The sequence below is a fragment of the Narcine bancroftii genome, chromosome 4 (genome assembly GCF_036971445.1).
Source record: "Narcine bancroftii isolate sNarBan1 chromosome 4, sNarBan1.hap1, whole genome shotgun sequence".
NCBI lineage: Eukaryota > Metazoa > Chordata > Chondrichthyes > Torpediniformes > Narcinidae > Narcine > Narcine bancroftii.
This window is the reverse complement of record NC_091472.1, coordinates 33,485,839-33,607,734: the sequence shown is the minus strand read 5'-3', so window position 1 is coordinate 33,607,734 and position 121,896 is coordinate 33,485,839. Positions and strand designations below refer to the sequence as shown.

General features: G+C 42.1%; 1 protein-coding gene across 1 annotated transcript; it reads right to left on the bottom strand.

Moving 5' to 3' along the window:
• Positions 1 to 1,294: 1,294 nt before the first annotated feature.
• Positions 1,295 to 81,205, bottom strand: LOC138762360 (lutropin-choriogonadotropic hormone receptor-like). The gene is made up of 7 exons (XM_069936129.1): positions 81,111 to 81,205; positions 80,331 to 80,405; positions 71,842 to 71,919; positions 50,258 to 50,326; positions 22,817 to 22,891; positions 4,072 to 4,260; positions 1,295 to 2,570 (listed from the first exon to the last, which is right to left on the bottom strand). Exons 1-7 carry the CDS (start codon positions 81,203 to 81,205, stop codon positions 1,295 to 1,297), a joined length of 1,857 nt encoding a protein of 618 aa, XP_069792230.1.
• Between the last annotated feature and the right edge of the window lie 40,691 nt (positions 81,206 to 121,896).

Below are 121,896 nucleotides of genomic sequence, written 5' to 3'. Positions count from 1 at the left end.
ATACTGAAGAATGTTACTGAGAAAGGCTAGATCATAGAAGTTAATTTAAAAACAAGATTAGGTATTTTAAAAAGGATTCGCTATTCTGAATGGAACCATTTGGGTCTAGCAACTAAGAAGTAATAGGTAGATTCAATGGTGCAAATAGGATACTGATAGCCCTAGGGTTGTATGAGTTTAGGTATACAGAGAGTGAATGTAGCCTTGGGGTAACCAAGGCCAAGGCCAAGGTTCCCAGGCATGGAGTTATTTGCTCAAGCTATGACAGAACTTAGCATATTTCTATATGCCCTGCTACTATATATAGGCCTGATTCCAATATGTTCACAAAGCTGGTAGATCCATTATTTGGACAGACTGAATTTTGTGACAAGGCCATACAAGAGCAGATGATATCTTTTATTAGTGGAGTCAGAAAAAAAATGACTTCTTCCACAAAAAATATAAACTAGTCCTGCCCCAGATACTGCAAATAGAGCCATAAAACAATTACAGCACAGAAACAGCCCTCCTCGGCCCCTCTAGTCTGTCAAACCATGTGTTCTTGCCTAGTCCCACTAACTTGCAATCAGTCTGTAGCTGTCCATACCTCTCCCATACATGTTAAATGTTAAAATTGAGCCTGCATCTACTACAGGTACTTCAGCTGGAAGCTCTCCATAAACTCTCTCCATCCACCAACTGACATGAACATGTACATGAACTTTGAACTTGGAAAAAGGCCTCTCCAAAGCTATCTAACTCCTTACCTGCACCAGGCAAGCATTCTATTCTGAGATGAGAATGAGGTTCAGCAATCCACTCCCTTCAGGACAAGCCTGCCACTTTTAAAAGTTTCCCAATAGGGGTATCAATTTTTCCCTAGAATTCACCTAAAATAGTATGAATGAAAAGTTATTTTCTCAATTTTGTTCTAATTTTTCAGTAAAAATGCATTTTTTTTCCAGCTCAAACCTTTAGAGACCAGTTCTTTTGATGCCCAATTAGGGTCTGATCATGCAGTGATTTCACGCGTCTTGAGTGTTCGATATTTGGGTGATGGTCTTGACTCTGTCATGTGGCAATTTGTGCTCCTGGGTTAGGAACTGAAAAATTAGCCAGGATTCCTTCTTGTTTGCTACATCAGTTTTGAGTTCTGGGGCTCTTAACTACTGTACCAACATTTACTTCCTGGGCTTGCATTTAATAAAATGGACACCTAGGAAAGGTTTTAGATTGCTGCTGTTACCTGGGGATGTGGCCCACATGAGACAACACCTTCAATAAAGAACGACAAACTGTAAAATATGAAATATCAGTATGCTTTGCAGCGATATTTAGCAGTTGCGTTAACTGGTAAATCTTGCTCATTAAATGTTGCTAGCTTGATAACTGCACCTAAACTTTCTTTGGTGCCACTCCTTGAGTTTGAGTTATCAATTTTATAAATTTGTGCCTGTATTTCGCAATAGCCAAATTTACTCAACAAAATGAAGAAATCCTTTCTGAATGCTTTGGTAAAAATTGCATAGAGAAATGGATTAGCACATGAATTCAGTGGATAAAACAACACCAGCAGAATTTTAGCATGAGTAACTGTAATAAGCGGAGTCTTCAAAGCTGCTGAAATAGCAAAAAATGATATGGGAGCCATACACACAAAGTCTGTAAATATTAGTATTGCCATTCGTTTGGCAATCTTAGTGTCACTATTCTTAGAAACAAAGTCTGGATTTTTCACAGCTAAGTATATTTTGATATAGCATACACAAATGATAATAAAGGCTATAACATTCATTACTAACAGGAATATAACATAGCCCTGGGAAATTGGTGTTTCTATATCCATTGGCAAACAGATGCTAACTTTCATGTAATTGCTGATTCCTAGAAGTGGCATTATTGCTGCGACAAGGGAGAACAGCCAACCTCCCAACATAAGCATAACAGCATGTCTCAAACGTATCTTTCTGTCCACTTGCATGGCATGAGTAATTGTATGCCATCTCTCAAAGGTGATCACCATCAGTGTGTACACAGAAAGCTCACTTGCAAAAACAGTGAAGAACCCTGCACTGGCGCATCCTGCACCAGTCTGCCAATCAATGGCATAGTTATAATATTGGCTCTTGGTGCTCAAATCAACAGATGCAATGAGTAGCAAATAAATACCCATACAAAAGTCTGCAAAAGCAAGATTGCACATGAGAAATCGAGGGACTGTGAGCTTATTCTGACTAACCACCAAAACAATAAACACTAGAAAGTTACCTACAATGGCAAGGATGTTAATGAACCATATCAGAACTCTTAGAATATTATATCCCATGATATCTTCACAAGGATTGAAAGCATCTGGTTCTGGAGTACAGACAAGGACGACCTGGGCATGGCAAAATCCATAATCAAATGATACTGCATTTTCATAAATTTCTTCTAAATGTTCATATTGATTATCAAAATTATTGTCAGAAAAATAGGAATAGTTTTGTGGAAAAGGGTATTTCTTCATTCCAGCAGAAACATTTTGTAAGTTGTGCTGTCCCAGATGCCGTGATGGTAGATTTGGATGAGAATAGTCATATCCAAAACTATAAGCAGATAAAGACAGTTCGTTACTAAATCAGTTGTACTTAAATTCTGGAAGGTAAACCAAATACATCTTCCAGTTCCCTGTCAATATATCATTGAATTACAGAACTGCAAACACTTTGAGTTTCCTCCATCCATCATATTGTAACTTTTTGCTTGCGATGCAGTGAAGGGACTGATAATGTGATAAACAGAGTAACAGATTATTATTCTCTGTAAAACTGGCGTCACCTTTTTGCTATTCATATGCCTCTTTGGCTCTTCATTACTTATTTCTAATCAATTCCATATCTGCTTTGTTCATTCCATCACTTTAAAGTTATCCATCTTGATTTATATATTACAGATGACTTCATCCGTTATCTGTAATATACTTTTGCAAATCCAGAAGAGCTAAGTATTTATGTGCTTTATAAAGTTAATACAATGTTTTGTGCTTCTCACCCATTTCTAAAATAGATCTTGTAAAAATTGCAGTAACTTTAAAAGCCACAGAACTTCTAGTTACGTTTTATCTAATTCTCTATTCAGCTGCAGGTTAAAGCTGATCTATCATCTGTACTAATGCAGAAAAGCGGACTCTTCCCAATAAATTAACACTGTTCTTCTCCAGTCTGTCCTCTCCAAGTGTATATCTAGTTCTGAATTCTAGTTTGTTGTTGCTGTTTGGGATTTGACAAAGTCACTCAGCTCCAAACATGGACATCAAACTGAACTGAGAGTAAGGATGAAATGAGAGTAACTGCCCTTAACATCAAAGAAGCATTTTATGCATGGCTGAAAACTCTCATTAACATGAAATGTGAATGAACAGATTTGACATTGGCAGAAGTAATGTTCCATTGTGTGGATCGTGCTTTATGAACCCTGTAGTATTTGGCAAAGTGGGTGTGAAAATTCATGCTGGAGTGATGCACACTGCGGTAAATCACCATTGTGAGGGATGGGCCTTGTGAGCAATTGCAGGATCTGAGGAGCAGGAGGAGGACAGCTCACTTCTGTCTGGATTATGTCTGTGGTGATATGTAATTACATCACTAGGTCACCAGGGGTCACCCTGGTGACCTTGTCTATAAAGCAGTCCAGAGCTACAGTCTAGCCTTCCAGGTTTGTCTTGCGGAGAGACAAGACCTCTTAGTGTACATATTAGTTTATTAAAGCTGTCTTATACTTGCACTGCTGGTGTGGTTATTTTCAGTACAATATTTGAGGCATCTAAGTTCAAAAGCAGCAAAAGAGAGAGAGAGAAAAAAATACCGTAATATGACTAGGGGATTCTCACGATGTAACGATTTCTTTATGCCACAAGATAAAACAGAAAGACATAAAATTTATTTTTTAATGATATGCTGAAATATTACCTACAAAAACAACAACAAACAAATAAAAACACATGACAGATCAGTGTTTTTGAAGAGATGGCAGATATGCTGGATGGAGGAAATGCACTATATTTGGTATACATGAGTAATAGAGAATAAGAAAGACACAAAAACATACCTGTTCGATTTCCCCCAATTTTTGAATGCACAGCAGTGGCTGGGATATGTCAAATTTGCTTCTATCAAATTCACAAACTTTTCCAGCGATGGGAATCTTTTCAGTGAGTACGTAAAGCATGCAGTAAGCTTTTGAATAAACTCTAACCCATTAGATGGAAGATACTCAAGTGCCGTTGAAGAAATATCTCTGTATCAACAAAAAAAAAGGTTGAATACTTAATTTTCATTTAACTGGCCTGCAGAACATTTTAAGAAATAATAGCCTAATGGCTGACTTTTTGCTGCCTCAGTCTATCGCTTCTCCTTGCTACTTTTATGCCCTTATTTAATCACATTGTTCTTCCTACTGTTAATAAGTACATAGATGTAACACCTCTTATCTGCAGTACATTAAGAATCATTAATGTTGTACCTCAAATTATTTTTCCCCAGTATCTTAGAGTTCCTTTCTCGTCATCCAATAATCCAATGTTTTTAAAACTAGCTTTGGTGTTTGTAACCTTGCGAATGCTTTTCTTTTCCCTTCAAACACTGACTGTCCATTTATCTAAATTTGGTCTGTAAAATTTGTAACATTTCAGTCCAGTCAAGAAATTTTCAATTAAATAATTTAAGAGTAAGCGACAGGTTTACAACCACCATTTTGAAAGATTATTTCCTGGCCAAAGATGTTTTTAAGGAATATTCCAATTTTAATATCACATTCAAATACTTTGCATTCTGTATCATGTTCAAATTTCTGTTCCAATTGGCAATCAATGAATAAATACATTAATGAAATACAAGTCCATACCTCAGAATAATTGCACATTTGGGATGAAAAACGCTAGCAATGCACACTGTTATGAGCCCAGAGGACCCCAAAACCCAGCAGCAATAGATAATGGTTACTTAATCAAAAGTTGCTTTTAATGATCTTTAAACATGAAAATAGAATTAAACTTTAACTTATCACTAACTTACTTAACCTAACTTAACCCCCTTCTAATTCTAAGCGCACAGATATGTAATGTGTGTGTAAGTTCAGAAAAGTTCTTTGGTTCACAGTCCAATCTCACTTCTCATTCTTCCAAGTTTACTGGTTGCAGGCATTTCTTATAATGTACACAGAATTTAACATTTATAAGGTTCACCAGGCTTTGGTGCTTGAAAGGTAAATGGTTACCACTCAGGAAGGTTTTTGTCAGTTTTCAGAGAGAGATTTGTTGTTCCAGGACATCCACAACTTAAGTATTTCCATCTGCCACTCCAGTGTCTTGATGATGAAACTTGGCTCTTCAGGGTTCTCCAGATGATAACCTCTTTCTTTCAGGTCACCACAGAGTTCCTTTTTGTTTCACTTATTCCAAGTGAAACATTAAACAGTCAGTCCTCTCCTCTTGCATGAACTACAAGGGCTTTGACCAGGCTGTCTTCCAAATGGACTTGCCAGCTTGTCCTGTTCCAGTCCCAGATGCTTCTGCTGGCTGTAACACTGTCAAGTGATCTGTCTCTCTCTCTCTCTTTCTGAGAGAAAGCCTGTTTGACTCTCTCTGCTTGAAAACCACATGATCCTCTTACAACAGCAAGCTCTCCTCCAGACAACAGTGGCTCCAACATTTACTTTCATGTGTTGCCTTTTGGCCAACAATCCATTAGTGAAGTCTCTTGAGCATTCTTCAAAGCACATACAAAAGCTGTTGAGGCCCTGATATATCTAGCATGGGGAAGAGCTCCAGCATTTCAAATAAGATCTGTTTTAGTGTTTGTATGTGACCTTCACTAACAAACCCTTCCCAATTTATCTCCCATAAACTTATCTATGAATATCTATATACTCTGTCACACCTTCTCCCTTTAACTCTTGAATTAAGATTCAGTCATAACTAAACAGTTTTTAAAATCACTAAAGAGATAAGAATATACAATATATAACATATTATAAAGTAACCCTATGTTGAGAGTATTTCTATAGATGATCAGTTTTAACATTTTGACAAACAATCTGCTATCACCTAATTTGTACCTCTGATATGATTAATTTGCAGATTATATTCTTGTGATATTAAACTCCAATTTAACAATCTTCTGTTTTTATTCTTCATTTTATTCAAAAACACCAGAGGATTGTGGTCAGTGAATATCACAGTTGGTTCATGAGAGGTTCCGAGATATACATCAAAATTCTGTGAGCAAATATTATAAATAACAGTTCTTTCTCAATAGTGAATAGATCCTTTGATGAACATTGAAATTTTTGAAAAGTAGTCAACTGGATGGTCAATTTCATTATGTTTTTGCAATAAAACTGCACTTGCTGGTCCCTCACACATCCACTGTAAAGAAAATGGTTTGTCAAAATCAGGAGATTTTAACACAGGGCAATGGCATAGCATCTCTTTTAAATTTTCTAAAGCAGTCCATACAAATTTCTCCCCTTCAAAAGGTTGGTTAAAGGGAGAGCAACCTCTGCAAAATTTCCTATAATCTTTAAAACAAACTTCCCTCCTGATGCCATTACCCCTCCCCCCCAGACAAGAGCCTACACCCTGCTTTTACTTACATTTCCCTGAGCTCTCTGTGAAGTATCATTAAGAAATATTAACATTACCTAATAAATATCAGATGACAAAAAAATCTTTACTTAATCCACAAAAGAACAATCTTCTTAAAGTTCTCTTCTAAAGTAATTTTTCTTCTTAAAGTCTATGAAAAAATACTTCTGCCTTTTGCTTGGTCTTGCCTTCCAACACCTCCACCCGTAAAATCACCGGGTAAATTTTAAAAACCAGAAATTCTGTCCTTTCCCACCTTACCTTCATCTTTTCTCTTAACATCCTCTCCAGACTTCATTTCAAGTTTACTGGTCTGCTCCACATTAACCTACTGAACAGGCTTACTATACTGAAATTTGTTTTGTGAATTAGAGCATATTTGTCCACTAATCTAGCCATTTCTCTCTCATCCAGGTATAATTTAATCTCATTTGAAACACACCTTTCTATTTCCTCAATTAACATTAATTCTCTCAATCTGTCAAAATCATTATTTTGTAGCAGCAGCTACTCTGCTCCTGCAATAACACACACACACACAACCAGACGGGTTGAGCTCGGTAAGCAGACTGGTTTATTGCAGGCTGCTGGGCTGGACTTATACTCCCAGCCCGGACCTGGCTGAGAACTACACTGGAGGGCACTGATGTCACGTGGTCCCCCAGCACGGGTTTCTGAGCCCCATGCTGGAAGGAAGGGAAACTCCCCCGATGGCACCATTTTGGCTGGCTGTCCCGCCTCATGGCTTACAAGTGGGGCCGGTTCGCCTGCCTCAAGGTGAGCTGCCACACAGTCCTCCCCCCCCCCCCCGAACCAGCACCACCAATGTCCTATTTTGCCAGGCGGCTTCAATTCTTGGGCTGGGCAATGACCACAGGCTCGGTGGGATCGAGGTGCGCTGGCATCAGCATGTCCATGGTAAACAGCTCCCGTCTGCCACCAAAGTCCTGCGTGAATGTCGAGCCGGAATGCTGTAAAACCCTGAACGGCGCCTCGTATGGACGCTGCAGATGTGCCGCAGTCAGGCCCCGCTGAATGAAAACTCCGCGGAAAGCAGTTTGCCGCGAACGTGAGAGGGGCAGGTGCCATTCCTGGGCGGCATTGGGGGTTCGAACAAGTCCAAGTGTGCCCTGAGGTGAGGAAGTATTTTGTGTGGCGACCGCTGGGGATTGTGAGGTGTGTTGATGAACTCACCAGGTAGTGCCAACGGCTCACTGTAGACCAGCTTAGCTGATGACGCCTGCAGATCTTCCTTGGGAGTGGAGCGGATGCCCAGGAGCACCCAAGGCAGTTCGTCCGCCCAGTCAGAACCAATGAGGTGGGCCATGAGCGACGACTTAAGGTAGCGGTGCAGATGTTCGACCAGTCCATTGGCCTGTGGGTGGTAGGCCGTGGTGCAGTGTAGCTGGATCCCCAGCCTGTTGGCGAGCTGTACCCAGAGCGCAGATGTGAACTGGGCATCCCGATCGCTGGTTAGATGACTCGGGACGCCAAACTGGGCTACCCAACCATGCAACAGTGCTTGGGAGCAGGCATTGGTGGAGGTGTCTGGCATCTGGATCGCCTCGGGCCAGCGAGTGGTGTGGTCCACCACTGTAAACAGGTAACGGTTGCCCCAGGAAATGGGTAATAGCCCGATGATGTCTACGTGAATGTGGCTGAGCCATTCCTGGACGTGCTTGAACTCCTGTATGGGCACCCTGGTGTGCCTGTGCACCTTGGACGTCTGGCAATGGGTGCATGTTCTGGCCCAGCCCGCGATCTGCTTCCACAGCCCATGCCATACAAATTATTCTGCCATCATCCGGACTGTGGACCTGATGGACGGTTGTGAAAGGTCGTGGATGTGACAGAACACCTGCCTGTGCCACTGCTGGGGAACCACTGGCCGCGGGGTGCCCAAGGAGATATCGCACAGGATGGTGCCTTCGCCGCTCAGAGTTGGGAGGTCTCTGAACCGCAGGCCTGTAATGGCGATCTTGAAGGCCCTCATCAGATTCCTGGTCCCGGGCGAACTAGTTGAAGTAGAGGCTGAGTGTCAGCACGCAGATGGCTGGTCGTGATAGTGCATCGGCAACTACATTGTCCTTCCCCACCTTGTGCCAAAGGTCAGTGGTAAACTCCGACACAAAGGAGAGGTGACGCTGCTGGTGGGCCGACCAGGGATCCTTTGCCATTGTGAGCGTCTGGGTGAGGGGTTTGTCGTCAGTGAAGATGGTAAAAGTCCTCACCTCAAAAAAACAGCGGACATACCGCACCGCCAGGTACATGCCCAGTACCTCATGGTCGAAGGCACTATACTTGCGTTCCGGCAGGAACAGGCGGCTGAAGAATGCCAGTGGCTTTCAATGTCCATTCACCTGCTGCTCCAGGACAGCACCAATGGCTGTAGCAGAGGCATCGACAGAGAGTGCCATATGCAGGTCGGAGTGCGAGCATGGTGGCCTTAGCGAGGGTGTCCTTGCGAGGGTACCGGCAAACTCCTGCAGCCCCTTGAGGCTGTCCAGGCGTGGGAACTCCCTGATAGCGACGACCTTTGCAGTGGCGGGTGTGATGGTATGGCCCATGAACTGCATGGACTCTTTCCCGAACTGGCACTTGGCTGGGTTGATGGTAAGGTCGAAGTCGGCCAGCCGGGAGAAAGGGGCACGTAAGTGGGCCTTGCATTACACCTGGTCCTTGCTGGGGATGAGGATATCGTCCGAATAAATAAAGACAAAATCCAAGTCCCTGTCCACAATGTCCATGAGGTGCTGGAAGGTCTGAGCAGCGTTCTTGAGCCCAAACGGCATGCGCAGGAATTTGAACAAGCCAAAGGGGTTGAGGATGTTCGGCTTGGGTATGTCCTCAGGGTGCACCATGATCTGGTGATATACGCACACCAGGTCAACCTTGGAGAAAACCCTCGCACCGTGCAGGTTGGCCTTAAAGTCTTGGATGTGAGGGATGGGGTAACGGTCAGGAATGGTTGCCTTGTTGAGCTGTCAGTAGTCTCTGCAGGGATGCCAGCCACCGGAGGCTTTCGGGACCAGGTGGAGCAGCAAGGCCATGGGCTGTTAGACCACCGAATGATTCCCAGCTCCAACAGGTGTGAAAACTCCTCCTTCGCTACCTGGAGCTTGTCAGGCGGAAGCCGGCGTGCCTTGGCTTGAACTGGTGGGCCCTGGGTGGAGATGTGGTGGAACACCCCATGGCGCGGCGAGGCAGTGGAGAACTGTGGCTTGAGGAGTGTCGGGAACTTGTCCAGGATTTGCTGGAACTCATCTCTGGGCGTGCTGATCGTGGTCATCTGCGGTTTCTCTGAGTGGGAGGCGTCGAGGCGAATGGCCTGGAAGGTATGGGCGTCCACCAGGCACCTACCTCAAATGTCCACCAGAAGCCTGTGTGCGAGGAGGAAGTCTGCACCCAGGATAGCAGTTGGGAGGGACGAGACTGTGAACCTCCATGTGAAATTCTTCTGGCCGATCTGGAAGTGGACTGTCTTGTCTCCATACATCCAGATTGCCGTTGCATTGGCCGCCTGGAGGGAAGGTCCAAGAGGTCAGTTCCTGGACTCGACGGCCGTGGCCGGGATGATGCTGATCTAGGCTCCAGTGTCAACAAGGAACCGCTAGCCGCTGTCTGAGTCCCGGAGGTAGAGGAGGCTGTGTCTTTGGCCAGCTGCTGCAGACATTAACAGCGGCCGGCCTGGTTGTTTCTCTGGAATGAGCAGGGCCGACGAGACTTCTGAGCCTTGGCTCCCCAGCGCTAGTGGTAGAAACAGAGGCCTGGAGCGGATGCTGTGGCCTTGGTTATGCTCTTGGGGGCCCCTGCATGGGCCGGGTCCTCTACTGGAGTGCTAGGGGTGGGCTTGGCATGGTCATGCCCATGCCGGACCACTGAGCCCTCAGGGAATCGTGCGAGCCATAGCTCTTGGGCCTTCTGGGCGACCTTCCTCGGGTCGGTGAAGCTCTCCTGGACTAGCAGCAGCCGGATGTCACTGGGCATATGGTCGAGGAAGATGTGCTTGAAAAGTGGGCAGTTGGTGTGCTCACAAGCATCTCGTACATATGTGGGATTTTCAATTTGGAGGTTTGAGGTTACCGAATTTTCAATATTATTATGAGGCAGCTCAATTTAAATTTCTTAGTGCATTAATGAATACGGAGGACCCACCTAGTTGGGCAAAGATAGAAATGGCAATTATTTCAGAAAAATTTCCACATGAGTTTTTGTTTCGATGGAATAAAAATTTATTATGAACTTATGATGTACCAATATTGAAACATTTATTGAATTTATGGACAAGTAAACTTAATAAATTGGGGCTTAAAAATAAATGGTCTGGGCAATTGCCATTATATAATAATCAACTTGTTCCTTTTACAGTCTCCAATATTACTTTGAAACAATGGGAAAAGAAAGGAATAAAAAATTGATCAGATTGTGTTTTTGAAGGATGTTTTTGTTCTTTTGAGGAATTACAAAGGAAATTTGGTATTAGTGGAAATTCTGTATTTGTATATCATCAGTTAAGATCATTTGTAAAACAGGTATGTGGCCGACATATGATTTTATTGTCTGAAATTAGTTTTGAGAAATATGTACTTTCTAAACCAAAAAAGGGGTATATATCTGATTTGTATTATATTTTACAAGAAAATTAAAATAAGACAGATTGGGATAAAGATAAGTTGAAATGGGAAAAAGATTTAGGTTCTATAATAGCTGAAGAAGCTTGGATGGAAATTTGTCAGAATAGTATTCGGAAATTGATTAATGCTAGATTAGCGATGATTAATTATAATTTTATACATCAATTATATTTAACACCAGAGAAATTAAAAAAGTTTGGTCTTAGTAAGGTAGATTGTTGTTTTCGTTGTGATCAGACGGCTAATACTTTTTTACATACAGTTTGGTTTTGTGATCGATTGCAACAGTTTTGGAAAGGTATTCAATCTATATTTAATAGTTTATATAATATCTATATTGTATTAGATCCTGATATATTTTTATTAGGGAATATGCAATCATTAATCGATTTAGGCTTAAATGATTATCAGATTTCTTTTATCTATTTAGCCTTAGCAGTGGCTAAGAAATGTATAGCGCTTACTTGGAAAGATAGAAATATACTAACCTTAGATAGGTGGTATTTAGAGATGAAGTCTTGTTTAATTATGGAAAAGATGTCTTTTAATAAGTTGAAGTGGACTCCATTTGTTAAGTACTTGCAATTAAGTCTGATTTAAATATGTTTTATGTGTGATATTTTAGATTTGATAACTTTTTTTATTAATATTTTTACTTGTTATTTTCTTTTGTTTGTGAGTGTTTTTTTATATATAATATTACTAAGTTTATTAATTCTTCACTATTTATTTTTGGGGGGAAGGGTGGGTTTTTTTTATATATAGTTTTTTTTAGTGGTCGTATAAATGGGGGGGTGGTTAGATTGATTTAAGTTAGGTTATTAATGTTGTGTTGCAATAATTACTTCATTTTTATTTTTTCTTTAAATGTAATTTCTTTGTTTTATTCATGTAATAAAATCTTTAAATAAAGTTTCAAAAATAAAGCATCTTGTCCATCAGCTCCAATGGGGACCTGTCCCCCAGGGCGTCGAGGTACAGCATCCGAGCGGCACACTGGTGTCTGGATAGTCCGATGGACCCGGTAATGATGGTCTCATATTTGTCCTCAGTGGGTGGGTGTTGAACAAGGTGCAGCATGCGTCTGGCGGTGGCCTGGTCCAGGGCAGCGACCATATGGTAGAATTTGGTCATGTCGGACGAAATGTGGTGGAGGTGAAACTGAGCCTCCGCAGGGCCGAACCAGGTCTGTGGCTCCTGAACCCAGAATTCAGGCAGTTTCACGACAATAGCGCTGATGCCAGGCTCGCTCATGATGGGTTCAAAGACGTTTGCACCAGTCGGGGTCACCAATTGTAGCGGCAACTACACTGCTCCTGCAATAACACACATACAACCAGACTGGTTGAGCTCAGTGAGCAGACTGGTTTATTGTAGGTTGCTGGGCTGCACTTATACTCCCAGCCTGGACCTGGCTGAGAACCGCGCTGGAGGGCGCTGATGTCACCCGGTCGTCATGTGGTCCCCCAGTGTGGGTTTCTGAGCCACGTGCTGGAAGGAAGGGAAACCCCCGATGGCGCCATTTTAGCTGGCTGCATCGCTGCGTGGCTTACAAGCGGGGCCGGTAATTCTGTCTCGTGATGAGCCACCACAGTTTATTCCTTTTGAGGTGCACCCATGGTCAAAACATACAGATTTTTTCAGAGCAAAATCCATATAAGATTGATTCCATTTTTTCACCAAACTCCTAAATTTTTGATTATATGCTTCTGGAACCAACTCATAAGCTTTCAATACTGCTTGTTTAACAGTATCACAATTTGCCAGATGCTCTGTTGTCAAGCTAGAGTATGCAATTTGTGCCTTTCCTTTCAAAACACTTTGGAGCATAAGAGGCCATTTTTGTTTTGGCCAACTTGAGCTCTCAGCAACCTTTTCAAAAAGCTGAAAATATATATCCATAATCTCCCTCATCAAAAGGAGGACCTAGATTTACCTCTCTACTAGCCAAAAACCTCTCCCCAGGAGTTACAGCCTCAATTCTCTTACCTCTCTCCATCTCTATTTCGATATCCATTTCTGTCCCTTTCAATCCTTTCCAAGTCACATTTTCTTTGTCTTTCATCATTCTCCCTCCATTTTTCATCTACCTCTGTCTCATATTCCCTCCATTTTTCATCTACCTCTGTTTCATATTCCCTCCATTTTTCATCTACCTGTCTCATATTCCCTCCATTTTTCATCTACCTCTGTCTCATATTCCCACCATTTTTCATCTACCTCTGTCTCATATTCCCTCCATTTTTCATCTACCTCTGCCTCATATTCCCTCCATTTTTCATCTACCTCTGTCTCATATTCCCTCCATTTTTCATCTACCTCTGCCTCATATTCCCTCCATTTTTCATCTACCTCTACCTCATATTCCCTCCATTTTTCATCTACCTCTGCCTCATATTCCCTCCATTTTTCATCCACCTCTGTCTCATATTCCCTCCATTTTTCATCTACCTCTACCTCATATTCCCTCCATTTTTCATCTACCTCTACCTCATATTCCCTCCATTTTTCATCTACCTCTGCCTCATATTCCTTCCATTTTTCATCTACCTCTGCCTCATATTCCCTCCATTTTTCATCTACCTCTGCCGCATATTCCCTACATTTTTCATCTACCTTTGCCGCATATTCCCTCCATTTTTCATCTACCTCTGTCTCATATTCCTTCCATTTTTCATCTACCTCTGCCTCATATTCCTTCCATTTTTCATCTACCTCTGCTTCATATTCCCTCCATTTTTCATCTACCTCTGTCTCATATTCCCTACATTTTTCATCTACCTCTGTCTCATATTCCCTCCATTTTTCATCTACCTCTGTCTCATATTCCCTCCATTTTTCATCTACCTCTGTCTCATATTCCCTCCATTTTTCATCTACCTCTACCTCATATTCCCTCCATTTTCATCTACCAGTGTCTCATTATCCCTCCATTTTTCATCTACCTCTGCCGCATATTCCCTCCATTTTTCATCTACCTTTGCCGCATATTCCCTCCATTTTTCATCTACCTCTGTCTCATATTCCTTCCATTTTTCATCTACCTCTGCCTCATATTCCTTCCATTTTTCATCTACCTCTGCTTCATATTCCCTCCATTTTTCATCTACCTCTGTCTCATATTCCCTCCATTCTTCATCTACCTCTACCTCATATTCCCTCCATTTTTCATCTACCTCTGCCGCATATTCCCTCCATTTTTCATCTACCTCTGTCTCATATTCCCTCCATTTTTCATCTACCTCTGCCTCATATTCCCTCCATTTTTCATCTACCTCTGCCTCATATTCCCTCCATTTTTCATCTACCTCTGTCTCATATTCTCTCCATTTTTCATCTACCTCTGTCTCATATTCCCTCCATTTTTCACCTACCTCTGCCTCATATTCCCTCCATTTTTCATCTACCTCTGTCTCATATTCCCTCCATTTTTCATCTACTTCTGCCTCATATTCCCTCCATTTTTCATCTACCTCTGCCGCATATTCCCTCCATTTTTCATCTACCTCTGTCTCATTATCCCTCCATTTTTCATCTACCTCTGCCGCATATTCCCTCCATTTTTCATCTACCTTTGCCGCATATTCCCTCCATTTTTCATCTACCTCTGTCTCGTATTCCCTCCATTTTTCATCTACCTCTACCTCATATTCCCTCCATTTTTCATCTACCTCTGTCTCATATTCCCTCCATTTTTCATCTACCTCTGCCTCATATTCCCTCCATTTTTCATCTACCTCTACCTCATATTCCCTCCATTTTTCATCTACCTCTACCTCATATTGCCTCCATTTTCATCTACCTCTGTCTCATATTCCCTCCATTTTTCATCTACCTCTACCTCATATTCCCTCCATTTTTCATCTACCTCTACCTCATATTCCTTCCATTTTTCATCTACCTCTGCCTCATATTCCATCCATTTTTCATCTACCTCTGTCTCATATTCCCTCCATTTTTCATCTACCTCTGCCTCATATTCCCACCATTTTTCATCTACCTCTGTCTCATATTCCCTCCATTTTTCATCTACCTCTGCTCATATTCCCTCCATTTTTCATCTACCTCTGCCTCATATTCCCTCCATTTTTCATCTACCTCTGCCTCATATCTTCTCCGTTTTTCAGCCTCTTCTCTTTGCTTTTCAGCTTGGTCTGTCTTATACGGACTCTGTTTTTCAACCTCACATTCTCCGTTCCTCTCTTCTTCCCCCCTCAATTTCTACAATTCGAAATGCAATTTAACAGATCTATCCTCTGTGAAATTTTCTAAATCTCAACAAAGTTTCCATCACCTATATAACATTTCACTTTAATCCTCCGTATTTGTATTTTCTTGTCCAATGCTTAACTTCAGACAGTTCTAATGCCTTATAAATAAGCATCATTTATTTCCTCTTTTCACTTGCTCTGCAGGTGATGGTTGTGACAAAAATGTACTAACATCAATTGCTGCTGTTTTTCCACATACAAGCTTTAAATTAGCTTGAAAAAAACCAATTGACTAATAAATCACAAAAACTCCAATTTTCAAATTGAACGGACGATTCCCCATAAAATGTTACGAGCTCAAAACACAGCAGCAATAGATATTCAACAAGACAAATGGTTACTAAAACAAAAGTTGCTTTTAATTATCTTTAAACATGAAAATAGAATCAAACTTTAACTTATCACTAACTTATTTAACCTAACTTAACTCCTTTCTAATTCTAAGTGCACATGTATGTAATGTGTATGTAAGTACAGAAAAGTTCTTTGGTTCACAGTCCAATTCTTATACTGTGGACAGAATTTAACATGTATAAAGTTCGCCATGCTTTGGTGCTTGAAAGGTAAATGTTTACCACTCAGGAAGGTTCTTGTCAGTTTTCAGAGAGAGTTGTTCCAGGACATCCACAACTGATGTATTTCCATCGGCCACTCCAGTGCCTTGCTGAAAAAACTTGCCCCTTCAGGGTTTTCCAGATGAAAACCTCTTTCTTTCAGGTCACCACAGAGTTCCTTTTTGTTTCACTTATTCCAAGTGAAACATTAGACAGTCAGTCCTCTCCTCTTGCATGAACCACAAGGGCTTTGACCAGGCCATCTTCCAAATGGGCTTGCCAGCTTGTCCTGTTCCAGTCCCAGATGCTTCTACTGGCTGTAACACTGTCAATTGATCTGTCTGTCTCTGAGAGAAAGCCTGTTTGACTCTCTCTGCTTGCAAAACTGTATGATCCTCTTATAACAGCAAGCTCTCCTCCAGACAGCAGCAGCTCCAACATGCTCTTTCATCTGTTGCCTTTTGCACACAACAACCCATTAGTGAAGTCTCTTGAGGACTCTTCAAGGCTCTTGCAAAAGCTGTCGAAGCCCCAATATTTCTAGCATGGGGCAGAGCGTCAATATTTCAAATAAGTTCTGTTTTGAAGAATTTGTATGTGACCTACTCCATCAAACCTTTCCCAATTTATCTCCCAAAAACATATCTATATATCTATCTATCTATCTATATTCTCTGTTACAACACACATAAACTTACAAAAGAGAGACCAGGTGAAACATATCGAACTATTCAGTTCATTATGATGCAGAAATGGCAGATGTTATCCTAATGGTAGTAAGTTTACGGAGCTACTGAAAGTAATAGTGGAATCTACCTCTTTTAATGGGTATCAGATAATTGCTAAGTCACTGATGTTTTATTGATTGTCCATTGTTACAAGCTTACCATGCCAATAACATTTTTAGGCTTTAGAATCAATTTAGCAAGGGAGACTCTGTAGCACCTTTATCAAATGGGATTTTCCACCCTATTACGTTGATGTGTGCAAGTAGTTTTTAATTATAAAATATTTTGAGTATTTTAATAAAAGTGGAAACTCATTGGCTCCACTCACATTTGGATTTGCCACCACAGGAATCAATAGAACTGGAAGCTTCACTAGTGTGGCCACTTAATGAATCAGAACCAACTGGAATTGGCTTCACTTGTGAAATACTTTGAAATGTCTCTTACAATTTTTAAAATAAAATATACCTAAAAATAGAAAATGTATATCTAAACAGCTCAAAATTAATTTACAATATTAAAGTTAAATAAGCAAAACAGATATATGCACTTTAAAATCAAATTTGGCCACATCACACAGATGAACAGGGTCATGCTATATCTGGCAGCTATCCCCTGCATATAACTGAAGGGTTCAGATCTACAACTCAATACTTCCATACTCGGTCATTTTTGAGTGTATTGGTAGAGCAAAAGCAAAACGTCTAGCCTCCAGCATATTTCTGAGTCCTGCGTAACAATTTACAAAAGTACAATTCAGAGAGAACATTGCTGGCAAAAAGTAAAGTACATTTAAGTAGAACCAAACGGTGATCGTCTTTTCTGTCAATGCATAAGGGCACTTTATCTGAATGCCCGCAGTATTAGAAATAAGGTTAAGTGAACTTGAGGTGCAAATCGGTACCCATGCCTATGATTTGCTAGCCATCACGGAAACATGGCTACAAGGCGACCATAAATGGGAATTAAACTTTCAAGGGTATCAGGTGGTGCAAAGAGATAGACAGGATGGTAACGGAGGTGGAGTTGCACTCTTAATCAAAGATGAGCTCCAGGCAATAGTGAAGGATGATATAAGATCTAAAGAGCATAATGCTGAGTCCATTTGAGTAGAGATAAAGAATAACAAAGGGAAAAAATTATTGGTGGGTGTTATTTATCACCCACCAAATAGAAATAGTTTAGTAGCACAGAAAATAAATAGAGAGATAAGTGAGGCATGTAATAATGATACGGCAGTCGTCATGGGGGACTTTAACTTCCACATAGATTGGGAAAATCAAGTTGGTCGTGGGAGTCTGGAAGAGGACTTCATAGAATGCATCCGCGATAGCTTTCTTGAGCAGCATGTTAAGGAACCCACAGGAGAAAATGTTCTCCTGGATCTAGTGTTGTGCAATGAGATAGGTAGAGTAAATGATGTAATAGTCAAGGACCATCTGGGAAATAGCGATCATAGTATGATTTAATTTCTCATTCAGATGGAAGAGGAAATAGTTAGATCTAAAACTAATATATTATGCTTAAACAGGGGTGACTACCATAGGATGAGGGAGGAATTGGGCAGAGTGGACTGGGAGCACAGGCTAATTCATGAAACAGTTGAGGAACAGTGGAAGATTTTCAAAGAAATATTTTGTAATGCTCAACAAAAATATATTCCGGTCAGGAAAAAGGGCAGCAAGAGAGGGAAAAATCAATCATGGTTAACAAAAGAAATAAAGGAGAGTATAAAATTGAAGGCGCAGGTGTACAAAGCTGCAAAGAGCAGTGGGAAACTGGAAGATTGGGATAACTTTAAGAGACAACAAGTGGTTACAAAGCAGATAATAAGAAATGGAGAAAAGGGAAGGAGGGATAAGAACAGGACACTTGTAGTTGGGGACTCGTTTGTCAGAGGGACAGATAGAAGGTTTGTGGGACGAGATCGGGGATCCAGGTTGGTATGTTGCCTCCCTGGTGCCAGGGTCAGGGATATCTCTGATCGAGTACATAGCTTTCTGCAAGGGGAAGGAGAACAGCCAGAAGTCGTGGTCCATGTGGGGACCAATGACTTAGCTAGAAGTGGGGATGAGGTCCTGAAACAGGATCATGTAGAATTAGGTAGGAAGTTAAAAAACAGGACCTCCAAGGTAGTAATCTCTGGATTGCTGCCGGTGCCACACGCTAGTGAGGGTAGAAATAGGAGGATGTGGAGGATGAATGCGTGGCTAAAGAGATGGTGCTGGGGGCAAGGGATAAGATTTCTGGATCATTGGGATCTCTTCTGGGGAAGGTCGGACCTGTACAAAAGGGACAGACTCCACTTGAACTGGAGGGGGACCAATGTGCTGGCAAGCAGATTTGCTAGAGCTGTGGGGGAAGGTTTAAACTATTTTGGCAGGGGGGTGGGGAACAGAGTGTGAGAGCAGAGTCAAGGGAGAATGGCCACCTAGATAAGAATAAAAACGATAACAAAGGTAGGATGGAGATTAGGGTAGAAGTTAGAAAAGAGAATGTATGTGAGGGTCATTCTCTGAATTGTATATATTTTAATGCAAGAAGCATAGTGAACAAGGTAGACGAGCTTAGAGCATGGACAGATACTTGGGGTCACGATATTGTGGCAATTAGTGAGACCTGGCTACAAGAGGGGCAGGACTGGCAACTTAACGTGCCAGGATACATTTGTTTTAGATGTGATAGATCAGGGGGTAAAAAAGGGGGAGGAGTTGCTCTGCTTGCTAAGGAGGACATTACTGCCGTGAGGTGGCAAGGGATCGTCCAGTGAGGCTGTTTGGGTGGAATTGAGGGGTGAAGGAGACATGAGGGTGCTAATAGGGGTGTATTACAGATCACCAAATGGGTCAAGAAAACTAGAGGAACAAATGTGTAGAGAGATAACGTATATGTGTTAGAATCATAAGGTAGTGATCATGGGAGATTTTAACTTCCCTCACATTGATTGGGATACCCATACAGTTAGAGGGCTGGATGGGCTAGAGTTCGTTAAATGTGTTCAAGATTGTTTTCTGAATCAATTAGTAGAAGAACCGACTCGGGACAGTGTAATACTGGATCTCCTGTTAGGGAACGAGCTAGGTCAGGTATCAGACATTAATGTTGGAGATCCAATTGGGTCTAGTAATCAATTGGGTCTAGTAATCAATTGGGTCTAGTTAGTTTTAAGGTAGTTTTAGGGAGGAGCAAGGAGGGGCCTAAAGTTGAGGTTCTGGATTGGAGAAGAGCAAATTTCGAAGGAATAAGAAGGTATTTGGGGAGTATTGAGTGGGACAGGATATTTTCAGGTGAGGATGTAAATTAGAAATGGAGGATATTCAAAAAAGAAATTTTGAGGGTACAGAGTAGTTATGTCCCAGTGAGGATCAAAGGAAAGGCTGGAAGTCATAGGGAGGCTTGGTTTTCGAGGAATATTGGAAATTTGGTTAGGAGAAAAAGGGAGGTGTACAAGAGGTATAAAAAACAGAGAGCTGACAGTTTGAAGGAGAACTACAAGGAGTGTAGAAGGAATCTTAATAAAGAAATTAGAAAGGCCAAAAAAAGGCACGAAGAAGCTTTGGCAGACAGAGTAAAAATAAATCCAAAGGGTTTCTATAAGTACATTAAAAGTAAAAGATTAGTGAGGGATAAAATTGGACCCCTTGTAGATAGTGAGGGTAGGCTGAGTGAGAAGTCTGAGGAAATGGGGGAAATTTTGAATGATTTCTTTGCCTCGGTATTCACTAGGGAAAAAAATATTGAACCAGTTGAGGTAAAGAAAAATCGTGGGAAGGTCATGAAGCATATAAGGATAACCGAGGAAGTAGTGATGGCTGTGTTGAAAAAGATAAAGGTGGATAAATCTTCAGGACTGGACAAAATATTCCCTAGGACACTCAGGGAGGCTAGTGGACAGATAGTGGGGCCATTAACAGAGATATTTAGGATGTCACTGGCCATGGGGGTAGTGCCAAAGGATTGGAGGGTGGCGCATGTGGTTCTGCTGTTTAAAAAAGGGTCTAAATGTAAACCTGGGAATTATAGGCCCGTGAGTCTGACGTCTGTGGTGGGCAAGTTGATGGAAAGTGTTCTGAGGGATGGTATTTACAATTATTTGGAGGTACAGGGATTGCTAGGGAGTAATCAGCATGGTTTTATCAAGGGTAGATCATGCTTGACAAACCTGATTGAGTTTTTCGAGGGAGTAACAAAAAAGGTTTGATGAAGGGAAAGCTGTGGATGTTGTCTATTTAGACTTTAGTAAAGCTTTTGACAAAGTTCCCCACAGGAGGTTAGGAAAAAAGGTGGAGGCATTAGGTATAAATGAGGAGGTAGTGAAATGGATTCAGCAATGGTTGGATGGGAGGTGTCAGAGAGTAGTGGTAGAAAATTGTTTGTCCAATTGGAGGCCAGTGACTAGTGGAGTTCCTCAGGGATCGGTCCTGGGTCCACTATTTGTTATATATATTAACGATCTGGAAGTAGGGGTGGAGAATTGGATAAGCAAGTTTGCGGATGATACAAAGATTGGAGGTGTTGTGGACAGTGAGGAAGATTACCGTAGATTAAAAGGTGATTTAGGAAGGCTGGAGGTGTGGGCTGAGAAATGGCTGATGGAATTTAATACAGATAAGTGTGAGGTGTTACATTTTGGAAAGGCAAATCTAAATAGGTCATATGCATTAAATGATAGGCTATGAGATGTTACAGGAAAGTGGAATCCGGGTAAGTTTATTGGCATGGATCAAAAATTGGTTGTCTGACAGGAGGCAGAAAGTCGGGATAAATGGGAGTTTTTCAGGTTGGCAGAGAGTGGTAAGTGGGATCGGTGCTAGGCCCACAACTGTTCATCATTTACGTTGATAACTTGGAGGAGGGGACAAAATGTGGTGTAGCCAAGTTTGCGGATGACACCAAATTGATTGGAAAAGCAAATTGTAATGAGGATGTGGAGAGTCTGCAGAGGGATATATTTAAGCTGGATGAGTGGGCAAAGATCTGGCAGATGGAGTACAATGTTAGTAAGTGTGAGGTTATCCACTTTGGCAAGAAAAATAAAAGAGCTGAATATTATTTAAATGGTGAAAAACTACAGCATGCTGTTGTGAAGAGGGACTTGTGGGTGCTTGTGCATGAATAGCAAAAAGTTAGGTTGCAGGTGCAGCAGGTTATTAAGAAGGCAAATGGAATGTTGGCCTTCATCGCTAGAGGAATTGAATTCAGCAGTATGGAGGTAATGTTGCAACTGTATAAGGTACTGATGAGACCGCACCTGGAGTACTGTGTCCAGTTCTGGTCTCCATATTTGAGGAAGGATATACTGGCTTTGGAGACGGTCCAGAGGAGGTTTACTAAGTTGATCCCTGGGATGAAGGGGTTGACTTATGATGAAAGATTAAATCGTCTAGGATTGTATTCGCTCAAGTTCAGAAGAATGAGAGGAGATCTTATAGAAACATATAGGATTATGAAGGGTATGGATAGGATGGATGTAGGAAGGTTTTTTGAGCTGGCCGGGGAAACTAAATTGAGAGGACATAATCTCAAGATTCGGGGGGAGTAGATTTAGGACAGAGGTGAGGAAAAATAGTTTTTTCCAGAGAGTAGTGAATGTTTGGAATTCTCTATCCAGGGAAGTGGTTGAGGCTGCTTCATTAAACATAATTAAAATTCAGTTAGATCAATTTTTACATGATAGAGGAATTAGTGGATATGGGGAGAAGGCAGGTAGGTGGAGCTAGGTCATAAATTAGATCAGCCATGATCGTATTGAATGGCGGAGCAGGCTCGATGGGCCATTTTTGACCTGCTCCTGCTCCTACTTCCTATGTTCCTATAATGAGGCATGGACAAAGGAGACAATCAAACATAAAACAATTATATCCTTTATTAAAATTAAGTACTACTTCATTTCACAGATGTTCATTTGTAATTTTGATGAAATTTGCTAACTTAGAAATTAAATTGATTAACATAGTTAAGTATATTGTTTAAAATTAATGTTGGTAACCCATATGTGATTTAAAAACTTGCTCTAACTTACAATACATCGGGTCCAATAGCTCCCTTGAAAGCATCATCATGTATCATTCTCAGATTTTTATTACCATTAAGTTCTCTAGGGGAAAAAAATTACCACGATTAAGACAATGTTCAATCTTCAAGAAAATTTTAATATACAGCATGTTTCCATTTTTCTAATTTTATGTAACCCATCTGACTGCTTCCATCTCTACCAACTTCTGTTCTTTGCTCTCTAACCTTAACCTTTCTTCCAGTGGTCTTTCCCTTTACCTGTCTCTCCACTTCTGTTACATCCTCCCTAGTTCCTCCCTGCCTTTTTTCCTCCTTGATATCTTGCTTTCCTACTTTAGTCTTGGTAAAGGGTCCCAACCTGATACGTTGACTGACTCTTTCTACCCATGGATGTTCCCTATCTCACTGAGTTCCTCCAGCTTCTTATTATTTGCTCAAGATTCCAGATCTGAAGTTTTTATATATTTATACCGTGTTTTCCTTATTCTGCCTTTGATGCTAAGCAAAAAAAAAACTATGTATGCCAAAATTTAAATTGGACATATAGCACAGTGACAGGCTCCTCTGGCCCACAAGTCTGTGCCGCCCAATTATATCCAATTAACCAACAACCCCATACATTTTGAAGGGTAGGAGGAAACCGGAGCACCCAGAGGTAACACATGCAGATAATGGAGAGAACATACAAACTCCTTACAGCAAGTGCTAGGTTCAAACCCGGGTGGCTGGTGCTGTCATAGTGTTACGTTAACCTCCACTAACTCCACACTCCCACCACTCCCACCACTCTGTGTGTGTGAAGAAGTTCCCTCTCCTGTGTTCCCCTAAAATTTTCCCCTTAACCCATGCCCTCTGGTTTGTATCTCACCTACGATCAGTGGAAAAAGGCCATTTACATTTACTCTGCTCATCATTTTATATAGTTATATCAAATCTCCCCTCATTCTTCTTCTCTCACGGGAAAAAAGTCCTAACCTGTTTAACCTTTCCCTGTAACTCGGTTCCTGAAGTCCGGTCAACTTCCTACTAAATCTCTGTACTCTTTCTACCTTATTGATACTTTTCCTGTAATTATGTGACCAAAACTGCACATAATTCTCCAAATTTGGCCTCATCAATGTCTTATACAATGTTACCATAAGATTCTGACTCCTATACTCAATTTGATTGATGAAGGCCACTCTTTACAACTCTATCCACCAGTGACACCTCTCAGGGAATTATGTTTCAATATTCCCAGCTCCCTCCCTCTGTTCTACCACACTCACCAGTGCCCTACCATTAAGCCATGTATGTCCTTTCTTGATTTGTTCTGCTAAAATGCAGCACCTCATACTTGTCTGCATTAAATTCCATCTATCATTTTTCTAGCTGGTTGAGATCCCTCTGCAAGCTTTGAAAACATTCGCTTATCCACAACACCTCCAATCTTAGTGTCACCTGCAAACTTGCTGATCCAATTTACCACATTATCATCCAGATCATTGATAAAGATGACAAACAACAACGGTCCCAGTACTAATCCCTGAGGCACAACACTGGACACAGGCCTCCAGTCTGAGAAGCAAACATCCACCACTACTCTCTGGCTTCACCCATCCAGCCATTGTCAAATCCAGTTCACTACTTCACCATGAATACCTAACATCTGAACTTTCCTGACTCACCTCCTATTTGGGACCTTGTCAAAGGCCTTACTAAAGTCCATATAGACAACATCCACAGCCATTGTTTTGTCGACTTTCCTGGTAACCCCCTCAAAAAAATCTAAGATTGGTTAATCCTGACAAAGCCATGTTGACTATCCCTAATCAGTTTCTGGCTATCCGAATAATTGTACATCCAATCTCTAAGAACACCTTCCATTAAGTTACCTACTACTGACATCAGGCTCTCTGGCCTATAATTTCTGGGGTTACTTTTGGAGCCTTTTTTAAACAACATGAGCTACCCTCCAATCCTCTGGCACCACACCGGTGGCTAAGAACATTTAAAATATTTCTGCCAGAACTCTTGCAATTTCTACAGTCGCTTCCCTCAGGGTCTGAGGGAATATCTTGTCAGGCCATGGAAATTTATCCACCCTTATTTGCTTTAAGGCAGCAAGAACTTACTCCTCTTTAATCTGGATGGTGTGGTGAACCATGCCACTCCATTATCAAACTGGCATCCGCAGTTGCGGGCCCCTGCAGGATCAGGAGTTCCCGGTGGCTAGGTTGCACACAGAACAATGGGAGGTGCATGACTTCAGAGGTCGGGTGATTTTGATAGCGTGCCAACTCTAATTATTTAAACTCCTGTAAAGATTTAAAAACCTGTTCCACTGGTTCAACTCACAGACACCTATTTTTCTTTATTCACTGCACTACTCACTGCATTGGTGATCCCAATGGTCCAAATGACATTTCCGACCTCAGTATGAATGTGCAGAATGCCACTGCATTCAAATGCCCAGTACTTTGGACCTCGCAGCCACGGGTCTGGTTTGAGAAGGCGAGGCCCAGTTCCATCTACGCCAGATTACTGCTGACACAATGAAGTACTACTGTCATTGCATTGCTGGACCAAGACACAGTGAGAGTTATGGTCGATTTCTTACGCCAGCCTCCAGCCAATGACAGGTATGAAGCCATCAATGTCCTGCTCATACATATTTTCGGCCTTTCCCAATCCAACTTCTCTGTTTGGATGGCCTGGATGACTGCACTCCTTCTGAACTAATGAATGAGATGCTGGCACTCATGGATGGACATGAGCCTCGTCTGCTTTTCAAGCATCTTTTTCTCGAACAAATCCCAGAAGACATCCATTTGCTGCTTGCAGATTAAGACTTTAATGACCCCCAAAGTTTAGCACCCTGTGCTGATGAATTGTGGCACGCTAAGCAGCATGGTAGACAATGGCGTTGCCATTGTGATTTCATCACAGGTCTTCCTTGGGGTCATGTGATCCATGATAAGTGGGATTGAGATAAGTTTTTGAAATGTATTAGCTATGGGGGGGTGGGTGTTGGGATAAATACAGACTTTAGGTATGCATATGTACGCGAATGGCTTTATTGGATTTTGCAAGTATGAAAACTAAAAATATTCAGAAAAAAGCAGCATAGTAGACTTTCATTTGGGTATGTAGCAGCGCCTCAGCAAAGGGCACAAACCCTGACAACTTCAGATAGCGGTCTGGTGTCAAACTTGAGCAGACATAGCGCAGAGAGCAATGGTGCTATTATGATCAGAGATGGGAAGCTGCAGCCCGCCGCTGCCATCCCCCTGCACACATCTGGGAAATGCGAAGCCAGCCATTGGCAGGGGCTGCAACGGCTAACCTCTAGAACTAACTCCGTTTCCTCTGGAGTTGACTCTCAGGCCATTCGTTCTTGGTCAACAATGGAGCAGAGGTTCGCATGTTTCCCTCCTCTGGCCCAGACACATGTTCAGGAAAGGAGGACACTCCTCTCATGGCTGCCAACAACATCAGCATCTGGATGTACGGGTCATGGACAATTCCACTAAATTTTGATTCAGCTGGTCCTTTTGGGAGCTGATTTTTGCAAGCATACTCCCTTCTCATAGATCTCAAAGGTCACTGCCTAGTTAAATATGACTTTTTAGTCCATCGCTTGGCACCCCATGGCTTTGCCCGCACCTCGCCTCAACATGGTGATGCACTAGGACAATGATCACACCAGAATCCTAGCAGAATTCCCTAACATTATTACCATGCAGTTCTCGATGGCCCAACTGAAACGTGGAGTACAGCACTACATTCCTACTCATGGACATCCCCTGCATGCTCGAGCGCACAGGCCACCTCCAGATAAATTGCGGTTGCCTAAAGACTAATTCTGACACATGGAGGAAATGGGGATTGAACCATATCACTACCCAGTTCCCCAAATACAGGATTTCTCTGTGATCCTTCACAGCACTAAGATTTTCTCCAAAATTGACCTGATATACGGGCACCATCAGATCCCAGTTCACCTGGACGACATTCCTAAGACCGCCTTGATTATCCATTTGGACTATTTGAATTCCTCTGTATGGCTTTTGATTTAAAAAAAAATGTGCCCAGACATTTCAATGCCTAATGGTCACAGTTACCTGGGGCCTGGATTTTGTATTTGTTTATTTGGATGACATCCTTAATGCTAGCCACTCATGATGGCAGCTCTGGGCCCATCTTTGTGAACTATGTCAGTGGCTACATGTCCACAAGTTAGTGATCAACCTAGCCAAATGCCATTTTGGCCTTAGACCAATCGATTTCCTCGGCCACCGCATCAGTCAGCACAGAGCAGTTCCACTACCTGCCAAGGTCATGGCCTTTTTCAAATTTACAAGACCGTCTCCCATTAAAGGCCTGCAGATGAACTTTTACCATCGTTTTGTGACAGCTGCTGGCAAAGTTATGCAGCCACTTTTCAAATTCTTGTCCGGACATTCCAAAGAACTGAAATGGATTGACAAGCCATTCAGGACTGCCGAGGGAGCACTAGTGAGAGCCACTGTGCTCGTGCACCCGAGATTTGACGTGTCAATAGTTCTGATGGTGGATGCATCAGGCACTGTGGTAGTTGGGGTCCTGGAGCAGCTCATCAGCAGCATCTGGAAACCCCTAGCTTTCTTTAGTTGTCATTTGAGATCATCGGAGCAAAAGTACAGTGCTTTTGACAGAGAGTTCCTTGCCCTCTGCTTGGCCATACAGCATTTTTGCTGTTTCCTAGAAGGCAGAAGGTTCACGGTCTACACGGATCACAAGCCATTGACTTTTACTTTCACCAAGATGTTAGACCCGTGGTCAACACGACAACAACAACAACTCTCCTACAGTTCAGAGTTTACAATTACAATAAAACACATGGCTGGGAAGAAAAATTTAGTTGCCGACACACCATGACTTCCCTCCATTTGCCTCCTCCCTGTTTAGTCTACACGGCTTTGGCAGGAACTCAGCAGGAAGATGAAGAGATGGCTGTGTATCGCTCTGCCATATTGGGACTGAAATTGGAGGACATACATTTTGAAACAGCAAACGCTTCCCTGCTTTGTGATATATCCATTGTACTTGCTGAGTGGTGACATCAGATGTTTAACGCCATACACAATTTAGCTCACCCTTCAATTAGGATGACAACAAGGCTCTCATTGGGCAAATTCATGTGGCACAGCCTGCACAAGCAAGGACATGCACCAGACCTCAAAAGTTCAGCGCCATACCAAAGCCCCACTACAGGTTTTTGCACCCATCCATCTCATCCACGTGGATATCGTCAGCCCGTTGCTCCTGCATAAGAGCGCTACTCACCTCTTCACAATAGTAGGAAGGTTCACGAGATGGTCAGAGGTTGTCCCACTCTCCGATACCTCCGTCTCAGCTTGTGCGAGAGCCCTCATCACCAATTGGATAACGCGTTTCAGACTACCCATGCATATCTCCTCTGACAGAGGAACTCAGTTTATGTCTGGGTTCTAATCCACAATTGGACAGTTGCTGGGCACGCAACTGCATCGGTTGAAAGCCCATCATCCCCAGACCAATGGCTTAGTGGAATGTTTTCACCATCATATGAAAACAGCTCTCATGGCACGTCTTAAGGGATTGGATTGGATAGATGAACTGCCTTGGGTGCTTTCAGGTATCCGTACCACACTGAAGGAAGATTTAGCTATGTTCTCTGCAGAATTGGTTTATGGAGCCCCCCAACAGTCCCAGGGGAATTTCATTAAAGGACTATGTGGGCAGCAGGAATCTCCTACTTCGGTACTCACATGCTTAAGGGAGAATGTGGGTATACTGGTGCTTATCCTGGCTACCCAGCATGGGTCTACGACTTCTACATTCTCCCTGAACTCAAGGACTGCCTTTATGTATTCGTACGCAGGGCTACGCACAGGATGCCATTGCAGTGGCCACATGATGGTTCTTTCAAGGTGGTATAGAATGAGGGTTTCATGTTTATTGTAGACATTGTTTGCAGGCAAGGAACAGTTTCAGATCACCTTAAGCTGGCACATGTGGACCTAGATCAGCTGGTGTCTGCCGGCCCGTTCTAGCTGTATAGGGGAGACTGCAGTGCCACCTCTGAATTCTGGTTCTGGGGGGTGGGGGGGGGGTGGTGGGGAGGGTGTTATGTGGCGAACTGAGCCACTCCATTTTCAAACTGGTGTCCATAGTTGTGGGCCCCGCAGATCAGGAGTTCCCGGTAGCCAGGGTGCACAAAGAACTCTGGGAGGATCATGACTTCAGAGGTCAGGTGATTGTGATAGCGCACCAACTTTAATTAACTATATAATCATTTACGGAGTGGAAACAGGCCATGTCGGCCTTTCGAGTCCGCACCGGTTCACTAGAACAACTCCACTAACTCAAACCTCCCGGTCTCCGCCAATAACCCCCCCAACCCCCTCACCTCCATGTACACATCCATCCTTCTCTTAAATGACAGAAGGGACCCTGACGCAACTATCTTATTCAGAAGATCATTCTGCCACCACTCGGTGAGTGAAAAAGCCACCTCTAATATTTCTCCTAAAGTGTTGCCCCCTTTACCCTTAACTCATGGTCTCTTGTTCCAACCTTCCCTGCCCTCAGGGGAAAGAGTCTGATAATGTCTAGTCTATCTATTCCTTTCATAATTTTAAATACCTCTATCAAATCCCCTCTCAGTTGTCAACGTACCAATGAATAAAGTCCCAATGAATAAAGTCCCAATTTCCTTAATCTCTCCCTGTAATCCAGATGCTGTAAACCAGGCAACATCCTTGTAAACCTTCTCTGCACCCTCTCCACCTTATCTATAATTTGGAGACCAGAACTGAGCATAGAACTCCAAACTGGCCTCACCAATACCTTAAACAGCTGCAGCATCACCTCCCAGCTCCTATACTCTATACTATGATTTATGAAGGCCAGCATACCATATGCCTTCTTAACCACCCTGTCTACATGGGAATCCACCTTCAGTGAACTCTGTACCATAACCCCCAGGTCCCTTTGCTCCTCTGCGTGCCTCAATGCCCTCCCCTTAACTGTATATGTCCTATTTTAGTTATTTTTACTGAAATGCAACACCTCACACTTGTCTACATTGAATTCCATCTGCCAACTTTCAGCCCATTCTTCCAAACAAACCAAATCCTATTGTAATCCAAGAAAATCTACCTCACTATCCACCACTCCCCTTATTTTCGTATCATCCACATATTTGCTTACCCAGTTAACCACATCCTCCTCTAAATCATTAATATAAATGATAAACAAGGGACCCATCACCGATCCCTGAGGCACCCTGCTTGTCACAGGCTTCCAACCTGACATACAGTTGTCCACCATGTCTCTCTGCTATCTATCTCCCAGCCACCTCTGAACCCATGTCACAATCTCTCTACTAATCCCTAGTGACTGAACCTTCCTTATTAACCTTCCATGCGGATCCTTATCAAAAGCCTTACTAAAATTCAAATAGATCACATCCACCACTCTACCTTCATCCACCTTTTTTGTCACTTCCTCAAAAAACTCAACAAGGTTCATCAAACATGACTTTCCTTTTACAAACCCATGCTGGGTGCCCCTAATCAATCTCTGCCTATCCAGATATGTGTATATACTATCTCGAAGAATACCCTCCATAACCTTCCTCACCACCGAAGTCAAACTTACTGGCCGATAATGACTTGGCCTACACCATCTGCCTTTTTTGAACAATGGAACAACATTTGCAACCCTCCAATCCTGTGGTACCACCCACTCCTCCAGTGATCTTTGAAAAATCACTGTCAGTGCCCCTGCTATTTGTTCCCTGACCTCCCTTAAAGTCTTGGGAAAAATCCCATCAGGGCCAGGAGACTTATCCACCTTAATTGACCCTAGAAGCTCCAAATCTCTTGCTTTACTAATCCCTATCCTTTCCATAACTAAGCCCTTTGCCTCGCTTATCTCATATAGCCCAATGTCCCTTTCTCTCGTGAATACAGACGAGAAAAAATTGTTCAATATTTCTCCCATCTCATACTGTTCCTGACATAGTTCACAGGTCCCATCATCCAGTGGACCGATTCTATCCTTAACCCTCCTTTTACTGTTCACATATCTGGAAAAACCCTTAGGATTCACCTTTGCTTTATTAGCTATGGACACCTCATACCTCCTTTTTGCCTTTCTAATTTCCCTCTTAAGGTTCTTCCTGCAATCTAAGTCACAACCATACATCTCCTCAATCCCTTGTTTTTTATATTTGGTATAGGCCTCCCTCTTGTCCCGAACCACCAGAAAACCAAGGCTCTCTCGAACCTTTAGTCTTCCCCTTCAGCCTGACTGGAACATAAAGATCCTGTACTCTCAAAATCTCACCCCTAAATGTCCCCCAAATTTCCTCTACATCCTTTCCGGTAAAAAGATCAGCCCACACAACTCTCTGCAAATCCCTTCTCATTTCTCCAAATCTGGCCTTCCCCCACTCGAAGACCTTCAACCTCGGATCTAACCTATCCCTTTCCATCATTAAGCTAAAGCTAAGGGACCCATGATCACTGGATCCGAAGTTCTCTCCAACACTTACCTCTGTCACCTGCCCCAATTGCATTCCCAAACAACAGATCTAACACCGCTCCCCCTCTAGTTGGCGTCTCAACATATTGCTGCAAAAAGCAATCCTGAACACAGTGCATAAATACTAAGCCATCCTGCTCTTTTACTGACTGCGTTTCCCAATCTATGTTTGGAAAATTGAAATCCCCAACCAATGCCACCCTATTTCTACTGCACATCTCACCTATTTCCTTGCCCATTTGCTCTTCTAGTTTCCTTTCCCCATTTGGAGGCCTACAGTATATCCCCATAATAGTAACCTCACCCTTCTTATTTCTCAGCTCTACCCACACTGCCTCCCTCGATGAGCCCTCCAGTCTACCTTGCCTCAGCACAGCTGTAATATCCTCCCTGACAAGTAATGCCACACCTTCCCCTCTTAATCCACCAACTCTTGTCACATTTAAAGCAGCAAAATCCTGGAACATTCAACTGCCAGTCACAAGCTTCCTTCAACCACGTCTCGCTAATGGCCCCAACATCATAATGCCACATGTCAATCCACACCTTTAGCTCATCCAGCTTCCTTACTATGCTCCTCGCATTAAAATAAATACATATCAGGGATCTCCTACATCTTACCTTCTGCATACCTCCTCTCTTCCATTCTCACAATTTTCACTACAACATCTTTTTACTACTTCCTGCTTTTCCTCCCTCAAATTATTCAAACTTGTCTCTTTCCATAGCCTACAAACCCTCACCCTGCTGTCCTTCCTAACTTGAAACCCTGTCCCCATCCATACTAGTTTAACCCCCACCTCCCCGACAGCCTTAGCAAATGCTCCTGCCAGGAGACTGGTCTCTCTGGGATTAAGATGTAACCCATCATTACAGTATAGGTCTCATCTTCCCTAAAAATGGTCCCAGTGGTCCAAGAATTTGAAACCCTGTCTCTTACTCCACCCCTTTAGTCACGCATTTAACCTCCGCCTAATTCTATTTCTGCCCTCACTGTCACAAGGCACAGGAAGCAATCCAGAGATTACCCCCTTAGTGGTCCTCCTTTTAAGCTCCCTACCCAACTCCCTATACTCATTCTGCAGGACCATTTCCTCCTTCCTTCCAACATCATTGGTACCAACATGTTTCACAACCTCAGGCTCCTTACCCTCCCCTTTTAGGATGTTCTGAACACGCATAGTTTCATCCCGGGCCCTGGCACCAGGGAGGCAAACCACCATCTGGTTTTCCTTATTGAGTCCACAAAATCCTCTGTCTGTCCTCCTAACCATTGAATCCCCTATAACTATCACCCTTTTCCTTTTATCCCTACCTTTCTGGGTCACAGAGGTTGACACCACACCTCTGCCCACCATAGTCTGACTATCCCCCTCCTCAGTACTCAAGGTGGAGTACCGATTTCTGAAGATTACAGACTCGGGTGCTTGCACATGAACCTGACCCCTTCCTTTCCTCCTCCTAACCCACTGTCCCTCCTCCCGTGGCCCCTGTGCGACCACCTGCCTGTAGCTCTTGTCTGTGATAGCCTCATTCTCCCTAACCATCGAGCGGCACCTCAAGTTCCTTGACCCGGTCCTTCAGGCCACATTCCTTGTCCGTGATGGCCTCCCTCTCCCTAATCAGAGAGAGGTCATCGAGCTGCAGCTCAAGTTCCCTGACGTTCGGGAGACGTGAAGACTCCATGACTTCCCTCATGTGATACTGAGAGCAGAAAACTGCCCTTACACTCATCCTTCCTTCTTCTCCTCACACCTTACAAAGTAAAAAATAAACAGATATATATTAAATTATTAAATTAACTGTGAATGTCTTACCTTTAGTCCAGCCTCTCCTAAACCTCTCGAGCCAAAGCCTCAAAGACCCATTCCTTCACTGTGCCACTCACTCACTGGGCCGCTCCTCGCTGGCTGCTCCCTTATACTTACCCTCCTTTTATTGTCCCCTTGATCAATTAACCCCCTCACTCTCTCCAAGCTCCTCCTCCTCCAGATAGTTGCCCAAATTCCAGTCGCCGCCTCCTCCGACTCACACCCCAAACCAAGTAGGCCCAAGCCCCAGTAAGCCCTGGAATTTAAATCCTTACCTGCCTGTCACTCTCTCCAAGCTCCTCCTCCTCCAGATAGTCGCCCGAACTCCAGTCGCCGCCTCCTCCGACTCACAGCCCGAACCAAGTATTTAAACTCCAATGAATATTCCATTAAAGAAGTCTTGGCTCAGCTCACAGACAATTCTGTTGTGCTTAATTCACTGTACTACTCACTACAATGGCTTCCATGACCTCACCACTTGTTTACTTCACTTCACACAGTAAGCCTTTTTCTTGGGTGAATACTGTTACAAGTCCAGAGGACCCCAAAACCCAGCAGTAATAGATATTCACCAAGGCAAATGGTTACTTAAACATAAGTTGCTTTTAATTATCTTTAAACATGATAATAGAATCAAACTTTAACTTATCACTAACTTATTTAACCTAACTTAACCCCCTTCTAATTCTAAGTGCACATGTATTTAATGTGTGTGGAGGTTCAGAAAAGTTCTTTGGTTCACAATCCAATCTCACTTCTCATTCCTCCAAGTTTACTGGTTGCAGGTAATTCTTATACTGTGCACAGAATTTAACATGTATAAAGTTCAGCAGCTTTGGTGCTTGAAAGGTAAACGGTTACCACTCAGGAAGGTTCTTCTTGGTTTTCAGAGAGAAATTTGTTGATCCAGGATTTCCACAACTGATGTACTTCCATCAGTCATCTTGCTGATGAAACTTGCCCCATCAGGGTTCTCCAGATGATAACTTCTTTCTTTCAGGTCACCACAGAGTTCCTTTTTGTTTCACTTATTCCAAGTGAAACATTAGACAACCAGTCCTCTCCCCTTGCATGAACCACAAGGGCTTTGCCAGCTTGTCCTGTTCCAGTACCAGCAACTTCTGCTGGCTGTAACACTGTCAAGTGATTTCTGTCTCTGACTCTCTCTCTCTGAGAGAAAGCCTGTTTGATTCTCTCTGCTTGCAAAACCACATGACCCTCTTACAACAGCAAGCTCTCCTTCCAGACAGCAGCGGCTACAGTATTCTCTTTCGTCTGTTGTCTTTGGTAAACAACAATCCATTAATGAAGTCTCTTGAGCACTCTTCAAAGCTCTTGCAAAAGCTGTTGAGGTCCTGATATGTCTAGCATGGGACAGAACTCCAGTATTTCAAATAAGATCTGTTTTAAAGTGTTTCGTAGACCACATCGGCAAGCCCCACAAATAGCGGGGAGAGGCAAGTTAATACCCCAGGACAGTTGTGCTACTATCATCAGTGATGGGGTGCGGAGGCTCATTGATTCTGCCCACCCTGTCATTGATTGCTGCGGTGGTTGGCCCACATGATAACCTCATCTACATCTAGGACTTCTTGTCGGACAGACACTGCCGCCGAGATAAGTGTCCTATCCCCTGCAAGCCTTCACACCCACAATGGCAAGCAAGGCCCAGCACTGAGGGCAGCCAACAGCTCCTCCATTTGGACTTTTGGTACCTGAACCATTCCCCATCGGTTCGGCAACAGCCGCTTTACATGGACCTTCACCCTCACAGCAGTGATGCAACCTTTCCTGGCGGTCGACTTGCCTGTTGGTCAATCTCAAAGGATGGTGTTAGATACACGCCAGAACCTTTCAAAATCTACTTCTGGGGGAAACCAAGCTACCCGCCATCCACATTGACTCTATAATGCTTTCGGACAATGAATTCGCCTACATCCTGGCAGAGTTCCCCTTGATAGTGATGCCACAGTTCTCCGCAGCTGAGCTGACTGATGCCCTCCCCCCCCCCGCTTCTTGCCAGCCAGGGCACGTTGCTGACTCCCTCCTAAAAAGCTCAGCTTAGCGAAGGGGTTTAAAAAATGGAGGAGCTGGGAATTGTGTGGCGCTCCAACAGTCCTTGGGCCTCTCCCCTTCACATGGTGCCAAAAACAGTGGGGCGGGGGGGGGGGTGGTGAAGGCCATGTGGTGATTACCACCACCTCAATGAAGTCACCATGCCTGAAAGATATCCCATACCCCTCATTCAAGACTTCGCCGCCGACCTGCCAGGCCACAGGTGTTTTCGAAGGTGAACTTCATCCAGGGATACCACCAAATTCCAGTTCACCCCCAGGATATCCCCAGACTGCAATTATAACCCCTTTTGGCTTGTTTGAATTCCTCCACATGCCCTTCGGTCTAAAGAATGGAGCACAAACTTTCCAGTGGCTGATGGACACAGTGGCCCAGGATCTCCATTTGCGTTCATCTATTTGGACAATATCCTCATTGCCAGCTGCAGCCACAAGGATCACACCACCGCCTGAGTGAACTGTGCATCCAGTTGAGAGTTCAGGCTGACGATTAATCCCACAAAGTGCCAATTTGGCCCGGACACTTGACTTTCTGTGGCATAGGATAAACAGCCCTCCCCAAGAAGGTCGAGGTGGTTCGGCATTTTGCCAAATCATGCACAGTAAAAGGGCTACAGGAATTTGCCAGTATGATAAGCTTTCACCACAGGTTCATACTGACAGCAGCACGCATCATGACCCCGTTTCGTGCTGATGGCGGGCAACTCAAAGGACATCAGCTGAGTCAAGGACGATCCAGAATGCCAAAGATGCACTGGCCAATTGCCACCCTCCTGGTCCTACCACTCTGACAGTCAATGTCTCCAGCACAGCACCAGGGGGCATACTGGAACAGCTAATTGAAGGCTAATGGCAACTCCTGGTCTTTTTCAGCAGACAGTTTAGCCCCCCAAAGGTCAAATACAGCGGTTTTGACTGAGAACTATTGGCCCTGCACCTGGTGGTAAGACATTTTTCTTACTTTTTGGAAAGTCGGCAATTCAAGGTCTTCACCGATCAAAAGCCGCTCACCTTCGCCTTCCATAAGGTATTGGACCCTTGATCGGCCTGTCAACGGAGATACTTGTCCTATGTGTATGGATTTACCATGGAGATACCGCACATCATGGGGAAAAGCAACATGATAGCCAAATCAAAAATTTTCAATAGCACTATCTCACTCTTGTCCATATTTACTTTATAACCTGATATTCTTCCAAAGTTTTCTAATGTTGCTTGTAATTTTATCAAGGATTCATTTGGGTCAGACATGCATAACAGCACATCATCAGCAAATAAACTAATTTTATGTCCTTCCTTTCTAACCTTGAATCCCCTAATATCCCGATCTCTCCTGACAATCTCTGCCAGTGGTTCAAGGAGACAGAGGACACCCCTGCCTACTCAATCTACTCAAGGAGAAAACCGCAGACATCTGATTGTTAGTTTTGGCTTGATTATGATAAAGAGTTCTTATCCAGTTTCTAAATTATCTACTTATATACCAAATTTTTCCAATTTTGTAAATAAGAAAGATCATTCTAATCAATCAAATGTTTTTTTTCCACATCCAGAGAGATGGTTATACTTGGATTCAACTTTGATTTTGCCATATGTATTATATTAAAGAGTCTACTTAGACTATTTGAAAAATGACTTCTTTTAACAAATCCCACCAGATCTGGATGCATTAATTTTGGTAGATATTGTCCCAGTCTATTAGCTAATGCCATTGCCAATATTTAAAAATCAGCTTTGAGGAGTGATATAGATCTATATGAAGAAGTTTATAATGGGTCTCTCCCTTTCTTTGGTAGCACTGTAATTATATAGTTGAGAAAGATTCCAGGAGGGTTTGGGTCTTCACTGCCTGGTCCAATACATCCATCATAAGAGGTATCAATAAATGTTTTAATTGTCTGTAGACTTGGAAGGAAACCCATCCTCCCCCAGAGATTTGTTAGCTTGAAAAGTATCCAAGACTTTCTTGATTTTTTCTCTTGTGAAAGATGCATCCAAATCAATTTGTTCTCTATCTTCTAATTTTGGAAGTTCAATACATTAAAATTTTATCCATTTCATTTTCATCTCCTAATAGCTCTGATTTATATAGTTTAATATTGTCTAAAAGTATTAGTTATTTTATTTTGATTATGTTATAATATCGGCATCTGTTTTTATTGCATATATCATTCTAGATGACTCCTCAGCCTTTAACTGCCATGATAAAAACTTTATGCACCTGTTCCCCTAATTCATAATATTTTTCTTTGATTTTTAATATATATTTTCCATTCTATACATTTGTCTATTTCAATTTTTTATTCTCTAACAGTCTATATTTTTATTGTGACTCTGTTATATGATATTCTTTTTCCAATTTTATTATATCTTTTTCTAGACAATCTAGTTCTGTATCATATTCTCTCTTAAGATTTTTTTTTCAGGAAGTAAGTTGTCCTCTTAGATGAGCTTAAGCATATCCCATATTAAAAAGCTATTATCAGTGGAAGAAAAGTTAATTTCACAGAATAATTCTATCTGTCTCTGAATAAACTCACAAAAGGTCCTTCCTTTTAAACAAGGTGTCAGTGAGACATGATCTGTATACATTTTCTTGTTTTTCATTATTGCAATAGTTAGTGTTAATGGTGAATGATCTGATTGAAGTCTCACCAAATATTCCACTTTTACCACTTTATTTTTTAACTGGGCAGACATTAAAAACAAATTAGTCCTTGCATGTAAATCATGTACGGTTGAGTAGAATGAATAGTCTCTTTCTACAGGGTGAAGCTGCCTCCATATAATAATCAAATTAAAATCCTTCAGAAATGATAGTGTTATTTTCACAGCTTTTGGCCTTGTCACTGTTCTGGCCAATTTATCCAGTATTGCATCTAGTAGTATATTTTATCTGCCCTCTGCTGTTTTTAAAAGATATATTTCATAAAGGCCTCATCATCATAATTTGGTGCATAAATGTTCATAAACATCCATGATTCTGCATAAATTTTACAATGCGCCATTACAAAACTTATCCTTGCTCAGTCAGTGTTTCTTCTATTATTATTGGCATATTTTTATTAATTAGAATCACTACTCCAAATGGAGATTATATTACTTGTCCTACCCATCCTCTTTTTTTGATTTGATAAGATGTGTTTCTTGTAGAAAGACTATATTTTCCTTAAATGTTTTTAGGTGTGCCAAAACTCACCTCTTCTTCACTTTCCTGTTTATCTCATTGACATTAATACTAATAAATTTTAATATTCTATCCATATTGATTTTTCAAACAAATATTGTTTTGCAACTTTTTGATTGTTTAAATAATAGTGATTCTTCTTTGGCTTGGCTTCGCGGACGAAGATTTATGGAGGGGGTAAAAGTCCACGTCAGCTGCAGGCTCGTTTGTGGCTGACCAGTCCGATGCGGGACAGGCAGACACGGTTGCAGCGGCTGCAGGGGAAAATTGGTGGGTTGGGGTTGGGTGTTGGGTGTTGGGTTTTTCCTCCTTTGCCTTTTGTCAGTGAGGTGGGCTCTGCGGTCTTCTTCAAAGGAGGTTGCTGCCTGCCAAATTGTGAGGCGCCAAGATGCACGGTTTGAGGCGATATCAGCCCACTGGCGGTGGTCAATGTGGCAGGTATTCTCCTTTAAAAAACACATACAATGTCCCAGCACTGATGGTGATGTAAACAGGAAACTTTGAAAACCCACGATAAAAGCCCACAGAATATTTTGAGGAAGATTCCCCTTAGCGCTATCTTTTATACTTCTCTCTAGGTGCCATTCTCCCCCTTAGAATGGAGTTTCCACCTTGCTACTGCTTTAAAAAAAAACTTTTACTTAGTCCCATTGTAAACATTCTTCACAATCTTCCTCTTTAGCAACCTTAGCCTTTTCATAAACCTCACAGGAAGTCTTCCATCTCATTCTTAGTCTTGAAAGATCATTGATTACCTTCTGCAACTTCAACCCTCAGGGTTGCCTGGTATATCATTGAATATTTCAAGTGTATGGAACATAGTTGTCTTTTTACATCATCAAACTCCCTCCTTTAGGACTGAAATCTTGGAAAAATACCACAGGCAGACCATTATTTTGCTTAGAGGCTTCATGTGCTGTTCCCAGAATTGTCTCCCGTTCCCAGTAACTCAAAAGTCTTACCAGGACTGGTCGTGGTCGCTGATCGCCAGCTCCCTTGCGTCTGAGGGTCCAGTGAGCCCTTTCAATATGTAGTTTTTCTCTGAATTTTTCTTCTTCCAGCACTCGTGGGATCCATGTTTCGAAGAAGTTCACTGGATCTCTTTCCTCGATTCCTTCTTTCAGTCCAAAAATTCAGACATTATTTCATTTGCTAAAATTCTCCATGTGGTCTATCTTGTCCAGCAGTCCTTGGCTGTCTGACTCCCATTGCTTTTCATCTTTCTCCAAAGCTTTTAAGCTTATCTTGTGTTTTTAAATTCTGCTTCTGCTTTGGTCATTTTTTCCATTAAATCTTCAAAGATTTCTTTAATTTCAGTAATCCATTCAGTCACATCTCTCATTATATTTTCAACGGTAACAAATCGGTTGCTCCAGTTTTCCATCTTTTCCAGGATAATATTTAGTTCTTGTCCCGAATCCCCAGCTCTGCCGGGGTCCACTGGTCCTGAGGCCACTCTTGCGCTGCTCCCTTTCAGGCTTTTGCTTGATGTTCCTGGCTGAATAGTGGGATAGATTATGTCGTGTTTGTAGTGTTTTTGTGTAGGTCACATACAAACACTTCAAAACAGATCTCATTAAAATACTGGAGCTCTGCTCAAGCCAGACAGGGCGGCTCCTGGGGTCTTTGCAAAAACTTTGGGGAGTGTCCAAGAAATGAAAGAGTTCAGAGGAGTAGTTCAGAGCCACAGGCTGTCTGGGTTGAAACTTGCTGTGCTAAGAGGGTCATGTGATTTTTACAAGCAGAGAGAGTTGAACAGCTTTTTCTCTGAGAGAGAGAGAGAGAGAGATCAGTTCTGCAGTGCTACAGTGAGCAGCAGCAACTGGGACTGGAACAGGACAAGCTGGCAAGCTTGTGGAAAAACCCCATTTGGAAGACGGGTTGTGAGTGCTTAGTTCAGCCTGGTCAAAGCCCTTGTGGTTCATGCAAGAGGAGAGAACTGGCTGTCTAATGTTTCACTTGATATAAGAGAAACAAAAAGGAACTCTGTGGTGACCTAAAAGAAAGAGGCTATCATCTGGAGAAGCCTGATGTGGCAAGTTTCTTTGGCAAGGCACTGTTGTGGCTGATTAAAAGGGATCAGTTTGTGTCCAGGAATAACAAATCTTTCTCTGAAAACTGACAAGAATCTTCCTGAGCGGTAACCATTTACCTTTTAAACACCAAAGCCTGGTGAACTTCATAAATGTTAAATTCTGTAAGAACTCCCTGCAACCAGTGAACTTGGAGGAGTGAGAAGTAAGATTGGATTGTGAATCAAAGAACTTTTCTAAACTTACATACACATTACATACACATGCACTTAGAATTAAAAGGGGGTTAAGTTAGGTTAGTTAAGTCAATAGTGATAAGTTAAAGTGTGATCTTGTTTTCATGTATAAAAATAATTAAAATCAACTTTTGTTTAAGTAACCATTTGTCTTGGTGATTATCTATTGCTGCTGGGCTTATGGGTCCTCTGGGCTCATAACAGTAGAAACTTCTTCATTTTATGCTCTCGGCTGCCTTGGGTTTCTTAGTAGTTATTTTGTCCATTTTAAGTGAAAATGTTTTAATTTTAATGTTTTAACCATATTTTTGATACTATTCACAGAGAGCTTGATCAAAAAACATCTAAGCCCTTCACACGGCCATGTCATTGGTCCCTATATGGTCCACAACATCTGAGATATCTTGCGCCATTTTGGACCCTAGCACCAGGGAGGCAACATACCATCCAGGATACTTGATCTCTTCCATAGAACCTCTTATCCCCTATCACCACGGCTCACCTCTTCTTCTTCCTTCCTTACAGTATCCAAAATGGTAGACGTTATTGAAGGGAACATCCATAGAGGAGTCCTGCACTGCCTGTTGCCTGTTCCTTCACCTGATTGCCACCCATTTACCCTCCTCCTGCCTCCTAGGTGAGATAGTGTCCCTTTAATTTCTGTCCATCACCCCATCTACCTCCCGAATGATCCAGAGTTCATCTAACTCCAGCTCTAAATTGAACAATCATTCCATTTATTTTAATTTAAAATAGTGCAGAAGATCCACTTGGTGCATTTGCATTATTGGCAACAGTTTACAGTGGCTGGATTAAGCACATGGTATTTTAAAAGGAGTCTCGATTTTAATCTTTTGGTGGTTTTATTTATTGCTTGCAAACCTGCTGATCCAGCACTTGGTCTGCCAAACACATGAATAAAAATTAAAATGGTATCTCCCAAGGGTAAGGCAATAACACAAGATAATCATCAATGCACAATTTGCTCCAAGGAGAACTAACAATTAGACATTTTGACAATATGACAAAACACATCGGCCTAGCTCTAGAAAATCAAGAAAAGGTAATGTTTAAGGACCTCATGTTAGTATATGCTGGTGCTGGTTACACCTGAACAAAAAAGAATGGGTATACACCTGTATGTTTTCCCTCATGGAGAATATGGAATTGGAGGTATTTTTCGGAAATAAAAGATCAGCTAGGGATGAGAATGAGTTTGCTCTCTCAGAGCATTGTGATTCTTTAGAATTCTTTGCTCCTGACAGCAGTGAAGCTGGATACATTATATTCAAGGCTGTGGACCAGAGAGGAAATAAATAGGAAAGTGGAGCCGAGAACAAAATCAGAGCATCCATGATCTAAATGAAGAGGAAAGAAGCTTTGAGAGGCAAGATGGCTTACTCCCGTTTTCCTTACAATTTTGGGGGGTAAAAACTGCATTGATTGCAAGCCCAAGGTCATACCACATTCCACATGAACAGATTTTATGTCTATGAACTCAAATTAATTCTTTTATTTCAATGTTAATGAGAGTTTAACAATTTTGAATTTGCCCTTGCAAATTCTTTGGGCCGATGCCTGTTTAAAAATAGGTCACAATGCTTTGTGTCGTTTATCAAAAAATAGTAAAGATGAGAACTGCTTATCATGTTGTTCCAGAATCCACACTCCAAGTTTATTGATAGCAAAATAAGTTGGCCTAGAAATTCTTGTTTCAGCATGTTAATTGGCGTTATATGGTCTCCTGCACTAGTTTGGTGCAAGTCTCTGGAGACTGATTACAAACACACACAACAAACAGTCTCTTTTTGTTTCAACTGGTACCAGATGTGTACTTAATAGGCGCATGTGAAGGTGGCTTTAGTTGCATGGTTTTCTGTCACTGGAACATGGTGTTCAAGGAAGGTCTGAGTGACACACAACAAATTCCCCTCATTCCATCACAAACCTTCCTGAGGTAGGGAGGCCAGGTCTGTACACAATATTCTACATTCAGTCTCATTCATCCTCTATTATTGTAGCAAGCTATCATTACGTGTACTTAAATCCTCTTCAAATAAATGTCAATGTAATGGTTACTTTCCTAGTTGCTTGCTGAACTTGCACATAAACATTCAGCGATACGTGTGCAAAATCACTCAAGCAGTCTGAACACCAATAATTTCATACCTTTCAAAGTTGAGTGCATTTCTATTTTACCTAATACATTTTTCAGATTTCTTCCATCTGCCTTTTCCTTGCTCATTTACTTAGCCTTTAACCCCCTTGATACGCTATCTATCACTCGAAAGACTGGAGTTACAGAATAGGCTTTTGTTTACTGTGCTGTGACCCAAGCTTTCTGGGGAAGGGTTGTGGTATTGGAGCCTTTATACAGTGTCAAGAGGGAGGAGCCACAGGCACAGTCACAGAGCGGGGGTGGTGCCAGATAAATGAGCGAACAGCAGTTCACCACATTCACCTCTTGTTTTTTTTTGGCCAGCGGGGTGATGTGAGGCACAAAGTCTTCCACGTGACCAGCAGAGAGTCAGTTTCTGTGCTATAGCTGGGGTCATTGGTGAGTCCTGGACTTTCAGCGCTGTGCCAACCTGCTGGGGTCATGGCAACTCGACTGGAATGACTGGGTCAGGGATGGGATGCAATGATATGTACTATGTGTCCATGAAAGGTGGGGGGGGTGCTGTTTGGTGAATATGCTCCTCTGGTGCCCCTGCACACATAAGGACCTGGATGGAGATAGTTTCCTCATGCCCATTCGGATAGGTCACGTACACATATTGAGGGTTTGCATAGAAGAGCTGGACCCTTTCAACCAGTGGGTCAGTTTTATGGTCCCTCGTGTGTTTCCATAGCAGAACTGGCCCTGGGGATGTCAACCAGGATGGCAGGGTGTACCCGACATGGACTTCCTGGGGAAGGAGAAAATTTGGTTGTGAGGAATAGCATTGGTGGCAGTTCATAGTAGCAACCTGATAGCGTAGAGCACCTCGGGAAGGACCTCCAGCCAGTGAGAGACTGGCAGCCCCCTGGACTTATGAGCAAAGAGGATGGCCTTCCACATTGTGGTGTTCTTCCTCTCCACCTGGCTGTTCCCTTGGGGGGGTTATAACTAGTGGTCCTGCTGGTGGCAATACCTCTGGCCAGCAGGTATTGGAGGAACTCATCACTCATGAACGAGGACCCTCAGTCTCTATGGATAGATGACGGGTACCTGAACAGGGTGAACAAGTTGCGCAGTGCCCTGTTGACCATGGTGGTGGAAATGTTGATTGAGGACCATGAGGAAATACATGTTGCAGTTAGAGGAAGCAAGGGTGCCCTTGAAGTCCATACTCAGACGTTCAAAAGACCAATGTACCTTTTATCAGGTGCGCCCTATCAGGTTGGTAGAAGTGTGTTTTACCCTCCATGCAGACCTGGCAGTCCCCAATCGTATCTCTAACATCCTCAATGGAGTATGGCAGATTACAAGATGTGATGAAGTGGAAAAATCTTGTGACACCGGGGTGGCAGAGGTCATTGTGGCACATGTCCCTCGACACAGGGGATTGGGGGAGGGGGGCCGTTGAGCTTCCCTGGCCAATACAGAATATCACAGTTATAGGTGGAGAGTTCAATCCTCCACCTCAAAATTTTATCATTCTTTATCTTACCCTGCAGTTTGTTATTAAACATGAATGCCATGGCCCATTGGTCCATGAGCAGGATAAAACATCTGCTAGCCAGGTAATGCCTCCAGTGCTGGACTGCCTCAACTATTGCCTGAGCCACCTCCTTGATGGAGGAGTGTCGGATTTCAGGGCCTTGAAGGGCATGGGAGAAGGCAATGGGCCAACTTGCCTGATTGCGAGTGGTGGCCAGGACAAAAATTGGACGCATCGCTCTCCACCTGAAATGGGGGAGATTCATCCACCATGTATGCTGCGGCCTTCACAATATCTTCTTTTATGCAACAGATATCTGCCTGGGCCACTCTTGGTAGGGGGAAGAATGTTGGCTTGATAAGGGGGTGGGCTTTGTCTGCATCATTAGGGACCCACTGGGAGTAGTATAAAAAGAACCCCAGGCACCTTTTCAGGGTCTTGAGGCTGTGGGGGAGGGGGAATGTGATGATGTAATGGGGGGTGCGTAGTATACTGACTGCTTGCTATTGGCTATGGCTGTAAAGATACTCCACCTTATTGGTACAACAGATGGAGATGCTTTTTAGCCGGAAGGAAATTCACTTTACTGACTGATCAAAAATCTGTTGCCTGCATGTTAAAAACGATAAGATCATGTGTTGGCCAATTGAGCTTTCTACATGATTATGATATACTTGCACAGAAAAATTTAATGACCCCCTGGACTCACTTTCTCGCATGACCTGTTCAAGTCTGCAGCTAGACCATTTGAAATGCCTTCACGATGAATTATGTCACCCAGGGGTCACTAGATTTTAATCATTATGTGAAGTCACTCAATTTGCTGTACTCACTACAAAAAGCTCTAGAGGAACAATACCATCAGAATCTCCTCAGAACCTATTATAAAACGCCCCCCCCATTGCATCATCACAGGGAGCTCTGCCCCCCCCCCCATTACATCATCACAGGGAGCTCTAACAGAGAGCTCTAGCAGGGAGCATATGCGGTTGGAGTTGGGGCCAATAACTCCATTCTCCACAACCAACCCAAGGATTACCAGGCCAGTAGTGTGGAAAACACTACCTGCAGGTTAAATTGAGGCATTTGGGAGTTGTAAGGAATTTATGGTGGTTGGTGTCATGATCTTGCAGGTTGTGGCCACGGATTGTTATGTTATCCAGGTCGGGGAAGGTGATCCACCATTCAGTCCATCTCCCATTGGAAGACAGAGACATTGTTGACAACACTGAAGGGTACCCTGAGGAAGTGGTAGAGGTGGTCGTCTGCCTCAAAGGCAGTGTATTGGCAGACCTCCAGGTGGATGGGGAGCTTGTAGTAGGTGGATTTCAGGTTAATCGTGGAGAACACACGAAATTTGGCAATTTGATTGTCTATATCAGCAATGCAAGGGAGGGGATACGCATTCAATTGCATAAAGCAATTAATTGTCTGGCTATAATAAATCATCATTCTTGAGCACCACTACATGAGCTCTCCATGGGCTGGTAGTGACCTCAATGATCCCTTCATTCAAGTGTCACTGCACTTCTGCTTTAATGTATGCCCTGTCCCCTTCACTGTATCGCCTGCTTTTTGTAGTGACAGTTGGGGGTGAGGTTCACAAACAGCGATGGGGATTTGATATGAAGAGTAAAGAGACAGCGTGTTGGTTGGGCTAGCGGAGTGGGGGGAGCAGGGTGGCCAGTTGACCAACTGGATTTCTGACCATGGTTGTGGGGAGGAGGGGAGGAGAAGAGGACCATCATATTGCATCATACACACTTTTGAGGTGGCACTGAAAGTCCAACCCCAGCATCACTGGCGCGCAGAGCTACAGCATAATGAAGAGTTTAAAGTCCCTGTAAGTTATTCCCCACACGGTCAGCATCACAGTGGTATAGCTGCAGATCTCGGCTGAGTGGGACTTTGAGGCTAGGGTGACTTTATAGCTCATTGGCCTTTCTTTAAGGGAGTAACACTGCACCATATCAGGGTGCATAAAAGTCTCAGTGCTCCCACTATCGAAAAGACATCTTGTCACCTGATCGTTGATTGAGATGTTCATCATAGACTGGGAGAGCTGATGCCATACCATGGAGGCCAGTGTTGGTTCGTAATCTGGGAGCACAATGGCAACGTCCATGTGGCAGCATGGTTATTCCAGGAAACCTCACAGCATCATCCTCACGAGCCACTGTCAACTTGTTTTGTATTATCAGCAAATCTGGACATGCTATATGTTTCATTAAAATCATTGATAGTTTTTGTCAACAGCTGGAAGCGCAGTACTGATCTCTGTGGCAGCCCACCATCCAGTCCCCTGTTGATCCTCATGCCACCTGAATTCATTTTGGAATCTCCTGAGTTGTTATTCTGCAAGCTCAAACAGACCCCATCAATTTATTCAACTTATCTATTCTGCTAGTTACAAACTCAAAAAGTTTTAATAACTCAAGATGACTCAGCCCAATCTTATTTTCCAAGTGTCCGTCCTTCATAATAGATTCCACCTACTGATGTCAGGAGAACATTGGAATTACAACAGGAACTGAACCTGCGTCTTCCACAGCCTCCATGCACACACACACATCATGTGCACAGGAGACTGCTACAGTTTCAGGAAGAGAGATTTGCACATGAGAAGATCCTGATCACATTTAACACTTGATTTTTAGATCCAGTCTTTCTGTATTAGAAAAAATACTATAGTTTGAACTTTCTAGAGCATCACCTTTTGACGGCACTAAACAGTATCAACAGTTTAAGAGTGGGAGTTATTTTTTCTAAATGTCTTCAGATATGTGGTTAAGAAATCAGTTCAAGAAAAAATTAGCTAGAGCTGCTATTGGCTTAGCTGTAATTTTGTAGGACAATTTGAATTAATTCATCCAAGATGCTTTTGAAGTTGCTTTTCAAGAAAGGATGATGTTTGCTTGTTTAAGCAGAAGGATATCTGAGGCTTCAAGGAGAAGAAATTGCGCTCATTTTTGAAATTCAGAGATGATTTATAGAACAGTATAGCACAGTATGGGTATTACAGCCAACAATGCATCTTCACAAATAAAATAGCCTAAAAAAATCGATGATGTTATTTGTTTCAATATTTATGTTGTTGAGCCGAAACTAATGTCAGCATTATTTACTCTGTAACAAATGTACTCTAAATTACAAATTATAGATTGTTGGAGATTCAGACGGAAGAGTTTTACAGCATGAAAACAGGCCCTTAGGACCAACTTGTCCATACATGTTTTTTTAAATCCAAGATGGTTCAATTTGCCTGCATTTGGCCTGTATTCCTCTTAATCTTTCTGTACATGTACTGTCTAAATGTTGCAATTGTTCCCACCTCTAACCACTCATTCCAGATACACATCACTCTCTTTGTGATAAAGATGCTCCTCAGGTCACTTTTAAATCTTTCCTCTCACATTTAGTTTAGATTCCTATTCTGGGGGGAAAAAGTGTGATTATTTCCCTTATCTGTGTCCCTCATGATTTTATACGACTCTAAAAAAACACCCCTTGGCCTCATGCTCCCGGAAGAAAAATCCTATACTATTCTAGCCTCTCCTTTTAACTCAAGCCTGCCAATCATAATAATATTATTGAGAAACTTTTCTGCACACTTTCTAGCTTACTATTTCCTGTAGTTGGGTGACTAGCATGGGATCACTAATGTATTGTAAAATTGTAACATGACATGCCAGCTCCAGTGTTCAGTGCCCTAATCAATAAAGGCGAGAGTGTCAAGTTCAAGTTTATTATCATAGCTGCAATGTGAAAGTTCGTTTGGCTGAAAGTTCATTTGGCAAGCCCTCCAGTTGGTCAATCCATGCATCGTACAGAAAGTAAAACACAGTAAAGAGTGTCGAATTACAGAGAGATCAGTTGGTACGGAGTAATATTATTGTACATATGTGATCAGCCTGATAATGGCAGGAAAGAAACTATTCTTGAATGCAGTGTATGATTTCACTCTGGTGAATCTTCTTCCCCACAGGAGGATGAGGAGGATGTGGCAAGGTTGGGAGTACTTTAATTGGCTTCTTTTCAAGGCAGTGGGAAATATAGATGGCATTGACGGATGCGAGATGGTTTTGTACAATGATATGAGTTTTTTACAAAACTCTCAGCAATTCCTTAGAGTCTTAGGCAGAGCATTTCCCACGCCACACAGTGATGCACCCTGACAGAATACTTTCATTGTTGAACCTGTCAAAGGGACACAGGCAACATGCAAGTTTCCTCAGGCTTCTGAGAAAGTAGAAGAGCTGGTGCACTTTTTTGGACATCGCGTTGTAGTGGCTGGAGCAGGACATGTCTGTTTATTCATTAAAGTCATCCAAAACATTAATATGGATGACTAACAAAAGTAGATCCAGGACTGATCCCTGGTCACAAGCCTCCAACCTAAAAACAACCTTCCATACCACCCTTTGATTCTTACCATCAAGCCAATTCTGTATCCAAATGGCAAGATTACCCTGGATCACATGTGACCTGACCCTCCAGATTAAATGACCATGCAGGATCTTGTCAAAGGCTTTGTTAAAGTCCATGTAGACAACATCCACTGCCTTGCCGCTCCCCTTCATCACATGTTCAGATTTGTGAGGCACGATTTCCCACACACAAAGCAGTGTTGACTTTCTTGAATTGGACCTTGCTTTTCCTGCCTGATAAATCCTGCCCCTCAGAATCTCCTCCAGTAAATTTCCCACCAACTGACGTTAGGCTCAATAGCCTGCAGTTCTCTGATTCATCTTTGCAGCCCTTTACAACATTAGACACTCTCCAATTATCCAAGAGCTAAAGATGATGCAATTATCACTGCCAGCGTGCCCCCAGTTTCTTCCCTTACTTATATAACCATAAAACAATTACAGTACGGAAAAAGGCCATATCGGCCTTTTTAGTCCGCACCGATTTAAGTGAAAATTCACTACTTCCACCTACCTGCTCCTTGCCCATAACCCTCCAACCCCCTCACATCCAAGTACTCATCCAACCTCCTCTTAAATGATAAAATTGACCCTACTTCAACCACCTCTTCCGGAAGGTCATTCCACTCAGCCACCACTCTCTAATAACTTGATCAGGCTCCAGGAATTTAACAATTGTTATGAATTTTAAGACCTCTAATACATCCTCTATAATTAAAATGTGTCTCGAGTTCTCAATATTCCTTTAATTTATTAACTTACATGCCCTTCTTCATGCACAAAATATTAATTCCTCATCCGTCTCTTGTGGCTCCACATTTAGATGAGCATATTGATCTTGCTAGGGAGCCATTCTCCATATTCTCCTTTTGCTCTTGTAAAATCTCTTAAGATTCTCCTTTACCTTATCTGCCAAAGCCATCTTTTTGCCTTCCTGATTTCCCTCTTATTAGCTGAGGCTAGTTCTATTTTGGAAAGTTTACAAGATTCAATGCTAGTTCTTCACAAGCTAATCGTAATTCATTTCAAATGCTTACTGAAATGTAAGGCACTGGATATGTTTATCTGCACTGTTTCAACTGATAAAATTGTAATGAACACCAGTACTTTCTCAAGTCCTGTCATCAATTGTATCATTGAACTCAAAATAAGAACCGTTACAGTTTGATTTTTTACTCGGAGTAGAATGAATTCAGAAAGTTAAAAACTGTTGGAATTTAATGTATACCATGTGTTTTTTTTCCCACTTTAGTTATCTATGATTAAGAACCTTGGAGTTATCTCTGGTTTACAAGCTCTACGGATTAAGTCTCTGTTTTTTTGTTCTGTCCTTCAAAGACGCCAAAATGAAACCCAAAATGTGCGCAATAAACTAGTTTTACTATTTTTGATTTAATTATTTTAAATGGTATTTTAAAATATTCCTTGTTTCGCTTACATCAGGATAACATTGTATAATGATAAATAAAAAACAAATCTTACAACTTATCCAGTCTTGTTGCATTGAATGCATGGCTCTGCACATCTTCAAATCCATTTTTGTACAGCTTCCTGAAAAGACAAGGCTATTAGAACAAATCATTTGATTAGTTGAATTCAAAATGAAATGAAAACCTATATAGTCAGGGCATATTTATTTTGATAATGTGGATAATATGAATCTTCACAAAACAGTTATCTTATCAAGTGGTTCATTTTATTTTGAAATCTAGAGAATGGACGTCATAGGAATTACTGTTACATATTTGTAAAATCTTCATCAACAGGCTTTCATTATTATAAACTATTTATTATGTTGTTTTCCACAATCACTTTGAAATGTAGTTTTTGTTCATTTTAAAATTTTGCATAAATTGTTCAATATTTATCCCAAAAATTGTTATAAAGCCATTTTGCTGAATAGTCTTAACTGTTTTGATGATCAAAAGTGAAGAACCTTTACAAAAATGTCAACAGCATAACACTGAAATTAGTAACTGAGTTCTACAGCACAGAAACAGGCCCTTTGGCCCAACCTGTTCATGCCTATTTCAGCTCATATACCTCTAAACTTCTCCTGTCAATATGTTTTTAGAACATCACAACTATTCCTGCTTCCATCACTTCCTCTAGTAGGTCATTCTACATACCTACCATTCACTCTGTGAAGAAGATACTCCTCAGGTAATTTTTAAATCTTTATCCTCTCATCCTAAATCTATGTCCTCAAGTTTTTAATTTCCCTATCCTTGGGAAAAATCTATTACTATTTACCTTTTTTTGTCTCTCATAATTTTATAAACCTCTATAAGGTGTCCCCTCCCCCTTAGGTTATGATCTACTATCATGAGAAAATATTTCTATGCTTCAGGGAGAAAAGTCTCAAATTATCCAATCTTTTATAATTCAAACTTACCAGGCCTAGTAACATTCTTGCAAATCTTTCCTGCACCCTTTCCAGCTGAATGATAATTATATTGCTCGGTGACAAAAATTGCACACAATATTTGAAATGTGGTCTCAGCAATGTCTTATATAGTTGTAACCATGCCCTGTACTCAGTGCCCTGACTGTCACAGACAAGCATGCCAAATGCCTTCTTTACCACGGTATACCTTGTCCACACATTCATGGAACAATGTATCCCCAAGTCAATTTGCTCAACAACGTTCACCAGTGCCACTGTGTAAGTCCTGCCCTGCTTTAATCTACCGAAGTTCAATATCTCACACTTCTCCATTAAATTTCAATTGTATTCATTCACATTCAGCCACACAGAAGCTAATTCTGCTGTTTCAGACCTTCCATGCTGCCTGTATAGAGTTTGCACATCTCTCCTTGTGGTTGCATGTTTTCTCCAGATACTCCAGCTTCCTCCCGCATCCCAAAAAGGCATTATAAGGTTACTTGACTACTATAAATTATTCCTAACATAGGTGGGTGGCAGAAGAATGAAGACTTAATGGCACATGAGAGAGAATAGGTTACAAGGAAATAAGAGGAAGAATTGGATTAATAGGACAAATTTTAGGACAGTTTCTTTCCTGCCATTAATGTCTACTGAAGAATACTAAAATTATTTTGCCTTTTCTCCATATCAACTGATTGCTCTCTGTAACTCTGTATTTTTGTTGTACATTTTACTTGTACTCTGTAAGAGATGTTTACTGCTCTGCTCACAAAAATATCTGTCGTTGTATTTTCAAAACCTGATAATAAAACTTGAATTTGAATAAGGATGCTGAGAGAGTGAGAGAGAGAGAGAGCCTGGACTTGCCTCAATCTAGGTCATGGATAAAAAGAAATAATAGTACTAATTAATGGAACAAAATGATCCTGTCATACTTGGAAACAAAGCCACTATTAATGGATATATACTTAGATCTATAATAAAATTAATTTATAGGAATTACTGGAACAACACAATGCACTCAATTACCATACACATGGATGTTTTCTTGAAGGCGCAAGGTTGTTTTTCTAAATGAGCAACTTCCCTTATCTGAACTTGGAATGTCACTGAAAAAATTCTGAACACAGGGCAGGGAGGGTAAAACATAGTAAAGTTCAGTGGAAAATAATTAAGAATCATTGGAAATTTTTACTGCTGATTTAAAAGCTTCATTTTTTGTTCTGACACCATTCAAACCAGGGAGAAAATGAAGGGGATAGAAAATATGTAGGGACTAGGTTTATGTTTGAAAATATTTCAGTCTTGCCTCTTGAATGAGTCCCACTGGTTTTTAATACTGTTCTACCACTCGAAGATGCAGCAACAAGCTGCCACACTGACAGTGTGAGTCATCACACAGTTAGCGGAGTGTTAGTGCAATGCTGTTATACAGCACTAACAACTCAGGTTTGAATCTGACATTCACCCCATGTCTGCGTGGGTTTCATCTGGGTCCTCTGGTTTCTTCCTACCCCTCAAAAACATATGGGGTTGTAGGTTAATTGGGCAGCACTGACTCATGGACCGAAAGGACCTGCTACCGTGCTACAAATCAGTATCTGATCTGAAGTGATTTGATGTTGACAATGACATACATTTAAGAGAAAGCAAAACTGGGAACAATCTAGACCTGGACAACAATTTTCCAGAATACTTTCAAGGCTTACATTGCCTTCTTCAGCTTTTGTTAAAAGCAGCAATTCCACCTAACCATGGCAGCTGGTCACACGTACATGGGTCTCGATGGCCTGTGTCCCTAACCTCATCCACAGGAAGACCCGAGGGTAATTGTATGAAATCTTCTATACATCCTGATCGTTGGCAACTCTTTCATAACTTGGCGCAAAGCCTATGGAATTTTGCCAAACCAGTGTTACCCCAGCTTTTGTGCAATTAGTGGAAGAACAAAGACAAACATCAGCCCCCATTCAGTTCAGATCTAGTCATGCAACTCATTGCCTTGCCTCAGACATTTGCAGGTGCCACTACATAAATAAAGTTCTCTTAAATTTTTCTTAAAAGTACTAACATTTTTTTGTATTGCATGGTGGAAAATTGATGTTCTTTTGGTGGAAAACAATCAGGCTGTTTTTCTCCACTCCAGAATTTAATCGGGATAATTTCTATTCTATCCTGACATTTTCTGCACAAGGAGTTTAGATATTGACATTATTTCTTTGTGTAATGCTCATTTGGTGAGATACAGAGAGAAATTAGGTCATTTTGTTCCAAGTCACACCAATCGTTGGTCATTCACTGGAGAAACAGAGTGTTTGCTAAGGGTTGACAGGTCACTCAGTCTCCACAGTCTGCTACTGAACAGCCTAGAAACTGACTGCTAATTCAAAATCATATGAAATAGGAGCAAAAATAGGCTATTCAGTCCATTGAGTCTACCTCACCATACGCTGTTCCATTTTCCTCATTCAGTTCCACTGCCCAGCCTTCTCCCCATAACCTTTGATATCCTGGCTAATCAAGAATCTATCAATCTCTGCCTTAAATACACCCAATGACTTGGCCTTCACAACCATCTATGGCAATAAATTCCACAGATTTACCACATCTCTCTTCTTACTGCTCACTGGCAAGCGTGTCCTTGATTAAGATTCATTGTAATTTCTACCATTAAAACTTTCTCATCACCACTCCCTGGTTCCCTACCTCCAGATCATTCCAGATGGTGGTAGTAACTGACCCATGTCATAGCTCACGCTCTGCTGCAGATTACGGCATGATAGAGGTAATCAGTCCTTGCTATTCAAGGACAGATGACTTTCTCTGCTTTGGAAAGGACAACCTAGTGGTATAGCAGTTAAAGCTTCCGCCCCACAGCTGCAGCAGCCCAGGTTTGATCCTGTCCATGTGAAATTGGGATGCCCTCTCTGTGATTGCACAGATTTTCACTGGATGCTGTAGTTTCCTCGCTCATCCCAAAAGCATGCTAATGGGTTAACCAGCCATGGTAGGCCTTAAAGTGAGCTATTGTCGTATCAGTGTGCATACACATAAATATCCTGTCGCCTAAAACATTTTCTGAAATTTTAATTATAACTTTTCATCAATTAATTTTGATATCCTCTTAGCCAATAGCAACTTTGTACTGAGCTTTCGTTCAGTAAATTTTGTTTTATTCATAACCTTCAGAGTTAAACCTCGTCTTGACATCCTCAACACGAGAGCACAATATTTTTCACAAGGGAACATGCTTCCTTTTTTATCCGTCTGCTTTATGTACATAAAATACCAGAAAATAGATACTTAATACTGTACACTGGATAAATGATAGGAATAATCTAGTTACCTAAAATGGCTATCTGATCCATTGTAATGGACTGAATTACCTCAATCTAGGTCATGGAAAAAGAAGTAATTGTACTAGTTAAGTATCAATATTGCACCTAAACAAATGCTAAGTAAGGCACTTACAAGTCCAATGGAGGTGAGCGATAAGACTTCTTCATTTAAACTCTTTAATGGACCATATTTCATCAGATCTGTTTACATTCTAAAATAGTGACACAGCTTCAATTTTTGGGGAAACTTGAGCATTCACCCTTTTTCATTACCCACTTCTTTTCACTTTGCTCTGGCCTGGGAGTAAACTGCTTCATTTCTTTATTTGTGGCACATCTTTTCTCTTAATATATTTTAAAGACTTCCAAATATCCAATGAGACCAGATGCTAAGAAACATTTAGCAATGTAAAAAAAACATGAGGAGGCGCTATGGCATTACTAAAACTCTCAACTCCCAGAAGGCATCAAATCAGCCATGTGACTTCAGTGCATGTTGAGTGCGTGATTTGGGCTTTTAAAAGGTGCGCGGGGATGAAGAATAAATCCATTTGATTTCAGTGGCCACAATTGGTGACCCTGAGTCAATTGCACCCATTGCTGTGACAGTTGAGCCTGAACTGGACACCATTCATTATTACCATCTTTTCAGTGCCCTGGACCAGGCCGTGGTTAAGAGGGTCGGCAGCTTCCTATGGGATCCACCACATACCAGGAAGTGTGATGCTTTAAAAGCACTTTTATTGTGTGCATATCGTATATCCCATAGGGAAAGGGCAACTAAACTACTGCATTTCGATGGATTGGGAGACTACGCCCCTTCAGAACTAATGGATGAAATGCTGTCCTTGGGCAGCTTTTTTCCCCAGAGCGAATACCAGATGATATTAGGCTCTTGTTATCCAAGTGTTTATTTGAAGACCCAAGGGCAATCATTCTATGGCTAGTTAAAAAGCACAGCAAGGAAAAACAGGTCTTCACAACCAACCCCTCCCGATATTGACCCTGTATCATACTCTAGTGCTCTAAGCACATCACTCCCTACAAGCAGGCAACATCCAGGCCAACCTCCAGTAAGGGCTGTGGCAGTTGGCGAGAAACCTACAAGCCTACTGTATGCATGGGAGCAGTTGTCCCAGCAAAAATTTCTGGTGGTCATGGGTTCAGAAGATAGTGTATTTCCAACCACCGGTTTTGACACACGTATTCTACCACGAACTTGCATCTACGAGCAGTTAACAGTTGAACATTCCAATCTTTGACACCAGGAAGATGAATGTCGAGAATCATTTCTACACTTAGCCATTTATTATAGCAGCAGTATCCCGACCTTTGCTTGGTGCAGATTTTCTTCGGGCTCATTCATTCTTCATCGACTTAAAAGGGTGTCGGCTAATAAATGGAACTACTTTTCTCTGGCAGACACCTATGCCCCTGCTCTGCACCTCTAAACATTAAGCAAATTAATAAATGAATTATCCAAGCTGTTGGAAGATTTTCCTAAGATTACTACTCTACAGTTTTCTGCCTCCACTGCAAAGCATACCGTTACTCACCACATTTGTATTAATGGCCCTCCTATCCATGTTAAAATGCTCCACTTGCCTCCAGAGAAGCTGCGTTTAGCTAAGAGTTTGCCAAGATGATGGAACTAAGCATAATTCATAGGTTTGACAGTCCGTGCTTCTCTATTACACATGGTCCCGAAACACAATGGATGTTGGCGATCTTGTGGAGATTACGATGTCACCATTCCAGATCGTTATCCGATATCTCATATTCAGGATTTCTTGGCATGGAGTGAAGATCTTCTCCAAACTAGACGGTGTGTGGCTATCAGCAAGAACCAGTAAAGGCAAAAGACATTCCAAAAACAGCAATAATTACCCCGATTGGGTTGTTCGATTTTTTATGAATGCCATTCAGATTAAAGAATGCTGCTCAATCATTTCACTGGGTGGATCCTTTAGGACATGGTATGACCAATGTCTTCATTTACCTCAATGGCATTTTAGTGGCCAGTAGGACTAAGGAAGAATATTTTGAACATCTTTGTACACTTTTTAATCGTCTTCAAAACTTTGGACTGGCCATCAATCCAGATAAATGAATTTTTGGACAAGGGTTACTCAGGAAGGCTTGACTCTGCTGCCATCCAAAGTTGAAGCCATTACCAAGTACTCAAGACCTGTTACAGTTAAAGGCCTGCAGGAATTATTGGGAATGGTAAATGTTTACCATAGGTTTCATCCAGGAGCAGCTCATATCATGAAGCCTCTTTTCGATTTACTGTCCAGAAATGCCAGAACCATCCATTGGACTGAAAAAGGAAACAATGCCTCCTTGAAGATTAAAGATTTGTTGACACATGCCACTCTGCTCAGCTACCCAGTTTTAAGTGCAGCCACCACCTTTTCTACAGAATCTTCCATTATGGCCATAGGGGGTGCACTTCATCAATATGTCAATGGGCAATAGAAACCGTTTGCGTTCTTCAGCTGCCATCTTTGTGAAGCAGAAAAGAAATACATTGTTTTCGATAAGGAGCATTTGACCATTTACTTCTCCATTCGAAATTTCCATTATTTTATTTTGGAGGGCAAATATTTTACTATGTATACCAACCACAAGGCCTTAACATTTGCATTTTCCAAGGTCGCAGAGCCCTGGTCAGAGTGACAACAATGGCAATCATTTCCGAATTCTCCACAAAAATACTACATATTTCTGGAAAAGACAATGTAGTAGCTGATGCTTTTTCTCGCTCTGCTGCACTCTAGATTTCAGTTATAGATCAAGGTTTTGATTACACAGCTTTGGCCACGGCCAAAGTACATGACCATGAGATGAATGCTTATCGGACTGCAATCATGAACCTGCAAATGAAGGATGTCCAGTTGGACTTCATGGCAAACTATTTCTCTATGATATATCAATGAGACACCCCCACCCAGTCATTCTGGCATCATGGAAATGTCGAGTATTTGAGTCTGTGCATGGTCTCTCACATCCATTGATTAGATCGACCATTCGTATAGTTTTGGACAGGTTTGTTTGGCACAGTCTTAAAAAATGTTACACAAATGGCGAAGCCCTGCATTGCCTGCCAGAAAGCAAAGGTTCAGCAGCAAACTAAAGCATCACTGCAGTCCTTCCCAGCAGTTACTCGACACTTTGCTCATGTCCACATGGACATTGTTGGTCTGCTTTCTGTTTCAAGAGGATACTGTTAACTTTTTACAATAATAGACATGTTTACGTGGTGGCCTGTTTTTTAAAAAAATTTATTTATTAGTATCTTTCATACATTTCAAATTAACTTACAATATCATTACATAATAGATACTAAATAATTTTCAATTTTCACCCACCTTCCACCATCCCTAACCTCGACAGATAGAAGAAAAAAGATAGAAAAAAAAGAAAGAAAAAACACATTCTTCGTAATAATTATAACCACATTAATAATATTTTCAGGGGGTCAGGGGGGATTGGATTAGAAGGTCTGGATTAGTCTATATTCATAAATCTCATATATGGCTCCCAAATTTGACAAAATTTATTCTAATCATCTTTCATATTATTAATTTTTTTCTTATGGGAGGCAATGTTTTATTTCATTAAACCATTCTTCTATTTTTACATTACTTTCCAATTTCCACATTTTAGCTACACACTTTCTCACTGTTGCTGTTACGAGACTCAAGAATCTTTTTTTTATATTGATCGAGTTCCAAAATAATATCTTCATATATATTACCCAACAAAAAAAATTATTGGATCTAATTTAACCTTTACCTTTGATATCTTCTCTAACATAACACATAATTCTTTCCAGAAACCTTTTACCATTTCACAAAGCATACTGAATGCAATAAATTACCAACCTCTTTTTTTGCATCTAAAACATTTTGTAGAAAAATTTAGATGAAATTGATTCAACTTATATATTGTGTAATACATTTGATGTAAAAAATTATATTGAACTATTTGATATTAGCATTGACTGTATTAGTTACACTATCTCTACACAGTTTCATCCATATTTCTTCTTGAATTTGTATATTTAAATCCTGTTCCCACTTCAATTTAGTTTTATGCAAATCTTTCTTTTCCTTTATTTCTTATAATTTATTATACATAGTAGTTATAAATCTTTGAATAATAAAGGTATCTGTTATAACATATTCAAATTAACTGTTCGGGAAGTCTCAAGTCCATTCTTATTTTCTTCTTCAAATATTATTACAATTGATAATATATTGTAATATCCAATATTTCTCCTTTAATTGATCAAATGTCATAAAAATTGAACCTTTAAAGCAATCTCATATTTTCTGTAAACCTTTTTCATACTAATTGTCAAATAAAGAATTATTCATTGTAAATGGAAGAAGTTGATTTTGTTTGAGCCAACTGATAATTCCTTATACCTCTTTCCACATGTATCCCATTCCATGTTCAAAACAAATGCCTTAAATTGGTATTTCTTTTCTACCTTTAAAAATTTCATAGTTCCATTTATACAATATTTTGTCTGGACTTTTTTCACCTATATTATTCAACTCAATATCTACCCAAGATGTTTTTTATTCCCTTTGATATTAAGAAGACAAAAATCTCAATTAAGCTCAATTAAAAAATCTCAAGATAACTTCTAAAATTTGGTAATCTCAAACCTCCTTGATATTTCTTCTACATCATTTTTTCTATATTTATCCTTGCTGATTTTCCTCTCCATAAAAACTCCTTAATATTCTTATTTAATCATCTAAAAACATTTCAGGCACCTGAATTGGTCATGTTTGAAATAAGTATAGAATTATTGGAAAGAATATTCATTTTAACACAATTCACCTGTCCTATTAACTTTATTGGTAATTCTTTCCATCTTTTTAAATCTTCCTCCAATCTTTTTAAAACTAGTAAATAATTCAACTTATAAAATTATTCAATTGCTTACTTACTATTATCCTCAAATATTTAAACCCCCACACTTTGCCATTTAAATTTTACTATTTTTTTTTACATTGTGTATAATCTGCATTTACCATTGGCATCATTTCACTTTTATCCACATTAACCTTTTATCCTGAAACTAATCCAGATTCTGTTAATCTTTCATTTAGTCCATTCAGTGAAGTTTTGGGTTTAGTCAAGTATACTATAACATCATCTGCAAAAAGACTAATTTTATGAACTTTATCTCCTCTCAAAACCTATAATTTCCTCATCCCCTCAAATCACTTTAGCTAACAGTTCTATTGGCAATACAAATAAGAATGCTGAAAGTGGGCAACCCTGTTCTGGAAGACCTTCCTAATCTAATTAAACCTGTTATTTGACCATTTACTACTACTTTCGCCTTTGGTTCATTATACAATGCTTTTATATCTTTTATAAATGTATCAGGAAATCCAAACTTATATAACACCTTAAATAGAAAGCCCCATTCTAATCTATCAAACACTTTTTTCTGCATCTAAAGTAACTGCTACCACTGGAGTTTTCCTTTTTTGAGACAAATTTATCAAATTTAAAAATCTCACTATATTATCTGCTCCCTTTCTTTATGTAATAAACTCCGTATGGTCCATAGTAATCAATTTTGGAAGTATCTTAACCAAATGATTAACCCACAATTTGAATACAATTTTATATAATCTACATTTATCAAAGATATTGGTCTACATGAAGCTGTTTGCAATGGCTCTTTACCCTTTTTTGGTATTACTGTTATCAATGCCATCTTAAAGGATTCTGGTATATTATTTACTTCTCTGATTTGATCTAATATCTCTTTAAGAGTTGGCACCGACAGTTCCTTATAAAATTCTACTGGAAAACCATCTTCTCCTGGCTCTTTATTATTTTGCAATATTTTCAGAACCTCATAACTCAGCTTATGTAATTAGATAATTCTTTCCTCTCCTCTTCATGCAAATTTGGTAATTGAATTTGTTGCAAATATTGCTCTATTTTAATTTCATCTTGTTTTAAGTCATACTTATATAACTTCTCATAAAACTCTCTAAGATTTTAATTTATTTACTTTAACATACACCATCTGACCATTCTTGTCTTTCATTGCTACTATAGTCCTATAAACCTGTTCTTTCTTTAACTTCCATGCCAACACCTTATGAGTTTTCTCCCAATTCCTAATATCTTTGTTTAGTTTGCAAAATGTCTCTTTCAACTCTATATGCTTGTATCATATTAAGCTTGACCTTTTTTGTTTCCATTAATTTCTTCCTTTCCTCATTTGCACTAATTTGTATTGTTTTCTCTAAATCAGTTATTACCTTTTCTAACTGATTGACTTCCTTTAAATAGTCCTTTTTTAATTTTACCATATAAGTAATTATTTGTCCTCTTAAATATGCCTTTAAATGATCCCATATAACAAATTTATTCTTTACCGAATCTTTATTATTTTCCATAAAAAACTTAATTTGCTTTCTTACAAAATCACAAAAATCTTTCTTTTTCAACGATACCTTACTTAATCTCCATCTATATCCACTAATTTTTTTTATTCCTCAGATACTATTGACAATAACAAAGGGGAATGGTCTGAGATAGTGCGAGCCAAATATTCTACATTTTGTACTCTAGATTGAACTTGAGCTACCAATAAAAACATGTCAATTTGTGAATGTCTTAAGTCAGAAAGAATAAAATGAATAATCTCTATCATTCATATGCATTTTCCTCCAAATGTCCATCAATCCCATATCTACCATTAATTCTTTTACTTCTTTAGACATTTTACTATCTCCTAAGTATTTTCCCGATCTATCCATTTTCGAATTTAATGTCAAATTAAAATCTCCTCCCATTAAAATTTTACCATTGGCATTTGACAGTTTCATAAAAGTCTTGCATAATTCACTATCTTCTACATTAGGAGCATATACATTCAACAAGGTCCAATTTTCTGAGTATATTTGACATTCTACCCTAACATGCCTTCCTGCCACATCCTTTTCTACATTTAAATTTTTTACTGGTAGATTTTTATTTATCAATATTTCATCTCCTCGAGCCTTTGAATTAAATGAGGCTTCCACTACTTTACCCACCCAATTCCTTTGTAATTTATCTAATTTCTTCTCTACTAAAAGCGTTTCTTGTAAAAAAGCTATATCTATAATTTTTTTTCCATAAATACCAACATTTTTTATGTTTTATTTTCCACACATTTATTAGTATATTAGATCTAATAAAGTACAATGTCTTTGTTGTGTTAAAGGGGGATTTGGAGGATGAAAGCTGGATGAGTAGGGGATTAATTTAATTGAAAATTATTGGTAAGATTAATTTTATGAGTTTTAATGTTAATGGGATACAAAACATTAAATGATAGAATACCCCAAAAAATGTGCATGCAAAAAACATACCAGTTTTATTGCCTTTATTTATAGAAGTGGTAATCCAGCCAACAACTGCACATATGATTCGGTGGCAGCCAGCAAACATTCCCTTGCCCCTTCTGAATCTTGTACAAACTAGCCTCTACATACATCTTCAGCTACTTAAATACCTATTGATATTATCTTAACTCCCTTCCTTTATAATTAAAGAAAAGTTAAATAAACATATAATCTTCCAGTTTTACCATCAAACCAAACAGTATACCTCCTCACACCTTTCTTCCCATCTTAGCAGGCAAAGATTCAGCAAAAGCTTTGGCTTCATCAGGATCTGAAAAAAATTAGGCTTATCATCAAGAAAATGTTTCAATGCAGCAGGATATCCCAAAACAAATGCATATCCCTTCTTCCACAAAACATTTTTAACTACGTTAAATTTCTTTCCCTTTTTCAACAGTTCAAAATTTATATCCTGGTAAAAGAAGATCTTGTTTCCATTGTAGATCATTGGGGCTTGTCTTGCTTTCACTTGCTTTGCTGCTTTTTCCAACGCTTTCTCTCTCATCTCATAGCGAAGGAAATTAACCAATATTGGACGAGGGTTTTGACCTTCTCGTGGTTTTGGTCTTAAAGCTCAATGCACTCTTTCAATTTCAATGTCTCCTTTAAATTCTTCCATTCCCAGTACTTGTGCTATCCAACTTCGTAAAAATTTCTTCATATCCTGACCTTCATCACCTTCTTTTAGTCCCTCAATCTTGATGTTATTTCTTCTACTGTAAAAGTGTCCATCTTCTGACTAAAATGCTCCCTCATTATTTGATTCTGCTTGCAAATTTTTCACCTGATCTTTTCATTGCAGTATTTCAAATTAATTTATTTTAATTCTTTCTTCCATAGCTTTTAACTTCTTATCCATTTGCTCCATGGTATTCTGCACCTGACCAGTCACATCTCCAGTTTCTGTCACTTTATCAAGATATGATTTTAAGAGTCTATTGCAATGCTTCTCCCAGAGATCACTGCAAATTACCCCTATAAATTTTGACCTTCGAAGCCAATAGTAAAGTTTCTTTACCAACCTCTCTGAATCCTTGTTCTGTGTCCGATTCAACTTCTACCTCTTATAAGTTCTTCACTTGGTTCTCCCCCGGATCTGTCAGGTTCAGGTTATTTTTTTTTTCTAAGTGTCTCCATTTTTTTTCTTCTCTGCACACATGCACCTCCTTGTACCTGTGTGGAAAATGCTCTTCTTCAGTTACTAGCAGCCATTGTCGGGGGAAATCTTGAGCAAAAGAACTCAAGGTTTCTCCAGCTCCCTGACGTTCACTACGGAGGACCAGCTTCTGAACAGCTCCAGACTCCTTCTTTGAAGTCGGCCTTTGTTTATTCTCCTTGTTCTTTTCTTTTTCTGGCTACAGTGCTGTAATAACAAATTTTTCCTTCTTTGGTGGAATCCTGTTCTTTTCTCCAACTCTTCCGATGGTTTCTTTCACTCTCCTTTTAAACTTTCCTGTAATTTTTTAAACTCTTTTTTAAACGTTTTCAGGGAAAGTAGGGATTACATTACTAACTCCACCTCATCACATGACTCCCTCCTACTCCCCCCCCACCCCCCCCCCCCATGGTTGAAGCTACTGCAGACATTTGTGCTCGGGCGTTCCTCAGTTCCTGAGTGTCTCGTTCGTTTTGGTTTATCAAATAGACAACAATTTACTTGCCTTGTCTCACTTGCTCAGTACAACAATTAAATGCATATCATCCCCAGACAATGGAATGGTGGAAAGATTTAATCAACATCTCAAGTCTGCCTGGATGGTTCAGTTAGAGGGCCCGAACTGGGCTGATGAACTGCCCTGGGTAACAATTCCAAAGAAGGACCTCCAAGCTTCACCTGTGGAGCTCATGTACAGCTCACCATTAGTGGTCCCAGAGGAGTTTGTCTCCAACCATTCCAATTCCAGCGATGATCCTAAGGAACTGTTGAACAGGTTAAAGGAGGAAAATTGACCCCTATACTACCATCGTCGACAGAGAACACTCTTCCTTTGTGCCTAAAACTGCGAATATGTCTTATGTCCGTAGGGGAACACTTGTTCAAGCTTTGCAGACACTCACTCAGTGAAGAACCTTATAGGATACTCAGACAAACTAGGTTGGCCTGTAGTTTGGACATTGGAGTGAAGCCACAGTTTTTCACTATGGACAGACTTAAACCAGCTCACGTGGACAAGTCTTCCCCAATGCAGCAGCCAACAGTCCTTCACAGAGGTCGATCACCTAAAAGACAGACAAACCTTTTTGCCAGTTGTTGGGGGTGGGGTTGGGGAGGCGGGCACATGTAGTGGTGCTATATGGCACTACAACTCCCAGAAGGCATCGAAACAGCCATGTATGATGATGTCCGCGCATGTTGAGCACGTGATTTGGGCTTTTAAAAGGTTGCCTGGTGATGAAAGTAAATCCATTTGATTCACTCTAAAAACGCCTTGTGTGGTTATTTCATCATGTCCACTGCAATTCCAGTGGCCACAAATGTATTAACTAATTAATTATTCAGCAGCCGCCGCGAGGGGCTGGAGGACTGAAGCAGGGCACCAGAAATCAGGAAGACCAGCCCCCATTTGAGAAGGAGGAGCAGAAGTGATGACGCATGGGAATTTCTGCCAGTGGTGAATCTGTCTGCCTTGCAGTAGGCAAAAGGGAATTTCATGTTATAGGACACAGTTTTATTACTGTGATAACTAATTGAACCTTGAATCTTGAAATGTAAAAAGGGAAATACTTTGAAAAATTTGTATCTACAAAACTGAACTTATTGCTTGAGTCTTAATATAACGGTTTCTTTACAACCTGTCTTTAAAGCCATTGTTGACGTTCAAGTCAAATTCATTGTCATCTGATAGTTCAAGTACAACCCAACGAAACAGCGTTCTCCAGTCCTTAGTGCACAACATCCTGACACACAACCAGACACAAACACACAAATAAACAAGCAATACATATTCAGAACAAGTATTTCATCCACACAAATAAATAAATAAATAAATGATGCTTTGTTCATATGAGAACCTCAGATGGTTAGTGTGAGCAGTTCCTTTGGTCGTTCAGCATTCTCACTGCCTGTTCCTCAGTCTGGTGGCGCTGGCTCTCATACTCCTGTCATGGCTATCCCTCGAGGTCAAGGATGATGGACTACTTTCTGTTGATCTATTTATTGGGTCTCAAATGGCTTACATCCAATCTTGGCTTTGAATGATCTTCTGCATTCAGGAAAGGAAGATCCAGATGGAAGATTGGGCTTTGGTTGTTGCTACCCCTCTCTCCACTTCTCTTTTCTTCACATTCTGCACATTTGTTGGCTTCAAAAGTTGCTGTCCCTTCTCAGATAATGGTTTCTAGTCCTTGGCATTGGTTTCCCAGTTATTGATGTCAATATTACATTTCCTCACGATGGATTTTAAGAAGTCTTTGAATCTCTTCTGTTGTCCACCTCTTTTATGTTTGTCTTCTTTAAGGTGAGAGTAGAAAATTTGTTTCTGTAGACATTCGTCTTTCATCTGAACAACATGACCATTCCATCTTAGTTGGTCCTTAATGACATAGGCTTAAATGCTTTGTTGGTTTTGCTTTATTTAGCATGCTGATGTTAACCAGCTGATATATAAGATGTTTCAAAGACAGCATTGATGGAACTTTTCAAGTGCCTTCGGATGTCGTTGGTATGTTGTCCAGATTTCCGATGCATACAGAACCATTGGGATCCCCACTGCTTTGTACACTAACATTTTGGTGTCAATTCGAATGTCACGACCATAAGCGACTTTTATTCAGAGATGTCCAAAAGCTATTTCAGTGCATTTAAGATGATGTTGGATCTCATCATTATGGTCGACATTGGAAGAGAGGCAAGTTCCAAGATACAGAAAGTGGTCTACATTTTCCAGGGTTGCTTCACCAAATTGAATAGATGGTTCTATCTGACTTGTCTTAGTTGGTGATGATTGGCAGATAATTTGAGTTTTCTTGGAAATTATGGAAAGTCCAAGTTTTGTGTATGCACAGCCGATGGCAGTCAGAATCTATTATAAGTGGTATTCTGAGAGAGCTGCAACACTGCTGTCATCTGTGAATTGGAACTTGATGAGGGAACTCGTGGATGTCTTGTTTTTGGACTTGAGGTGGGCAAGATTGAAAAGTCTGCCATCAGTTCTGTAGACAATTTCAATGCCTGGGAGTAGATCATCCTTGATAATGTAGATGATTGCTGCAATAAAGATGGTGAACAAAGTTGGGACAATCACACATCCCTGTTTTACTCCAGACTTGACTTGAAATGGCTCACTGATCATGACTGTGGCAAACATGCCATTATGGAGATTCATGCCAAGATTCAAATGTACTTTTCAGACATCCATAGGTGAATAGGACATCCCATAGGAGTTCCCTTGATATCAAGTCAAAGGTTTTGATGCAATTGATGAATGCCATATACAAAGGTTGAAGTTATTCATGACATCTCTATTGCAGTGGCCACATTGTGAAAATCATGTAAATTGCTCCACATGATGGCCTAAAACTGGCTTGTGTCTTTGGAATGATCTTCTTGGCTAAAGGTATGAGCCAGTTATTAATAATGCAGGTGAGGATCTTTCCTGCTGTTGATAACAGGGAAATTCCACAATAGTTTCCATATTTGGATTGATTGGCTTTCCTTTTGGACATGGTAATGATTGCTAAAAACTGCTGGTACATACTCATTTATCCAAATCTTGATGAGAAGTTGATGCAGTTGGTAATGAAGCGGGTTACCTCCAATTTTGTAGACCTCACCTGGTATTCCATCGAGTCCAGTGCCCTTTTTGTTTTTCAAGGTTTTGATGGCTCCCTTGACTTCAAGTGTTGGTATTTTGCTCAAGGAGTCGTCAACTGGCTGTTTTGGAATGTTGTTAATCACATTCCTGTCAAATGAGATAGTTTGATTTAGAAGATCTTCAAAGTGCTTCCTCCTTCAAAAATTGAAGTCAGCATTGCTCTTCAGGATTGTTAAACCATCTTTGCTTTTGAGAGGGGCTTGACTATGAGTAGATGGGCCAAAAATAACTTTAGTTGCATTAAAAAAAGCCTTGTGTCATTGGCATCTGCTTGTTGTTGGATTTCCTGAGCTTTATTCCTCCACTACTGATTTTTCAAGTTTTGGGTGCTCTTCTGGACTGCAGCCTTGCATTTCCAATAGTGTTACCTTTTGGTTGCCGATTATTGGTCATTTTGTAAGATGATGTAAGCTTTTCTCTTTTTGTTGATACTTCTGTATCTCTTCCCCGAAGGGAGCAGCTGAAAGAAGCTATGTGCAGGGTGGAGAGGGTCTCAATGATTTTGCGAACCCTCTTCAGACAACAACCCTGGTAGATCACGTTGATTGGGTGGGGGAAGGGTTGGCGCGGGTTGGGAGACTCCAGTGATCCTCCCTGCCACACTTATGGTCATATGAATTGACCTCCAATCCATTTCTCTGCTGCAAATGTACCACACTGTGATGTAGCCAACCAGGACACTCTTGATAGAGTTCCTATAGAAGGTTGATGTAGAGTCCTTTGCTTTGTTCTCTGCACTTTTCTTGGAGCTGTCTGAGGGCTTCAGTCTTCTCAGGAAGTGCAGTCACTGTTGTGTCTTCCTGACAAGTGAGGAAATGTTGAGTGTCCACAATTGGTCACTCATTAAGTGAATGCCAAAGTACTTGATACTCTCCACTATAGAGTTGTTGATATGTAGTGGAGGGTGGTCATTCCTGGTCATCCTGAAGTCCACGATCATCTCCTTCGCACTGTTCACATTAAGACTCAAGTTGTTATTCTAACACTATTTCACAAGATTTTAACCTCTTCTCTGTACTGTGACTCATCGTTGTTGCAAATGAGGCCGACGACTGTTGTGTCATCTGCAAATTTGATAACACTGTTGAAGCTGGATCTGGCGATGCAGTCATGGGTCAAAAGCGTGAACTGGAGCGGGTTGAGTGCACAGCCCTGGGATGTGCCAGTGCTCAGTGTGACAGTGATCGACGCTCTGCTACCTGCCCAGACAGACAGTGGTCTTTCTGTTACGAAATATAGAATCCAGTTACAGAGAGTGGTGTTGAGTCCCAATGAGGACAGCTTCTCCACCAGCCTCTGGGGAATGATCATATTAAACACTGATCTGAAGTCAATGAACAGTAGCCTGGAGTATGAGGCATCGTTCTTCAGGTGGGTCAGGACAGAGTGAAGCAACAAGGCTATAGCATCGTTTATATGTGAATGAAAATAGGTCCACTATCTCTGGAAGGTGTGCTTTGATGCGTTCCATTACCAGATGCTCGAAGCATTTTGCAATGGCTTGCTATCTTCCTATAAAGATAATACTTATGGGAATTACTAAATCTTTCTGTGTCTGAAATTCCTGCAATCTCTCAGTATGAGCATGGAAGAGAATATCTTGGAATACATTATCGAACAGCAAGAGATTATTCTTCACCCAATCATAATATCTACCTACTTATTTTACAGTTAATCTTCTGAGCGGTAATTTATTTCAAATCATACCTAATACTTTATAAACAGAATAAGAGCATGCCTTCTGTTACTTTAGGATATTCAAACTAATTCTGGTGTAGCACCACTACAGGAAATGATGTACTCAAGGTTAGCTCAATGCCAGCAATCGGGACTGGACCGGGGTTTGAGTTTTGCACTGTCTGTAAGGAGTTTGTATATTCTGCTCGTGTCTGCGTGGGATTTTTTTCTGGGGGCTCCAGTTTCCTCACACCATTCAAAAACGTACTAAGGATGTAGTTTAATGGGGTATAAATTTGGCAGCATGGACTCATGCGTCAAAATAGCCTGTTACCATGCTGAATGTCCAAATTAAATTTATTTTAAAATATTGCCAGGATAACATTTTCTTCTTTGAAATGCTGTAAATGGAATTCATGTATCAGACATACAGAGCCTTGATTTAGCATTTCATCTGAAAGGTTGCATCTCTGACAACGTAACTCATCCTTGGTACTGAAATGTTCAGCTCCAGTCTTGGGTAGGGTTGGTGGGGTGTGGGGGGGAAGGAAAGAGATTTGGGCCTAAAGCCTTCTGACTGAGAAGCAAGAGACTGACAAAAGTCTGTCTGTGACAACACACACACACAAACATTGAATTAGATATGTACTAAGCCCATGAAATACTAAGAACAAAGATTGGGTGAAAATTGCTAACTCCAGACCAGGATAAAAGCCTAATTTGTAAAACTATTTTGCATTATAATTCCATACTCACACTAATGTGTGTCCCTTAATTTGTAGTGCCTAAAATAATTGTTTCAGAATTTTGTAAACAAAATCACATAATATTGCTCAATGAACGGTGATAATTTTAATAATGATTAATGTCATTACCAAAAATTATATATTACTAAAGGGCCAGGTTAATTGTATGCTGAAAATATATTAATATAATTACATTTTTTTAATTTTAAAGGTGGCAAATATTAAGCTGTGGATCTGATTAAAATTCATTTAGGAAGATATACTCCAAAAAAGCACCTTTAATTCTAGTTTGAAGTTATAATTAGTCAAAGTCATACAGGCAAGTTATTAAGATATGACAGAAGGACTTCTTTGCATTTGCCATGTTGGAATCCAGGAATTTTGTTGTCCCATCATGAAATGTTGGATGGCTCAAAACTTCCTGTAGCTAAACGAAGGCAAATCTAAAATCATCCTATTTGGCACCCCCAACTCCTCCAAAATTATTGCCAATTCTCCTTGGCATCTTAGCCACCCTCATTAAACCACACGTTAAATCCCTTGGTGTGATTTTCCATTCTACCTTCAAGTTTGTCAATGGAGTAGTAAAAGCTAGCTTTTTCCAGCTCCACACTACTGCAAAAATCATATCATTCCGGTCACTGAAAGACTTTGAGAAAGTTATCCATGATCTCATTTTCTCCCATTTGGACTACTCTAACTCTTTTTACGCAGTTATTATTCTGTCTACAACTGGTTCAGAATGCAGCATCCTGACAGGAGCCAAGAAAAGGGACCATATCATCCCTATTCTCGCCTCCCTTCACTGGGTTGTCAGTATGACTCAGGATAGATTTTAAAGTTCTCCAGTTTGTTTACAAAGCCATCAATGGACTAGCCCCCTCTTACATCACCAATCTCCTAATGCCCTACTCCATTTCAAGATCTCTCAGATTGGCCAATTTAGGGCACTTGGTTGTTCTGTGCTCAAATCGCAACTCATGGAACTGTAGAACATTATCCATCAAATCCTCTATCCATCAAATCAGCCCCTTCCTTTAACTCTTAAATCCAGGCTGAAGTTGTACTTTTATTCACAAGTGTTTTGAAGTGATTGTTGATTGTTACCATGTTGTATGTACAATCCTGAATCTTGGATACCTGTTTTATACTGCGCTTTAAATAGCTGCTTAAGTTAAGATGCAATTTATGATCAATGTATGGAGTTTTAAATGTGCTAAATAAATATATTAAACTAAAGAAGGTTCAGGCGCTAAGTATTAAATGTTGAGGTAGTCAGATGGGTTCAACAGTGGCTAGAAGGTAGATGCCAGAGAGTCATGGTGGATAACTGTCTGTCAGGATGGAGGCTGGTGACGAGCAGTGTACCTCAGGGATCAGTGTTGAGTCCCTTGTTGTTTGTCATTTACATTAATCATTTAGATGATGGAGTGGTAAATTGAATGAGTAAATATGCAGATGATATAAAAATAGGGGGAATTGTGGGTAGTGAAGATGGTTTTCAGGTACTGCAGAAGGATTTGGACTGCTTATAAGAGTGGGCTGAAAGATGGCAGATGGAGTTTAATAATGATGGTGAAGTGTTTCATTTTGGGAAGAATAATCAAAACAGGACATATGCAGTGAAGGGGAGGCCATTGAAGAATGCAGAGGAACAGAGAGATCTTGGAATAATGGTTCATCATTATTTGAACGAGGATACAGTGGTAAAGAAGGCTTTTGGTATGCTGGCTTTTATAAATCAAAGCATAGAATATAAGAGCTGGGAGGTGATGTTGAGACTGTTCAAGCCATTGGTGAGGCCAAGTTAGGAATGCTGTGTGCAGTTCTAGTCCCCAAATTATAGGAAGGATATCAATAAGGTAGAGAGGGTTCAGAGAAGATATACTAAAATATTGCCTGAATTGCAGTATCTAGAATACAGAGATGGAGTAGACTGGGTCTTTATCCATTGGAGCGTCGATGGTTGAGGGGGATTTGATAGAGGTATTTAAAATTATGAGGGGGATAGATAGTATAGATATGAATAGGCTCTTCCCCTTGAGGGGAGGTGAGATTGGAACGAGGGGTCATAAGTTAAGGATTAGGGGAAAAAATTTAGAAGTAACATGAGAGGGAGGTTCTTCACTCAGAGAGTGGTGGCTGAGTGGAATGACCTTCCAGAAGAGGTGGTTGCAGCAGGGTCAATTTTGTCAATTAAGAGAAGGTTGGATAAATGCATGGATGTGAGGGAGTTGGAAGATTATGGACGGGGAGCAGGTAGGTGGGTCTAGAGGAGATCACTTAAATCGGTGCGGACTAGAGGGGCCGAGATGGTCTGTTTCCATACTGTAATTGTTATATGGTTATATAGACCAATTCCAAAGGCAGTTGTTTCAGAATTTCACAAGAAAAATCACATAATGTTGCTTAATGAACTTACTGATCTATCTATTTCAATACTTACTGAATTCAATTACTAAGAGTTATATATTAATGTAGGGTCAGGGTTAAATTAGGTTCATTTTGAACCAACTAAGAAACCTCTGTGAAATCAATTAGATTTACATTACTTCATATAATTTAAACCTCAAATAGTTCATTGTCCAAGAAATCACTTGATATTGAAACTTACATTTTGCATGTGGAAAAGTACTAATTCTGAAACTAAAAATTATTATACTTACAATGTCAAGGATTCATTGCTCATTCCTTGAAATGCATTTTCTGGAATTGACAAAAGATGCAAGTTGTCACATATTTCCCTGAAAATAAATGAAATTGACAAAGTCTTGTTAAACTTCAAATGTCATCAATAATACTTTTAGATGTCTGTAGAATGATCACTTAAGAGAATGGAACCTCTAAATCATCTGCAATGTAATCCTTTTCCACTCCATCTTATGTTTCCCTGCCTGAATCTAATTGGAGCAGATTTTTATCAATGTAATTACTAGAAGGAACTGTTGCACTTGTGGCAATTTTACAGATATCAAGAAAAAAATGTATGTTTTGGAGATTTTCTTTGAACCAAAGAACTACACAGCACAGAAAAATGCCCTTAGGCCCATCAATCTGTGCCAAAGTATTATTCTGCCTAGTTCCATTGAACTACCCCCAGATTATAGACATCCATGCTCCTTCCAATCCATGTATCTATAATTTTTTTTCTTAAATGCCAAAATCGAGCTCACATTCACCATTTCAGTTAACATCTCATTCCACATTTTCACCATTCTTTGTATGAAAAAGTTCTGTCTAATGTTCCCCCAAAAAATCTAGACATTAGAATGATCAATTTTTATTTGATGATTTTTTTTCTGAAAGTACAGTATGTGATGCAGATGAATGGCCAGCCTAGTTCAATTCATTGATTACAAATCCAAGATACTTTCAAATATTCTCTCAAATAAATGCCTGGGCAAAATCCCACATCCCCTCAGTTCAGGTACTTTGTTTCCTAATGTGGAAAATTAGAAAATCCTCAAAAAATTTTTTTTTCAAGGGTCTCCTTTAATTGTGTGTCTAAATGTTCTTCCTCTTATCCTTTCAATCCAAAAAGTTCAAATCTTCATAATTACCATCTTTTGTCTAAGCTTAATCACTAATTTCAAATACCAGGACACTTCTGCTTGTAGTGCAGCCTGTAAAGTTGCATTAATCCATTTGTCACCATGTAGAATTGTTCTACTGCAAAGTTGTGAGTCATTGAAGCCTTTCCCTGGCTCCCAAAAAAATTATTTAGAGCAAAAAAAAACTGCTGGAAAAACTCAATGGGTCAACCAGCATCTGTGGGTTTGGGGGAATTATTAATATTTTGTGTCTGCAACAGAAATTATGTAGGTCAGCCCCATTTTTCACTTAGTCTTCAGCACTTCTTTGTACTATTTAAATGTATGCCTTTGACTCTGTCATAGCTTCAGTGAGTTCAAGACCACTACTGTAAGGCTATAAAGGATTTTCTCATACATTTACCAATGATCTTAAGTCTTTGATGCCTTACTATTGACCTTGCTACCAAACCCTTCCTGAACATCAACCAAATCCTTTTCAGTTTCTTTGCTTTCCTTACAACTACACAGAGGTTTGGTATGACATCAGAAACCATGGCAAATTTCTGCAGATGTGTGGTGGAAAATTTTCTGACATTTAATCATATAACCATATAACAATTACAGCACAGAAACAGGCCAATTTGAACCTTCTAGTCCACACTGATCCCTCCTCTAATCCCACTTACCAGCACTCTGCCCATATCCCTCCATCTCTCTCCCATCCATATACATATCCAACTCTTTTTTAAATGACAAAATTGACCCCACCTCCACCACCTTTCCTGGAAGCCCATTCCACACAGTAACCACTCTCTGAGTAAAGAAGTTCCCCCTCATGTTACTCCTAAACCTTTGCCCGTCAACTCTCTCAACCCATGACCTCCTACTCTCAATGGGAAAAGCCTTTCCACATCAACTCTATCTATCCCTCTCATTATCTTAAACACCTCTATCAAATCCCCTCTCAGCCTTCTACGTTCCAAGGAATAAAGACCTAATTTGCTCAATCTTTCCTTGTATTCCAGATGCTGAAACCCAGGCAACATTTTTGTAAATTTTCTCTGAACTCTCTCTATCTTGCTAATATCCTTCCAATAAATTGGTGACCAAAACTGCACACAGTACTCTAAATTTGGCCTTGTACAGTTTCATCATTACTTCCCAACTCCTATATTCTATGCACTGATTTATATAGGCAAGCGTACTAAAGGCCTTCTTCATCACCCTATCCACATCCACTCATACTTTCAGGGAACAATGCACTGTTATTTCTAGATCTTTCTGCTCCACTGCATTCTTCAAAGCCCTCCCATTTACCACATATGTCTTGCTTTGATTATTCTTTCCAAAATGAAGCACCTCTCACTTTATCAGCATTAAACTTTATCTGCCATCTTTCTGCCCACTCCTCTAAGCAGTTTAAATCCCTCTGCAATCTTTGAAAACCCTCTTCATCATCCACAATTCCCCCTATCTTAGTATCATCTGCATATTTACTAATCCAATTTACTGTCCCATCCTCCAGATCATATATATGACAAACAGTAATGGTCCCAATACCGATCCCTGAGGTACACCGCTTGTCACCAGCCTCCATTCTGACAAACAATTATCTACTACTACTCTCTGGCACCTTCCTTCCAGCCACTGTTGAATCCATTTAACTATCTCCAAATTAATACCCAAGGACTTAGCCTTCCTAACTAACCTCCCATGTGGAACCTTATCGAAGGCCTTACTGAAGTCCATATAGACAACATCCACTGCTCTACCCTCATCAACATTCCTAGTCACCTCTTCAAAAAATTCAACAAGATTGGTCAAACACGGCCTTCCACGTACAAATCTGTGTTGAGTGTCCCTGATCAGATCCTGTCCCTCCATATACTTATATATACTATCTTTAAGAATGCTTTCTATCAATTTACCTACCACAAACGTCAAACTTACAGGCCGATAATTGCTAGGCTTGCTCCTCGAACCCTTTTTAAACAAAGGAACCACATGTGCAACACGCCAATCCTCCGACACTATACCCGTCTCTAATGACATTTGAAAAATCACTGCCAAAGCCTCCGCTATTTCCTCACTAACTACTCTCAAGGACCTGGGGAAAATCCAGTCAGGACCTGGAGACGTATCCACCTTTGTATGTTTCAAAAGCTCCAGTACTACCTCTTTCTTAATCACTATAGTCTCCATATAGACCCCCTTTGCTTCCTTTACCCTGCACAGTTCAATATCCTTCTTTTATGGTGACACCAATACTCCTGAGAATAGAGACCTGCAAAAGGTAGTGGGGGACATCACAAGGAAATCCCTTCCCATCATCCAGAACATTCTACAGGAATGCTGCCATCGGAGAGCAGCAGCAATCATCAAGGATCCACAACACCCAGAACCTGCTCTATTCTCACGGCTTCCATCAGAAAAGAGGTATAGGTGCCACCAGACTGGCATCACCAGGTTCAGGAACCGCTTCGCCATCAGACTCCTCAACAACAAACTCAATCAGGGATTAATTTAAGAACTCTTACTTTTGCACTTTTTTTCCCCTCATTTCTGTACTGCAGTTGTTTACATTCGTTTCTATCTTAACATTTTGTACAAGTTTTTTTTTGCTCTACTAATAAGCGGTAATTCTGCCTGGCCTGCAGGAAAAGGAATCTCAGGGTTGTAAGTGATGTCATGTATGTACTCTGACAATAAATCTGATTGTAGTAAAATACAAAAGTGCTGAAGGAATTCAGTATGTCTCGAAGCGTCTATAGGAGATAAAGATAATATAACCAATGCTTTGGGCCTAAGCCTTTCTTCAAGATAAGTTACCTCATTACCTAACATGGATGTTGTGAGACCTGCTGAGCTCCTCTAGCATTTTTGTGTTTTTACATTCTTATAAAATGGTAACTAGAACTGTTTAACTAGTGTTTTATATAGTATTATCTCAACTCTTATATTCTGTGCCTCAGCCAATAAAGACAAGCATCTCATCTTTATTTGCAAGCACCTTATTGACTTCTCATGCTTATATTTTCACATTCTGTAACCTTGATTCCCTCCTCAAGTGAATTGCCCCATGTTTCTCTGAAAATATTTCACTTACGGCCCCTATAATCTAACTATAAGCGCTGACACCTTCCCTCAAATTCTACTTTTCTGAAGCCAAATATGTTAGCCATTTCTTTATTTTATTAATTAAAGTCTTATTTTAAATAGAACATGTTGATATTGGCTAACTGATTGATTTTGACTCCAAGTCATTCCCTGAGTGTCTTGTGATGGCAAGTCTGGTGTACATTCCTTCCCCAACTGTTTTCACAACCATTTGGTCCCTTTCTAACATGTTGAAGTTCATTTATGATAACATTACACTTGGTGCAGTGAGAAGGGTTCTTTCATGAACAGTCGAGCAAGTTAATTCAAACATGCATACAACCATACAAAGTAGAAGAGCAAGACCACAATTACAGAATACAGTATTATGTTATAGTGAAAAGGTCAATAAGTACATATCAAGGGCAGCATAATATCACTGTTGTGGGGTTCATTTCACACACTTGAGCCTTCTCTCCCTTAGGAACAGGGAGAAGAGAGTGTGATGGCATGGGATGGGTCATTCAGCATGTTGGACACATCAAACTTCCTGAGCCTTCTAAGGGGTTAGAGGTATTGGTGCAAGTTCTTGATGATGTGGTTGGTTCAAGTCAGGAAACTGGAAATGTTTACTCCCAAAACTTGAAGCAATCTAATGCCTCCACTTTACCATTGATGTAGTCAGGGAAGTGCACCTCCCTCCTGAAGTCCAGGATTAGCTCCTTTGTTTCACTGACATTGAGAGAGAGGTTGTTATCTTGGCACTAAGCTACTGGACACTCAATCTTCTTCCTGAATTCTGTCTCACCATTTGCAAAATATCAGAATAAAGGTTAACATAAATATTTTGCCTTATGACATAAAACCTTGTCACTGTCTGGATCACTTAACCAAGTCTATGTGATTCCTTCTATCAAAATTTCTTCTGTTGCACAGAACTACAGGTTTCCACAACATTTAATACATTTGATGCAATTATATGATTTTTTAAAAATCCTGACCATGTCATTTCCATGCTCAATTACTATTTTGGCATGAATACAGATCTACTAAGCAACACCCCAACACTTTCTTCTCTTTTCCTTGAAACCAGAAGTAGATCCAATGCTTGCAACCAGGCACCCATACGCCCCTATGACATTATCTCCATCTATTGCTATCACCAACACAGATGATTCTGCCTCATGGAAAAGATTTAATACTGGAAGTTAGATTGAATTTGGGAAGGGAAGAATAAATGAAGAGATGAGGCCCACCATTTTCTTTAGAGCATGGGAGGCTGATGGGGCATCTTATTGTGGTCTATAAAATCTGTTTTCTGGAGGAGAAAAATCTAAGATGGCATAACTACAAGGTGAGTGGAGTGGGGTTTAGAGTGGACACGAGGAGACAGTTATTCACTCAGAAGGTTGGTGGGCTAATGGAACAAGTTGCCAAAATGGGGGAGGCAGGTATGTTAGCTTCCTTGAAGTAACTCTGAGATAATAACATGGATTGGAGGAGCTACAATGGGTATGGACTTAATGCAGGCAAGTTGGACACATTGTGCAGGAGGGCACATTATTTGGTTTGGCCAGATGGTCTATGGGGGTCTGCCAGACTCCATGACTCAAACAAATCTTCCATTCTCTTGTTCACTTCCATTTTTGTTTAGACCTCATAAAAACAAATTTCCAAAACATGATTCTTCATGTTGAATTATTTACCAGCCTGGATATTTTGGATTCAAAACTGGACATGTCCATTAGCCAGGTCCACGTGCTAGTAAAAAAAAGATCTTGACACTATCAGTCATCATGGAGCATTGAGCAATTCTAAGCCAAATCTGTAATTGAACGCTCAGTAACAAATGTTCAGGTTACAGCACTACTTGTTAATGTTCAAACTGCTGCTGGGGGAAAAAAAAGAGCTCCAATTTACCAAAGGTTACCCTTCCTACATTCAACCTGTTGGGAAATTGGATTGCCAGATATAAAGGCAAGTCTTCATTAACTTCCCATCTTTGCAAAGCATATTTCGAGCAAGATCAGGACAAAGACTGTTTTTCAAGATGACGCAACAATTTATCAAACACTTCTTGATTTTACTGAGATCAGGAAAATTATTTTTGATGTTGCAGAATAAGCTTACAAAATATGGACATTAATTGATAACAGAAGCCAAAACACTGTGGGGAAGGTGCAAATGGGAGGATATTAAGAGGGAAGTACTGGAGTTAATAATTTCATTTGATAGTATTGGCATCAATAGTCCAGAATTTATTGACCAATGTTAGCTCATCTTTCTATCAGTTTAGTAAGTCTATTAAGGGGTTAATGGATTGATCCAGACAATGGTGTTAATGAACCGGTTGGATTATTATCACAAATTGACATCATTGGGATTACTTTTGGTTACAATGGCCTTTCCATTTTAATTTCATTCAAATGCTTATATCATAGTAGGATATGAACAGAACAAGAATATATGTGCAGCTCAAGTGACCTGATATTTAACTCCCTTGGAAGTGGTCAGAATCTAAATTGACCTTTTTTGTAAAACTTGAGATGAATCCTTCTTTTATCTGACATCAATTTTTCATCAATAATAAAATTGAATTCTTACAATGTTACTGCTTAATTATTAATAGCAGTATATCCAAAATATTTTCCACTACTCTAGAAAAATTGAAAGCTAAATCTCTAACTCAATTATCTGACATTCAAAATGTAACTATGTCTTTGAGTAGACAAATTTAATAAGATCCCAGATGTTAAATTTAAGATGAATTCACGCAGTAGTAGTACATTTCCAAAGAACACCCTCTGTTTCAGGATTATATTGATAGGAATAATATTGATTTTTAAAATTTAGATAAAGGATTTAATTTGAAATATTTTTTAATGTTTAACGTAGGTTTGCAAGTCTAATGTGGAGGATAGACAGAGTTAATGTAGGTAGGCTTTTTCCACTGAAGGAAGGTGAGATACAAACCAGAGGACATGGGTTAAGGGTGAAAAGGGAAAAACTTAGATGGAACATAAGGAACTTCTTCACACAGAGAGTGGTGGGAGTGTGGAACAAGCTGACAGCTGAAGTGGTGAATGCAAGCTCAATTTTAACATTTAAGAAGAATTCGGACAGGTACATGGATGGGAGAGGTACGTAGGCATTGGATTGGGTGTAGGTCAGTGGGTCTGGGCAGAAAAATAGTTCAGCACAGATAGAAGAGCCAAAGGACTTGTTTCTGTGCTGTAATCTTCTATGGTTCTCTATGGCTCTTAATTCCAGTTTCAAAATTCACATCTGTTGCAATATTCTTTTTTAAAGGAAGTGCGTGTCCTTCATGGCTACAGAACCCTTGACTGATAAAAGTCCCTACTCATTCTTCAGTCAAGTTTCTCTGCAAAGCAAAGGTATGCAAATGAACAATGGCCTAGGAGATTCTAGCATGTCGTAAACTATGATGTAAAATACATTATACTATCAAAGCATGAAATGTTGCTTCAAGGTTCCTTGAATGATTGAAGCTGATCCTGGGATCTTTCTGATGTGCTCCAGCTTGATTCAGCAGAATAGTTTGCTTGGTCTAGCCTATATTTGATTCATATCCTGCAACTTAGTTAATTTTTGTGTGCCCTTTGAAATGGGCAAGCTGCTCAGTTCACGAGTAAATAAGGATTGGCAATAATTGCTCTCTTCTGAATATTCTCATTCTCTATCCCCCATTCTTAGTTTCTACACAAACATCTCTCCCTCCTTTCTTAACCTTGCCTCTGAATAATGCTTAACATAACTCTGATATTTTGGAGCTTTTTTCATTATTTTCCTTAGAAAATGATAAACTCTGTGGCCTATTTTAGCTTTCAGCAGTGGTGCAAATTTTCCCATTTCTAATTATTCATCCACTTATGAAACATTCTTGCTGAATTTACCTTCCTTTTACTTTAGATTTATTTCAGGCAGCCAATTCACTTTTGCCCAAATTTCCCTCTGAATGTGAGGAAAAAGTGTTTGGTAATTTGCAGAATGCAGGAAACAACAAGCCATTTCTCAGAAGAGCAGCTTAGTATTTGATCTATGGGATCAAAGAACAAACACAGAACTTTCGACCCATCACAAACTAAATTATTTTCCAACACTTCTTTAGACACGAGGATCTTGATCTTAATATAGGCCAGATACCAATTGCCCATTTTCTCTAATTACAAAGAAATCTTTCTTTTCATTCATGCTTAATTTCATTAGGATTGCATCTTCAACACAAAACTTGTATAACATTGACAATTTCACCAAAAGCAGCCCTAAGTAACCCAATGTGGCAATGCCAGGGACATAATGATACCTCAAGGAACATTGATCATTTTGGAGCAATAGGGTTTATTACTTTGACACAGCAAATGGACTACAACACACTTAATTGATCTAAAGAGCACTATTTACAATTCTGAAGCCTTTCTCTGGGACAATAAAAGCCAACATCTATTCTCTTCTCCATCTCATCAAATGTATTAAGATTATACTAACAAGATTGGAGGGATACTTACAGAATAAAATTGGATGCAATAGAGTGGATATGCGTCAAATCAGGAAAGAATCCTATCCCAGTATTGCAAATGCTCCTGTTATTTAAAAAAAAAGGATTATGATTGAGTCAGTTGATGGGAGAATTAAAATACAATGATAAATGCACAAATGGTTTAATTTTAACTTGCAAGTGACTGGCCATGTCAAAATTTTACAAACATACAGTGCCCTCCATAATGATTGGGACAGATGCTTTTTTTTCCCCTTTATTTGCTCCTGTGCTCAACAGTTTTAAATTTGTAATCAAATAATTCACATGATTAAAGTGCACATTCCAGATTTTATACAAGGGTATTTGTGTTCATTTTCGTTTGACCATGAAGAAATTACAGCAGTTTTGCCCCTCATTTCAGGGCACGATAATATTTGGGACATAGCGATGGTATGTATATTAAAGTAGTCATGCTTAGTACTGTTGCATATTCCTTGCATGCAATGTCTACTTGGAGTCTGTGATTCAAATACATCACCAGGTGTTGAGCATCTTCTCTGATAATCCTCTGCCAGTCCTGTGCTGCAGCTCCTGCTTGTTTTAGGACCTTGTCCCCTTATGTTTTCTCCTTAGCAAATGGAAGGCATGCTTAATTGGATTTAGATTGGGTGACTGACCCAAGAATTTTCAGTTTTTAGCTTTGAAAATCTTTTGTTGATTTCGTAGTATGTTTGGGATCTTTGTCTTGCTGTAGGATGAATCAATGAATTTGAAGGTATTTGTTCAACTTGAGCAGATGTTTCTTTACACTTCGGAATTAATTTTGCTACTGCCATCAGTAGTTATATCATCAATGAAGTGTACTAGAATCTCTGGCAGCCATACATGCCCAGGCCATAACATTCCACCACTATGTTTCACAGATGAGGTGGTATACTTTGGAACTTGGGCAGTTCATACATGCTTTCACACATTGCTCTTGCAATCCCATTGATACAGAATAATATTGGTCTCATCCATCCCTTCTCTCATTCTGGCCTTTTTCTAGAATTATGCAGGCTCTTTTAAATTCTTGGCAAACTGTAATCTGGCCATGTGTGGCAAACTCATGGTTTCAATCTTGCAGTGCAGCCTCTGCATTGCTACTCATGAAGTCTTCTGTGGACAATAGTTATTGACACATCCACACCTGCCTCCTGAAGAGTGTTTCTGATCTGTCAGACAGGCGTTTGGAGATTTTTCTTCATTGTGATGAGAATTCTCTTGTCATCAGCCAGTGGAGATCGCCCTTTGTGATACTGAGTTTACCAGTTGATTTTGGTAATCCTAAGGTGTCTCTTACTGTTTTATCCTTGTTTTTCAGCTCATAATGGCTTCTTTGACTTTCATTGGCACAACTCTGGTCCTCAAGTTGAAAAATGGCAATTACATTACAAGCCTAGCTCTCTTATACCAGCACCAATTAAATATAACTAAGTACTCACAAAGACCTGTGAAGCCAAATGGCTCAAATATTATGGGCCCTTGAAATTAACTTCCTGTCTTTGCTTTGGGGGAACTATGTATAAAAAAGTGTTGTAATTTCTACATGGTTAAACTTTAATCATATGTGAATTATTTGATTACAAATTTAAAAATGTGGACCACAGGGGCAGGGGCAAATAAAGGAAAAAAGTGTATTTGTCCCAAATATAATAGTGGGCACTATACAGGTCTACAATAATATTATGTAGTGGAAAAAACATTCAATAGAATGCCTAAATCAGGGCAACATCAGACATTGTTTAAAATGTCCCCATTTAAAAGCAGGCATACCCACACTCAATGAAATTCTCCCCTTCTTTGATAAGTCTAATAATCTGGTTTCTGAGGAAATTAGGACTATTCAGCTGAGCTTGTGTTTCAAGTCATCTACAAAGGAAATGTTTTATACAGAAAATAAATATATCTACACAATACTCTTTTAAGGGTACACTGGGTTGATTCCAGGAATGAAAGGGTTATTTTATAAGGAGTGTTTGAGATTTATTGGCCTGTATTTGTTGGAATTTAGGAGAAAGAAGGGGGGATCTCATTGAAACATTTTGAATGTTGAAAGGCATTGTCAGAGTAGATGTAGAAAGGCAATTTCCCATAGGATAAGAGGCCATTAGTCTCACTGTCATCAATCTCATTTGCACTGTCTTGGACTACAGGTTGAAATACGAAACTTACCTAGAAATTCACAAGTTAAATAAGGATGTGGACTTTTTTTAAAAATGTGACTAAATATGTGCAGATTCCGTGCAAAGATGTTTTTAAAAAGGATTTTATTAGATGGTATATTGGAAGCTTGTTAATATTATTGTTATGGGTTATATTATATATAAATGTTTTTAAAAGGGGTTGATTGTGGGGGGTTTAAAATGCAAGAACTTTGCTGAAGCTAGACATTCAGGCACCAGTAGCTATGCAAAATACAATATAAATATGTTGAAACCTTATTATGAGGAAAAAGGTAGTGGAGAACAGTCTGTATCAGAGGTGCTGGTTGTTGACAGGGTTGAGGAAGGTTAATGAAACAGAATCTTGTGAGGATGGTTATATGGTTATAACCTTAAAGAAACCATGATTCCTGTGCACCTGTCTAACTCAACAATTTTAGAAAATTTAAAGGAGGTACTACACCATTACCCGGTTTTAAAATCTCCTGATTTTGACAGACCATTTTCTTTTGCAGTGGATGCCAGTGAGGGGGCAGCAGGTGCAGTTTTGTTACTAACACATGATGAAATTGAATATCCAGTTGCCTACTTTTTAAAAAAATTCATTGTTCATCAAAGGAACTATTGTACTATTGAGAAGGAACTGGTGTCTATAATATTTGCTCTGCAGAATTTTGATGTGTATCTGGGTACCACTCATGAACCAGCTGTGATATTTACTGACCATAATACGCTGGTCTTTTTGAATAAAATGAAGAATAAAAACAGAAGATTGTTAAACTGGAGTTTAATATTACAGAATATATTCTGCAAATTAATCATGTGATAATGTAATAGCAGATTGTTTGTCAAGATGTTAAAATTGAACATGTAAAGAAATATAAACAAGATTTGATACATTATAATAATGTTATATTGTTATTGCTGTAGTGATGGTAAAGTCAGTTTAGTTATAACAGAATTTTAACTTGAGAGTTAAAATTCTTTTTATAGGGGAGAGTGTTACGGATTATATATAAATATGTTTTTAAAAGAGATAGATTGTGGGGGGTTTAGTGTAGGTCACTTCATAAACAGTTTCTTAAAATTAACATCTCATTTAAAATACAAGAGCTTTGCTGAAACTAGACATTCAGGTACCTGTGGCTTTGCAAAAGACAATGGAACTTCTTTGGAAGGAACTTCAGAAGTAGGTGCAAATTGAACAAAGTTCGGGCTTAAGTGTTGATAAAGATCTTTCAAGGATTGGATTTGGAGCCTTAGGAAGAGTTCTGGTTTTTAAAAGCAGAGAGAGAGAAAAGAAAACAGGATTCTTCTCAGAGAGAGAGAGAGAGAGAGAGAGAGAGAGAGAGAGAGAGAGAGAGAGAGAGAAAGAGAGAGATCAGTTCTGCAATTGAGGCTGCAACATGGCAAGCTGGAAGTTTGTTGAAAACTCCATGTTGAAGATGGGTTGTGAGTTCTGTGTTCAGCCTGTTCAAAACCCTTTTAGTCCTTACAAAAGGAAATGGCTGGCTAGAGTGTTTCTCCTGAAATAAGGGAAACAAGAGGAACTCTGTGGTGACCTGGAAGAAGAGGCTATCATGTGGAAAACCCGTGATAGGGCAAATTTCTTCGGCAAGACACTGAAGTGGCTGATTGGAGGAAATCAGTTTGTGTGTCCAACAACAACAAATATCTCTCTAAAACCAACAAGAACTTTCCTGAGTGGTAACCATTTACCTTTAAGCACCAGGGCCTGGCAGAAATTCATAAATGTAAATTCTGTGCACAGTACAGTATAAGAATTGCCTGATCCCTGAACTTGGAGAAGTGAGAAGTGAATAATTGGACCATTATGCAAAGAACTTTCCTGAATATATACAAATTGCATACATGTGCACTTAGAATTAGAAGAGAGTTAAGTTAGGTTAAGTTAATAGTAACAAGCCAAAGTTTGATCCAAGTCAAAGTTTGATCCTGTTTTCATGTTTAAAGATAATTAAAAACAACTTTTGTTAAAGTAACCATTTGTCTTATTGAATTTCTATTGCTGCTAGATTTTGGAGTCCTCTGGGCTTGTAACAATATTAACATATTGTGGCGGTATGCCATTAAGCAGGCGAACCGGCCCCGCTTGTCACGCACGCAGCGGGGCAGCTGGCCAAAATGGCGACATTGGGAGTTTCCTTCCGATCTCGGCACTGGGCTCAGAAGCCCGCGCTTGGTGACCCACATGACGCCCCAGTGACGTCGGGGCCCACCAGCGCAGTTCTCAGCCAAGTCCGGGCTGGGAGTAGAAGACCAGCCAGGCACCCTGCAATAAATCAGTTTTGCTCACTGAACTCAACCCATCTGGTTGTGCGATCCTTCAGTTAGCAGCGTAGCCACTGCTACAGTTGGTGACCCTGACAGGTTCAAACATCTTTGAACCCGACATGAACGACCCTTCGATCAATACTATAGCCATCAAGCTTCCTGAATTCTGGGCTCAGGAGCCAGAGACCTGGTTCAGCCACACAGAGGCTCAGTTTCATCTCCACCAGATTTCATCGGATTCGACCAAGTTTTACCATGTGGTCGCTGCCCTGGACAAGGCCACCGCCAAACGAGTGCTGCACCTTGGCCTCTCCAGTCACCAGCGTGCTGCTCAGATGCTGCACCTCGACGCCTTGGGGGACAGAACCCCAATCGAGTTGATGGACACCAACTGCCCACTCTTCGAGCACATCTTCCTCGACCATCTGCCTGAAGACATCCGGCCGTTACTGTCCCATGAGAGCTTCGTCGACCCTAGGAAGGTCGCTCAAAAGGCTATGGCTCGAACAATTCCCAGAGGGCTCAGCAGTCCATCAGGTTATGAGTCATGTGCATGACCACGCCAAGCTTTCCTCTAGTGCTGCAGTGGAACACCCAGCCCCTGCAGGAGCCTCAAAGAGCACAGCCAGAAGCAAGCCATCCACGTCAGGCCTCTGCTTCTTCCACCAGCACTGGGGAGCCAAGGCTCAGAAGTGCTGTCAGCCCTGCTCGTTCCAGGGAAATGAGCAGGCCGGCCACTGTTAATGGCTGCGCCGGCTGGCCAAGAACACAGCCTTCTCTATCTGCAGGATTCAGTCAGCGGCCGACGCTTCCTCGTCAACACAGGGGTCCAGATCAGTGTCATCCCGGCCACAGCCATCGAGTCCTGGAACCGGCCTCGAGGACCTCCCCTCCATGCAGCCAATTCAACGGAGATCTGAACATATGGAAACAAGACCGTCCACTTCCAGATCGGTCAGTGGAAGTTCTCGTGGAGGTTCACCGTTTTGTCCCTCCCAACCGCCATCCTGGATGTCGACTTCCTCCTCGCTCTGGACTCCTGGTGGACATTCGAGGTAGGTGACTGGTAGATGCCCATACCTTCCAATCCATTCGGCTCAACGCCTCCCGCACAGAGCAACCGCAGATGGCCACAGTCAGCATGCCCAAGGACCAGTTTCAGCATATCCTGGACGAGTTCCCATCCCTCCTCAAGCTGCAGTTCTCTTCCGCCTCACCACGCCACGGGGTGTTTCATTACATCACCACCCAAGGCCAGCTGGTACATGCCAAGGCACGCCAGCTCCCGCTGGATAAGCTCCAGATAGTGAAGGAAGAATTCTCGCACCTGCAGGAGCTGGGGATCATTTGATGCTCCGACAGTCCTTGGGCCTCACCACTCCACCTGGTCCCGAAAGCCACTGGTGGCCGGCGCCCCTGCGGAGATTATCGATGGCTTAACGACGCAACAGTACCTGACCATTACCCGATCCTCACATCCAGGACTTTACAGCCAACCAGCATGGCATGAACGTATTATCCAAGGTCAACCTGGTGCGCGGGTATCACCAAATCCCAGTGCACCCTGAGGACATACCCAAAACAGCCAACATCACCCCCTTTGGCTTGTTTGAGTTCCTACGCATGCCGTTCGGGCTCAAGAACGCCGCCCAGACCTTCCAGGGCCTCATGGACACAGTGGGCAGGGATTTGAATTTCATATTCATTTACCTGGATGACATCCTTGTCGCTAGCAGAGACCGGGCACAACACAAATCTCACCTGTGCACCCTCTTCTCCTGACTGGCCAACTTTGGCCTAATGATCAATCCAGCCACATGCCAGTTCGGGAAAGAGTCCATGCAGTTCCTGTGCCATACCATCATGGCCGAAGGAGCTACGCCTGCTGCTACGAAGGTCGCTGCAGTCAGGGAGCTCCCACGCTGGACAACCTCAAGGGGCAACAGGAGTTCGCAGGTATGGTCAATTTCTATAACCGCTTCATTCCAGGCACTGTGCGCATCATACAGCCGCTCTTCGCCCTCATCGTGGCCAAAGACAAGACACTTGCCTGGACTCTAGAGGCTGGTAGGGCGTTCAAAGCCACAAAAGATGCCCTCGCGAAGGCTACCTGCTCGTCCACCCACGCACCGACCTCCATATGGTGCTCTCCGTTGATACCTCTGCCACAGCCGTTGGCGCCGTCCTGGAGCAGCAGTTGAATGAACAGTGGAAACCACTGGCATTCTTTAGCCGACTCCTTTGCCCACCAGTGTGCAAGTATAGCGATTTTGATTGTAAGTTGCTGGGTATGAACCTGGCGGTGCGTCATTTTTTCTATTTCTTGGAGGGGAGGCATTTCACCATTTTTACCCACCACAAACCCTTCACTCAGGCACTCACTATGGCAAGAGATCCCTGGTCAGCCCACCAACAGCGTCACCTCTCCTTCATGTCAGAGTTCACCACTGACATTCAGCACAAGGCGGGGAAAGACAACGTGGTTGCGGACGCACTCTCATGACCGGCCATTTGCATGCTGGCACCTGCCCTCGACTTCAACCAGCTCGCCCAGGACCAAATGTCCGTCAAGGACATGCAGGTCCAGGGTTGCCATCACGGGTCTGTGGTTCCAGGACCTCCTGACTCCTCACAGTGAGGAAGACTTGCCTGCACCACTGCTGGGGAACCACTGGATGTGGGGTACCCATGGCACATCCAGTGGTTCCCCAGCAGTGGTGCAGGCAAGTCTTCCACCATATCCATCACCTTTCCCACCCTTCCATCAGGTCCATGGACCATATGGTGCAGAACGTTTCGTCTGGCATGGGCTTCGGAAGCAGATTGCGGCTGGGCCAGAACCTGCACCCATTGCCAGCTTTCCAAGGTACACAGGCACACCAGAGTGCCCGTACAAGATTTCGAACACGTCCAGGAACGGTTCAGCCACATACATGTGGACATCGTCGGACCCTTACCTGTTTCCCGAGGTAACCGTTAGCTTTTCACAGTAGTAGACCACACCACTCGTTGGCCCGAGGTGATCCTGATGCCAGATGCCTCCACGGACTCCTGCTCCCGAGTGCTGGTTCGGCATCCTGAACCGCCTCACCAGTGATCGGGGCATCCAGTTCACCTCTGCGGTCTGGGCACAGCTCGCCAACAGGCTGGGGATCAAGCTACATCACACCACGGCCTATCACCCACAGGCCAATGGGCTAGTCGAGAGATTGCACCGCCACCTTAAGTCAACACTGATGGCCCGCCTCACCAGCCCTGACTGGGTGGACGAGCTGCCTTGGGTGCTCCTGGGCATCCGCTCAAAACCCAAAGAAGACCTCCAGGCGTCATCAGCCGAGCTGGTCTACGGTGCACCGCTAGCTCTGCCTGGTGAGTTCGTCAATGCACCTCACAAACCCCAGCAGTCACCGCAAGGTCTACTTCCCCGTCTCACACACCCACCACCGCCCAGACATGGCCTCTTAAATCCCCAGCGAGCTGTATTCTGCAGAGTACGTTTTTATCAGCCAGGGCCCGTCCACAGCACCTCTACAAAGACCATACAAAAGGCCGTACAAATTCGTCCAGCATTCAGGATCCACTTTTACACTGGACATCGGTGGTAAGAGGGAACTGTTTACGGTGGACAGGTTAAAGCCACCCCACCTCGACCCCACCGAGCCAGTAGTTGTGGCCCAACCTAAGACGTGAGGCTACCCGGCAAAAAAGGACATTGGGACCGGTTCTGGGGGTGGCTGTGTGTCAGTACGCCATTAGGCAGGCGAACCGGCCCCGCTTGTCACGCACGCGGCGGGGCAGCCGGCCAAAATGGCAACATTGGGGGTCTCCTCCTGACCTCGGCACCAGGCTCAGAAGCCCACACTTGGCAACCCACGTGATGCCCCGGTGACGTTGGGACCCCCCCCCCCCCAGTGTGGTTCTCAGACAGGTCCGGACTGGGAGTATAAGACCAGCCAGGCAGCCTGCAATAAATCAGTTTTGCTTACTGAACTCAACCCGTCTGGTTGTGCAATCCTTCCGTTAGCAGTGTAGCCACCCCTACAATATTAAATATTAACATACCAAGTATTAACAGGAGCATGGAACACATTGGCTATGAGAAGAAAACACAGTTATGTTTTTTTTTCTGGACTGGGTGAATGCAAGTACTTCTCTCATAACAGTCACACATGATAGTGAGTTGGATAAAGGAGGCACAAAAATTAGCATTTGCCAATGACAAGAGTGGGAGTCAAGTTCACGCAAGTTATGCTGGATGTTAGATTGTGTTAGTACGTGCAAAGTAAATTTTGTGTACTTTTGTGTGGGAGAACAAAGTATGGATATATTATCTAAAACATGCAACTTTAAGAGGATATTGAAAGGAGGTTGGATAGGATGAGATTATACAAGACTTTAGATAGTCTGGAAAAATCATTTATATATTGCATAAATTACTAAGCACTCCAAATACAACATTAATAACTGCATTTATGGCATCTTTTATCTAGTTTAATGTCACAAGACACTTTGCCAGAAGCATTGTTGAACAAACTGGACAGAGTCACTTATGAAGACAGATGACTAAAATATTTGGCCAAAAAGATAGGATTTTAATATGTTCTTATAGAAAAAAAATGAAGAGGCAGAGAATTAGAAAGAAAGATGATTTAGGAACGGAATTCCAAATCTTCAGCTGAAGCAGATGACGACAAAACTGCTAATCCTGGCAGATAAAATTGGTAATGCAAAAGAGGCCAGAATTGGTAGAGTTCAGGAAAAACAAAATAGTTGACTATAATGCTAAAGTAAGTTACAAAGGCAGGAAGATATCTACAAAGATATATGAAACAAGAATAAGAATGTTAAAAACAGAATTTACAATTATAGGGTCAAAGCAGATCAGCAAACACATGGAAGATGAGTTAATTGCATGTTACAGGTTACAGGTTAGGCTGAAGACCCACTGCGCTGGGTGGGTCACGTCTCCAGAATGGAGGACCATCGCCTTCCAAAGATCGTGTTGTATGGCGAGCTCTCCACTGGCCACCAAGACAGAGGTGGACCAAAGAAGAGATACAAGGACTGCTTAAAGAAATCTCCTGGTGCCTGCCACATTGACCATCGCCAGTAGGCTGATATCGCCTCCAACCATGCATCTTGGTGCCTCACAGTTCGGCGGGCAGCAACCTCCTTTGAAGAAGACCGCAGAGCCCACCTCACTGACAAAAGACAAAGGAGGAAAAACTCAACACCCAACCCCAACCAACCAATTTTCCCTTGCAACCGCTGCAACCGTGCCTGCCTGTCCCGCATCGGACTTGTCAGTCACCAACGAGCCTGCAGCAGACGTGGACATACCCCTCCATAAATCTTCGTCCGCGAAGCCAAGCCAAAGAAGAAAACAGGTTAGGATACAGAAAGCAGATTCCATCACATAAGAGAAAGAGCTGAAGGGACTATGGTAGTTTAATTTATTGCAGAGGGCATCATGGATGTGGAAATCGTTAGTAGAACAACTGGTGGAAGGAGAATGCTCAACAGTTTTCATTTATGGTTAGCATGTATAGAGTTGCTTGTTGTTGATGCTAAGTGAGTAATTCTTTAAGAGATGCAGCAGCTGGAGTGGATCGACTGACTTCATACTTGATGCAGAATTTTATTTTTTTGGAACATTAAAAGGCAGGAAATGAAAACACACAAAAAGCAAAATTTCAGGCAATCCTTCTTCCTGCCAATAAGAAATCAAAGCAAAACAGAGGAAAAGCATCAAGGGTGAAGGTGAGGAAGGATAATCTGTGATATTAGTATTTAAATGATGACAGGGTCTAGGTTTTAAATACTTAAAATTGTTTCAGAAACAGATCATATTACAAAAATGCTTATCAAGTTGTTTTTCCTTTCTAATAATATTATTATTAATAGCTTGGAATAATCTGCGATCTCCAATGAATTCTCTCCACTTCATCATAAAGCAGAATGGGATAGATATTTACTTAAAAGAGAGTGCGTGAAGACAAGAAACTATTCTTCTCTTGTTATTACTTTCTTTTCATGGAAGCACAAACAGTACAAAATAACTTGCACCTAACTCCTGACAGCTCATATCTAGTTGCAAAGGCAAGTGATAATGGGACCTGTACAAAGATTAGGAAAAAGGAAAACTTTAACTGAAAAAGCTACATTAAATAAACATTAAAGTATCAATTGACAAACAAGTAATTTTGGCTTATAGCTCTTATAAAAAATATTTATGTCAACAGCCCCGTTCAGGCTTTAAACAGCCTGTTACAGGAGCTACCGCAGGTAACGTGTTGAAGATGGTGACGCCTGTGTTCAGCATCAGCCTCAAGGGATTGTAGACTCTGGGAGAGCAGCAGACTGGGCAGGTCACCAGTGACAGGGAGAACAACTCCCCCCCCCCCCACCATCCCGTTGAGAAGAAGCAGAGGAGATGACCCTAAAGATGGTGACCATGGTGGTGAACCAATGAGGAGCTCTGCAGCTGAAGGACATATACAGGCGGCAAGGTGTTGGTGACTTTCAGGCGAGGGAGCCTCACAGGCTGCAGGTGACTTGAGGTCAAAGGACTCACATTAGGCTGCTGGAGAATGGCTCTTGAGAACCAAGTACTGGAACTGAGATTCAAGAAGGTGCTGAGGTCAAGAAAGGCTCCTGACTGTGCACTGAAGGCTTCTTCATTGTGTCAGAGTTTGGATTTGTGTTTGGGCTGCCGATGGTTTGAACTGGAGTCTTGTGCGGCTGCAGAGGTTGTGGGAGCACTGGAGGTGAATCCACGGACTCTCGGTGACTCGGTGGGGGGTTTTCTTTTGCTTTTCTTTCCCTGACTGTAAGGGGCACCAAGTAATGCTAATGGTAAACTTTGACTTCCTTATGGCAGACTAAAGGCAATTTACATGAAAATAAATCGTATCTGATCCATATACACACACATACACAGATACAATAAACAGGTATCAGGCAGTGGGAATGTGGCAAAACACCCAGAGAGAATTTTAGAAATATCCATTTCCCTGGAGTAATTTACAGATTGAAGAAGCCAATATGACCAGATGCTGAATGTCAAGGATTCTGCTTCTGTAGAAAGATAAACCAAAGGGTTCAGATGACTTCTCTTATCTGCATTTTCTTTTGTGATTCTTAGTTACATAAATTATGGTAAAGAGTAAATAAAAGACAAGTGGTGCCACATTAACCACGCTTGGAACATTAAATATAAACAGCCCAATACAAAACCTTAGACTCTATTGTACATTAAGGTTCTCTCACAAGTATCTGAGCCGTGGTAGATTCCTGAAAGCTTCTTGATCAATTTTCACCAGGTATTTTGTGTTCTGGATTGAACTAGAAAAGGGAAGGAAACAAGTTTGAATTAATGCACCAATAAATGGTAGAATCAACACTATGTAACATGCAAGAATTTGATTAATTAAATCTTAATTATGCACAAAAGATTTTATTTTAATTTGTAGATACTGTTAATTAAAACAAAACAAGAAATACTCATGAATGCTTTTCCTATTTTTCACATTAAACAATCCAATCCCTCTGCTCCAATTTTGTACAGTACCTCATTTTGTTGATGTCTTGGATGACGCCCAAGACCTAGGCATGAGCCAAGCCTGACCTTACCTCATTCATACATGTATACCTTACATTGAACTGTTATGAAGTGTGGAAGAATGGGAAGAATAACTTTTTTTTAATAAATGTTCTTAATTCCTACAAGTTGGTCCACTGAATCAATTTAGAAAACACATCAAGTCTGAAAGCATAGGTTAGATGCTCCCTTAAAGCTTGAAGTTAACCCAATGTGATTCACAAATCTCAATGGTGATAAATATCTCAGGTCATTATTTTCTACTTGATCATTTCAAACTTCAAGGCTCCCAGGATATTTGTTAAAGCCAGAAATCTGTTGATTTCAAAAGATGTTGCAATGGTTCAAACCAGTAAATCTATTTTATACAAAAAATGAAAGATTAAGAGTTTTGTTGATCAACAAAAGTTGCTTTTAATTTTCTTTAAACACAATAACAAGATCAATCTTAAACTTATTACTGTTAACCTAACTTAACCCCCTTCTAATTCTAAGTGCACATGTATGTAATGTGGATATGTTCATGAAAGTTCTCTGCTTCACTGTCCAATCATTCACTTTTCACTTCTCCAAGTTCACTGGTATCAGACAATCCTCATACTGTGCACAGAATTCAACAATTATAATTTCCACAAGGCTCTGGTGCTTAAAGGTAAATGTCTACCACTCAGGAAGCTTCTTGTTGGTTTCAGAGAGAAATTTGTTAATCGTTGGACACACACAAACTGATTTCCTCCATTCAGACACTTCAGTGTCTTGCTGAAGAAACTTGCCTCATCATGGGTTTTCCAAATGATAACCCCTTCTTCTAGGTTACTACAGAGGTCTTCCCTATTTCAGGAGAAACACTCTAGCCAGCCATTTCCTCTTGTAGGGACTACAAGAGTTTGGAACAGGCTGAACTCAGAACTCACAACCAGTCTTCAAAATGGGGTTTTCAACAAGTCTGCCAGCTTGTCCTTTTGCAGTCTCACCTGCTACTGTAGAAACTTTTCTCTTGCGCTCTCTCTCTCTAAAAGAGAAATTGTCTATTTGTTTTCCGTCTTCCTGCTTGTAAAAACCAAATGACTTCTTACAGGGCTCCAAACCCAATGTTTGAAAGATCTTATCAGTATCTCTGAGCCTGGACTTCAGTGCCCATACACAACATATCAGCATTCTTCATTGCCTCTGCAAAGTTAACTGGAGCCTCTGCAAAGTTAAATGTCTAGCTTCAGCAAAGCTCTTGCATTTTAAATGAGATATCTTTTGTGAAATGTTACTCTGTTTGTGAAGTGTAACATACACTAAATCCCCACAATCTCTCTTTTAAAGACATATTTTTCGCATAACTATTCTAACATCCCCGTAACATCTTGAAGATATTATTTTATTTAAATACAAATTTAAGTTCAGAAAACTTTATGCAGTTGGTGAGCTAATGGTCAAAAGTATGCCTTTGTGGAGAGGCATAAAGATGCACCACATTTTCTTTGGTGATCATTATCTGGCTGATCACCTCAGGTGGGCAACAGGCATATGTGGGGATAATTTAAGGATCGAAGCTGTGCTATTTTCCCAAAAGGCAAAATGGCTTTTACTTTACTTCAGTGGTTCTGAATCTTTTTCTTTCCATTCATATACCACTTTAAGTAATCCCTATGCCATTGGTGCTCTGTGATTAGTAAGGGATTGCTTAAGGTGGTATGTGGGTGAGAAGGAAGGGAAGGTTGAGAATCACTGCTCTAGACCCAATTGTTACTGAAATATTTTGCTTGAGAAAAATTGTCATTGGCCCATTTCCTTTGGAATTAGGAAACTGGACATAACGAGTCAATTAGGTACAATTAAAACAGTAGTTTTCAAACTTTTTCTTCCCTCCTATATACCACCTTAAGCAATCCCTTACTAATCACAGAGCACCTATGGCATAGGGAATTCTTAAAATAATACGCGAGTGGAAAGAAAAAGGTTGAGAACCACTGCTTTACTTTCTAGCCTTCATTCATGCATTAGAGTTATAGAATTCCTCCCCCCCTCCCCCCGCCACCCCCTGCCCTGCAAGATTTGGGAGGATATACTGTGCTTAATGAAACTTCCAAATATCTTGATCACCAAAGGCATTTTATTGAAGAAAGTATCTCCTATTCCATTAAATCCGGTGGACATAGTTGCTCAAGTACCAGCAATATATGCCAAACATTTGGACTGGATTTATATAAATATTTCAACTTCCACCCTGTGCACTGGCAATGTGTTGTTGGTAACGTTTTGTTATTCATGGAAAATGTTCAATAACTATTGAACTTGTATATCATGCATTATATAAATGTCCTAGAATACCCTACCGACCAATGGAAGTACATTCAAAAAGGCTATGTGTTTCTAAGAGAAGGCATACAGTTACATCATCCAAGCAAATAAATGTGAGCTCTTTGGTCTCCATCCATAAAGGATGAGAAATTTCAATGCATCCTCATGGTTGAGCTAAATAAGGCTAGACACTTGAGGGATAAGGGAAGATAACATGATGATTATGGTGTCATAGTATGGGTTGGATTGGATCAGTGGAATTGGGGTGGGCCAGGGGAGGGTTGGATCTACAGATGCACAAGTCAGTTTGATGTATCTGTTGGTCTGGCCAAGAGTTATGATAGAGGTATGGTTCTGGTGATGGAACACAGTGGAGAGCCAGGCAAGTGGATATTACTTAACGTGTCCTATCGAAGACAGACAACAGGGACTCCTACTCGCTCAGGCGGATTCACTTTATATTACACTGATACAGATCTCGTAAGGGGCTTTCGAATATCATGGGCCATGCATTTGAGGATCAAAATCACAGAAATGCTGCCGAGGCTTGCATTGGATGCCATGTTATGCTACTGTGCATGTCTCGGTACTTTTTTGAGGAGAACCTGGAAAGGAAATCAAAAACCGAACAAAAATGCAACATGTCCATTACTTTCCATCCAATTTATTTTTCATGGAAATTGGATCAACTGGAGTACAAAATTATGACATTTTTCTAAGAGAGATGTGAACTACATTGTGAACTTTAAAAATTTCATATCCACTAAATTTTTAAAAATATATTTTTGCAACAAATGGCCATGATTTGAATGACAAAGCAGACTTGATGGGTCGAATGACCCAATTCTGCCCCAAAGTCTTTTGGTCTTATGACAAGAATGTAGGTAGCCTATTGTAACTTTATGACTTCTATCAATAGGAATGACAAAAGTGAAATCTTAAACCTGGCTTGAGCAGGAAGTTGCTAGAGCTGCAAGTTAGCACTTAATTATCTGCTCTTTTGTAATTAACAGTTCTGAACTGAAAATCTATTTTGCCCTGTATTTTCCTTTCAATGTCTGACCTTTAAAGATTCTCACCATGGAGATAATGAAGCATGATACTAGAGTTTAACTAGAACCTATGACCCAAGTTTAAAATAAAGACGTATGGAGAAAATTGCTAAGAACCTGAAAATTAATAATCCTGCACAAATACTACATTAATTGATTTGCTGTCATTTCTGATAGAGTTAATGTCAATTTTTATAGTGCACATCTTCTATGCTGTAAGATTTTCACATACCCAAGTGCTGTCCATGCAGCATCTCCCTTGCTCAAATGACATCAACAGTTGTGCAAAACACAAAATTCATCTCCTTGTCACTGCATTTGTCTGGGTCCGAACTGGGGATGCTAACTCAACTACATCTGTTGGGGTGGCTGGGGTCGACGTATGAGGGTCGTATTGGATGGGTGGGGGTGGGGGGGGGGGCAGGTTCATCTCCCAAGGCTGAAGCGGGCCCCTGGTGGTCAAGGAGGTCCTGTGTGCCCCATAGCTGCCTGGGGACGGGGATGTATGTCCGGTCTGCGTCGTCCTGGGCTGGAGGGTGGTGTGGTGTGGTGGGTGCTCCTGCTGGTGCCAGGTCCCTGGTTGAGACGGTGTCCTCCCTGCCACTGCCGAACCTAACGTAGGCGTAGCTGTGGTTTGCATATAGGAGGAAGACCTGCTCAACCAGGGCTTTGGCCTTGTTTGTCCGTACATGCTTACACAGGAGCACTGGTCCCAGGGATATGAGCCATACTGGGAGGCACATTCCAGTCACTGACCTCCTGGTGAATGAGAACACATGAGGGGTCTTGTTGATAGCCGTGCACAGCAGCGACCAAATGACATGGAGCGCCTCGGGCAGGGCATCCTGCCAGTGCTCAACGCCCCACCCTTTCGACCTGAGAGCCAGGAGGACTGCCTTCCAGACCACCCTGTTCTCGCATTCCATTTGCGGGTTATAGCTCATCGTGCGACTGGTCGCGATGCCCCTGGCCGTCAGGTACTAACGCAGCTCGTCACTCAAGAAACTAGATCCCCGGTTATTGTGGATGAAGGCGGGGTAGCCAAACGTGGCGAAAATCTGCCCCAGGGCCCTGATGACGGTGGCCATGGAGGTGTCCAGGCAAGGGATAGCAAAAGGGAAGTGTGAGTACTCGTCCACTACCATAAGGAAGTAGACATTTCTGTTTGTGGAAGGCAGAGGCCCTTTGAAGTCCATGCGGAGATGCTTGAAAGGCCAAGTAGCCTTTACAACATGGGTCTGGGGCGGGTGGAAAAAGCGGGGTTTACACTCCACACAGACCTGACAGGCCTCGGTCAAGTCCCTGACGTCCCTGATGGTGTATGGCAGATTTCGGGACTTAACGAAATGGTACAACTGGGTGACACCCGGATGGCACAGGGACCCATGCAATGCCTGCAACCTGTTGTCATGCATAGATGCACAGGTGCGAGGAGGGCATCAGGGGAGTCGTTAAACTTTCTGGGGCGGTACTGGATGTCATAGCTGTAGGTTGCCAGCTTGACTCTCCAGCGCAGGATCTTGTCGTTCTTGATCTTGATCTTTTGGGTAGTGTTAAACATAAACGCCATGGCCCGCTGGTCCGTGAGGAGGGTGAATCTCCTGCCGGCCAGGTAGTGGCGCCAGTGGTGGACCGCTTCCACAATCGCCTGGGCCTCCTTTTCAATGGCGGAGTGCCCTAGCTTGGAGCCATGGAGGGTCTTGGAGAAGAAAGCAACGGTGCGTCCCCCTTGGTTGAGGGTAGCAGCCAGGGCCACCTCGGAGTTATCGCTCTCCACCTGGAAGGGGGAGTCCTCATCCACAGCCTGCATCATGGCATCCACAATGTCTTGCCTGAAGCGGATGAAGGCTGCCTGTGCCTCGGGTGGGAGAGGAAAAGTTGCAGCTTGGGCCAGTGGGCCAACCTTGTCCGAGAAGCGAGGGACCCACTGCGAGTAATAAGAGAACAGGCAAAGTCACATGCAGAGGGCCTTTAGCGTGGGGGGAGGGGTAACTCCATTAATGGGTGCATCCTTTCTGGATCTGGGCCGACGACTACATGGGCCACGATGTACCCCAGAATGGCGAGGGGGGTGGTACTAAACATACATTTCTCCTTGTCGTAAGTGAGGTTCAACTCCCCGGCCATCTGGAGGAATTTTTCCAGGTTAGCATCATGGTCCTGCTGGTCACGGCCGCAGATTGTGACGTTATCCAGATTCGGGAACCTCGCCTTCAGCTTGTGCCGGTCGACCATGCAATCTATCTCCCGCTGGAAAACGGAGACCCCGTTTGTGACCCCAAAGGGAACTCAGCGGAACTGGTACAGGCGCCCATCCGCCTCAAAGGCGGTGTAGGGCTTGTCCTTCGGGTGGATAGGGATTTGGTGATATGCCGACTTCAGGTCAATCGTGGAGAAAACCCAGTAGCGGGCTATCTTGTTGACCATGTCGGCGATCCTCGGCAGGGGGTAGGTATCCAGCTGGGTGTACCGGTTAATGGTTTGGCTGTAATCCATGACCATTCTCTGTTTACTTCCCCCTTTGACCACCAGGACTTGGGCTGTTACTAGGCTCCAAGGGTTGTTGCTAGGCTCTATGACGCCTTCTGCCAGGAGTCAGGAGTCGCCGCACCTCTGCCTTAATGAAGTCTCTGTCTGCGGCTCAATAGCACCTACTTCTGGTGGTGATTGGCTTGCAGCCTAGCGCAAGATGTGGGAAGAGCGCTGGTGGGATGATGGGCAGTGTGGAGAGGCTGCAGGTTGGCTGTGGCTGGTAGATTGGCGTGCTATGTAATATGAATGGAGGTTCGGGCCCCCTGAAGGCAAGGGTGTCACTCTGCAGGTGGCACTGGAAATCTAGACCCAGGAGGATTGGGGCGCAGTGTTTGGGCATGACCAGGAGCCTGAACCCTGTGTAAGTCTCCCCTCCCACAATTATATTGGCCGAGCTGCACCCGAGGTTACCAACAGTCTTATCCTTGGCGGCGAGGGCGATCGAGCAGGTGGTGAGGTGGGCTTTTAATCTCAGGGAGTGGGCCATACTTGGGTGAATGAAGGTCTCGGTACTACCACTGTCAAACAGACACTTCATTACCTGCCCATTGACTTGCACATCAATCATCGAGTGCCCAAGGTCGTGAGGGATGTCCCTGGTCAACGTGGTGGGAGCCAGGACCGTCTTGGAGTCTGAGTCATCACTCTCCAGCTACGTGGAGTGATTTATGGCTTCTGGAGACATGGGAAGCGTCGGTAGGGTGGCCTGGTCATCGCCTGTGTTGACCACGTCGACATCAGTCATGGGGTGCGGCGTGCGGTAGCCGATGGCACCCGGAGGCTTGGGGAGCATCGGTAGGACGGCCTGGTCATCGCCAGTGTCGACCATGTCATTCTCAATATCGTCGGAGGCCCTCCGTGTCGACCGCTTCCTGGCCCAAGATGCCGGCGGCACATGGGAGCCCGCTGCGTGTCTGGCCTCTTTTCCCAGCTATGTCCGTTGCACCAGGGGAAGTGATGTAATCGCAGCTGGCGACAGTGATGTCATTACATCAGCTGGAAGTGACGTCACGCCGTGAGCTAGAAGTGGCGTTGCTGTAGTTCTCGGCAAGCGACACTGGCGAGGGCGGGGCTGGTGCAGGTGTTCGGGGCACATGCTGTGACAGTCGCTGGCAGGGCCGGATGTTGCACCATCAAAGTTGGGGAAGGCGAAAGTCATCGTGGGGACAATGGCGCTGCCCGGCACGAACACATGGAGGGGTCCGCGGGGGAGGTGGGGAGGTCATAGAGGGCCGCTGAGCTGCCGGCTGGTTTTGAGAGGCACACTTTTGCAAAGTGGCTTTTCTTGCCGCATCGGGAACAATACTGGTTCCTAGCTGGGCAGTTTTGGCGCGATCATCAATCTGATCCACACCAGGACCCACAGTACTTACAGGGGCACCGGGCACCTGCCTCAGCGACGTTCTCCTCCCCAGTTTGGTCTGGGGCTGCAGCTGCAGTGTGAGAGGGCCATGAGGGAGCCTGGGGGAACCTGGAATTGAAGGCTTCGATGTGCAGGGCTGCTGATTCCAGGGTTTGATCCACTTCCAAAGTCTTGGTTAGGGCATAGATATTGTCTTCCAGTAGCTTCTGCCGGATGGCCCTTGAGCGTAGTCCTTGGACGAAGGGATCCTGGGTCAGCCTCTCGACCTCCTCTGCACCTACCCTGGGTTCAGCCAGACACGGTCGGGCCAACTCTCGCAAGTGTCCCAGGTAAGACTCCGCCATCTCCCCGGTTTGCTGGGCTCGGGTGTTGAGGAGGTACCTAGCACAGACTGCATTCATGGGGGGGCTTGAACAAGTTCTCGAGAGTGTCCATTGCACTCTTGTATGTGGAGCAGCCTTTGGTTGCCTGGAAGGTGTGGGGACGCAGCTTTGACCGGAGTAGGACCAACCTCTTCTGATCCAAATTCAGGCAGCCAACTTGGGTGCCTTGATGATTGCCTCGACCACGTACTGCCAGATCTCGAAGCATGCGTGGGCTTCCGGGTGGCGTGGGTCCACTTTGAGGCTCCCTGCGCTCAGGAGTTTTTCCATGGCAGCCGTGGGAAAATTTTGTTGATTAAATTGTGGTGCGCTGTTAGCCAGAATCAGACAACACACAAGGTAAAAACTGTACAGCAGTCTTTAATCCACAAAGACTTCCACAGAGCCAGGCTGGCTGTAGCTGCAGTAACTCTTGAGTGAGCTTCGGGAGGTCGGCACAGGCTCATATCCCAGTGGGTGATTGACACCCGACCGGGTGGAGCTTGATCCCTTCAGGCCGACTGATTGACAGCCAGTCAGGTGTTGTCCTGTCCCCTTATACTCCTGCAGGTACAGAGGTTGCCCCTGCAGTAGGCCGGTGGTGTACCACCACAAGGAGATACGGGGATGGAAAGGGGCCAGCCTGCCCAGTCCAGTTAGGTCGTGCTTGCAGTACCGTGTCTAACCATATTCACCCCTTTGTTTTGGATGACATCTGGAGGGGTGAAGCAAGGCAATGTCCCTCAGCACTAGTTGTGTAGTTCATAACAGTTCATAAGTTCAGCCGATACGGAGGTTTTTTTCAGGCGCTGCGTTCACCGCAATACTGGCTGTGTCGTCAGTTCCTGCAGAACGGTGGCTTGTTCAGCAGGCTGGGTGTTGGAGGGCTGAACTGTGTGTGTACTGGTTCCACGAATGGTGGGGGACTTGTTTGTAGGAGTGTGGGCGGCAGCCTGAGGGGCCATCATGGTGGGTTCACTTCGTCACTTGTCAGAGTGTTCCCTATGACCGATTGGTCACTGATGTGGGCTAATGGGTGCACCTCCCGTGCTGGGGCTCTAGCTCGAGCCAGGACCCAGAAGGACACTGTGTCATTCCATCCATCCAGGTACTGTACAGTGGATTAGAATGCAGGAGGTGCACCTCCTCAACCAGTAGGTCCGCCTATGGGTCCTAACATGCTTATGGAGAAGCCCTGGGATTGCCAGCCACACCGGCAACATGGTTCCCGACACTGTCCTCCTAGTGAAGGAGAACAATTTTTCTGGTGGGGTTGCAGTGCAGAGTCGGAACCTGTGGCGTGCAGCAGTGGAAGGACCTCTTGCCACTGGAAGGTAGGCATCCCTTTCAACTTGAGGGCCAGAAGGACTGCCTTCCAGATCATGCCATTTTCCCTTTCCACCAGCATGTTCCTGCGGGGGTTGTAGCTGGTGGTTCTATTCACGGCTATGCCCTTGGAAAGGAAATATTGCCGCAACCCTCACTAATGAATGAGGACCCCGATCACTGTGAACGTAACTGGGGTATCTGAACAGGGTGAAGATAGTGTGGAGTGCTTTAATGACCGTGGATGTGGTCAACTTGGGGCTGGGTATGGCGAATGGGAAATGATAGTGGTCATCCACAATATTTATGAAGCACACGTTCCAATTCGGGGACAGGAGGGGGCCCTTGAATTCCATACTGAGACATTCGAAGGGGCAAGTGGCCTTGATGAGCTGGGCTCTCTCCAGTCAGTAAAAATGTGACTTGCATTCTGCGTAGACTGAGCAATTGTGAGTCAGCTCCCTGACCTCTTTTACTGAATAGGGGAGGTTACAGACCCTCAAAAAAATGGTAGAGCCTTGTGACCCCGGAATGGCAGAGGCTATCATGGAGGGCTTGGAGGCAATCTACTCATGTCCTAGTGCAGGTTCCCCTCATTGAGCTTGCCTGGCCGATACAAGATCTCATAATTATAGGAGGACAGCTCAATTCTCAACCTTGTGATATTGTCATTTTTAATTTTCCCTCACTGTTTATTATTAAACATAAAAGTGATGGCTCTCTGGTCCGTCAGCAGGATGAACAGTCTGCCGGCCCAATAATGCCATCGGTGGACCAAGGGCTCCTTTTCAAAGGCAGAGTGCCTGAGTTTGGGGCCTTGGAGGGACGGGAGAAAAATGCTACTGTCCTGCCAGCTTGGTTCAGTGTGGTGGCTAGGGCGTAGTCGGAGGCGTCACTCTCCACTTGGAATAGGACAGATTCATCAATAGCGTGCATCACCGCCTTGGCAATCTCATCCTTAATGTCTTCGAAAGCCTTATGGGCCTCTGCCGATGGGGAAAAAGTGGTGGTTTTCACCAGGGGTTGGGCCTTGTCTGCATAATTAGGGATCCACTGGGCATAGTACTAGACGCATCTTTTTAAAACCTTTGGGTTCTGGCACATGCACTCAGGGTCAGTGCAATGATACGATGGTCCACCATGTTCCCCAGGATTGCCAACCGCGTGGTGCTGAACGCACACTTTTTCTGATTGTACGCGAGGCTGAAAGATTTGGCTGTGGCCAGGAACCTCTGCAGGTTCTCGTCATGTTCCTCCTGGTTCTGGCCGCAGATGTGGATAGGTAGCTTTTAGTTTGTTGTCATCCAACATATGATCCATCTACATTTGGAACACTGGCACCCCATTTGTGAGACTGAATGGGAATCACAGAAAGAGATAGAGGTGGCCGTTTGTCTCAAATGCCATGTAAGGCTGGTCTTCCGGGCAACTTGGAATTTGGTGGTATGTCAATTTGAGGAATATAGTGGAGAAGACCTTGAATTGGGTGATTCATTCACCATATCGGATTATGTAGGGGAGAGGGTAGCCATCTAATAAGATGAACCTGTTGATGGTCTGCCTGTAATTGATGACTATCCAGGACTTCTTCCCACTCTTTCCACCACTTGTGCCTTCCAGGGGCTGTTAATGGGTTCTATTATGCCCTCCCACACAGTTGCCTCACTTCCATTTTTATGAATTCCCTGAATCCGGGCCTGTATCGTCTGGTCTTAGTGGTGACTGGTTTGCAGTCTGAAGTGAGGTTCTGGAACAAGGGGGGACCCAGAGGGTGGCCAAACTGCAGGTTGAGTTCCCTGCACGGCGTTCTGATGGGTGATTGGGCATATTTGAGAGGATGGGTGGGCCCACCAGGAACTAGCTATTACTGACAGTGAGTGGGGGGATGGGGTCTGCCAAACTGCATCAGCACACCTTTAAGCTAGCACTGGAAATCCAGCCCCACTAATGACAGATGCGCTGAGTTTGAAGTTTTATATTTCATGACCCTCACAGTTAGGGTGACTGTGCAACACCAACTGATTTCTGCCAAGAGGGATTTGGAGGGTAGCACTACTTTGCACTTCGCCGGGGACACAGTCAGGGAATAACGTTGGGCCGTGCTTCCTCTGTCAAACAAGCAGCAAGTGGTGTGGCTGTTTACCTCAATGTCCATCATCGATCACCCCAGCTGGTGTGGCCTGCTTTGGACCAGCACGATGGAGGGCAACATCAACTCATTGTCTGAGTCACTGCTACTATACAATTTGGACAGCTTCCACAAAGATGGACGCCCCCATGGATAGCCCACAGTGAGGACTAGAAGAAAAGCCGGATGTGACGTCATCCCGAGTTGTCATGCTCCTGTTCCAGATGTTGTATTCTTGGCTACCAGAAATGACACCAGAAATGGGTTGGCCCAAGATGGCGATGTGGGTCACGGTCTGCACGCAGCACTGCTAGAGTGGGGTTTAGAGCAGTATACCTTTGCAAAGGTATGAGCAGGTCGTATTATGGGCTGGACAGTACTGCTGTGGGTGTTTGGCCTGGCCACAGTAGTTTCACCTGTGCACTCGGCGAAGACAGCAGCTGTTTGGGACCCCGAGTCCCAAGATGACATCACCCATTCTCTCCAGGGTCCAGTCACCCTTCTCCAGGAGCCACTTCCTTATGTGATGGGAGGGGAAGCCTACGACTAGCCCATCGTGGATGAGCTCCTTCTGGTAGGTCACTGTAGTTACATCTGGCACCTACAGGCTTGTCCCAACTCCCGTATGACTCTTACGAAATCATCAACTGACTCAATAGGGACCTGACGTCAGGTGCCCAATTGATAATGAGCGTGCATGGCATTCACTGGGGTTCCTTATTGCCTTGTCATACCCTTCACAGTCACGGATTATCTGGTATGCTCAGTGGCCCACCGCTGTGTAGATCATTTCTATTGCCATCTGCTGTGATCTCATGGCGCCTCATGTAGGCCTTCAAGCAATGTAGCCACATATCAAACCTGACGGAGGCCTCAGGTTCCTTTGGATCAGTTTCCAACTTCTCTAGTCTAACTGCCTTGTCCATGGCAAATAAAATTCTGGTTAATAAATTGTGGCACGATCAATGTCCACCCGTAGACATGAAGAAAGTAGTCAAAGGCTCTATTAACAGAAACCTCGGCATGCCTATATATGCTGCTGGCTCATGTCCAAGGCAGGTATGAGGGAGGAAACTAGGGCTATCAGCTTTTATTAGGGATCTTATGGGAGGAGCTGCAGGTACAGAAGGCGGGCCAGCCTGCCCAGTCCAGCAAGGTAATGCCTGCAGTACCACATTCCACCACAGGGCAATTGTTGAAGATCTGCATCGTTCTCAGGTGCCCCCTGGAACTATTGGTTGCCAACCACTAATTCCTCCTCCCATTCCCACATAGATCTGTCTGCTCTCTGCCATCCATGACCAGGGTGAGGCAGAATGTAAGATTTGAGAATAGCATTGAGGCCAAAAGCCCACAACCTGAACAATTTCTCATCATCCCCATTCCAATCTGGTTGCATGGCTTCCTATCTATCTACCTGTTCCAAATACCACCCCTGCTCTACCCATCACTCTACTCAACTTTTACCACCTTTATTTTTCCTGTATCCCATTAACTCTTTGCCTTTCCCTCTTTGTTTCACTGTTTGCTATCTCCTCTTCCCACTTTGGACTCAAATAAGGACCCTGACCTGAAATGTTGCTGTCCTTTTCTCTCCATGGATGCTACTTGACTGGCTGAGTCCCTCTAGCTTCCCATGATTCCAGCATCTGCAGTTTGTGTTCTCTATATTTAAATGTCAGGCATGGGAATCTGAAGTTAGACAAATGAAAATTGATATGTCTCGTTAGTTTTAAACATTTTTACCTTGACATTTCTAATTCATGATTTTAACCATCCTTAGGGCCTCAACTCAATGCAAAGGATAGTCAACAGGACAAATGACATTGCAGATCACTCCATGTGAATATGCACCTTCTCAAGATTAGTGCCCATCATTTGCAATTCAAGAGTAAAACAAAATTGGATGGCCTTCACTTTACAAAAGGGCAAGAGAACAGGATTCTTCAGGAGCCACTGATGAAGAAGATACTACTGGAATAGTGTACATGCATGCAGAGAGATGGGAGGTCTTCATCTTGTACAAGGGAGACATGCTATTTTACAAACTATGAAATTGTCTTTGAACATGGAAAGAATGAGACACTAATTATGGTAGGTAGGGCTTTGTACAGATTGTACTACTTGCTTGGTTTGCTCTCTCCCAAACAGCTGGGCAGGTGCATGGATTTATCCTGTGGTGTTAGTGAAATGCCAGCTGATGTTGATCATGATCCTCTTCTAAGCTGCCAGGCATCACAACATTACGCTGATGAGGTCAAAATGCAGACTACAAGTGGACATTTTGAAAGTTTGATAAATTGAATTGTGAAGTTCACAAACCTAGCTCCAGTTCTTACCATGTTAGATACCCCTTGTGTAAAATTTGTGGAAAAAGATCCAACCAAAGATTTATTTGAGAAAGCAGCTGTGGAGTTGCAATAAATATTCATGGACTTACTTGTCAAGTTTGCAACCCCACAGCTGCTTTGCTTTCTCTGCTAAACTCAGGAAGCAAATTAATATCATAATTAAATTAACAGTTCACCTCACCTGAGCGAGTGGTTTCCATTCTGGCACACTTGAGTTAGACATGAAAGTTCGCAGGTTGGATAATTGTGACACTTCACTTTGTATTTTTAAACTCTCAGTTGCCCAAAGGACTTAAAATTTAGTTCATAGTTTTCAACCTCTAATCACATAGGTTTCAAAGTTGAATTAGTTTGCATTTGCAAAATAATAATATTTACAACACTACTTACAGTTCCATTAAGTCTTGAAGATCAACAAAAGCTCGAGTTTCAATTCTCTCCAGGGAATCACTCTGAGAAATATCACTGAAAGATAAGATTCAGCAAGTGAAATAAATTATTCCATGAACTAGGAGTTATAAAACTGAGGAATTATGAAATTACTTTTTTATCCTATTTCCAGTGGAGTGAAACTGAGATTTTTACCTTGATGCTTTGATGAGATTGTTACTCAATATCAACAGTGGAGTCACATAGCAGTCTCATACTCATTTTATGCCCTTATTGCTCCCTTCCACTACTGGAAAAATATTTCCATAACTGAAGATTGAAACTGTTATCTTTTGTAATTGTCAAAAACCTTGGTACCACAGCCATCAGGCACAACTCTGTCAAAAACATCCAAATTTGATTCAGTTTGCAGCGTTAAGTGTAAATTTATGTTACCCCAAAGTGAGTTTCCATTATAGTCATCTTCAGGTTTGCTGATGTCAGATAACAATGCCAAATCTCATCCCAAACTCAAATGCTCTGCTTCTGAAACTTTTTTTAAGCATGTGTTGTCTCTAATCCTTACTGTCCCACCATAATAGCCTACCTTCTCTCATTCCATCCTCCTTAAACTTGAACCCATCCAAAATTCTGCAACCCAATCCTAATTTTTGCACCGTTGCATTTACACACAACCCTTAATGACTACAGACCTAACTTGGTACCTAATTAAGCAACAACCCAATTTTAAAATTCTCATCCTCGTGCTTGTCTCTTCAGCCTTTTTATTTACAATTAATTATTCTGTTGCATTCTCTTCACTATAACCACATCACAGGCAATGAATAATTTTGTAACGTTTGAATCCTTAGTAAGTTCCCAACATTGACATCATCGCCATCAAAAACCAGGCTCTTAATTCACCTCAGCAGTCATGATGCACTTGTTCAAGAGAAATGCAGTTCATGTTTTAAGGCAAAGACTTTTCATTGCAAGGTTTTTGCTTCCACGTTTATTGCCTGACCAGTTCAATAATTCAAGAGTTGTCAACTTTTATCTCACATTTCCAGTGTTTTCAAATTTTTGGTTTGTGAGTGGGATCCTGCCCTTTTCCAACCAATCAATCATCACCTCTTTGCTGTCCATTAACATGGGGACACATCAAGGCTACATGCTTAGCCTACTGCTCTATTCCTATACACTCATAGGGAATAATCTGGCTGCAACGGAATCTATAAATTCATTGTAGACATCAGTGTTGTTAGCTAAATAACAGGTAATGATGAGTCAGAATATAACAAGATGGAGATAGATATCTGGTTGTGTGGTGCCAGAACAATAATCTTGCTCTTGTAGCATTCGTGCTATGGAACGAATAATGAAACCGGCAGTCGATAGGTTAATTCCAAAATTTGCTGCTTTATTATTTGCTCACTGAGCATTTTTAAAGTGTTCCCCATCGTTGGAAGTTGCATTGCTGACTGGCAGCTATTTATACTTTGCATGTGCGGGCCCTTTCCTTGAGGGGAAGGGGAAGATGCCTGGTGCCATCTTGGTGTAGGCTGCTCCAACCGCATGCACGTTACAATCAGAGCCAGTTCATCTGAACACCAAATGCGTTGGATGCCACACAACCCTCCCCCCAACCCCCAAACCAGCGATCTCTTGCCCCCCCTGTGATAGTACAGATCTATCACCAATGTACATAGTGTATATAGTTACTGTATCTAGACTGTGCTTACAGCGATTGGCTGAGAGCTAAGCCACACCTATTGTTTGGGCCTTAAAGGGTTGTGTCCCTAGCCAGGTCGGATCATTCCGGACTGGTCGGCCACCTGTGAAGAGCTCCGGTCTTTTGCTAATAAAAGCCTTGGTTTGGATCAACAAGTCTTTGGTTCTTTCGACGAGCTCTACACCCCCATAACCCAAAGTCTGCACTTTCCTCTGTTTGGGTGGCCTACCTCTACACTTGGACGCTTGCACTTTGGCCGGGTTTTCCAAGTCCACCTGTGCCCACTTTAATCAGTCAATTGTGAACACCTCCTCTTTGCTCCCCCCTCACATCCAACACAAATGTAGACCCATAGATTATGTCTAAACGGCCATTCGTATGGCTGCTGCAGCAGTAGCCAGTGTGTACCCTTCTAACAAAGACATACTCACAATCCTTTAATTGTCTGGGGTTTGTCCATGTCAGGAGGTAGAGATGGATGCCAGGTTACCCAGCCTTTCATGGAGCTTGGTCAGGGCTTCTGAGGTGTCTGCTACTTGCCCCCTTGGGGAAGGTAGGAACTTGCTGGGGGCTGTCAGGGGGGTTCCGTAGACCAGTTTGGCTGAAGAAGCTTGAAGATCTTCTTTGGGTGCTGTGCAGGTCCAGAGTAGGACCCAGGGAAGTTCATCCACTCAATTTGGGCCTTTCAGCCTGGCCATGAGTGCTGATTTTGTCTATGGAAATGCTCCACCAGGTCGTTTGATTGCAGGTGATAGGCTGTTGTGTGATGGAGTTGGGTCCCCAACAAGCTGGCTACAGTGCCTCACAGGCTTAATGTGAACTGGGCCCCTCTCTCTGATGTGGTGTGGGCAGCGATGCTGCAACGTGCTACCCAAGTGGTGACTAGGGCCCTGGTGCAGGATTCAGTGGTTGTGTTTGTGAGGGGAATGCCTCTGGCCATCTGGTGAAATGGTCCACTATGGCGAGGAGGTACTGTGCTCCCTGTGATACCTGCAGTGGCACTACAATGTTGGCGTGGATGTGGTCGAATCTGTGGATTGTGGGCTTGATCTGCTGAAGGGGGGCTTTAGTATGCCTCTGGACTTTGGCTGTCTGACACAGGGTGCATGTTCTCACCCAGTCATTGGCTTGTTTTTTGAGGCTGTGCCACTCAAACTTACTGGATATCATACGGACTGTGGTTCAGATGGAGGGGTGCGCTAAGGCTTGCACAGAGTCGAATACACGGCATATCCAGGCAGCCAGGACGATGGGGCAACAATGGCCTGTGGCTGTATCGCAAAGGAGTGTTTGCTCACCTAGACCCAAGGGTACATTCTGCGGCTGCGGGCCTAAGACTGCAGTCCTGTAGCTGTGTGTCTCCTCATCGTGCCTCTGCTAGCTCTGAGTAGTTGATCCTCTATGCCAATGCTTGGATAGTTGGCCTGGATAGAGCATCCAATATGATGTTGTCTTTACTAGAGTCGTCCTGGATTGATGTAGTAAACCCCGATTTATATGAAAGGTGCCATTGGTGCCGGGCTGACCAGGGGTCTGATACCTTGGTGAACGCAAAGGTTAGGGGCTTGTGGTTGGTGAAACCTGTAAACAGTCTGCCTTCTAGAAAGTATCTGAAGTGCTGGATCCCCAGGTAGAGTGCTAACATCTCTCTGTAAAACGCACGGTATTTCAACTCGGGTGGTCTTAAATGTCTACTAAAGAAGGTCAAGGGCTTTCAGTGTTCATCCAAGAGTTGTTCCAGTACTCCGCTGATTACCATTTTTGATGCATCCACTGTGAGGGCTGTCGTAACATCAGTCCTAGATTGTACTAGCATGGCAGTGTTTGCCAGGGCCTCCTTCATTTGGACGAAAGCTGCTTCGGGTTCAAAGTGATGTCTTTCCTTTTACCCGACATCAGGCTGAACAGTGGCTGCATGATGCTGGCTGCTGATGGGAGGAAGAGGTAGTAGAAGTTTACCATGTCCACAAATTCCTGCAGCCCTTTGACTGTGGTAGGCCTGTTAAACTGTCGGATGGCTTCTACCTTGTTCGCCAGAGGAGTCATGCCATTTTTTAAGTCCTGAGGCTCAGGAAATCAATGGTCTCCCACCCAAACTGACATTTGGCTGGGTTACTGGTCTGCTCAGTCCGGTATATAGCTGGCAGAGGTGGTATAAGTGCTCTGTATGGCTCCTGCTGGCGATCAGGATGTAGTCCAAGTATATGACTAGGAAATCCAAATCCTGGCCCACTGCAAACATTAGACACTGAAAAGTCTGTGCTATGGTTTTTTTTTTAAAAGCCTGAAAGCCATCCGCAGAAATTCGAACAGGCCAAAGGGGGTGATCAAAGCGGTTTTCTAGATGTCCTCTGGCTGCACCAGGATTTGATGGTAGCCACGTATCAGGTTGAGTTTTGAAAAGATGGAGGCTCCATGTGATTGGCGGCAAAGTCTTGGATGTGTGGTAGGGGGTAGTGGTCTAGCGTGGTGGATTCATTCAGCCTTCTATAGTCCTCACACGGCATCCAACCACCAGCTGTCTTCGGCACCTCGTGTAATGGTGAGGCCCAGGGGCTGTTGGACCTGCGGATGATCCTATCTTCTGTGCACTTGAACTCCTCTTTGGCCAGGCGGAGTTTGTCCGGGCGTAGTCTTCTAGCCCTTGAGTGATGACGTGGTGCTGCACTCCGTGCTTCAGCATGGTTGAAGTGAACTGCGGTTTGAGTACTGATGGGAATTCGGCAGGGAGCCTGCTGTACTTATCAATGGACAATGTGACTGAGTTCAGGTGTGGTGCAGATAGTCTGGCTTCCCTGAGAGAGAATGTTTGAAAGGTTTCGACGTGGACCAGCCTCTGACCCTTCAGGTCAACCAACAAACCATGGGCCCTAAGGAAATCTGACCCCAGGAGCGGTTTGTCCATGACAGCCAATGTGAAGTTCCATTTAAATGTGTTGGCGCCAAGTTGTAGTTGGACCTTGCGTTTGCTGTAGGTCTGTATGGAATTGTTTGCATCTCTCAAGGTGGATCCACGCTGACTGGTCCTTGTCTCTAGTGCGGTGGTTGGGATGATGCTGATATTTGCCCTGTGTCCATATGGAAATACTACCTTGACCTTTTGTCCCACACATGCAGCAGGCTGACTTGGTAGCCAGCCTGGTGTTTCCCTGAAACGTGCAGGGTGGTAGGTAGCAGCGGGCTTCTGTACCCCATGACTGATGATAGAAGCACTATAGGTCCTCTGTATCCTTTGTCTTCCGTCGGGGTTGCTGGTGCTCCTGTGTCCCACTGGGCTTGGCTGGCTGTGGGACCCTTGTTCAGGACAGCTGGCTGACAGCAGCTTTATTCTCCCTGAGGATGTCTCCTCTGGCTGCTACCTTCCCAGGGTCGCTGAAGTCTGCACCTGCCAGCATTAGCTGGATGTCATCAGGCAGTTGCTGGAGGAATGCTTGTTCAAACATGAGACAGGGCTTGTGTCCCTCTGACAGTGCTAGCATTACGTCCATGAAAGCTGATGAGGTCCTGTCAGGTACATCAGCCTGGCTGCTCTTTCGCGTCTGGAGAGTCCAAAGGTGCTGAGCAGCAGTGCTTCCTCTAATGGGGCATGGATAAAGTCATCTACCCAGGCAGCGGTTTCTTGATCCAAAGAGCTCACCACATGGAAGTACTTTGAGGAGTCCAATGTTATTTGTCTGACCTGGAACTATGCCTCCATTTGACTGAACCAAGTGTGGGGTCGCAGCATCCAGAAGGTAGGATACTGCTCTATCCATGATGTTGGATCCAAAATACCTCTTGGACCATCATGGTCACCAATGTAGTGTTCGTGCTATGGAGCGAATAATGAGACCAGTAGTTGACAGGTTCGTTCCAAAACTTGCTGTTTTATTGTTTGCGTTTTAAATGCACTCCCATTCCTGCTGCTGGGGATTGGAGGTTGCGTCGCTGACTGGCAGCTATTCATACTTCACATGAGTGGGCCCTTTCCTTGATGGGAAGATGCCAGGTGCCATCTTGGTCTGACCTCATGCACATTACAATCGGAGCCGGTTCATCTGAACACCAAACACGTTGGTCGCCACACTCTCAATATCACCAAAGACCAAGGAGTTTATTGTGGATTTTAGAAAGGAGAGGCTGTCTTCATTGACTGGTCAGGTATGGAGAGGATTAGGATCTTCAAATTTCTGGGCATCCACATATTGGACAATCTCTCTTGGGGGCCAGCACATCTTGGCAATGGTGAAGGACATCAATACCTTTACTTTCTAAGGAGATTCATCAGCAGGTCATTGAATAGTCTAGCAGGCTTCTACAGATGTACTGTGGAAAGTAGACTGACTGCATCACAGCTTGGTTTGGTAAATTCAAGTGCTCAGGAACGTGAAAGGCTGGAAAAAGTAGTCCATCAGGGGTTTGACCTCACATCCACTGAAGTTGCTACCTCAAGAAAATAGCAATATCATAAAGATTCTCTATCACCCTAGTCACATCCTCCTCTCACTGTTACCTTTGGGAAGAAAGTACAGAAGTCAGAGGACCAGCATTTCTCTGTTCAAGAGAAGTTTTAATCTAATAACCATCAGGCTCTTGAAACTCTCCCTTACTTTCCTTAACCATAAATTATTCCAGGACCACAAAAAGACCTGTCTGCTCTATTGAATTCTACTTTTTGCTTTCTTACACTAACTGTAACTGTGAATATTTATCTATCTATCTTTTTATATTTGTTGCCTCTTTCTGCATTTGGATAATTTAATTGTAACTGTATCTTACATACCTGCTTGGCAGCAACAAACAAGCATTTTGATGGCCCATGTACATTGTACTTGGGTATATGACAATAAACTCATTATCATTCATCTATAACAATTAGTTTTGATGATTTCTTGATGGCCTTAATAAGCAATGTCCATACAAAATCTAGATGGGTGCAATTACAAATTTAGAGGATTTTGCAGTTCTTGTAGTTTATATGCAACTTCATGAAATGATGTCATTTCCAGAATGCAAACCATTTTTGTAACCAAATCAACATCATGAATAGTGAAAGAAACATATCTTGCTTTACTGCAACTTAATGACAGAGCTTTGATTACTGTATTCATGTTTAAACAACATATGTCCAATTCATCAACCACTTCTTCACCACGAATTAGTTCAATTGTAGGAATGAAATGGCACAAAAAGATAATCAGCTGGATACAAGTTCAGCTGATATTATACTCTTGAAATACAAGAATTAATCACCCAATGTGACTGACTACCTTGCTGTTAGGTTTGCAAGACAGTTGCCAATGGCTCATGGTTGTCATACAATAAAATATCCTAGGTAGAGGTGAAAATACAAGATGCCCCAAGTTAGAGTACATCTCTTGTTCTAGCTGTGAATAATGCTCTTCCACGGCCATTAGTAATAGACTTGAGAAGACAACAATCAATATTACTTTTTGTTTCTCTGGGAGAATAGCACCAACCAATTGTTTTTTTTTTGTCTACATCAGTTGAATATCCTTTTGTGATTAGTAATAGAAAAGCTAACAGTTAAATATAATTTGATCAAATTATTTCCAGACCTGAGAGTATTTTTTTGAGTTTTTCAGGATATGCATACATTGCCCAGTCTTCATTCCATGCTGACACACATCCCTTTTTCCTCATTTGCCTTCATGTCACCTTGTTAAAACCTCAAGCTTGAACTTATTTTGTGAGGCTTGCTTTGTATTCACTTTTTGCCATACTTTTATTTGTATTTTCAGCCCCTTTCTGTCATGCTTTAATTTTCATTCTCCCCTTCACTATCCTGTGCCATTCCTCTCTATTTTTAAAAAAATAACCCATCAAAGTAGTTTTCAACCCTGTATATAACTATTTATGCAAGAGGAAACAGAGGCCCTTTTAGCTGAACATGGCTTTAAACCATTCCCCTTTTTGTTAACATTCTGTTTATATTATGCAAGGAGTGGACAATCTGAAATTAATCCATACAATGAATGAACTTCATGCATATCAAAAAGATTTGCAGCATTGCCAATGGTTGGATTTGTTTTTGATCTATTGAGATATCATCATCCTTGGAGATAAAAGAAAAAAAATGGCATTCTGTTCATTGAAGTAACAATATCTCTGTTCAGTGTGAGATGTATCTTGAAATCGATGCCAACATATTTTGTCATATTTGAATTACTCCCACCACAGGCAAAAACCTCCCTTCTATCGAGTACTGTACATCAACAGGGAACAGTTGGAGAACAGAAGCCATCATCAAGGATCCACACGACCCAGCACACGGTCTGATCTCGCTGCTGCCATCAGGAAAGAGGTATAGGGGCCACAAAACTCACACCAACAGGTTCAGGAACAGCCGCTACTCCTCCACCATCAGACTCCTCAATGACAAACTCAATCAGGGATTCATTTCAGGACTGTTACTTGTGCATTTTATTGATTTTATTTTTGTTTTCTCTTTATTGCGCAGTTTTTTTACATTTGTTATCAGTTTACAATTTTTTTTGTTTGTTTACATTAACACTGCAGTTTTTTTTTTCCACTACCAATTAGTAGTAATTCTGCTGCACCCACAGGAAAAGGGAATCTCAGGGTTGTATGTGATGTCATGTATGCACTCTGAGAATAAATCTGAAATCTTTACTTTCTGCCCAGTAACCAATTGTTAATGCATGCCATCATAGCATCTCCAACTCTATATGCTTTAACCTTAACAAATCTCATGAGTGACCAGTTTGAAAGCCTTCTGGCCAAATGCACCAGATCCATTGTTTCTTCCTGGTCCATCCTTCTCGTGACATCCTGAAAGAAGTCTAATAGAGTTGTCAAATCCTTGCAGACTCTGATCTATTTTTCAACATGTTCAGTTACTAAATCCTTCCAATATTTTCTCTGACCTGCTGATTTGAGGTAACAAGTGGCTCCTTGCTTTTTACTTCCTTACATAGAGGGGTCACATTTGCTAGCCTATGGTAAATTCTAGAATCTAAAATATTGTACTAATAGCAGACTAATAGCAGACTAAATTTTAAGAGCTACCTTGGGATTATAAGCTTTTGGTTTTATCAATTATCAAGTACATTGTTTCACCAACTAATTTACTTATTTAAGTTCCTCGTATCTCTCTGACTTTCTAAGTTTTTTTTGTGACTTCTTCTATGAAGACAGGCACAATGTAGTTACTAATTACACTACCATTTTCTTGTACCAGATTGGCCCTTTTTCTGTCCCATAAAAGACTCATGTTTGCTCTTGCTAGACTTTTTCTCTTGTAGCTTGTTTCAGTGTTTCTTCCCTGTTTTCTTTTATATTCTACCTTCCCTTTATCAATTCCTTGGTTCTCTGAAATCTTAAAATGCCCACAATTCAATCCCTTTCATTGGACATACTGCTCTCTTTCATTTCTCCTATCAGTCCATTTTACCCATTGGGTTTTTGTTCCTTAAAGGAATGTAATTTTTTTGTAAGTTATGCATCATTTCCTGAACTACCTACCAACCATTACAACTTTTAATGCATTTCCCCAATCAGTCACAGCCATATCTCACTCATAATTTCTTTTATTTAAATTTAGGACTCCAGTTTCAGATTGAAATGACATCATTTTCAAACTCACCATGAAATGATGCCTCACTATGGTCACTTCATGCTGAAGGCTGCTTTACAGCAAGAATATCAGTTTAACCCTGTCTAACCACACAATATGAGAATCAAGATAATATTTTTCCCCAATCAATTGTTTTTATCCCCACTGTGCATTTGTCTCATACACCATTTTCAGGATTGAAATATGTGGAGTGCAGATTCTTCTACATTGTCATTAGATGCAGGTGATACTCTTCCATAAATATCCAAGAATTCTTTACCATTACATCACAAGAGTACTTCTTTACTCTTTTGATTAAAACGTCATTTTAGATACATTCCATGAATTTGTTTTCCAAGTTTTTGCTATTAATCAGCCTTATCCACTACATTTTTTTTCATTAGAATTCCTACCTGTTTGCAGCTAAACTCTTGCTCAATACATGCAGGCACTTGGCCAAAGAGCCAATGGTGTGAAGCTACGATCTGCGAGAATTATAACTTAATGCCAGTAAGTCAGAATCCCAGCTGATTTGCACAATATCACAACTACAAATTGGTTGTAATACAAATTCCTATCAATGTTTTCATATTCTACTCACAGCAGTGAACTTTTTTTTCTCACCTTCACCATGACCCATAAATGAAAACAATTTTGCCAACTGACTTGCAGCTGATTTTCGTACTCTTCTCATGGGCTTCCCAGACCACCATATCCTTGCAACCTTTTTAACTAATCCCATTTACCCACATTAGAAGTGCATCCTTGTATGGCTTGCCTACTTAAGTGTCTGTCTAAATGCTTCTTGAAATTAGTATAGTAATTGTATCTGATTCTACCACTTCCTCTGGTAGCACTGGTCAGATATCAACCACTGTTTAAAATAAAACACCTCTCAGAAGTTATTTAAAAAATCCTTCCTCACCTTAAACTTGAACAAAATTATTTTTGATAATCTTATCATGAGAACAAATTTTTGATCATTCACTCTACCTATTTCAAGTCCCCCCTCAGTCTCCTTCACTCCAGGAGAGTACACCATGTACAATTTGGGTCACTTTATCTCAGTAACAATTCTCTGACATGGAGTGTAATGAATATTTATTAGATGCAGGTGGAACATATGCAAAACAGGAGGAAATATCAAGGAGTACGATGTCTTGGGAGAAGAATCACTGCCTCAGAGTTTTAGTGACCGGGATTCAAACCTGACATTGGATACTGTCTGTGTGGTGATGGCATAACCTCCCCTCGCCCCCATAGCCCTTTAGAATTTCCCTCATTCTATTGATGATTTACATCAAGGAGGAATTTACAATTACCAATTAACCATCCAATCAGCACACCATTGGGATTTGGGAAGAAACCTAAACACCAGAGGGGAAGCCCTAAGACATAGGATAGGAGAAGAAATAGGCTATTCAGCCCATCAAGTCTGACCTGCCATTTAATTACGAGTGATCTATTTTTCCCATTCAGTCTATTCCCTATAACCTTTGATGCCCTGGCTAATCAAGAACCTGTAGCATCTGCTACGACAGAGCTACAAAATCAAGAGACATCCACTCAATACGAGGGTGAACTAATAATTGACTTTATTGTTTGAATTGCTCACTCTGCGCGCAGGGAAAAACCCATTTCCGGTGATGTGTGTGCCATCTTCCGGAAGTGACGTCAACATGTTGCAGCGTTACTCCCTGACTGGTGGTGCATCACCCAGAAGTGGTGATGTCCCCTAGACAACATGTCTCATTAACCACGGGCTTCTTCTCAGGAGTGAAGGGGGACCAATGCCATTTTGAGTTGGACAACTGGGGTGGCGATTCGGCCTGTCTAACTGCATGGTCGCTCGGCCCTCCCAGAATCGTTGCTGCCCCAAGTAGGTTACCGTACAGCCTTTGGGCGGGAGGCCTCTGTATTTGACCTGAGGGTCCAGGACAGGCTGGCCTGAGTCCAGATGTGCTGCCTTAAGGCAGTCGATCATGAACCTGTCCTGTTGCTCACCAATATCCAGTGTAAAAATGGCACCATCCCACTGCAACACCTTGAATGGGCATTCATAGGGACACTGTAGGGATGTTCCTTGCCATCCTCTCCATACAAAAACATAGTCAGTGGACTGTAGTCCATGAAGATGTGGCAGGGTGGAGAGTCACGTCGGAAAGGTGGCGGGGGCTTCTGTTTACCTGCTTGAACCCTCAATCACTGGAGGATGTCTAGGGTGCTAGGCTGTGGGACAGGGGGTTGAAATGAATGTCCCCAGGGATGGTAAGTGGGAAGCCATACACTATCTCAGCGGATGAGGCTGGTAAGCCTTTGGTGCTATGTGGATGCCCAAGAGCACCCATGGGAGTTCATCCATCCAATTCAGCCTTGTAATCGAGCTTTTAGGGCTGCCTTCAGGTGGCGGTGGAAATACTCGACCAGGCCATTTGCCTGAGGATGGTAGGCCATGGTGTGGTGCAACTGGCAGCCACAGAACTTGGTTAGGTCAGCCCAGAGCGAGGAAGTGAACTGGGCCCCTTGGTCTGACGTGATGTGGGTCGGGACTTTGAAACATGCAACCCAAGTGGATGAGAAGGCTCTGGCGCAAGTCTATGTGTCACATGTGGGTAGGGGTATGGCTTTCAGCCAGCAGGTAAAACGGTCAATTATTGTGAACAGATATCACATACTTTGGCTCACTGGGAGTGAGCAATAGTGCTGAAGGTGTAGATGGGTTGCACGTGGATTGAGCTCTGTTGCAGGGTACGGAAAGGTCTGTCTGCTTCCTTGGCTAACAGATGCGGGGCGCTGAAATCCATGTCAGAAACTGCTGAGGAAATGTGGACCAGCAATTTGGGGAGGAAAGGAAGCAGTACATGTGTCTGTTTACTAGGGCCACTATATTGTGCATGAACCCAGGCCTTGCATTTCTAGGATGTGAATGGCGTGCTCGTGCTGCACAAGTTCCAAGGAATCGAGGAGGAAACACCGGAATTGCTTGTACTTATGCTCCATGAAGGAGTTTACTTTGGCTGCGGTGGCGGCGTCCAGATCGTTGATGACGTGCCAGAACTTGGTCTACAATGAGACAATGCCTCTGATGTGGAACTGGGACTTGGCCAATTCCTGGGCTAGTTTGCCCAGAAGGGCAGCAAAAGGGCAGCAAATGCATGCCTACCATGTTGGTCTCAGCTGTTGTGACTGTAGCAGCATCCTGCATTCTGTCACGTTCAAGGTGGGTTCCAAAGACGTTGGAATCATCGGGGTCACCACTGTAGTGTTGCTATCGCAGTGCCACAGAAGCAAGAGTTGTCTACATGGTGCAAGGGTGAACTAGTAACTGACTTTATTGTTTGACTTCCTCATGCTGCTCACAGGGAAAAACCCACTTCCGGTGACATGTGCGCAGGCTTCCGGAAATGACATCAGCACATCACGGCATCACTCCCTGACCACCCAAAAGCGGTGATGCCCCCTGGGCAATACATGTCATTAACCGCGGCATTCTGGGGAGTGAAGGAGGACCCACGCCATTTTGAGTCGGATGACTGGGGCAGTGATTCGGCCCATCTATCCGGGCGGTCGCTCAGCCTGCTATAAACCGATCTTCAATCTATCTTTCTTAAATAGACCCAATAACTTGGCCTCCACAACCACTTGTGGCAAAATGTTCTAAAGGTTTATCACCCTCTGGCTTAAGAAATTCCTATGCATTTCTGTTCTAAGCAGAAGCCCTTCAATCCTAAAGTTATGTCCTCTTGTCCTTGACTCTCCCATGAAGGGAAACAACCTTGCTACATCTACTCTGACCATGTCTTTCAACATTTGAAATGTTTCAATGAGATCACCCCCCCCCCACTCATTCTCCCAAATTCCATCAAAAACAGGTCAAGAGCTGTCAAACTCTTTTCATAACCTTTTCATTCATGGAGTCATCCTTGTGAACTTCCTCTATACCCTCTCCAGTTTCAGGTAATCTTCTCTTAAAGGAGGAGCTCAAAATATTCTAGGTGAGGTCTCACTGGTGCCTGATAAAGCCTCACATCACATTTCTGCTCTTGTGTTACAAACCGGTATTGTCAGAGAGAATGTTCAAGCCACTCAGACAGCAATGGAGGGCTGGGGAAGGGGAGAGGTGGTGGTGGTCAGTACTGAACTTGGGTCTATGGTGATGTGAGTTCGGTTCACTTTGATGTAAAAAATAAATTTATCAAATGGTGGGGGATTGGATAGTGTTGATGTTCAAAAGGACCTGGGCATCCTTGTAGACAGTCGTTAAAAACTAAAATGATCTGCCACAGGCAATTTGAAAGGCAAATGGTATGTTAGCCTTTATTATGAGAGGGTTTCATTTCAGAGTTAAAAAAAATCTTGCGACCGATCCATAGGGATTGTGATGAAACCTAAGGTTTTGTTTTCTTCTACAACAGAGGAAACAAACACACTCTCAGAGGTAGGAGTAGACCTCTTTAGAAACTCTACCATTGATCAAGGACATGATTGAATGCACATCTCCATCTGGACTAGCTGGACTAAATGACCTCTACTAACATTAAATGCTTTGAGCAACTGGTGCTTTAAAATGCACCTACCCACCAATCCAATCCAAAGACAATACAATAGCCCTGACTCTCCTCTCAATCCTGGCCCACCAAGAGAATGGTACTTAATATGCCAGACTGTTGTTCATTGACTTCACCTCGGCATTGAACACAATCATACCTCAGAGACTGATGGATAAATTGTCCTCATTGAGACTCGGTACCCCCTCTCTGCAACTGGATTCTGGACTTCTGGATTGAAAGTCCACAGTGCATCCAGGTTGTCAGCAAAACCTCAAGCCTCATTACACTAATCACTGGCACAACTGAGGGCTGCATAGTCAGCCTACTACTGTTCGTGCTGTGAACTCACAACTGCCAGATTAATCTCCAACAGAATAATCAAGTTTGTGGATGACCTAACAGTAGTTGGCTCCATCGTTAAAATGATGACTCAACTTACAGAGAGGCTTGTACAGTGGTACAGCAGCAACAACCTGATGCGCAACATGGCCAAGACAAAGGAGATGATTATGGACTTCAGGAGGAAGTGGGGAAATATCATCCTTGCTATTAGCCTATCCACTTTAAGAATTACCAAAGATTCAAACTTTAGAAAATACACACCTGGACTACTAACCCCTCCTTATTCCAAAATTGTCTGAGTTCTAGTTTTCTTCATATTTATTTCTTATTTCTTCTCAAACTTTTAGAAAATTTTTATACTGTTAGAAAATTATTGTAAAAACGGGCTTTTCTTTAATCTGTTGGGAGAAATGTTTTCCCACGTCTCTTGCCTATGCCATCATGCTACAACCCTGCTTATTCCAAAATTGTCATCCCACCCTAGTTTTTCTTAGTTAAGGAGACCAACAATATGTGAGGAGTCATGTAACTAAGGCTTTATACAATTGCAAAAAGATCTTGCTCTTAATTAAAATTCTTTCACAAGTTTGTTCACTTGTACCTTGGCTATCAGTGATAATTCTGCAACAACACCAAGCTCTCTTTGAACATCCTGATCTTTTGTTATCCTTTCCTGCTTTTCAGATTAATCACCTGGTTTGATCCCAGGTTTAACATCACCTAAATCTCCATTAATTTCTAATTGTGACTGTACCACCTCAATCCATATTGAAACTAGCTCCAAGCAGATTTGTGGGAAGGTTTATTCATTATTGAATTCATTATGTTAGTGACTGGAGTGACATTTCACAAAAAAAATTCTGTGAAATAGAAATAAAGAGGTTTTATGTGTAAGAATTCACATTGTGAATAACTGTAAAGTTCTGGGTCCATTTAATAAAAAATAATCTTAGTTCATTTTAATTCAATATAATGAAGGAGAATGGAAATTATAATCAATTGAAATTTTGTGGTCATGGCTTGAATTAGAAGTACTTCTGTCCATTAGAGATGTATATATTTAGAATGATAATTTGAATGATAAAAATTCTGTGCTTGCGAATGGATGAATGTGGTTTTGGGTGAATGGAATTCTATGCTTTGATTTGAACCACCTGCAAACCAGCTGTGTACATGACTAGAGAAAGTTTAATATAGTAATAAATTTGGCTTACGTTTAGACAGATAATTATATTCGGAGATATGTCGAACTCCTCAATTTGTACACCATGTACTCATTTCCTCAAAGGGCAATAGAAGCAGAATCTTAGAATATTTATAGCCAGAAGCATTTAGATTCTTGATAAGATAGAGGGTGAAGGTATCAGAGGACTGATCAAGTTCAAGTTTACTGTTATCTGATTGCATGCAATCTGACCAAACCGCACATCTCTGAATCATAGTGCGTGTTCTCTCTCTCTCACACACACACACACACACACACACACACACACACACACACACACACACACACACACACA

Bases quoted from the DNA above. Each gene is read 5' to 3' on its own strand.
- LOC138762360 (XM_069936129.1), bottom strand. From the start codon at position 81,205: ATGTTATGGCCTGGGCATGTATGGCTGCCAGAGATTCTAGTACACTTC. The intron at 22,892-50,257 runs GTAAGATTTGTT...TTTTTCCCCTAG, and splicing joins GCAACAAGACTGGATAAGTT to AGAACTTAATGGTAATAAAA. The intron at 4,261-22,816 runs GTAAGTTAGAGC...TTGTTGATACAG, and splicing joins GCTATTGGACCCGATGTATT to AGATATTTCTTCAACGGCAC.